Genomic DNA, 142,500 nt, shown 5'->3' with positions numbered 1-142,500 from the left:
ATTGGTTTATCTACTGATGAACACTTCCATGCGGTACCAACAAGGAAAAATAGCCCAGTGAGGAAAGGAAATAAGGGTATAAATAAACTACAAGAGAAGTAATGAACAATTAAAATGAAGCATTTAAGAACACTAACAGCTTAAAAGTAGATTTTTCATATATAAACTACAGAAAGATAATTGTCTCAGCCTGTTCAATATAAAAACATTCCCTGCAAGTTTGAACTTTTGTAGTTCTTGAAAATAAAAAAGTTGAGATTACTTAGCGTAAACTCTACGGTGTTATGGCGATTGATTTCATTAAGCATTTCCCGTCACCTTCATTATTATCTTCAGTATTTGGGAAGAATTCTGGTAAATTACGAAGATTTAAGAGAAAAGAAAATAATATATAGTAATTAGATTTATACATTAGCCATCCTTTTTGACTGATCATGTAGTTAAATTAAATTATATAAGTAACTGAAAGCATAAACTACTAATTTTTTATTTCCCAGAATTGTTAAGTTAAATGCTGAGCGGATGTTGTGTCAAGGCATGACACAGAGAGAGAGAGAGAGAGAGAGAGAGAGAGAGAGAGAGAGAGAGAGAGAGAGAGAGAGAGAGATTGTTTTTGTTCATCAATTTTGAGTTAAAAAGAAATAAAGATACATGATGTACAGTATATTGTTTGATAAAACTCACTGGAATAAAACAATGAAATAGGCCATGCTGACATAAGACCGCAAATCACCGAAATTTATCTACCTTGAGAATAATTATAGCTAAATTAACAGCCATTGCCTGGTCCTCCCTGGTCTGAACTTGACGGAGAGGGTGCATAGTCAGTCTCTCGGGTATTGTCCTGTCCTCTGCCTCTGTCATTTATGAGCGACCTTTAAACCTCCAAAAGTCCTTTTAGTATATTTCTCCCAAGAGACATTTTGGACGCACGTATAAGAGGAATAAAAGGAAAAGGTAGTCCTATAAGGACTTCAAGAGAATTAAGTACATTTCTTTATACTATGATAACGATAGAGAGTGCCTATCACGTTCCTTCATATCATTTCATGTCAAATTTCATAGATCTATGTTAAGTAAAAATAAAGAAAGTAAAAAGTACCAAAATTTGGCCTTTTCAAGAAAGTAGACTGAGGTGGTATGGTCATGTCATGAGAAGAGCTGAACAGCATATTAAGAGGAGGGTGATGGAAATGGAGGTACAGGGAACGAGAAGGAGAGGGAGACCAAAGCGAAGGTGGATTGGCTGTATCAAGGATGACCTTCGATCAAAGGGATTAACCGGTGATGAAGTGTGGGACAGAGTTAGATGGAGAAAGCTGGCCAGAAACCTCGATACCACATAAAAGTGGGGAAAGATGCAGACAAAGAAGAAGAAGAAAAATAAGAAGTTTTACCAATTGTACTTGATACCCCGTGATGTACCAAATGTGGTACACAAGTACCAAAAACGTAACCATATAGGCCTAATACTGGGTGCCCAATCCTCTTGAACTAAGCAGGCAAGTCCGTAGCGTGTGTGTGCATTTATCACAGGACAGGATCGCCGCTCCAGTCCAGTAGGACAAGCCGTGTGGCCAGTCCTCTGCGTGTATGGACAAACTGTACGGCCAGTCCTCTGAGTATATGGACAAACTGTACGGCCAGTCCTTTGAGTGTATGGACAAACCATACGGCCAGTCCTCTGCGTGTATGGACAAACTGTACGGCCAGTCCTGTGCGTGGATGGACAAACCGTGCAGCCAGTCCTCTGAGTGTATGGACAAACCGTACGGCCAGTGCTCTGAGTGTATGGACAAACCGTACGGCCAGTCCTCTGAGTGTATGGACAAACCGTACGGCCAGTCCTCTGAGTGTATGGACAAACCGTACGGCCAGTCTTCTGCGTGTATGGACAGACCGTACGGACAGTCCTCTGCGTGTATGGACAAACTGTACGGCCAGTCCTCTGATTGTATGGACAAACCACACGGCCAGTCCTCTGAGTGTATGGGCAAACTGTACGGCCAGTCCTCTGCGTGTATGGACAAACTGTACGGCCAGTCCTCTGAGTGTATGGACAAACCGTACCGCCAGTCCTCTGCGTGTATGGACAAACTGTGCGGCCAGTCCTGTGCGTGTATAGCCGGCTTTGGAGACCGTAAGGTGTACCCCCTCTTTATCATTCGATTTTACCACAATTCCCTCTCCATTACTTCCATCTTGTCTATCAGTCTGTTCTCTCTTCTACTTCTGCCCCCCCCCCCCCCCCCCAGTTAAATCTCGGTGCTGAATGACCTTCCCGGCCCCAATGCCAGGTCTTATGACTTAAATTATTTTAATCCAATTCCAATAGCAATTAAAGGGTACTATAATTCTCCTACACGTGCTGGAAAATGTTATCTGGCAGTTAAAAGTAAGTTGATGGATCTTATAGTAAATGAAACACAGAAAGCTGCCTCATATTTGTTCCCGATAGAACAGTTTCAAAGACATACATATTTCCGAAAATGACAAATTCCTTCACATACCGACAATGGGATTCATATCGGAATCCTTGATTAGTCTCTGCCCCCGAAAAGGTAATCCTGCTTTCGCTGAAGCCTGATTCCGTTCCGTAATCCTTCAGCTGAGGGATTACTTGGGGATTTGAAGCAATTTTGCATTAGGGGGATTTCATGCGGGCATCCAGTGTATGATGATGCAGACTATTTCGTTACACAATAGAGTCACCCATGATTCAGAAGTTGCGGTATGACTACGACATGACGTTGCTTTAATGTAGAAGTTTGAAATTTTAATTCAGTTAGTGTGTCTTATCTTTAACAAGCCTCAATTCAGTAATATATTGCAAAAGTTTTAAGGCTTAGTTCTGCATGGTATTTTTAGAAGTTTCGAATTTTAGTTGTACACAGTATTCTGGGTGTTTTAAGACTTATTTCTGCATTGTAGTTCTACATGGTTTTTTAGAAATTTTGAATTTTAATAGTACACGGTATTCTGGATGTTTTAAGACATCTGCATTGTATTCATAATGTTTAAGGCTTAATTCTATCCTGTATTCTAACAGTTTTATTCCAGCTGCGACTAATCTGTGTAATGATCTTTCTAATAAAATCGATTAATTGGTGGAACTTCAAAAGTTCATTCTCGGTGCAAACTATTTTATTTTAGTCAGTTTGATACCAAGTCTTATTTAATAGTTTATCTTGCAATTATTTATTCAACGACATTATTTATATTGAGATGTTAGAATTTGCCATTTGATTACAAAAAAACAAAAGTTATGTTTACACCATTTGATTCAATTTCCCTGAGTGATATCAAGCAATCAGAAAACTGACCTGAAACAGCTTCTTATAAAGTTTTTCCCTTAACAAGTTGTGGATCCAGAGAACCAATAACTACATCGGTCACCAAAGCACTCATATTAACAGGTGAATCTATGATGAATCACATATAAGGCTCATTAGCAACATGTCTAACCTTTTTCTTATCCTTTTCTCTCGTCTTATCTTTTGGTACTACTGAATTATCTTCTCCTGTTGGTACCCTATCATCCTATCAAACCTGGTCATCTTTCACTCAGTGACTTCTCGTATCCCTTCATCCATAAAGATGCCAAATAAGAATTTATTGTCTCTAAATTGCTTTTAATCTAAATAAGTCACCCTGTTGCTTTGTATAACAAGTCTCCTCTTTAACTTACAAGTTAAGAAGAAATATTACGATTGGCATTTATGAATACAACTTACAATCAATGAGTTGCTTTCCTTAAAAGATTGTAGCAGACCACTTACAGCCAATGAAGATGTCAGGATGCCTGAAAACTTTAAATCAATCAATCAATTACAGCCGATGAGTTCTTGCCCTGTAATAAGGATGTAAACTGCTACCTACGTACGTCCTGCGTGTCATAGAAAATGACTAAAAGGACAGCTGCCGCCTTGCAGTTGAAATACTAAGTCAAAAGCTAGGCCTTTGCTTAGTGACTGCGAGCAAGACGGAATAACATGTTATTCCCTCTTGACTGCGAGGGCATGCGATCTTAAAAACCCTCTGCCAAATCATAAAGCATGTCCTATGCTGTTAGAGATAGCATCAGGCAACCGACCCATTAATCTAAGGATAACAGTGGGAAAGAAGAAGAGAACTCAAAAATATGTTCCTCTGACTATCAAATTTCATATTTTGGTCTACATTTGTCTCCTTACTCTACTTATTAGCAAGTTTATCTGGTTTGTCAGGACTTTCTTTGCCTATCAGACAGTTGATATAGATGTCTCATGCCAACACGGACCCTTGTCTCATGCTTGCACAGGCCCTTTTCTAAAGATGTTGAAGTGAATAAGAGCCCTGTGTGGACTTATGTGCCCTCTCTAACCAACCGAAGGTACTGTACCTTTTCAATAGCCTCTTTCAATAGAGTTTCACTATCCAGTACACACTTATTCAACGATTTAGAGCGAAATCCAGCAGCTTCATTTAATGGCATATTTCCTTGGAAACCAAAAATGTACAATATATATAAAATTGAAAACTCATTACGATTAATGAGTCGCATCAAACCAGCGGGAACTCATTTTTATTATTGGTACAGTCAGAGTGAACTCCTTTATATATACATACATACATATATATATATATATATATATATATATATATATATATATATATATATATATATATATATATATATATATATATATATATATTTATATAGCAGGCTACAGCAGTTGAATAGACGACTTTTTATCATTTGCTTTGAGTAACAACAGCAAATTCATTATGCGTCGATCGGATTATAATCGACCTCATTCGATCTTTGGCTCCTAATAACTTCGACGTTTTTTTCCTCTGTTTAATCACACAGTCATAAATAGATTATTTTTGGCGTAGATACGAGAGTTCTCGGAACATTTGAAAATGCTTATTAGTTTTTTTTTTCTTTCTTTCTTTCTATTCAATGGTTTTGTATTCGAAAATTTAATAGGTTTTTTCATGCTGTTTCGGAAAGTTCTCTTTTAATTCAAAGTAATTGGAATTATTTTTTTTTTTTTTTTGGTGGGGGGGTTCGAGAATTTTCTTTTTGGGAAAATTTAAATGGTTTCAAGTAATTATCTTTATTTTTTCATTTTTTCTCTTTCATCACAGTTTATTTTTTCAACAGAGTTTTCTTTTTTGTTATTTATCAATGGTTTCTCCTGAATTTTCATATCAATATTTTTTTCCTTTAAAGTAATAATGATTTTCATACATCTGTCAGTGAAAACGCTCTCTCTCTCTCTCTCTCTCTCTCTCTCTCTCTCTCTCTCTCTCTCTCTCTCTCTCTCTCTCTCTCTCTCTTATATATATATATATATATATATATATATATATATATATATATATATATATATATATATATATATATGTTTTTGTGTGTATGTATGTATGTATGTATGTGTGTATTTATGTATATACATATATGTTGCGTGCATATATATATATATATATATATATATATATATATATATATATATATATATATATATATATATATATATATATATATATATATATTCGTCTATGCCTGTATGTTTGCATATGTATTTGAATTGTGATGTATAAATAGAAAATAATGTGAATTCTTTATGCTATTTTCTTTCATCATAATACTTCAGATATTTATATAACAAATATTTAACAATATTCATTACACGATATTATTATAGAAACTACAGTTACTACACAGTGGAATTTAAATACTCAATATTCCACAGATTGTAATTCCAATCAAGATTCCACCCTAAGGAATAAAATGGAACCTTTTGATTAATCTTTTTTGCACAATTGTAGAAAGAGTCTCACTGGGTGCAATGGCAATAAGAGCACTCGCTTTTTTTTTTTTTTTTGCTTTCTACTGAATGGACTTTCAGGCCCCAACGCAGTGGCCATGTCTGTACAGGTATGGGAAGGTTTATTTTTATTAATCAGTAGAAACCATGAAGAAAATGTGTCTCGTCTATTGATCAAGTTAGTTAATATTGTACTAATTCTACTAAATTAATTGTGAAGGTGATGATATTATTATTATTATTATTATTATTATTATTATTATTATTATTATTATTATTATTATTATTATTATTATTATTATTATTAGCCAGTGTGCAGCCCTAAGACCAAGATAGGAAAATCAGCTGGGCACGGGATAACAAATGATGAAATAAAGAACAGATTATTAAATATATAAGCAATAAAATTATTTAAGTTACAACAGAAGAAAATAGTTAAATAACATAACTGTGAAATGTTTTGATAGAATATATTCTGCGAAGGGTGCGTATTCACCCCTTTTGTCGTTGTGAGTAACTACACAAAAACTACATTACCGATTTTGATCAAACTTGGTAGACATGTTGGGTATGACCCAAGGATGAATCTGTGAAATTTTGGATGAAGTACATCTAAGTACAAGTATGCAATAGTACTTTGAAAATAATCGTGATGTTATTTTTTTTTTTTTTTTTTTTTTTTTGTGTGTGAACATTACACAAAAACTATTGAACCAATTTTAATGAAACTTGGTGGATATGTGGCGTATGACCGAAGGACAAATCTGATAGATTTTGGAGAAAATACATCGGTACGAAGTGGAGTTAATAGCAAAGTAGGACTGCTTGGCGTGACGGAGGCATGCTCTCTACTGAATGCCCCTCTAGTTCTATAATCTATTCTTTTTGGGCTCAAGCCATGGCGTCCTGATGGAAGGTTCCTTTTTGGTAGCTTCCTTGGGTATAAGACTACTAAGATATTCCCAGAGAATTTAACCACAGGTTATCACAGAATTCTAACTTCTGGAGCGAGTATCTCAAAGGTTTCCCTTTAAGACATCGTAATACAACAGGGGACGCATGTCTGAACGCGCCACATAGCTATCTTCACCCCGAACAGAGTTAATGCTTCGGTGTGTAAGGACTGAGAATAGCTGGGAGCCGTTCCACAGCCAATCTCACTCGTGGCTACTACTGATACTCGAGACGTAAACAAACGGACGCCATTGCTCTGATGACGTCACGCCCGTCTTCATCCTTTGTTTAGTAGCTGCCCTACTTAGACGGATTTTCCCTGTGTTAACTTTATCGTTTTGCATCTTCGTTATGTCGTTACCTTCAGCCTCGCCTTCTTCTGGAAAGTTGAGTACAAGGTTCCAGTATTGTTTAATTAAGCTCTGGCCGTAAAGTAAATATTACTTTCCGAGATAATTGCTGTTTTGTGGCAGAGCTGTGCCTCTACTGGACCCGCCATTTTATGGCATCGTTGTTGTTATGCATGCCTTATTTAGTTAGCCACAACAACGTTTTTCCGGCCTTATTTACTAATCGATTACATTAGTTTATTTAGTCTTAATAGCTAGGAACTTTTATATCGTGTTTAGACGCTTTTATCGGTCATCGATTGACCTCATACCAGTCGGCTACTATAGCCCCCAGGCCAGGAGCCTACATACAAGTGTTCATGCATGATTTATTAGTGATCCTAGGCTGAGTTATGAAGATAGTGGCATTATTTTACAATACTTTTGACAGTGATGCAAATGTTTTCGCCTTCAGGGACCATATAGGGGATAGGCTAGTCAGTGACTCTTTCTAGCCTAACCTACTGGTAGGACCCCTAATATGCTTCCTTCATCCCCTGCCTTGGCATTCCCTCTAATTAGCCTTGATTCCTTTTCTGAGTAAAGGGATCAATTGTCTAATAGAGTATATATCGCCTCTCTGTCCTCCCTAAGGGAATGAACCTCCCTTAGGGTTGCGTCCGAGAGTGAGGTTAGGCTAGCCCTACCTCTATGGCTAGGATCGTCTATGACTTTCCTGCGATAGCGATATGTCTTCTTCCTTTCCTAGTTCAGGACTTTTAGCCCTGCTCTAGGTTGGGTTAGGAAGGTTTCTCTGTTCCATGCTGAAACTGTACTCTTGCACCGTTTTAGCCGATCTGCCTGATCTTAGGTTAGGGAGTGTCCTCCCTTTCCCTAGTGGCCGCTCTGGTACAGAAACCCTTCCTTGGAAGACTTCTCTCTTCTCCCTCCCCATCTATCTCTTGTTTAGCCTAGCCTATGCTTAGGTTAGTCTATACCCATCTGTCCCCTGTCCTACAACTCCTCCCTAGGGTGGAATAGTAGGGCTACCCGAGCTTCCATGTGCAGTCCGCTCTGGTACATATACCTTCATAGTGTCCTATAAGGTTAGTTGCTAGAATAGCTCTGCATATGGGAGTCTCCCCCCCCCCCCTTTGGGTGTTCCCTAGCCCTCCCTTGGGCTACCTTGCTCCCGGTCCTCAGTGACCCCTGCTCCTGGATGTTAGAGCCTGCCTCTATCATGGGTACACCCTCTCAGGGAAGGGGGGGATGTCTGGAGTCCATGACGGTACTTCCTGCATCCCTTCCCTCCCCCCCCTGTCTCTCTCCCTATCCGGGTGCCGGTCTCTTGCCGCCTCTACTGTCGGCAATACCTGCCTCCTACTTTGGTGACTCTCCCTACCTTGCCGCCAGCCCCCCGTGTACCGAGGGACTGCCGGCTGCCGCCGGCTACTACCGGCGGCTCTCCTCCTCCTAGCTTGTCGTCCGCTCGCCGGTCGGCCACCGGAGTGCCGGCATCTACTGCCGGCAACCCGGTACAGCTTTAACCATCCTTATCCCAGTCACCAATCCGGCATCCTCCGACTGCCGGAGCCGCCGCTCCCTTCCGGCGTGCCGCCGTTGTGCCGGCGGCCGCCATCCTGGTAATTGACTGACTTTGAACATTGTCTGTCCTAATGCCAGAATCTCTGCTGGAGCGAGCTCCGGCATGCCGGCGGCTTGCCAGATGCCCCCGGAGGCGTCAAGAATACTTGCACCCCCTTCCTGTAGCTATCATATGACAATGATAGCCCTATATCGCAAACAGATAGACTGTTTCTACTATTAAGATCAGGACCTTGGTACTGCTCTGTTAGTGATCATGCTGTCTCTTTGCATTCTTCTAATTCCAGCATGCTACGTGCATCTTAGCACGGCTGGTTGCCAGAAGCAGTTACCTTTAAAAAAGGCCTTCTAGCCCCTAACTTGGGACCGAATGATCTCGGTCCCAATCTTGCCCTTGGATTTTTCCACAGAATTCCAAAATACTATGGAGCTCTAAGGAATTATATCCGGTGCCTTCGGTCACTCGGATTATCCAGGGACCAAGCTTACGGTAACCAGCCGGGCGAGATGCATGGAGCATGTTCTCCTTTACTATTTCAATCTCTATGCATCACACCTTTCATTAAGTTAAAATTAATAATTAATATTAACTTAGTTTAAGAGCCATTCTTATGACTCCCCCATACTCATTTTCTCTTTCTTCCACAGGAGGAGCAGATGAAGTGTGATATCGCCTTCTGCGCTGTGAAACGCCCGCAGTTTTACGGGCATACGGCTTGCAGGACTCACGCCCCTTGTGCAGACAAGAAAGGGGATTTGAAGTTTTGGAATCCACTGAACTGTACGGTCTGTCAGGCTCACCTAGTTGAAGCCTTCCATAACCCTCCCTCAGCGGAGATTAGAGACATTTCTCGTGAAAAGCTGCGCAAGTGGGTGCGTGGCTTCCAGAAAAATGCTACCGGACCGTACCTGGCCACCGAAGAACTGAGGTCACTGTTGTTCCCTAAGGCCTCCCCTGATTCAGTGGTACCCAAAGACGTGATCCCCACTGTCCAAATTACGGTGGAACCTGATGTAGTCATGGCTCAGTCCATGCACGAGTGCCGTTTGGATTCCGAAGATGACGAACAGATTTCGGATGTCTCGGAAGACACGGAGAAAACGCTTATGGCTCAAGGAGCCGAAGATGACGAAGACAAGGTGGAATACGCCGAGTCGGAGCAAGAGGTCGCTCCCCCGTCCATCCCCCCTCCTACTCCTACACCGACGGAAATGTCTATTCCGTCTACCTCCTCGACTCCGGATCCTTCTTCTTCCACTCAAGAATTGATCCGACTGATTAGAGCCGTCATGGACGACAGGCTGAAGGAGAACCAGGAGTCCATCAGGTCTATGATAGGATCCAGAGAACCGAAGAGGATTTCGGTCAAGGATCTCCCCGCTTGCTCTCATGCCAACCCGTGGAGGTATGCAGAGCATATGGTTATTGCGACCGGCAGGATCTTTGTCAGTGATAAGATCGGCACGGTCCCTTTGGAAGACGTGGAGTTCTTCCCAAACTTTGAGGCCTACCCGGACTGTTACGTCCGGCTTCGTTCCGAACCTGCCTCGAAGGAAGAGACCGAACCTAAGGAAGAGATAGTGTTCGATCTCGCAAAGGCCCAGGCTATGCTAGCCGCCGCATTCAAGAGTAGAGGCTTTACCTGCTCTAAGCTTCCGGCCTTGAGCAAGAAGCACCCTACTTACGTTGCACCTGAAACTGCGGTTCTTCCATTCTTGGAAAAGGCCTTAGCTGCATGCCTTAAAGCGGCGGATGAAGGGAAACCCTGCCCTGCATTGGAGGAGTGCAGACCCTTCTCCATAGTGACCCCCCCTGACGCTCGACACTGGAAAGATGTTCAACATACTTTCGTCGTGGGAAGGCTCGATCCTGACGTCGCCGGACGTCAGTTTAATGAAGACCTCCCTAAGCTCAACGATCACCTCCTTCGTCGGGAACAAGATACGAAGGAGAGGCTTGCGGCATCCCTATCTCATCAAGTCCAACTTGAAGTTATGGCCTGTGACACTAGAGTACCAGACCACTACATGGTACTCTCCAAATCCCACTTATTGACTGTAATGAAGGACTTGTACCACTTCATAAAGGCTCGAAGAGCCTGTCGTGAATTCGTGTTTGCCGGTGCCACCGTGAAACACGAACCCCGGAGGCTGATTTCCTCCAACATCTGGGGAAAACACCTCTTTCCTTCTGACCTTGTGAAGGAAATCACTGACAGAGCCGCCACGGAGAATAGGAACCTTCTCCACAAGTGGGGCATGTCCAGGAAAAGGAAACCCTCTCAGGACGACGGACCTCAGCCTAAGAGGAAATCCCAAAAGCCAAAACCCCAGCAACGTCAGCAAAGACGTCAGTTTCCGGGACCCGCTACCTCCCAAGTGGTTGCCCAACCACAACAGACCTTTCAATTGGTCCCCCAACCGGTGTTGTCACAGTCACCGGTCTTCACCCCTGCCTTTGAGCAACAATCAACTACCTTTCGTGCCAAAGGTAGAGGCTCATTCAGGGGTGCAAGCAAAGACGCATCTCGCCGTCCCTCCAGAGGTAGAGGAGGAAAGGGAGCTAGCGGCCGAGGCAGCAAGCCCTCGGGACACCAGAAGCAATGAAGTGCTTCCGGTGGGAGGAAGACTCCGCCAATTCCAGGATCGTTGGACCTTCGATCCCTGGGCGCACAGCATCGTCAAGAAAGGTCTAGGCTGGAGTTGGACTCAACCACCCCCAATCTTCCAGCAATTCTTCCAACAATCAACCCCCCTTCTGGAAGAATATGTTCTAGACCTCTTGAACAAGAAGGTGATAAGGAAGGTAAAGTCCACCAGGTTCCAAGGGAGACTGTTTTGTGTCCCCAAGAAGGACTCAGACAAACTCAGAGTCATTCTGGACTTATCCCCCCTCAACAAGTTCATAGCGAACGACAAATTCAAGATGCTGACACTTCAACAAATAAGGACCCTTCTGCCTCAAGGTTCCTACACGGTCTCTATAGACCTGGCGGATGCCTACTGGCACGTTCCAATGAACCATCACGCTTCCTCCTACCTAGGATTTCGACTCCAAAGGAAAAGCTACGCCTTCCGGGCCATGCCCTTCGGCCTCAACGTGGCCCCTCGGATCTTCACAAAACTGGCGGATGCCATAGTACAACAACTCCGCCTAAGAAACGTCCAGGTGATGGCCTACCTCGACGACTGGCTAGTCTGGGCTCCATCGCCCGAAGAGTGTGCAAATTCTTGCAACGAAGTTACCCAGTACCTAGAACACCTGGGATTCAAGATCAACGAGAAAAAATCTCGCCTCTCTCCAGCTCAGAAGTTTCAGTGGTTGGGAATTCACTGGAACCTTCAGTCACACCGCCTTTCCATCCCCCAGAAGAAAAGGAAGGAAATAGCAGGGTCTGTCAAGCGACTACTGAAATCCAAACGCATTTCAAGACGACAGCAGGAACGAGTTCTAGGCTCTCTACAGTTCGCCTCAGTGACAAACCCAGTGCTTCGTGCACAGCTAAAGGATGCCGCGGGAGTCTGGAGACGCTCGGCATCCATCGCTCGAAGAGACCTCAAGAGACGGCTTCCAAACAGACTGCGACGCCTCCTAAAGCCGTGGTCGGAAGAAAAGGCCCTGAAAAGGTCCATTCCTCTCCAACACCCTCCTCCATCACTCAACATCCACACGGATGCCTCACTGGAAGGTTGGGGAGGTCACTCCCACCAGAAACAGGTTCAAGGTACCTGGTCTCCCCTATTCAAGACGTTCCACATAAACATCTTGGAGGCCATGGCGGTCCTTCTAACACTGAAGAAGTTATCCCCGCCGCCCTCGATCCACATCCGTCTAACCCTAGACAACTCGGTGGTAGTTCGTTGTCTCAATCGCCAAGGCTCAAGATCGCCCCAGATAAATCAGGTGCTTCTCCCAATCTTCCATCTGGCAGAGAAGAAGAAGTGGCACCTGTCTGCAGTTCACCTACAAGGATTCCGCAACGTGACAGCGGATGCTCTATCTCGGACAAACCCGATAGAGTCGGAATGGTCTCTAGACGCAAGATCGTTCTCCTTCATCTCTCACCAAGTCCCAGAACTTCAGATAGATCTCTTTGCAACGAGCGACAACAATCAACTTCCTCTGTACGTAGCCCCGTACGAGGACCCCAAAGCAGAAGCAGTGGATGCTATGTCACTGGACTGGAACAGATGGTCCAAGATCTACCTGTTCCCTCCCACCAACCTTCTGTTGAAAGTCCTCTCCAAACTGAGAACCTTCAAAGGGACAGCGGCCCTAGTGGCTCCCAAGTGGCCCCGGAGCAACTGGTAACCCCTGGTCCTGGAGCTGCAGCCCAAGCTGACCCCTCTCCCGGGCCCAGTTCTCTCTCAACAAGTACAGAAGTCGACTGTCTTCGCTTCATCATCGAAAATCAAGGACCTTCATCTCATGATTTTCTCTCCCTTGCCGCAAAGAAGAGGTTTGGGATCTCGAAGAAAAGTCTGGACTTCCTAGAGGAATACAAGACCGAATCCACGAGACGGCAATATGAATCATCCTGGAGGAAATGGGTCTCCTTTGTCAAGACAAAAAATCCTAAAGAAATCACGATTGATTTCTGCATGTCCTTCTTTATTCACCTTCATGGACAGGGATTAGCAGCTAATACGATATCAACCTGCAAATCAGCCTTGACTAGACCAATTCTATATGCTTTCCAAATTGATCTGTCCAACGACATCTTCAACAAACTACCAAAAGCATGTGCTCGCCTACGTCCAGCACCCCCACCGAAACCGATCTCCTGGTCACTAGACAAGGTACTCCATTTCGCCTCCAACTTGGACAATGATTCATGCCCTCTCAAGGATCTGACTCAGAAAGTTATATTTTTATTTGCTCTCGCTTCGGGAGCTCGAGTCAGCGAAATAGTGGCATTATCAAGAGAAGAAGGACACATCCTGTTTACCGATTCAGGAGAAGTTACCCTCTCCCCTGATCCGACGTTTCTCGCTAAAAATGAATTACCCACCAAAAGATGGGGCCCTTGGAGAATATGCCCCCTGAAGGAGGATGTCTCTCTATGTCCATTAGAGAGCCTCAAGGTCTATCTTCGCAGAACTTCAAACTTTGGTGGAGGCCAACTCTTCAAAGGAGAAACATCGGGCAGCGACCTGTCACTGAAACAATTAAGAGCGAAAATCACCTACTTCATTCGCAGAGCGGATCCGAACAGTACACCCGCTGGTCATGATCCTAGAAAAGTGGCATCATCTCTGAATTTCTTTCAGAGCATGGACTTTGAAAGCCTTAAAAACTTCACGGGCTGGAAGTCCTCGCGAGTTTTCTTTAAACATTATGCGAAACAAGTGCACGAAGTCAAACATTTTGTGGTAGCCGCAGGTAGTGTTATGAAACCTGCACCTAACTCTGCGTAGAACAGTGAGTTACTTGGGACTCTAACTCTTCGGGTGCCTATGTTGACCCTCGAGCGATTCATAGTGATGTTGAAAAACACTTAGTGCTTTTATAACTGTTCTTATCCCAGGTGAAATGTCATAGTGTCACACAAGTGCCGCATGCCTTGAGCATGATGTGTTTTTAATTAAAGACTTGCGTTCCTCGAGAACGAGTACCTACTAATAATCCTGAAATTCCTTTTCAGATTCAAGAGCAAGCCTTTATTTCTATGTACATTATAATTACTGTAAATGAACTTTACTTATTGCTGTAAATTAATCAATTTCTGCATTTGTGAAATAAAATTTCTATTTTATTACTTGTGCGTCTCAATCAGCTCCTACTTACTATGAAATACATACCTGTCATAGTTTTATTTATTCCTCCTTTCTTATGGTTATGAAGAATTTAAGATGTCTAATCCTAAATTATATTCACTCTGACTAAGTAAGGTTCCTACACGAATACTTACTTTTGATACCCAAGAGATGAACTCTATACACAGTGTCCAACCACCACTGATCTAATTTCAGAATGTTCCTATACAAATACCAAACATTCAGCTTCATCTCTAAGTTCTTCAAGTTCTTCTATCAGGATGAATAGCCCTTCAATACCACTTTGACGTCGGCATAGCCCATGGGAACTTCACTGCCAAGGGGGGCAGGATACTTCTTCCCTATGGTTCTTTATTTAAGATTACTTTGCTGTTTTGTCAATGCCTTGGCACTTAATACTAGGGGAAAATCTACCACGATACATTGATTCTCTGGTACTCTTCCATCAGGACGCCATGGCTTGAGCCCAAAAAACGGATTTTGAGCGAAGCGAAAAATCTATTTTTGGGTGAGATAGCCATGGCGTCCTGATGGACCCTCCCTACTACTTCGTCCAGTTTGTTCCCACCCTGTGCTACTGTATCATGGTGATGGGCAGCAACTGGCTTCAGGATGAAGACGGGCGTGACGTCATCAGAGCAATGGCGTCCGTTTGTTTACGTCTCGAGTATCAGTAGTAGCCACGAGTGAGATTGGCTGTGGAACGGCTCCCAGCTATTCTCAGTCCTTACACACCGAAGCATTAACTCTGTTCGGGGTGAAGATAGCTATGTGGCGCGTTCAGACATGCGTCCCCTGTTGTATTACGATGTCTTAAAGGGAAACCTTTGAGATACTCGCTCCAGAAGTTAGAATTCTGTGATAACCTGTGGTTAAATTCTCTGGGAATATCTTAGTAGTCTTATACCCAAGGAAGCTACCAAAAAGGAACCTTCCATCAGGACGCCATGGCTATCTCACCCAAAAATAGATTTTTCGCTTCGCTCAAAATCCGTTCTTTCGTGCTTAGTTCTATTCTTTCCGTTCCACTTCTCCTGTACTTTAATATATATACCACTTCTCTTCTGTTTTAATATATAAACCACTTCTCTACTTTAATATATAGACCACTTCTGTACTTTAACCCTTTCACTGCCAGTGGCGGATTCAGCAAAACTTCTGACGCAGCAAAATCTTTCAAAACCACACATACTCTATATAGCTTGTTGCCTTTTATTGGGAAGCTTACATCAAGACCTTTCCAATGAATACCAACCTTCTCCATTATAAGTCTCAATACTACACAGTATTCTAGAAGTTTTATTCCCGCTGTTACCAAGTTGTGAAATGATCTTCCTAATCGGGTAGTTGAATCAGTAGAACTTCCAAAGTTCAAAGTTGGAGCATATGTCTTTATGTTGACTAGGCTGACATGAGTCTTTTTATAGTTTATATATGACATATCTGTTTTTGACGTTGTTAATAGTTTATATATGACATATCTATTTAGACGTTGTTACTGTTTTTAGAATGATTTATTGTTAATTTGTTCTCATCATTTATTTATTTCCTTATTTCCTTTCCTCACTGGGATATTTTCCCCTATTGGATCCCTTAGGCTTATAGCATCTTGCTTTTCCAACTAGGGTTGTAGCTTGGCTAGTAATAATAATAATAATAATAATAATATGTTTCAGGTGATTTTAAAAGATATTTCACTTTTTCAAATTTTTGCTACGTCACCAATAGTAGTGTAAGGGTTAACAAATAGAGCACTTCTCTTCTGTTTTTGCTTCCCAGTCTCCTCACGTCCTCTGAATTCGTCCCGAGGTCACTTTTATACACGATTTGAAACAGAGTTGCAAAATTAATAGCTGCTAATACATTTGAGTTAACTCACGTCTTGGGTTACTGGTTGCCCCCCCCCCCCCCCCCTTTTTTTTTCTTTTTTTTTCTCGTTTGGATTTATTACTTGCATTTATAACTTGCGTGTTATTTGATAGTTATATTAAGGATTTTGCTTTATATTCGTTTACTGTATTTGTTTTTTAAGACATATATATATATATATATATATATATATATATATATATATATATATATATATATATAGTGAAATAAATGTAATTAAAAATCGCTTCATTTATCTCTCTCTCTCTCTCTCTCTCTCTCTCTCTCTCTCTCTCTCTCTCTCTCTCTCTCTCTGTATATATATATATATATATATATAAATATATATATATATATATATATATATATATATATATATATATATAATATATATATATATATATATATATATATATATATATATATATTATATATATATATAATATATATATATATATATATATATATATATATATATATATATACACACACAAAGAAATTCTAATTAAGAAAATCCCTTCATATTTAATATCAGTTCCCTTTTTACTAATTAACTTATTCAGGTCAATGATTTCATCCTAAAAAAAATTGTGGATCTCCTGCGGGTATCATACATGTTCGCTTCCGTCTGTGAATCAAAGTACTCTCTACTTCTTTTCTCTTATTCTTTCTTTCAGTTCTATTTTCTTTCTTCCCTTCCCCTCTTCATCATTCATTTCTTGCTATACTTTTATTCCCTCTTTTATTCTCCTCTCTTTTTCACTCTTTGTTCTTCGCTTTTTTATTCTTCCCAGTGGGAAAGGCTTCGCTCGAAGCTGTTCATGTAGTAAAAGATGTTATCCTGTATAGTACCGTTTCCTGCTCTCTCTCTCTCTCTCTCTCTCTCTCTCTCTCTCTCTCTCTCTCTCTCTCTCTCTCTCTGTCTTTATAGTGTTTAAGAGTTATTTCATTGGTTCGTCTGTTATGTCGTTGGATAACTTATTATTGGTAAGTCTCAAGAGATAACTAAATGAACTCTCTCTCTCTCTCTCTCTCTCTCTCTCTCTCTCTCTCTCTCTCTCTCTCTGGTTTGCAATATGTATTTCACTGTTATGACGATAGGTAACTTATAAATAATCATATATTATTGGCTAGTCTCGAGAGAAAACTAAATGAACACTCTCTCTCTCTCTCTCTCTCTCTCTCTCTCTCTCTCTCTCTCTCTCTCTCTCTCTCTCTCTCTCTCTCTCTCTCTCTCTCTCTAGATAAATTATAATTAATTAATCATTTATTATTGGTTAGTCTCTAAAGAGAACTCTCTCTCTCTCTCTCTCTCTCTCTCTCTCTCTCTCTCTCTCTCTCTCTCTCTCTCTCTCTCTCTCTTTGGGTTTTCTCTTATTATTTATCAAAAATACTATTAATTTTCAAAGCGTATTCTCTTAAATTTCCCGAATTTCCTGTATGCCTTCAATGCAATTTGGGCTGTTTTTGTCGGACACCAAATTCATGACCCTTTCTTAGTCACCTCTGTTTGTATGGTAACAAAATGATAACAAAATAAAAGCTAAAGTTTTTAGCAATAAACCTGAAAATTAAGGCTTTTATTCTTACTACAGCTAAGGTCTTTAATGGTAACAATAAGCAAGGCCTTTAAAGATGGCCGAAAGCTAGGGCCTTTTATTACCACGGGGTGTTTGTGGTGGCCTATTGGAAACGTCCCTGCCTGGCGTTCTGCTGGACGCGAGGTCGAGTCTTCCTTAAACTCTATAGTTTCTTGTTGTGTCTCCAATCTCTTCATCCTTGTGAGCTAAGGATGGGGGTTTTAGGGATGTCTATAAGTCTACCTGCCGAGTCATGAGCAGCCATTGCCTTACCCTCCCTGGTCCTATACTCATTTTATTTTTTTTTTTATGAGGCGCATTTGCACCGACTCGCCGCAGTGCCCTTTTAGCTCAAAAAAATTTCCTGCTATCTGATTGGTTAGAATTACCTTGTTCAACCAATCAGCGAGCAGGAAACTTTTCCGAGCAAAAAGGGCACCCCTGCGAGCCGGTGCAAATCTGCCTCGCTAAAAAGAATTGACTATAGCTTTGGTGAGGGTAGGAGCAGCGCTGATCATATGTATATATGGTAGGTCTATAGGGCATTGATTGTACCTTGCTGCTGCCATTCATGAGCAGCCTTTAAACCAATGACCCGGTAAAATAACGAATAAAAAACTCTGTTTCTAGACTTTTAACACCAAGTCATTTTTCTGATCTTCTCATCCCACTCAGTTTATCACAACTAATTTAACAATACATAAAAATGCAATCCTCAAGACACCTATGTGAAGTTCCAATCACCCTGTTTTCTCCAAAGCCAAATAAGAACAGCCAATCCAGAGATCTGGAAACCCATTCATTATGGAATTCCAGGGCATTGTTCCTTGCCTCTGCCATTCATGAGTGGCCTTTAAAAGCCTTTAAAATTAGTGTTGGCAAACAGCCAAAGGCCTTTTATGATGCTGACAAAGGCCTTTTTATATGACCGGAAACGGAGGCCTCTTTGACACCCCCCCCCCCCCCCCCTCCCTCGAAAAGAAGAGATGGGTCTGTCCCCATCTTTTCCTCTACGATGCCTCATTTCGTAACTACTCTTGATCTAAACTAGTATCCGAGTCCGACAACTGGTTCTTTTCTTTCTCATCAAGAAAATGTCTTCTCTGTTTTTTATTGAGGGGTTGGAAGACATCGGCCGAGGCGAAAAGAAAAATAAAATAACAATACTTATGGTTAAGCAGCTCTTTTAAGAGAAGGACACACCGAAATCAAACCATTGTTCGCTAGTCATGGGTAATGCCATAGCCTCTGTACTGGGGTTTTCCGCTGTTTTGGGTTAGAGTTCTCTTGCTTGAGGGTACACTCAGGCACACTATTCAATCCTATTTCTTTTCCTCTTGTTTTGCTAAAGTTTTTATAGTTTATATAGAAAATATTTATTCTAATGTTGTTGCTGTTCTGAAAATATTTATTTTTTCCTTGTTTCCTTTCCCCACTGGGATATTTTCCCTGTTGGGGCCCCTGGGCTTACAGCATCCTGCTTTTCAAACTAATCGTAGTAAATTAGGTATCGGTCTCTGTAGATCTCTTCGAGTGTTTGATGCGTATCTTCTCCAGATTCCTGACGCATCTTTCAGCTGTGCTCTTAGCACTGGGTCTGTTAATGCTGCAAACTGGAGAGAGCCCAGTACTCTTTCCTGTTGGCATCTTGAGATCCTGTTGGATTTCAGTAGTCTCTTGACAGAACCCGCGATCTCTCTCCTCTTCTTTGGTGGAATAGAGAGGCGGTGTGACTACAAGTTCCAATGGATTCCCAGCCATTGAAACTCCTGAGCTGGAGAGAGGCGAGACTTCTTGTGGTTGATCTTGAATCCTAGATGTTCCAGGAACTGGATCACTTTCTTGGATGCTTGCAGACAAGCAGTCTTGTATGCTGCCCACACCAGCCAGTCATCCAGGTATGCAGCTACCTGAACACCTTCTAGGCGTAGTTGTTGTACGAATGCGTCCGCAGGTTTTGTGAAGATCCTTGGGGCTATGTTTAGTCCAAAGGGCATGGCTCTGAAGATATACTTTGTCTTCTGTACCTTGAATCCTAGGTAGGAGGAGAGGGGGCAACTGACTGGAAGGTGCCAGTAAGCATCTGCCAGGTCAATTGAGACTGTGTACGCCCCTTTCGGTAACAGGGTCCTTATGTGTTGAAGGGTTAGCATCCTGAACTTGTTGTTCTCGATGAACTCGTCGAGTGGCGATAAGTCTAGAATGACTCTGAGTTTGTCCGAGTCCTTCTTGGGAACACAAAACAGCCTTCCCTGGAATTTGATGGACTTTGCTTTCCTTATAACCTTCTTGTTCAAGACTTCTAAAGTATATTCTTCCAATAAGGGGGTGGAGTGTTGGAAGAACTGAGGAAATGGAGGTGGAGTTTTGTTCCATTTCCATCCTAGTCCATTCTTTATTAGGCTTTGGGCCCAGGGATCGAAGGTCCAACGATCCTGAAAGTGGAGGAGTCTCCCTCCTACCTGGAGCATCTCATTGCTTGGATGGTCCTGAGTGTTTGCCACCCTGACCACGTCCTCCCCTGCCTCGTGAGGGGTTTCTTGAGGAGCCCTGACTAAATCCTCTTCCTTTCGGGCGAAAGGTAGTGGTGTGCCTCTCAAAACCTTGGTTGAAGGCTGGTGACTGGGCTACCAGCTGTTGAGGCACCACTTGGAAGGTGGTTTGTGGTTGAGCAACCACTTGGGGCATCGTGGTCATGGTGACCGTGGGATGTTGTACGGTCGAAAAGGTAGTCGTGGCTTCTTTGTCTTCCTCTTAGGTTGGGGACCAGCATCAGAGATAGATTTTCTCTTCGAAGAAATGCCCTACTTTTGGAGAAGATTCCTATTCTTCCTGGTGGCTTTCTTGACGACTTCTTGGACTACTTCCTTTGGGAAGAGGTCCTTGCCCCAGATACAAGACGTAATCAGCTTCCTGGGTTCGTGTTTGACCGTTGCGTTGGCAAACACAAACTCCCTGCAGGCCCTCCTGGCCTTCACGAAAGCGTACAAGTCCTTGACTAAAATGGCCATATGCATCTTGGCCAGGACTGTGTACATGTCTGGGGTACTAGGAGCGCCTGCACACATCTCCATGCAGTTCTGGAGGGAAAGAGAAGCGGCTAGCCTCTCCTATGTCTCCTGTTCTCTTCTCAGGAGAAAGTCAGACAACTTCGGGAGGTTCTCGCTGAACTGCTGTCCTGCGATGTCTGCATCGAGTTTCGAGATTGAGAAAGTTAGGTGGACCTCCTTCCATTCCTTCTCATCTGTGGGCAAGGCCAGAGACAATGGCCTACACTCCTCTAGCGTAGGACATGGTTTGCCTGCATCAATAGCCTTCATCACACTTTGGAGAGCTTTCGACGAGAAGGGGAAAGCTCTTGAAGAAGGAGCAAGAAAAGTAGGGTGTTTCTTGCTCAGTGCAGAAACTCTAGAGTTGGTATACTCTGCCTATTTTAGGCTACTCATTAAGAGAGCCTGTGCCTTGTTGTGGTTGAAAACCATGACCTCCTTTGGTTCCGTCTCTTCTTTAGACACTGGCTCACTCTTCAGCCGGATAAAACACTCCGTGTAAGCCGCAAAGTTTGGCCAAAATTCGATGTCGTCCAGGTGGACGGCTCCCTTCTTCTCCTAAATGTAGAGTTTCCCATTCGTAATTGGCATGAACTCTGCATACCTCCATGGATTCGTTTTGGAGCAAGGTGGCAGGTCCTGTACTCTAGGTCGCTTGAAAGACCCACGGGAAGTGACTATCCGAGTTGCTTTGCGGAACTCCTTCGTCATTTCCTTCTTCATATCTACGTTTTCCTTACGTAGAGTATCCATTAGCATCGTAATTTGGGCCATAACCGCTTGACCCACGAGTCTAATGGAGGGGTAGGAGCCGAAGACGTGGACGGTGCTGGATGGAATGTCAACACAGACAGAAGGGGGTCCTCCGCTTCCGTCGACTTAAGGTCCTCATCTCCTCCGGGTGGTAGGGCCAACTCTTCTTCAGGATCCTCTTGAAGGAGATCCTTTTCTGTGTCCGAGGACACTTCAGACATCCTCTCCTGATGGATGTCCAAGCCTTTCATCGCCTCGTTGATGTCGGCCTCAACTGCAATCTGGATGCAAGGAGGCCCGGGTTGTGCCTGGGGTACGACGGCATCAGCTGTTGCCTTCGGGAACAGCATGCTTCTCATCATGTTGTTGGGAAGGTACCGTCCCGGAGAGTTCTTCTGGAACCCTCATACCCATCTCCGAAACTTTTCCCTTGCAGCGTCCCTCGACTCCATCGACTTGGGATCTCCGAAACCCCCGGTCATCAAGGCTGAGCAGATGTTACAGTCCTTGGGGTCCCAATACCTCAAGGTTTCGGTTGTGATTGAGCAGGGGGTATGAGACCTGCACATAGTGTGACCACAAAAGTCCCTACTCTTGTGGTTACAGTACATAACTTCGCATTTCACCTTGGTCTCCTCCTGTAAAGAAAGGAAAATGTAATGAGTATATGGTAATTTATCACACTTGATAAATCATTTATGCATGCATAAAATGGTATTGCTGCACCTCCTGTCTAGCCAATTGCTGCGACCTCCCTCAACATTAATATTTAGAATTTCCTTATTTAAGGAAAAACTAGAGTGGACGAGCTCTAATCTCCAGAGCTAAAATTAGTGTATACTAGCACTAACCCTTCTAAAAGTAATATTAATATTGTAGGGTAAAATATATAAGTTCTGATGACCTATGGCTCATCAGGGTATTGAAGAAATACTTCACTTCAATATTGTAATTGGTCTCAACAATGGACTGTGAGAGGACACACAGACTATGTTGGGAAATATAAACTACTGTATAATATATACTATGGTTTTCTGCCTGCAGTGTGTACTGTACTGCAGAAATACTGGCTACTGTATAAACTTATACTGTAGTTCCGCCGGCATGCTGCCGGCTAGGCTAGTACCTGACGGCACTAGCCAATAGAGAGAGAGAAAGCATGGAGAGAAGGGCTACCTTATAATTATAGTTAGTACAATAAGTAAGGGTGTAGGGGCTACTGTCCCTACTGCCTTCTTCCAGAATGAGGGTTCAAATGGAAGGGGGGAATATATTATTCTAGCTTCCATCCAACCACAGGGTCTGTTGCTGGCTACTCTGCCGGTTCCAGGGATTGTGGATGGCAGTCCAAGAGAGGACTGCAGAACACTCAAAGACATCAGGGTTTCCCACCGGTAGCCGTCATGGCTGGCACAACCTTTCCTGGAGCCTTGCGTCCGTAGGGGGAAGGTCGAAGCAGCAATCTAGCCGCCTATGTAGGAACCCGGCCAGCAACACAACCCACCCGGCGAGCGGGGAGATTGTAGGATACCGGCCAAAGATATTGCAATGGCTAGGCCATCCCTAAAGGACAGAGAGGGGAAGGGAAAGGGTCTTGTGTGTCATGTCGGAAGAAGTTGGCATAATTGCCTCCCGCTTTCGGTCACGATCTCAGAAAAATCGTTTCAATATTGGCGCTGTCTTGGCCGGCAGAAGAATATCAATTCCTCAGCCCAAGAATTTGCCGAAACAAGATATGTCTTCTAGACCGCAAGGGAGAAGGTGGTGGCAGTGTACTACCACTTTCGGATATGGGCTAGGGAAGCTAGGCTTCCTATGACTGCAACTGTAAACCTGCAGGGGAGTGACTACTCCCCCGGCAGTAGAGTTGCCGACATCAAGACTGAATACTCTGAGTTACTGTCGTAAATCAAGGCCGGGATGCTCACCAACAAAGAGGGAAGACAGAAAAGACTAGCCTAGTCAAACCGGAGTACGCTACTCTATGGCAAGACCAAGATAGGGTTGTCGCCTAATGGCAACACTCAGAGGGAAGGTAGGGTTTACCCTTAAATCTCTAAAAGAGACGAGTACCAAATTATATAGGTAATTCTAGGAGATATACTATCTCCTGTTGAATTGATAAAATGATACAAGAGGGTAAACGGGGATAATGTACGAAAGTATACTAAAACACGTAGGCTAGCCTAGTGCGAGTCAAGATCTTGGCTACGCTATATCGCCGAGACTCTAACATATACGATCGACACATTGTAAGGAAGAGAAAATATACGTGCATGATCTTATCTTCACTAGTATAATTTGCCTAAATAGCTATAATTCATTAAAGCTAAATACCAGGAACATCATTCTACTGACTAAATTAGGCATATATGGCGAACGACAGCGTCCAAAATGGCGCCCCCGGTGAACGGCTAAGCTCTGATTAACACAACTAAATTATGCTAATTTAACTGTGAGAAGGGAGCTAAAAATCATACACAGGAAAGATTAAATGCTCAACTTTCCAGAGGCTGAAGATGCTGGAGAATGCATGATAAATCCAGATATTAGTAACAAAAACACCCAGAGCAAGTGGGAGATACACCGTGCGTAATTCGCTACTAACAAAGGAATGGGTAGCCATTTTAGGCCCTGTAGTAGTACGGAAAGGGGATACACCGGGTAACCTTGATAACGGCTCCCCTTCAAAATCGCCACTCTTCCCCCTTAGAGCGAAAATTCTATTCGGGGTGAAGATTGCCATGTGTCGTATCAAGAAATACGTCCCCTGATATTATGTGATATCCTTAAGAGAATTTTTAAGGAACCTTCCATCAGGACAACATGGCTTGAGCCCAAGAAATTAAGTAAATGCTTCGGTATGTTCAAGCTTATATCCCCTAGTTCCAGGTTCCTAACTGCTCACTCCTCAAAATAAGCTGGTGGGTAGTCTATCACATGAGATAGGTACAAAGCTTCTAAGCTCATACTTATTACTACAATCAAGCTATTTTACCTGTACCATAAACAACATTACTAATGAAATTCTCAATTTTTAATTTTATCCCCTTCTACCTTGAAATCAGTTAGGATAATACCTTGCTATCATCAGTTTTTGCAACCTATTGTGGTAAGTTTGGTATTCTTAAATTCTTCTTTCATGTAGATTGTCCTTCTTATGTTTGCAACCAGATCCCTGCTACAATATTGCAACATACCCACGTTTATGTCTTGTTTCATTAGCTGTCCTAATTTTTGGATATGAAAATAAATGTTCTGTAGTATCTTCATCTTTGCATAGGTCACGCACATCATCTTTGTATTTTCCTTTGAAATTTTCTTTTAGGTTGAGCATATTTAGTTTTGCCTTCATTACAAGGATTGCCTTATCTATATCCGTATCTCTGATATAAGGCTGTAGGTAATTTCTTTTTATGAATCTCAATAGTAGTCTCTTTTCATCAGAATTTACGATGTTATGGAAGAGCATCAATTCTTTTATTCTATTCTGCACGACACTGACCATATTCCTGTTTCTGCAAAGATGCCCCCACATGGAGTTCTTGCTAGTTATCCATACATATTTCTTATTATCCTATATTGAAGGTTTTCCAGATCTTTTAAGTCTTTATCTCTTATTTCACTTCAGGTCTCCATATTAGTCAATATTGTTGGTACTGCTAATGTCTCATATATTTTATTTCTCGCTTCTAATACCATTTTTTCTACTTTTCTCATATCTTCATATTATCGTATTTCTTGGGCCATATACGCGGCCATCCGGCTTCTGTTTCCTTCCTCGGTGTACCACTGTCCAAGATACTTTTATTCCTTAATTATACTTACTGGCCCATTCTTCACTTTTGTTTTAATCTCTTCTTCTTCCTTATTTTTTCTTTTTGGGGGGTTGGGGGGATGGTATTGATTGTGAACTTCTTTAAGATCTCCTAGCTAAGACAATTACATATAGCACATTTTACTCCATTTTTCCTGCCTGCGAGAAACATAATATCATCTACAAATACCAATGATTCAATTTCAATCTTCTATATCAACGTTATATTTTTCTACTAATGCTTTGAACTTTGTCAGTAACGATACTGCATACTTTGGGTCCAATATAGTTCCTTGTCTTGTTATTCCTTCAATCTCTGTTTTCTGTTGTCCCTGCCACTCTAACCTTTTTATTTATTTCCTTAACTATCGGTGCTTCCTTTCATCTTATCATTTTCCCCATTTCTTTGATGCAATCTTTCCGGTCTAGCTTGTCAAAGTGTTTATATGCATCACAAAACCATACGTACGTTGATCCTCTCAAATAGGCATTATAGTCGATTACTGCATTCAGAGTTAGCAGATGATCGGCCGTCGACCTTCCTTCAATGCCTCTACACTGGAACTTACTCATCTCTTTCTTGAATAAATCTGTTCTTTGATTTTTCCATCATTATTTTCCCAAAAATCTTGCTAATTATGCTTGTAATAAATATTCCTATTTTATTTTCTGATTCTATCTTATTTCCTTTTTTGTGGAATGAGAGTATCCACATCTTATCCGACTCTTTTGAAATACGTATTTTTTTTCGTGTATTTTGTTAGGACCAACATCAGGCTTTCTGTTATTTCTTTTCCCATCATTTTTATCATAACATTGTTAAATCCTTGCCTGTCCATTGTGTACTTGTCTTCCAGGCTTTTTACGATGGCTTCTGTTTATTGATATCTTATATTTTTCTTCGTTGCTGGATCTCACCCTGTCACTTCCTGACAGCCATTCATAGAATAAGTTGATAATTTCTTCTGACAAGATCTCTTTGCTCAGGGGAGTTTTTAGCTTGAATAAATCAATATAGAATTCCTCATATTCTTTCTTTCATTTCTTCAACTTCCTCTATTATTTCTGCATCCTTTCCTATGATAGCTGCGCAGTTATTAGTGGTTTTCGATCTACTGTCTTCTTGAATTCCCAGAAAGCTGTGATGTTCACTCCTGATACTTTGATATCCTCTACTTCATTGATCGTTCTTAGACCTTCCTCTCTTTGGTTCTCTTCTCGTATATATGAGTCTAAGAGGCTTTCCTGAAGTAGTTCTTCTCTTTATCTCATTGTTTTCCTTTCCAAGATGGATCATTTTTTTTTTCTTATGATTATTTTAAGTTTCATTAATTTCCTTAATTCTTTGGACTTCTTGGTTTTCCTGATTGTTTAATACTACATTTTCTTATTATTTCTTGCACTTTTTCTTGCCATTTTGAATACTTTTTTTCGTATATCACCCTTTTCTTTGACAATCTTCACTATTTTTTTATCTTTATTTACTTTCATTTGATTCCATACTACTTTGTAGCTGTCTTTTCTTTCGTTCTTGTTTAAGGTCAACCATTTCATTTCAAGTAGGATCGCACAGAGATCAGAATTCCCAATCTCTTTTGATATCCTATATGCATCACACCTTATCTTCATCTATTGCCATGCTACTAATACCTTCATCTCCTTCCCTAATTAGAACATAATCGATCACTCTCTTATCTTTTTCAGCTCTAGTCTATGTTCCTCTGCATCTCCAGTTACTATTGGCAATTATCATATTGGACTCATTTGCCAGATCAATTAACACTTTGCTAGATTTTGAAATCTCTTCATTATTGCCTTTTTTATATTTCCTACTTTACAGTTGGAGTCTCCCATTACGACTACATTTTTTTCTTTGCTATTTAATATTATTAATTCCCCTCTTATTGATCTGTGTATATTTTATAAATAGTTTATTTTTGTTTTATTTTCTTGTGGAGCATGAATTACCTATATTCGAACTTTAGTTTTCCCATTATCAATTTTCAACCACCGAGACTCATAACTATAGTTTTATATACCTTTTTATTTCCACGGTTACATGTTCCAATTCTTTCTTTACTGCAATCATCACTCTTCCGCCATTTGATTTTCTGTTATTAAGTTCAATAACCAGCTATGTTCAAATTTTCTCCCTCCTTCGTGTGAGTTTCAATGATGCAAATGACAATTGGTTTTACCTTTTCTATTATCTTCCCTAGCGAGTCCACTTCTCATTTTATACCCCTCATATTAATGTAATATATCTTAAAAATAATCAAGACCAAGTGTCTGGCAAGAAAGCATATAAAGAAAGAACTCAAGGAATAAATAAAAAGTAAAGTGGCAAATGAAATTAAAAGAAAAATAGAAGAATAAGGCAGAGATGACTAAACTAATGTTTATAAATGGTAATGGGAGAAGAGATTACATAGGAGAACTTGACTAAGAAAGCAGTAATAATTATAAAAACAAGATTGAATATGATACAATTAAAAGTTAATAATAGAAACATGAATGATAATGAAAGGTTTTCTTCTTTTTTTTTTTTTTAAAGCCAGATGATACAGCTGAGCATATTTTTAGCTGTAATGAATTAAGAAAATTTATAAGCAATGACATAGAATTAAGGAATTTTGAGACATCAACTAAAGATATTGCCTAATATATTAGACAGGCCCTGGAAGTTAGAAGTAATAATATGCAAGCTATGCCGTCTGTGTAGGAGGTAACAAATGACGATGAATGTCCACCAGATTTCAACGTTTTGCGCCGTCTACGCTTCTAGTAGTGTGCCCACAATCATCGTTCTGTGGAGGGAGCAACGAGAAACCTGGAATGCATGGTACAAGAAGTTAGGGAAGTATGGAGATAGTAACAGAGTAGGAGATTTGTCATTGCTAGTGAGAATAAAGATCTGTGAAACAAAAGTAGTACCTCCAATGTTTGCGAATATTGGGACATGGGGTGTAATAATAGAAAAAAAAATGAAGAACTGGAGGAATAGAGTATAAAAAGGTGATGCTTTTTCATAACACCGTAATATCGAATGACAAACGACTAGTTAAGGAGGTAGTGGAAGATCAAATAAGAGAACCATAAGGAGAATGTTGGGGAAAGGTATCATAGAAATATGCAATAAATATGATATTAAAATTGGAAAAGAAACAAAATATAAAAAGCAAAAAATAAATACAAAGTAAAGTGGCAAATGAAATTAAAAGAAAAATAGAAGAAAAAAAAAGCAGAGATGACCAAACTGAGGCTTCGGCCACACCGAGCTCGACTAGCGGTGCAGTTAGAGGGAAGAGGTTCCCGCGGCAAATTGAAACCTAAGGTATCTTATGTATGTGGCCATATAGGAGGCGCGAGAAGCGTCCAACTGCTGCAGCTGCCGCCAAGCTATGTTTCATGTTTTAAAAAACCGCGGCGGTTCCGAGCGTCTTCACCCAAGATTACACCATTTTTCATCAGTTCCTCAAGGGGTACGCATTCAGTTGTTCGTTTCCAGTCATAACTAATCAACAATTTATTGGGAGGTGTTTCGGAGAGCAAAAATAAATCAAATAAATGGAAATTATGGCAATCAACTGCAAATGGATGGTAATAAAATAGTGGGTAAGCCTACGACTTTTTGTGCTTTGCAACCTATTTAATCACCATTTACTTCTATATAAATATATATATATATATATATATATATATATATATATATATATATATATATATATATATATATATATATATATATACATGCATACATACAAAAAATCTAAAAGACGAAGTAGAAAAATTTCAAATGTAAAAGGAATCTTATGTACCTTTAAACAATATATCTTATGAAAATGTTAGTTAATTCTGGAATGAAAGGGACAATAATTTTTCGTGAACTTTATCATATTTGAAGCAATTATAATACCTAGTACGAGAGAGATTGAGGTTGTCTATAGTTTGACGTTTGTTTTTTGAGCCTGAATCCAGGAAGGATGTTGCCATCAAAAAATCAAAAAACTTGTGAAATACGCAGATATTCATTAAATCTGTCGTCGTACAAACGAGACTGGCAACATTAATTCTAAAATTAACTTATTTTCCCTTCTCTGTTTATTAAAATCGTAAATCCAGGCTCTTGTATAATCTATTGTTCAGTTTAAAACTAAGATTTTCAATCGGAAGTAATTTCCAGCTAAACATCATCGTCATGTTTGCAAGGAAGGCTAACTTTGATTGGTGGGAGTGAGGAGGCAAGAGAGGTGTGGCGGTTCCAGTATGGCTACGAAAAATTTTGTCGCTGGCCTGTCGCCCAAGTCATGCCTCTACTGCGACACTCATCACGCTCGGTGTGGCCGAGCCCTAGGGTTTGTGAATAGTAATGGCAGAAGAGATGACATAGAAGAACTTAACACTAATGAGGCAGTAATAGTTATGAAAATAAGGTTGAATATGCTAGAATTAAAAGAAAATTATAGAAAAAGGAATAACAAGGATAGACCTTGTGTGTTGTGTAGGGAGGCAGAGAATACTACTGAGCATATGTTTAGCTGTAATGAGTTAAGAAAATTTAGAAATAATAACATAAAGATAGGGAATCTAGAAATACCCACTAAAGAGATTACCCGGTATATTAGAAAGGACCTTAAAGTTAGAAGTAAAAATATGCAAGCTGTGCTGTCTATTTGGGAGGTAACTAATGGCGATGAATTTTCTGCAGATTGCAGCGCTTTGCACCACCTACGCTTCTTCTAGTAGTATGCCCACAATCATGGTGTTGTGTAGAGAGCAACGAGGAAACTGGAACTTGGTTTAAGTATGAGCCATAGCCTTTGCCACGGCGCCTCTAATAATCTAGGTTTTTTTTTTTTAGTTAATCTTTCTGTTATATATTTTTTCTCCACATCAGGTTTAATACTCCTATCTTATATAAACTTCTTTCGCTGAATAGAAATGATCCTATCGTTTTCTTTAGATCTTTCTCGTAGGGTTGTTAAGATAATTAATTAATTTCTTTCTTTTATATATTCCTGAAAAAAAACATTAACAATGGGTCAAATCTTCTTCCTCATTTTTATAACATTACAGTTTAAACTTCCCCCATTATGTCTATTCATAATGTTTGGTTTAACGTATTAGTTCTTGCTCTAAAATATCATTGATACAAATACTGAAGCCTATATCTTCATATATTCCTTCTTCTTTAATTTCTTTCATCCACTTTCTGTTTATTTCTGAGCTCACATTACTATCTACTGTAGTTCTCCTTTCCATTTTTCAGTGTCCCACTTCCTGGTTTCGGAGTTTATTTCTGTCTTGGTTATTCTTCTTATCTGCCTTAGATGCTGGTTGTTTCCACCATCTTCCTCCTTTTTCTAGAATGTCATAGATTATTGTTTTCATTTTTTTTTTTTTTCATTTAAGGCACAGTTTATGTACTGCAGCCTCCCATCCGCTACCCTTGTTTTCATAGAAGATGCCCCTATCTCTCCCCTTGAAGTAGTATTAGCTGTACTCTTAATGGCTCCTAACATTTTCTTATATACCAATATTTTCTATCGTTTGGATTCTCTCTATTTCAGATTCTGACAAATTTATAATGTTTGTTCCATGCAGAATAGAACAATAGATAGCAAGACAACACTTTTCAAAAAAAAAATCGTATTAGTACTTTATTACAACTTTTCTCTATGACTAAATACGTTAAGTTGCCTTATTTTTCTAAGCAATAGCATTTTTCTGAGTTTTAAATATTTTCCTAATACTGTCTAGTTTAATTCCCAAATACGTTAAACTTTCTACTATTTTGATTCCCTCTTTGAGATCTGGCTTTTTTTGTTATGTATCATAATAATACTCTTTTATTTTTTTTTTGTTTTACCCCACATTTTTACCAGTTTTTCCTAAAAGTTAGAAGTTGCTCTTCGAATTATTTAAATCCTCTGCAATTACCAATGCATCAGCTGCAAAGAATTATGATCATAGCTTTATTAAATAATTTCTAAACCCGTCTCCTTCCTATTCTGTTTTCTTCTTGACTGTAGTGTCTCCTTGGTAAATATTTTCAATTACACTTATAATTTTGGTGTGGATTTTGTATTATTTCAAAACTTCAATCAATACCTCCCTTTTTATAGAGTCGAAGGCTTTACTAAAATCTATAGCAGTTACTATAAGGGGTTTGTTACTTCTATAACTCTCTTATATACAGTACTGTAGTTTGAAGATATTGCCTTTTATTCTTCTTCCCCCTGTAAATCCTTCAAGGCACTCATTGTCTTCCTCATTCATTCTCAGGAGATTTTCTATTTCCTTTTTCACCATCATCATGAATGTTTTATATAATATATTCAATAGAGCTTCAGTCTTAGAGCTTTTGCCATTGGTCTTCTTTTCAACCATTTTTGTTCATGACCTTTTCCACGTATTTGGTTTTTCTTTTTCATTTAATTCTTTTTGTTAACATTTCTGTAGGGTTCTAAGACATGTTTTGTTTTTATTCCTAGTGCCTTGTGAGACGGGTTTAAGGCCAATCAGTCCTGTTGCTTTCTTCTTGCCTTTAGTTTTCCCAGACAATCCTTTACTTTTTTTTTAGTGTGATTTTGGGGTTTTCCACTGGTTTTCTTTTCCCTTTTGTGCCCATTACAAGATCATAGTGTTCTCTAAGTATGTCTGGGATACTGTATCCATCTATTACTTTGTTATCTTCGTGTTGCGTTATTTCATTTCCCTATTCTATCCGGTTTCTTCATTCAAAACTAAGTCTGTTTTATTTCCATGCTCACAATATATGGCTTTCCAGTATTTGATTATTTTTCCTATCGTTTCTTCATCATTTAGCTTAGTTCCTTGCCCTCCATAAAGTTGTAGGCCTATTACCTTACCATGGCTTTCTGTCTGTTCCTTATTCTGTTTATGCTTTCCTAAAGTTTTTCTTATTCTTGTCTAATTTTATTTCTTGTTATCTTTTTTTTTCAAATATAGTACTTTTCTTCTTTTTCAATTCCCGCACTTCTCCCTTGTTTTGATCATATCTATCCTCTAGTGTTTTTAAACATCTATATTAATTTAATTTCTTTTCTTTCTGTTTACTTCCTTCTTTTCCTTTATTCCTTTTCTTATTTCATCATTCATCCAAGGTTGCTCACATATCTTTTCTTGATAAGCACTATCTTTTTTTCTATACTTTTAGCAATTTCTCTTCTGCGATTTCTTTTATTGTCCGGTCCATTCCTTCTATTCTGTCCGTTTGTCTGTTATTATTATTATTATTATTATTATTATTATTATTATTATTATTATTATTATTATTATTATTATTATTATTATTATTATTATTATCATTATCATTATTATTATTAGCGAAGCTACAACCCTAGTTGGAAAAGCAAGATGCTATAAGCCCAAGGGCTCTAACAGGGAAAAATAGTCCAGTGAGGAAAGGAAATATGAAAATATATAAATAATGAGAACAAATTAACAATAAATCATTCTAAAAACAGTAACAACGTCAAAACAGACATGTCATATACAAACTATAAAGAGACTTATGTCAGCCTGTTCAACATAAAAACATTTGCTGCAACTTTGAACTTTTGAAGTTCTGCTGATTCAACTACCTGATTAGGAAGATCATTCCACAACTTGGTCACAGCTGGAATAAAACTTCTAGAATACTGTGTAGTATTGAGCCTCATGATGGAAAAGGTCTGGTTATTAGAATTAAGTGCCTGTCTAGTATTACGAACAGGATGGAATTGCCTAGGAAAATATGAATGTAGAGGATGGTCAGAATTATGAAAAACCTTATGCAACATGCATAATGAATTAATTGAACGACGGTGCCAAAGATTAATATCTAGATCAGGAATAAGAAATTTAATAGACTGTAAGTTTCTGTCCAATAAATTAAGAAGAGAATCAGCAGCTGAAGACCAGACAGGAGAACAATACTCAAATCAAGGTAGAATAAAAGCATTAAAACACTGACAATTTCATCTACTCTTGTAGTGTATTCCCTTAAACTATTTTCATCTATCCAGAAGTATTTTACTTCTTTCCATCTTCCCTTATTATATCTTTTATTCTGCTCAATCTTAGATTCGATTTCTATTGTGATCAGATTATGATCTGAGATATCAAAATTTTATTTTTCATCGTCTATATTTATTTCTCTAAAGTTTTTCTACATTTGCATATTTACTAGAACGTAGTCTATTACATTTTGTGTTGCAATCTTTCCCAAGTGTGGACCCCTTTACATATAACTTCTCCATTCAGTAACACTAACCCATGATCATTCATTCAATCTAAAATCATTTTCCCATTCGTATCTAAATACTGATATCCTAAAAATCCTACATGACCATTAAAGTCCCCTAATACCATTAATGACTCCCTTTCTTTTAGACTTCTCATATTTTTTTTTTTTTTTACATTACATTTCCTGTCTTATTGTTTTGTCCCCATTTTTGTCTTCTTTGGTATTTCCTTCTGAAAAAAAAAAAATAGACTAATAATAATTTCAAGGTATAATTGTATGCACTATACACATTATGTCTATTTTTAGTTTCTATTTGCTTTCCAATCATATGCTATCACTATTTCTGCTGTAAAAAGTATCATTAAGCTCCCTCCCTTCTTATCATTCATATTCTTCATGTTTACTTAAGTTTAATTTATCTGTCTTTCGGTGTGGGGTTTAATCCATCTACATTTTTGTGTTTCTGTCCAGCAAAATAGTTTATTTCTTTTATTCAATTCCTTTTCAACTTCCATCGGGTTTTGTTCTGTTAAGCATTGTATATTCAACAGATAAATTTTAAAGTTTTTTTTTTATTTTTATTTTTTAGTTATATTTTCCTTTTTCCTTATAGCCCATGTTCACCTTACTCGCTCTGGCAAAAAAATTTTCTTTCTGTGTAATTTCTCTTTCTTAATGTATCATCCATCTTTACCATTTTGGTTCTTTATTTGCAGTCCTCCCCTTAGACCTCCCATTTCTCTCTCTCTTTATTCTCCCTTGTTTCCTGCCAATTTCCTAAATCTAGAGTCTTTACTATTATTGCCCACTTTCCCTTTCACTTTTCATTTTGACCAGTATTGGCCTCGGTTTGCGTTTTTGGTTTCACGGACGTTTTGGCTATCAGAAGGCTTATTTCATAATTCTAGCTTACTGTTCTGCAGTACTTTATATTCATCTCTGCCTAGTTTAACACAACCATTGTGGTACCACTACTTACAAATGACACAGGCAACACCATACTGTTTCTTTGTTACCGTTTTATTGCATTCAGAGCAATCAACTGATTCCATTTCAACTTTCTCTTCTGGACAAGTCTCTTCGTCATCGTTTCTTATGGTCTTTCCCTTCGGTCTCGTTCCTGTTTTGTCTTTGTTGTCAATTTTCGTTTTAGTTTCATAACACATTTAGAGCTTATTTTTTTTACTTTACCCACAACTTTTCACTAGACGCGCTCACGTGTACTACAACAACTCTCGTATTGACAAAATCAACACATTGACCTCGTCCCTTGGGTAAGAGGAGAGTGAGGAGCCATATCCTGATAAGAGGGGGTACGAGTGGGTGCATACACATATAAATATTTAGCAGTCACTATGACGAGTCGTGTACACTAGTTATCGAAAAATGTGAGGCACCTAATTATAGAAATAAAAAAACAAAAATCTTGATTGGAAATTTGAGATTGGGGATGTAAGAGTAATTGTACATTTATATAAATTTAAGATGACAAATACAACTTTATGTAGCACATGCAATGTACACACATATACCAAGGCACTTCCCCCAATTTTGAGGGGTAGCCGACATCAAACAAATGAAAAAAGGGGGACCTTTCCTCTCTATATTCCTCCCAGCCTGAAAAACTCGGCTGTTACTGTTAGGGTGCCACAGCCCACCCTCCCCCGTTATCCACCACAGATGAAACTTTATAATGCTGAAACCCCTACTGCTGCTACCTCTGCGGTTATCCAAGGCGAATGGAGGAAGCAGCAGGGCCTACCGGAACTGTGTCGCAATCGCTCGCCATTCATTCCTATTTCCAGCACGCTCTCTTGCCTCTCTCACGTCTATCCTCGTATCACTCAGAGCTTTCTTCACTCCATCCATCCACCTAAACCTTGGCCTTCCTCCTGTACTTCTCCCATTAACTCTTGCATTCATCACCATCTTTAGCAGATAGCCATTTTCCGTTCTCTCAACATGGCCAAACCACCTCAACACATTCATATCCACTCTAGCTGCCAACTCCTTTCTTACACCCGTTCTTACTCTCACTACTTCGTTCCTAACCCCATCTACTCGAGATACACTAGCCATACTCCTCAGACACTTCATCTCAAACACATTCAATTTCTGTCTCGCTGTCACTTTCATTCCCCAAAATTCCGATCCATACATCACAGTTGGTACAATCACTTTCTCATACAGAACTCTCTTTACACCCATGCCCAACCCTTTATTCTTTACCACTCCCTTCACTGCCCCCAACACTTTGCATCCTTCATTCACTCTCTGATGTACATCTGCTTCCACTCCACCATTTGCTGCAACAACAGACCCCAAGTACTTAAACTGATCCACCTCCTCAAGTAACTCTCCATTCAACATGACATCCAACCTTGCACCACTTTCCCTTCTCGTACATCTCATAACCTTACTCTTAACCACATTAACTCTCAACTTCCTTCTCTCACACACCCTTCCAAATGCTGTCACTAATCGGCCAAGCTTCTCCTCCACGTCTGCAACCAGTACAGCATCATCCACAAACAACAACTGATTAACCTCCCATTCATGGTCATTCTCGTCTACCAGTTTCAATCCTCGCCCAAGCACTCGAGCGTTCACCTCTCTCATCACTCCATCAACATACAAGTTAAACAACCATGGCGACATCACACATCCCTGTCTCAGCACCACTCTCACCGGAAACTAATTGCTCACCTCACTTCCTATCCTGACATATGCTTTACTACCTTTGTAGAAAATTTCCACTGCTTACAACAACCTTCCACCAATTCTATATAACATCATCACATTCCACATCGCTTCCATATCAACTCTATCATACACTTTCTCCAGATCCATAAACACAACATACACCTCCTTACCTTTTGCTAAATATTTATCGCATATCTTCTTAACTGTAAAAATCTGATTCACACATCCCCTACCTCTTCTAAAACTACCCTGTACTTCTAAGATTGCATTCTCTGTTTTATGCTTAATCCTATTAATGAGTATTCTACCATACACTTTTCCAACCCCTCAACAAACTAGTACCCTTGAATTACAACACTCATATGCACATCTCCCTTACCCTTATATAGTGGTACAATACATGCACAAATCCAATCTAGTGGTACCATTGATAACACAGAACACCTATTAAACAATCTCACCAACCATTCAAGTACAGTCACATCCCCTTCCTTCAACATCTCAGTTCTCACACCATCCCTACCAGGTGCTTTTCCTACTCTCGTTGCATCTAATCCTCTCTCTCTCTCTCTCTCTCTCTCTCTCTCTCTCTCTCTCTCTCTCTCTCTCTCTCTCTCTCTCTCTCTCTCTCTCTCTCTCTCTCTCTCTTCACTGGTACCTCTGCCTCCCTATTATCCTCAACATTCAGTAAACTTTCAAAATAATCCGCCCACATTTTCCTTGCCTCCTCCCCTTTTAACAATCTTTCATTTTCATCTTTGGCTGTCTCTTCAATTCTCGAGCAAGCCTTCCTTACTCTCTTCACTTCTTTCCAAAACTTCTTATTCTCTTCATATGAACGACCCAATCCCTGACCCCAACTCTGTTCAGCCGCCCTCATTGCCTCAGTTACCTTGCGCTTTACTTCCAAATTTCTCTCTCTATATCTTCCATACTTCTCTGCACTATTACTATGCAGCCATTCTTCAAATGCCCCCTTTTTTTTCTTCCACTTTTACCTTCACCCCTTCATTCCATCATTCACTGCCCTCCCTAATGCTGCCTCCAACAAACTTCTTGCCATACACATCAATTGCAATCCCGACAATATTTTCTTTCACTAACTTCCACTCCTCCTCTAAATTACCAGTTTCTCTTAATTTCACTCTGCCATGTGCCATTTTCAACATTTCTTGATATCCTACAATGTAGTGGAGGATATTTTACACGTAATCATAAATTGTGAAAATAGGCTACAAAAAAAAAAAAACGAGTTAAAAGTAAAGTCAACAGGACTCAAATTGAAATACACTTTGATTATTCTACTAGGAAAATGGGAAGATAAGGATATAAAGAAGAGGATGAAAAAGTTTTTAATAACCTTTCTAATGTGAAAATAACTATATGACAAGAGTTATCTCTAAACCCACTTAAATGTACTTTTGTAAAGAAACCACATTTAATGCAATGATTTTTGCAACTTGATATAGAAACCACAGGAGATTGTTTTGAAAATGAATTAATGTAAAATCTTAAAATAAAGTGAATTATTTTATCAAAATAAACAATATCAGTGATATGGGGACAATGTTTGTATGTTTGAATAAGCCCCATGTCACCCATGTGGTAGAATGGAATTAGAGAGAATTTCCTTCGGTGAAGGGTTATACATTTACTGACTGACAAACATTTCAATATAATAACTGCATCGATTAGTTCAAATGTTTCATTTTGTATTATATTTACAGAGAAGTAGATTGTCTCCAAAGATCGAGGTAGATCTTCAATTCCTATTAAGAATAGAAGAAGAAACAAGAAGAAGAGTTTTCCTCTCTCTAGTATGTCGTGTTCACCGCTGTCGCACCTATTGCTAATGTGAACAATCTTTCACCAAGTTGCGATATTTTAAAGAAATTGAGTTAAACATCTGCGGTCAACATGGTAAGCTTCACTGATATATTTGTGTATTTTTTATTCAAGAAGGAATTTTGATCCACATAAGCTATCTGGGTGCTGGACTATAGGGTCCAGGTAGCTCAATCCACAACAAAAGATTGGAGATGATTAGTTTCCTCCAAATCTGACAGCCCATCTTGCATAATTTTAATCTCATCTCCCATTATCTGTATTATTATATCGGGCAACCCCTTTCTTTGCCGAGTCTAATTTCCATATTTTTCTACTATCATATTTTTGTTAACAAGAGCTCGCTCTCCATTTACTCCAAAATTGGGTAAAGTTACCATCAACCTCGTATGCACTGGCGGTAAAGTTTTACTGTATTACATACCACAACTAGACGGGGCAAGCCCCCGGACCTCCTTCCCAGGTCACAAACTTGTACTGGCAAGCGGTAATGTTGATCTGCGCACACTAAAAACATTTAAATTAAAGAAATTAATGACACTTTTATTACTCGGTGTGACGGTCTGAACGATCCCCCGGTCTCAGAATTCTCCTTGATAATCTGCGCATGCGCGAACATTACCGTTTGCCAGTGCATACGAGGTTGATGTCTTATTTTCCTGTAATGTTAGCGTGCGCAGCTCAACATTACCGCTTGCCAGTACATACGAGCTTGATGTTTTATTTTCATGCGAGCGAAGCGAGCTAATGGCGGAAAAGAACCATTATACAATGTCAAGGAGAATTCTGAGACCGGCGGATCGTTCAGACCGTCACACCGGACGACGAAACTTCTGGGTCACCAGGGTATTGAGACTGTGACATCGTAACTTCTATGAACGACACTTGGAACACTGTAAATGTTGGGGTATTACATTGTGATTTAAGGAAATTACCAACATTTGATGACATATAAAAAAAATCGCCATGAAATTTAGCAAATGCTTTTAAGTATGGAATACTGCAGCCGTTACAAGTTGCTATAACTTCCATCGCTAAATACGAAAAAAAAACTCACTTGAAATGATGAAGACCTGACTAGGACAAAGGTTTCCACGGAAAAGGATTTCTTGGGAGGGGTATGAAGAGACCACATAAACAGATAAGGGAAGGGGGTAGGGAAATATTAACCCCCACCCCCTGTGCAAACTTTCCACATGTATGAGTTCGTGATTGGTTAACAGAAAAACAGCGGAGTCTAGAGAGTAAACATGAATGAACTAGAATGGGAAACTTGTCCAGAGCAAGTATTTATGTGAAATCTGGGAGTGACAAGAAAATAACAAAATGTACAATAGAAATATAGCAAGATAAAATGGAGTCTATGATAAATAATATTTAATGGGAATATAAAATTAGGTGATTTTATAAGGTATTGGATAATAAAATGAGTAATACTGGGGTTAAACGTAATATGTATACGAGGGTTTTACATAATAGGAATGGTATAGTTGTACTGGATCAAGTCATACTTGAATAAAGCGGGTGAAGTCGAATACTGTAGTTATATTTCGCCGGTAGAGAAGAAGAAATCCTATTGGCGGAGGAGGAGTCTATGCGTAGGGGGGAGGAGTTTATGCGCAGAAGGACAAAACCTGCCATTTACAAATGAACGAATGAGAGCGACTACAACCGACCAGCAGAATGACATAAAATAAATGAAAAACACAGCTAATGTTAGCATGTTACGCTAACATTGCTAATGTTAGATTGCACAGCTCAATATTACCGTATTTTTTCATCAGTTTATTTTACATCCAAGAAGGTAATGTACTGAGAAGAAAAGGCTTGTTTTACCATTATGTGCCGATTCCTCAGTATGTTTTCCCCACCCTAAACCCCGAGTTCCCACTGGGGGTCCCTCATTATCGTTGGATATAGATATATATATATATATTTCTGAAACTATTAATTTGCGACGGGAATGAGTGTCATTTTTGACGGGAGCAGAATTTTTTTTTTATAGAAAAAAGTAGTTTTTTCCCTAGGTTACATTGCCCTGTAATACAGTACAATAATACCATATGTCCTTTATTGTGATCCGATATACCATAATATGAAGTTAATTTATCATTTTACCTAATGTTATCATTTACCTTTACCACGGCAATATTATCTAAGTTCAGCCCGGTCTGCACACAAGTCACAAGTACCTCCCGCTTAGTTTCAAAATTTCCCGATAGATAGAGCCGGTGTTTCCTCAGGCTGTGAAGCCTTCGTTTTTACAATTTAATGCTGTCCTATCAATATACATTCTTACTTCTCAGTTGAGTTTGTAGTTGGTTGGGGCACATCCTGTAATAGCCATTTAATACTGCTGTCATTTTAATGCATCAGTTGCTGAAGCTACGGACAAGTTACTCGTTTGTAAAATCTGCCCCAAACATGGCCTCCTGCCTGACTAAAGTAACACAGGTTGGGCAGCGCTCCTTTTGCCTATCAGCTGGGGTCGTAAGCTTGGAAATTTTGTGATGTTCGGACTTATGTTTTTGCTATTCACACAATCTACATTCTTCCATCCTTGTTAATATTGTAGTTCATTAGGACACGTCCTGGAATTATGCCATACCACTAATTTGTTATATATACAACCAAAAGTTAGGATAGGCAATATCTAGTTAAGATGTTGAGGAGGATTAAGCCAGTGTCAATCACCCCACACGAACTAACCTTTCATTTCCATGCACTTGTAGGCCTGCTTTTGATTTCAAAATTTTTGATCCCCCCGCTGCGATCCAAGATTGACCTGACCGAGCCTCCGAGGTCAGCCTTTCTAACACTAACCGCCGTGATGGACAGACATATTCTATAGTTTTTATTTTGAGCAATTTTTAAAGAATTTATTACAGTGGTCCCTCGCTAGTTCGCGGTTCAACTTTTGCGGGTTCAGAGCTTCGCGGGGCTAAAAAATATTAAAAAATTAAAAATATCAAAAAATATTAAAAAATTAATAATAATGAAAAATATTAAATTAAAATTAGAAATTACATTATTTTACAAATTTTGAAAACAAAATATTCAATTAGAATTAGTAATTGCATCATTTTACAAAATTTTAAAACTAAAAGAAATGCACGTCTGTATACGCTAAGCATCACGGGCATAAACGCAAGCTGATTGGCCAGCACTCGCTGAGAACTCGACTCCCCATTGGCCCATTCACTAGCCCAAGCTTCTCCCGATGCCCATCTCTCCACGCTTTTCTCGTATACGCTTCTCGCCATAGATCGCGGTTAGTTAGTCTTTGTCTCGCGGTGATTTTTTAAGTGTAAAAGTTTTGTGAAGCCCTTCGTGATGCCTCCCAAACGCTCTTTATCCCTTGGTGCATCTAGTGAACCGAAGAAAAAGCGAAAGATGTTAACAATTAACGAAAAAGTGAGTTTATTGGACAAGTTGAAAGCGGGAAATAGCTACGCAAGCGTAGCCCGACAATATGGCCTTAATGAATCCACGGTACGGTACATAAAGAAGGAAGAGAAGAACATCCGCAAAACTGCTGCAATATCTTTCACGAAAGATGCCAAAAGGGTTGTAAACACCCAGAATAAGACCATGGTGCGAATGGAAAATGCACTGGCTATTTGGATCCATGATTGTAGGGAGAAGAAAATCACCCTGGATACAAACATGATCCGAAGTAAGGCTAAAATTTTGTTTGATGCTATGGTGCCTGAGGGTGGTGACGACGACAACGTTCAAGATGAGGAAGAAAACGACGGCGACGAAGATGATCCTCTGCCTGGTACCTCAAGCCAGACTATCCCACGACGACCACGTACGACTTTCGTTGCCAGCAAGGGCTGGTTTGATAAGTTTAAGAGGCGATTCGGACTTCAGAGTGTGTCGTTGTATGGAGAGGCAGCCTCTGCAGACGAAGCAGCAGCGAGGCATTATGTTGAGGATGTGTTTCCGGAAATAATAGAAGAAAATGGCTATGTCCCGGAGCAAGTCTTTAATATGGATGAAACAGGCCTCTTCTGGAAGAGGATGCCGTCCCGAACATTTCTTTTCAAGGACGAACTTAAAAAGACAGGTTTCAAAGCTCACAAGGATCGAGTGACTCTGCTCATGTGTGGCAATGCTGCAGGATTCATGCTGAAGCCCGGCCTTATCTACAAGTCACAGAATCCTCGAGCATTGAAAAACAAGAACAAAGCCTTACTGCCAGTGTACTGGATGGCCAATAAAAAGGCATGGATCACCAAGGCCCTCACACTTGATTGGTTCCTTAACTCTTTCATACCACAGGTAAAGCTTTACCTGGCTGAAAAGGGCCTGCCCTTTAAAGTGGTTCTCTTCATGGACTGTGCAGGAGGTCATGCAACTAATTTGCATTATGAAGGGGTACAGGTGGAGTTCCTTCCCCCCAACACCACTTCCCTTATACAGCCCATGGATCAGGGGGTTATTAGGGCCTTCAAAGCCCTCTACACTAAGTCAACAATGGAGGGTCTCATCTCCTCCATTGAAGAGACCGACGAGACCTTCAGCATCAAAGCTTATTGGAAGGACTACAACATAGCTACGTGTTTGGCTAATATTCAGAATGCCCTAAAGGACATGAAAGAACAGACACTCATCTCCAGCTGGAAGAAATTGTGGCCAAACAAAATCACTCATGACTATGAGGGTTTCACGCCTAACGAAATCCATCACTCTGCCGTTGATAAGGCTGTCAGGCTGGCTCGGTTGGTGCAGACTGAAGGCTTCTCGGATATGACAGCTGATGAAATTAACAATCTCATCGACTGCCACTCAAACCCACTGACAGAGGAGGACCTACAGGAAATGACCAAATCAGCGAGTGAGGGGGAAGACGAGTCTGCTAGTGACGAAGGTGACGAAGCTGAAGAAGGTGGCCTTACATTGCATAATTTACAGGACCTCTTCAATGTTGCCAAAGACCTCCAAAAAAGGGCCAAAGAAATGGATGACAACATGGTAAGAGCCGTCGAATTCAGCAATCGTATTGATGACGTCATGGCTGTGTATAGGCGCATCTTCGTCGACAAAAAAAAACAACGTTCACAACTCCCAATAACGATGTTTCTTACGCGCAAAAAACCAGAAGAAGATCCTCCTGCAGCCGCTACACCGCCTCCTGCATCCCTTACACCACCTCCTATAACCACTACGCCACCTCCTATAGCCACTATGCCTCCTCCTGCATCCATTACGACACCTCCTGCAGCCACTACGCCGCCTCCTGCAGCTTCTCCTGCATCGTCTGCGGCGTCATCCGAGGAGCAGTAAAGCTCTTCATGCCCCTGTGCAGTCATTCATCATTATCACCTCATCGTACTGCACAGGTCTTTTCATCAACTACGCTTAGAAGAACTTATTGTAAGAGGTAAGTTAAATGTTTTATTGTTTGATTGTTTAACATGAATCTCTCTCTCTCTCTCTCTCTCTCTCTCTCTCTCTCTCTCTCTCTCTCTCTCTCTCTCTCTCTCTCCACCCATTTTCTATATGGTATGGTACAATTTTATTTACTGTATGTATTAACTGTAATCTTAAACCCCCAGAAATAGAAATTATAAATGTTAATTTGTTGCGCAAAACGACGGACTAATTATGTTAGCTAGTTTTTGAAAGCTGATAACGATAATTGGTTGTTCGCAAGTAAATTGTTCGGTAGAACAGTGTTCTAGACCCTCAATTGTTATTGTAAACAGACAACATATTTTACAGTTTTTTTTTTTTTTTGTTATAACATGAATCTCTCTCTCTCTCTCTCTCTCTCTCTCTCTCTCTCTCTCTCTCTCTCTCTCTCTCTCTCTCTCTCTCTCTCTCTCTCTACACCCATTTTCTATATGGTATGGTACAATTTTATTTATGTATTAACTGTAATTTGTTCCGTAACCGAAATACAAACCACGCTATTTACAAAGGGTTTACTTTTAGCGCAGCTGAAATGACGAGCCAATAGTTTTTAACGAGGGTTAATTACCCCCGCGCTAGTTATCGGGGGGTGGGGAAGGGTAGCTTGCTACCCCTCCCCCCTCCACACACCGGTGACTTGCTCCACTTCACTTTTGGCTCGGCGGTGATCAGACGTGTCTGTTCATCGCCTTCGTGACAGCCTTTAATTTTCTTCTTTTTCTTTACAGCTTGTGTGATTGGTTGGAAGTTGACCTTCAGTTATTTTCTTTTATTTAATATGCAGTCATGCCCTGGAGTTGCCGGCCGTCCTTGTGGGACTTTCATGTCGGACGTGATTACGGATCCTCACACCCTCTGCCCTCAATGTCGGGGCCGACGGTGCGACCAGGATAACATGTGCCGTGAGTGCAGGGAGTGGTCTGCCTCCCAGTGGGAGAGGTTTGGCCGTCGGCGTAAGAAGAAGTCCAAGAGAGACCGTTCTCCTCCGGGGTTAGCCTTGAAGGAGGAAGGTTCTCGGGACTCTTCTTCCGCCGCCCAAACCTCCTCCGAAGCTCCCCCTCGTCCGCCTCCTAAGGAGAGTCGTCCGAGTGGGAGCGCAGGCCCTTGTTCTGTTTCCCTACCTTCGGTGGGGGGAGAGGGCGTCGCCTCCCATAGCGAGGCGGTTCCCCCTCCTCCTCCGGGGGAGGTTATTGATAATAATTCTTTATCCAGTGATGATCTGTTGCAGATTTGGTCGTCCCTGGGGCTTAAGGGCTTGCCCTCCAGGGTCGCTCTTATTGACCTTGTCTCGTTGGGGGCCGCTGTTAAACAGTCGCCGGTGGTAGCGGAGGTAGACCCTCTGTCTATTGTCGACGTCGTGGTGACAGAGGCCTCCGACGTGGCTGGGCCTTCCGACGCAGGTGCTGTTGCTGGTGATGGTGCTCTAGGCTCTCCTCCTCCTTCCGTGCATCCTTCGAAGGGGGAAGTGAGTCCTTCGGTCTCGACTGCTGCCCAGCTTCCTTCTGAGGGAAGTGTTTTGAAGGAGACTCCCCTTCGGAGGACCGATGGTCCCGACGATCTCCCCCGAGGCCGCCTCCGCCGTAAGGCTCACCGCCCTCTACGCCACAAGGGCCTCCCTTCCCCTTACAGGGGGACTAAGAGGCGCCTTTTTGGGTCTTCGTCCTCCGGGGGGGACTCTCCTCGTCAGCCTCAACCGACTACTCCGCCCTCCTTGAACCTCTCTGCGGACCGCTCTCCATCTCCTGCCGGATCTTCGCCTTCTGGAGAACTCGTCACCCGACGGGCAACGGTCCCTTCGGGGCTAAGGGATTCTTCCCTTACGCGAGCAGGGCCAGCGCACAAGCGCTCTCCTGCTCGCCAGCGATCTCCTGCTCGCCAAGACTCTCCTGCTCGCCGACGCTCACCTGCTCGTCGGCTCTCTCCTGAGGTTCGCCCCCCTCGCCAGCGCTCTCCTGCTCGTCAGCTCTCTTCCGAGCGTCAGCGCTCATTTGAGGACCATCGCCCTGCGGTCTCTGACCACCCTTTAGTTCCTGCTGAACTCCCTGCTCACCATCGTGTGTCAGAAACACATGTTCGCCAACGCGCCAGCGATCTTCCCGTTCCTGCTCGTGAACCTATCCTCTCACAGGACACGCGTCGACCTTCTGCTCGCCAGCGATCACCTGCTCGCCAGCGATCACCAGCTCGCCAGCGATCACCAGTTCGCCAGCGATCACCTTCACATGCTGCCCGCCATCGCACGAACCTGCATGATCGCCCGCTTACGCATGCTGCTCCTCATCGCAATACCCTGAACGATCGCCCTCCTGCGGATGCTGATCACCATCGCACAACCCTGCACGATCGCCCGCTTACGCATGCTGCTCGCCATCGCACAACCCTGCACGATCGCCCGCTTTCGCATGCTGCTCCTCATCGCAATACCCTGAACGATCGCCCTCCTGCGGATGCTGATCACCATCGCACCCTTTCACGCGATCATTCACCTGCGCATGCTGCTCGCCATCGCACAACCCTGCACGATCGCCCGCTTACGCATGCTGCTCCTCATCGCACAACCCTGAACGATCGCCTTCCTGCGGATGCTGATCACCATCGCACCCTTTCACGCGATCATTCACCGGCGCATGCTGCTCGCCATCGCACAACCCTGAACGATCGCCCGCTTACGCATGCTGCTCCTCATCGCGCAACCCTGAACGACCGCCCTCTTGCGCGCAATCATTCACCTTCACATGCTGCTCGCCATCGCTTACCATCACGTGATCATTATCGCCAGCGATCTTCTTCACCTACGCGGCAGCACGATCCCTCGCCGTCGCGCCATCGCTTGCGTTCGTCGCCTCGGACACGTGTTCATTTACCTGCCCACCCTCACGCCCACTCGCCTGCGCGCCCGCGCGATCGCTCGCCTGCGCGCCCGCGCGACCGCTCGCCTGCGCGCCCGCGCGACCGCTCGCCTGTGCGCCCGCGCGATCACTCGCGCAACCATTCGCCTTTGCGCGACCGTTCACCCTCGCGCGACCATAGTTCGCGGCGAATTCCACAGCCGGTGGTAGCAGCAGGGACGCGTGCTCCTAGACGGCACTCGGGATCACCTCCATCCAAGCACAGGTTGGTATTGCAGGACGAGGACAGGTCATTACAGCATTCTTCCCCACCTTCTTTTCAGGCAGGTACCGTCGTGTCCACTCCAAAGGATCGCCCGATCCCTTTCACCTTAGCGAGGATTTCGGACTCTGTGTCCTTTGAGCAGCAGACTTGGTTTGGTCCGCTGGCACGGGCGTTAGTGAGGGTTATGAAACCAGCACTCGCCGGCCAGGGTAACAAACCAGCGGCTGTCTCTCCTACGCTGAAGAGAAAGAGAGGAGTGGACTTCGTGGTGACTTCCCCCAGGGCGAAGTTGGTTCCCAAGAGGTCGGTCTCGAGGGTCCCCTCTCCTGCACGAGTACTCTCTCCTTCTCCCGTGGACGAGGCCTTTCCGTCCTCAGGTGAGTCCAGTGGACCGGTAGTCTTCCCCCCGGCACCAGGGGGGGAGACTTCGCTTCAGGCAGGAGAATTGTCTCGTGAGGAAGGGGCCCCTCGAACCTCGTTGTTGGGATCCTGTATCCCTCCTAGGAGGGAGCCCAAGGATTCCAAGACCATCCCTAAATCCTCTGCAAGGATTCGACAGGAACCCATGACTACCCAGGGGAATGTCCACGTATCACCCCAGGAAGAGATTCCTGGGGCAGGAGACTTAGCTGCCAGCCCGCAGGGAGGAGAACAGCAAGAGTCCGAACATGCCTTCTGGCAGGTCCTAAGCCTGATAAGGCAACTTAACAGTCTTACGGATCCAGTCATCCCCCCCCGTGAAGGCAAAGACACAATTCTGGATGAAGTGTTCGACGTTCGGAAGGCCCCTAAGACCAGTGCAGCTCTGCCCTGGTCTCGGGGGCTGAAGAGTGCCAGAGCTAGGGCCAATGCTCAGCTCGCACTTCTTGCCTCCTCCAGTCGTTCCACTGCCGGGAACAAACTCATCCCTCCTCCTCGCCTTCAGCAGAGGAGGTATTTCGAGATCCTGGGTGAGCACAACCTCGCTCTTCCGCTCCATCACTCTGTGGAGGAGCTGGCGAAGGGAGTTCCCTTGGAGAAACTCTCTGCCCGGCAGGTGTCGTTCTCGGCGGCAGAGATCCTTAACCACGAGAAGGTCGCTAAGTGTGCCATGCAGGCCACTTCGTGGCTGGACTTCTGGTTAGGATCTCTGGGCATCCTATTGCGATCTGAGGACTTGTCCAAGGAGACCAATAGGAAGGCCCTAGAGACCTTCTTGCTCTCGGGCACCCGCTCCATCGAGTTCTTGGCGCACCAGGTTACCACCCTGTGGGCCAACTCGGTGTTGAAGCGTCGCGATGCTGTGTCCGAGAGATTCCATCCGAAGGTCCCCGCCGTAGATGTGTGTAGGCTCCGACATGCCTCCCTCCTGGGGGAGAGCCTGTTTGAGCCTCAAGACTTGGAGCGAACAGCTGAGAGGTGGAGGAAATCCAGCACGGACTCCCTCCTCCACAGGGCCCTTACAACTCGGCCCTATAAGCCTCCAGCCCCGCCACAACAGCAGCAACAGCCTCGTAAGGCTCCAAAACAGGCACCGGCAGCTAAGAAAGTGGTGTCTAAGCCCCAGCCCTTTCCAGCCAAGGTCAAGAGGGGTGGTAAGTCCTCCAGGGGAGGCAAGACTTCTAGGGGTGGCGGCCGCGGCCGCAAGCCCTAGGGGTGGCAGTCCCCCTGCGTGTCCACCTGTGGGGGGATGCCTTCAGCGTTGCGTCCGCAGGTGGCAACATCTCGGGGCCGATGCTTGGACGATCTCGGTGATCGGCCAAGGTTATCGCGTCCCGTTCACGTCATCTCAACCTCCCCTGACAGCGAATCCAGTGTCGTTGAGCTCCTATGCCATGGGATCGGCAAAGGGGCTGGCCCTTCAGGCCGAAGTCAAGACCATGTTCGAGAAGGGTGCTCTCCAGGAGGTCGTGGACGGCTCTCCAGGCTTCTTCAGTCGACTCTTTCTTGTAAAGAAGGCTACTGGAGACCCGTCATCGATCTCTCGGCTCTGAACAGGTTTGTCAAACAAACCCAGTTCAGCATGGAGACAGCAGACACAGTCAGACTTGCGGTGAGACCACAAGACTTCATGTGTACACTGGATCTAAAGGATGCGTACTTCCAGATCCCAATCCATCCGTCTTCCAGGAAGTACCTGAGATTCTGCCTAGACAACAAGATCTACCAGTTCAAGGTGCTGTGTTTCGGTCTCTCCACAGCTCCTCAGGTGTTCACCAGAGTGTTCACCCTGATTTCGACTTGGGCGCACAGGAACGGCATTCGTCTCCTTCGTTACCTAGACGATTGGCTGATCCTAGCAGACTCGGAGTCGACCCTTCTTCGACACCGAGACAGGCTTCTAGATCTTTGCCAGGATCTGGGGATCGTGGTAAACCTCGAGAAGTCCTCTCTGCAGCCGTCCCAGCGACTGGTTTATCTAGGCATGCTAATAGACACCAATCTCCACAAAGCCTTTCCATCAGACGACCGGATAGCAAGGCTGAGGAGGGTGGCGGAACCTTTCCTCAGGCGAAAAGAACTCCCCGCCCAATCGTGGTTGCGTCTCTTGGGCCACCTATCCTCCCTGGCCCGTCTGGTTCCAAACAGCCGCCTCAGGATGAGATCCCTTCAATGGCGGCTCAAGTCCCGGTGGAATCAAGGATCCGATTCCCCGGACACTCTGATCCCAATGGGGTCTCTGGAACAGACGGACTTGCGGTGGTGGCTGGCCGACGAGATCCTGCGAAAGGGAGTGAGTCTTCTCGTCCTTCCCCCGGAATTGACTCTGTTTTCGGACGCGTCAAAAGAAGGGTGGGGGGCGCACGTTCTGAACCAGAGGGCCTCAGGCCTTTGGTCAGAATCAGAAAAGTGCCTACACATCAACCTGCTAGAATTGAAGGCCGTCTTTCTGGCCCTTCAACAGTTCCAACGGTTCCTGGCGGGTCACTCCGTGGTGGTGATGAGCGACAACACCACGGTAGTGGCTTATATCAACAAGCAGGGAGGCACTTTTTCGCAACAGCTATCCCATCTTGCAGTAGAGACTCTGAGGTGGACCGAAACCCACTCGATAACACTATCAGCTCGCTTCATTCCTGGCAAGAGGAATGTGCTCGCCGACAGTCTGAGCAGGGCTTCGCAGATAGTGAGTACCGAGTGGTCTTTGGATCCTCAGATAGCCAACAAAGTCCTGACTTTGTGGGGTTCCCCGACGGTGGACTTGTTCGCGACAGCCTTGAACTTCAAGCTGCCCCTGTACTGCTCACCAGTCCCGGACCCCAAGGCACTCTGGCAAGATGCTTTCCAGCAACGGTGGGACAACATCGACGTGTACGCCTTCCCACCATTCTGTCTGATGAGAAGGGTGCTCAACAGGACCAGACTATCGGTCAACTGTTCCATGACTCTAGTAGCTCCGCTATGGCATCACGCGGAATGGTTTCCGGACCTTCTGCAACTCCTGACGGAACTCCCAAGGGAGCTTCCTCCACGACACGAGCTTCTCAGACAACCCCACTCCGGTGTCCCTCACAGGGCCGTAGCCTCGCTTCGGCTTCACGCCTGGAGACTATCCAGCGTCTCCTCGCGGAGAGAGGCTTTTCGCAACAGGTTGCGGAGAGAATGTCTCGGCACCTGCGAAGGTCCTCTGAGGGAGTCTACCAAGCGAAGTGGAGAGTCTTTTGTGGTTGGTGTCGTGGAAGGGGTATCTCTCCACTCGATGCCACTATTCCAGCAATAGCGGACTTCCTTGTGTATCTGCGAGAAGAAATGCGCCTTTCTGTCTCGGCAGTGAAAGGCTATCGCTCAGCCTTAAGCTTGGCCTTCAGATTGAAGGGCGTGGATATTTCTTCATCGCTAGAACTCTCTTTACTCATACGTAGCTATGAGCTTACCTGCCCCCAGTCGGAAGTGAGACCCCCTCCTTGGAACGTGGTTCGAGTTCTCAGGTCTCTCAAGAGACCTCCCTTCGAGCCATTACGCCAGGCCTCCGATCGCCACCTGTCTTGGAAGACGGCTTTCCTACTCGCCTTGGCCTCGGCCAAGCGAGTCAGTGAACTTCATGGTCTCTCGTACGACATCGCCCATTCAAGGGGATGGGGGGAGGTAACGTTCAGGTTCGTCCCTGAGTTTGTGGCCAAGACTCAGAATCCTGGAGTGCCGGATCCTCGGTTCGACTCTTTCAGGATCGCGAGTCTCCGTTCTGTAACAAACGACCCAGACCAGCTGCTACTATGCCCAGTGAGGTGTCTGAGGTACTACTTGAAGAGAACGGCTGCAGTCCGTCCTCATGTGCGAGCTTTGTTTGTGAGCACAGGCAGGACAAAGAGGAGGGTCACAAGGAACACCATCTCTGCTTGGATTCGAAGGGTTATCCACCATGCCCTGAATCCTGACCCTCCTCCGTCACGTCGCCCTCGGGCCCACGATGTCAGGGGTATTGCTACATCCCTGGCCTTCAAGAGAAACTTCTCTGTGACGCAGGTACTTCAAGCGGGGGTCTGGAAGCGTCAAACGACCTTCACAGCCCACTACCTGCAAGACGTGACCCACAGGAGCCTCGATACGTTCTCTATCGGCCCTGTGGTGGCTGCACAACAGCTGGTCTAACCTCAGGCTCCTTTTTGGACAAGTAGCAGTAGGTTGAGGGCGTTGTTACCCGGTCTTAGTCTGTGTGAATGAAAGAGTATGTCTGACCCTTACTTCTTTCTTCATTCTCCCCTCTCTTGGGGAAGCAGCATCCTGGTCCTCGCATAGCTGACCTCGACCTCTGCAGGTAACCCATGCTTCTTTGTGCTCCTAGTATTAAGCTTAATACTGTTGCGTCTCCCATACCCTGACGAGGTGGTATGGGGAACGTCCTATCCTAGAATTCCTATCTGAAGGTCTCAAGGTCAACTTCATAGGACGAGTCACACTCTCCTCCTCACACTACTTATGTAGGCCACTCGTTCCTAGCGATGCTAGGAACCTGTGAGATACAGGGGCTCCCTCTCTCTAGTGCTGCTCACTAAGGGATCGAGCCCCCGGGCAAGCCGAAGTCAGTAAGGCTGGGGACTTTCCACCCTTCCTAAGGGGTAAGTCACCCTTTGTAAATAGCGTGGTTTGTATTTCGGTTACGGAACAAATGACAAATTCGAAGATAATTTGTATTTTTCCTAACCATACAAACCTTAGCTATTTACACATATGTGCCCGCCATCCCTGACCCCCAAGTCAAGTCCTACCTCTAAGTGAAGTGAAGCAAGTCACCGGTGTGTGGAGGGGGGAGGGGTAGCAAGCTACCCTTCCCCACCCCCCGATAACTAGCGCGGGGGTAATTAACCCTCGTTAAAAACTATTGGCTCGTCATTTCAGCTGCGCTAAAAGTAAACCCTTTGTAAATAGCTAAGGTTTGTATGGTTAGGAAAAATACAAATTATCTTCGAATTTGTCATCTTAAACCCCCAGAAATAGAAATTATAAATGTTAATTTGTTGCGCAAAACGACGGACTAATTATGTTAGCTAGTTTTTGAAAGCTGATAACGATAATTGGTTGTTCGCAAGTAAATTGTTCGGTAGAACAGTGTTCTAGACCCTCAATTGTTATTGTAAACAGACAACATATTTTACAGTTTTTTTTTTTTTTTGTTATAACATGAATTTCACTCTCTCTCTCTCTCTCTCTCTCTCTACCCGTATTCTATATGGTGTACTGTATACAGGGGGGGTATATATACGTTTTTTTAAGCATTTTTGAAGAGGCGCCGCTACTTCGCGGATTTTCAGTTTTCGCGGGGGGGTCTCGGTCCCCATTAACCGCGATAACCGAGGGACCACTGTACTCATATCAATCAGCTTGATGCTATGAGGACGATCGTGTATAATTGGAGGTGTAATTGTCGTAAAATATTCACATAAAGGTAATCCTGAGTAACATTTTTATTACAGTTTAGTTAAGATATAATGTAGAGTGCTGCCCATCACTTTTATTGTGTAGAGGAGAGATTTATTTGTGATTGATTTTATCATAATGTAATTATTTATTTTTTATTGTTTTAGTTTGTGACCTGGGAAGGGGGTCCGGGGCTTGCTCCCAGCTAGGGCTTGTGACCTGGGAACTATTAGGTTAGGTTAGGTGGGTTTGTTAGGTTCTATTGCCTTTTACAAATTTCGCTTGGGGATGTGACCTGTGAAGGGGGTCTGAGGGCTTGTTCCTGGCTAGGGATTGTGACCTGGGAACTAATAGGTTAGCAGTTTGTCTCCTTAGGAAGACTGAATTTTCGTTCTCTTCAGTTCCACCTCAATCAACATTGGAACAAGGGAATGGAACTGGAGACGAAGTGTATTCCCATATCAGAGTCCATGAAGCCATGTCTTTGGTGGTGGAACGACCCCTTCAAGCTCCAGGAGGGTCTTTCTCTAGAACAGAGGAACCCAGACCTAGTGTTGTTTTCCGACGCCTCGGACTCGGGGTAGGGTGCAACACTGGGAAAGTTGGAGATCTCAGATTCCTGGACAAAAACACAGGAGACGTTCCATATAAATCAGAAGGAGCTGTTGGCAGTCTTTCTAGCTCAAATGGTTCGAGGATTCAGTTCTGAACAGAGTGGTGCAGGTCAAATCCGACAACACTACGGCATTGGCCTACATAAACAAACAAGGCGGAACGCACTCGAGGTCTCTTTACGAGACGTCAAGAGAGCTCCTTTACTGGACAAAAGAAAAGAACTTGAGTCTAGTCACAAGATTCATTCAAGGTGAAAGAAATGTGATGGCAGACAGTCTGAGCAGAAAGGGTCAAGTCTTGTCAACAGAATGGACTCTTCATCAGGAAGTCTGCAAGAGCCTGTGGCAAACATGGGGTCATCCTTGCAAAGACCTGTTTGCCACAGCGAAAACGAAGAGGCTGGAGACTTACTGTTCTTCAGTGCCAGATCCTGAATCAATTCACAAAGATGCATTCCTCATGGACTGGTCTCGCCTAGATGTGTGTGCTTTTCTGCCATTCAAAATAGTACACAAGCTGATTCAGAAGTTCGTGTCGCACGAGGGCGCCAGTATGACTAGTGGTCCCCTTTTGGCCCACAAGAGAGTGGTTCACAGAAGTACTGGAATGGATGGGGGACACACTGAGAAGTCTCCCTATGATAGTAAATCTACTCAAACAACCCCACTTGGAAAGGTATCACCAAAACTTCCAAGCTCTACGTCTAACTGCCTTCAGACTATCGAAAAACTCATGAGAGCTAGAGGTTTTTCGAAGGAAGCAGCTAGTGCGATTGCGAGAGCAAGGAGATCTTCCACAATCAAGGTTTAGCAATCCAAGTGGGAGGTTTTTAGAGAATGGTGCAGAGACAACTCTCTTTCCTCTTCCAGTACCTCTGTGACTCAGATAGCTGACTTCCTTCTGTACCTTAAAAGGCAGCGTAAGTTTTCGATCTCAACCATTAAGGGGTACAGAAGCATGTTAGCTGCTGTCTTCAGACATAGAAATGTGGACTTGTCTGATAATAAAGATCTCCAGGACCTTCTCAGATCCTTCGAAACCACTAAGGAAGAACATCAGGACTCACCGGCTTGGAATCTAGATGTAGTCCTGGAGTTCCTGATGAGTAGTAGGTTCGAACTTTTGCATAGAGCTTCATTAAAGGACCTCACCATGAAGACATGAAGACACTTTTTAGTCAGTTTGGCGACAGCAAAAAGGGTCAGTGAAGTACATGCCTTCAGCAAAGCTGTAGGCTTTAAACATAACAAGGCTATCTGCTCCTTACAGCTGGGGTTTCTAGCAAAGAACGAACGCCCTTCACAACCCTGTCCCAAAGCTTTTGAAATTCCAAACCTTTCGGATTTGGTTGGAGAGGAATTAGAGAGGGGCCTGTGTCCGGTAAGAGCTCTGAAGTTTTACCTGGAGAGAACGAAGGATTTACGTGGTAAGTCAGAAAATGCGCTATCCTTTTTCATCAGGCACTTAATAAGGGAAGCTCATTCACAATGAAGTGCGGCGGATCTCAAGCTTCTGAAGGTCAAAGCACATGAGGTTAGGGCAGTAGCAACCTCTGTAGCCTTCAAACAGAATAGGTCCTTGCAGAGTATCATGGACACGACATTCTGGAGGAGCAAATCAGTGTTTGCCTCACACTATTTGAAACAAGTACAGACTCTTTATGAGGACTGCTACGCTCTGGGACCATTCCCATAACCTAATACCCTTTTTCTTCTCTTGGAACTGTTGAATTTTTATGGTTGGTTGTGGAAACTGGACGCAGTCTTCCACAATCATTAGTCAGGTGGTCAGTTTGTTCCTTTGGAGTGCCCAGAACAAGGGTATTGGAGGAGGTCCTGTCACATAGAGGTTATACACCGGTTTGACAGCTCTTAGAGGTCTTCAGCCCCCTGGGTGGATCGCTGGATCTTTTAAGGAAAGCGGACATAATGAGGCAGGAGATCATTGAAGTCAGCTTCCTTAACAGGTACAAACCCTTAAGTTTGTTTATTAACTCTTGGATAAATTCCAACGATGTTGGCTGTCTCTAACCCTACACCAAAGGTGTCAATCAGCTACATATATAGCTACCAATTAAGTCAGATGTTTAAAAAGGATATTTTCATAATAAAATAAATTTTTTAACATACTTACCTGGTAGTTATATATGATAAGGGCATGGAAGATCTGAGGAATAGTTGGAATGGTTCCAAGTACCTGGGTAGAGGGCGCACAGGTGGTACACCTGGCTACCCAATCGGCGATTGCCGCGAGTTTTGAAATTGTGCCGTGACGTCAGGGACGTAAAGCTATATAACTACCAGGTAAGTATGTTCAAAAATTTATTTTATTATGAAAATATATTTACCAAATCAAGTTCATTTTGGATTCTTTTTAAGGTAGAATTGTTCCGTAACCGAAATACAAACCACGCTATTTACATTGGGTTTACCTTTTAGCGTAGCTGAAATGACGAGCCATTAGAATTTAACGAGGGTGTAATACCCCCGCGCTAGTTAGCGGGGGGGTAGGGAAGTGGTAGCTAGCTACCCCTCCCCCCCCCCCCCTCACACACAGGTGAATGCTCCACTTTCACTTTTGGCTCGGACATGGACAGACGTCTCTGTCTTTGTCCTCGCTTGGCAGCCATTGTTGTTTTGTCTTTACTTAATCACTTACTTTTCTTTTACTCAATATATATGTAAACATTTTCTCATGTTTATGTATATATTTGAGTATAGAAATCAGTAAGATTCCTTTTCAGAGTTTGTGCTTGTGTGTGTAGTGTACGATATCTCCGTGGAGCCCTCGGCAGTTTAGGCCACCATGGTGTAATTTTATGGGTCGCGATTGAGTTTGACTTCGGTCTTTCTCTCTCTCTCTCTCTCTTGAGGTCGTTCACCCTTTTTCAATATTAAACTTACCCGATAATCATGTAGCTGTCAACTCCGTTGCCCGACAGAATTCTATGGAGGGATACGCCAGCTATCACAATACTAGAAGGGGGTGTACTTACCAGCGCCACCTGTGGCCAGGTACTCAAGTACTTCTTGTTGACACCTCCTCAATTATTCCTCTGTCGTGCTTCCGGCAAGACGTTCTGGGATACGCTTATGTTCTTGGAGTATTTTCACGACTTTGGTGAAGTATTTCTCTTTGATTTCGGCTGTCGCTTTACTGGAAACTTCTATATTAGCTTAGTTAGCTTTTGGAATTAATTTGATTAATTATGGTGTCGAAGAGAGTATGAACTCTCTTTCACCTTTCAATGGCCGACCCTTCCCTTAGACGGCAGTGTTGGTGTCTAAGAGAGTATAGACTCTCTTTCTTAATTTTGTAACAAAAGTTATAGATTTATTTTATATCTCTCCGCCTCTTATAGGCCTCTTCGATTAACTTCCTTTTATTATAAACTTATTAAAATTAATTTTTATATTTGTTTATATTCGACCTTCCTAATAGTAGGCGGTCTTTTCTTGGTACCGAAGTTAATTAACATTGAGCCCGTCATTTCGGTTTTACCTGTTAACATATTATGCTATTTTAATGTCTTTGAAAGAATTTCTTTGATAGTCTAGTACTGTTTTCAAAGTTGAACTAACGTTTTGTTTTGTCTCTGCAGTTGTTGACGTTCAGAACGTTCAACTTGCGCTCTATCGTTACGATAGAGAAAGAGTTTTCACGGTTTCACGTTGCAGTAAGAGTAACCGTGTCTAGCGTTTTGTTCATTCTTTCTTAACTAAATGGTTTTGATCCTAATAAAGGAATTTTTCATTTTGGGAAATATTTGTTTTTTCCTTTAACAATAATATGTTTTAACGATATATATGATTGGGCTCTTCTCTCAGGTTCTAAGTCAAGAGAGAGAGAGAGAGAGAGAGAGAGAGAGATAGATAGAGACGGAGGGAGAAAGAGGAGAATAAACGTTTCATTCAAGCCTGCCAGGCGTACGAATAACGTTGTTATCGTTTTTACTCTTCTCCCTAGTCTCTTTAGGGGAAGAAGGTAAACGTTTCTAGAGTGATCTAGTGTTTAGTCTCTTTCCAGCCACTGAATTATTTATCTTTCATTAGATTTTTCTGTTACATTGTAATTCTGTTTTCGCAATTACTAACTTTTGAGAAAGGATAGAATTGCGTGTTTCAGGTACAAACCACTTAAAGTTTCGAGTTCAGTGAAATAAGTGCAAACAGAAAATCAAAGTGATAAGTGATTAGCGCAAAGTTCAGTGTTGTGCGTGAGGGTGCTTCTGTGCGCGCCAGTCGTCCTCCCAGTCCGGGACCTCTTGCAAGCTCCCAAGCCCAGGGGAGAAGCAATGTCGAAGGGCAGAAGGGTTCAGCAGGCCTTGATCGGCGCACAGAAGTATCCTCGGTGGTTGTGGGCGTGTCTTACCGAGACCGTCACTCCCACCCGCAGACGATTGAGCCCTTATTTTGCTCGTCTGCAGAAGAAATTTAGGGGAGAAAACGCTGGTCTCAGGTCTCAAGACCTCTTAAACGTAAAGTCCAGACCTATGCCAGACCTACGAAGTTAGAGTTCAACAACCCGGATGCAGTCATTGGGTTAGCTCTGACTCTCCTCAGTCATCAGTTGAATGCACTCCGCCTAAGAGGAGTAAGGTTCTGCCACAACAGAGCTCGACTGTTAAGGCTTTACCTCAGCCTACTGTAGTTTCTGCCGACCCCAAGTGGACTCTACTACAGTCCATGCAAGCACTGCTTTCGGACTTGATGCGTGAGTGTCGGGCTGAGAGTGTTGCGCCTCCGCCTGCGCTCGCTCCGCCTGATCGCAGTTCCACCTGCCAGGCGTACGATGTTGAGCCACGTTCTGAGTTTGCTGTTCCCAGTGGTGTTCAGCCTCCGCCTTCCTTAAGGCAACTTTTACAATGGGATCAGGAGGATTATACCTCTCTTCCTCCTCCTCCTCCACTTGCTGCTCCACCAGTGATGCAACACTCGGTTGAGGTACAACAACCTCTCCCGTCCATGAGTCAGTCTCCTCAGCTCTCGCTGCAGCGAGCTCAACCCTCCTCAAGGCAAGCACCTCAACACCTTAGCCTTGCGCCTCAGGAGCCTCAACTTGTGAGATTTTTACTGCGTTCTGCGCAGCCACTACCTTTTCGCTCTCAGCTCACACCGCAGGAACCTCAACTCGTTCCTCAGGAACTTGCTACTGCGCATCCGCCAACCACTCAGCAAGCGCAACCCTTGAGTTCAGCCACTCATGCCAGGAGTCAGCCTCCTCCACCCATGAGCCTACCTTCTGCTGATCAGCCTTTGCAGACTGAGCCTCAGGTGTTCCCTCAACAGAGTCTTGAAGAGGAAACCACAACTATGGTTGTTCCAGCTCGTTCTGACTCTGCTGTTCAGCATACCTTACCTCCATTTTCAAACCTATGATAATGGAGGTTATTTGTATTACTTATAAAAATATATTTGTATTCCTGGCAATATATTTTTAACAATATCGCAAAATATGGCAAAAATATGAATCATGAGTTATGAATGTAAGGTATATATTATGTTGATATTAAAACCCCATGCAAGCATGCATAAAGCACTCTAGCACTGGTCATGGAATTTCTGAGAAATGTTAAACGCCATGCACACGCTCTGCTTACCTTACATGCTCTGCTCACAGCATGCTCTGCATACTACATGCTCTGCATACAGCATGCTCTGCATTCAGCATGCTCTGCATACAACATGCTCTACATACAGCATGCTCTGCATACAGCATGCTCTGCATACAACATGCTCTGCACACAGCATGCTCTGCATTCAGCATGCTCTGCATACAGCATGCTCTGCATACAGCATGCTCTGCATACAGCATGCTCTGCATACAACATGCTCTGCACACAGCATGCTCTGCATTCAGCATGCTCTGCATACAACATGCTCTGCATACAGCATGCTCTGCATTCAGCATGCTCTGCATACAACATGCTCTACATACAGCATGCTCTGCATACAGCATACTCTGCATACAACATGCTCTGCATACCTTACCGCATGCTTCTCAGTCACACATCTTTGGTTGTTGCCAACTCACTAGACTGTCAAGCAGTTTCATAACGTTGCCTTCTAGTCTGCTGCTTTTGCACCAGTGAACCCTCACTGAGAGAACTTAGCTTTTCTAGGATATGGTCCCTGTAGATGAGAAAGTTCTTTTCTCCCTCCTTCTGATATTCCCTTGAGGACTCTGTCATTTGGAGGGAGCCTTTAGCTGCATAGCCTCCTATGGACTTTTATTTAAGCATAACATGCTTCCAGGGAAGGTAATGGTTCCACTTCAGTCGCTAATCTCGTCTGTTACCACACCTGCTCCCATAGACCTTGAGCTGTGTTACAAGACATGCAGTCCAAGCTTAGTCCTTGTTAGAGGATTTTTTGTTTACGGAGTCAATGTGTCACGGGGAAGACGTTCAACAACCAACAGAAGTGACTTGTTGTGACACAGTGCGGCAACCTCAGCAACCCGATAAGGAGTTTGTCTGTACGACCCAGACAGTCTAGACAGATTCGGGTTGTCACTGTACTTCCTCGCTTGCCCATGATTGACAGTTCACAGACTGTGCAGCAGTACCATGATCTTGTGTCCGGCTCCGTCAGACGACTGGCTTTTAAGAGCTCCCACAAGTCGTCGCTGTCTGGAGATTTTCAAATGGACTATGGATCTGACCAAGGAACTGGGCCTCCTGGTCAATTTTGAGGAGTCTCAGCTCGTCCCATCCCAGACCATTGTCTCCTTGGGTATGGATCTTCAGAGTCGAGCTTTTCGGACTTTTCCGTCGGCCCCAAGGATCTTCCAAGCCCTAGAATGCATCCAGAGCATGCTGAGAAGGAACCGATGCTCAGTCAGGTAGTGGATGAGTCTAACAGGGACACTTTCATCGCTGGCCCTGTTCATCGTGTTAGGGAGACTCCACCTCCCCCCCCCTTCAGTATCATCTAGCTGCTCACTGGATAAAGGACATGACGCTAGAGACGGTCTCAGTCCTGTTTCCGAAGAGAGGAGGTCTTCTCTCGCGTGGTGTAAGAACAGCTTTCTTCTCAAGGAAGTCTACCTTTGGCTGTTCAGAAACACAACCGCCGTCTCCTCTCGGACGCATCAGACACGGGCTGGGGTGCGACTTTGGACGGACAAGAATGCTCGGGAACTTGGAATCAGGAGCAAAGGACACTTCACATCAATTGCAAGGAGTTGTTGGCGGTTATTCTGGCCTTGATAAACTTCAAGTCCCTCCAGCTTAACAAAGTGGTGGAGGTGGACTCTGACAACACCACAGCCCTGGCTTATATCTTCAAGCAGGGAGGGACTCTTTTGTGGAAGTTGTTCTAGATCGCAAGGGACCTACTCATCTGGTCTAAAGATCGAAAGCTTACTGGTAACGAGGTTCATTCAGGGCGGTATGAATGTCATGGCAGATCACCTCAGACGGAAGGGTCAGGTCATCCCCACAGAGTGGACCCTTCTCAAGAATGTTTGCAGCAGACTTTGGGCCCTGTGGGGTCAGCCAACCATAGATCTGTTCACTACCTCGATAACCTAGAGACTCCTGTTGTATTGTTCTCCGATTCCAGACCCAGCAGCAGTTCACGTGGATGCTTTTCTGCTGGATTGGTTCCATCTCGACCTGTATGCATTCCCGCCGTTCAAGATTGTCAACAGGGTACTTCAGAAGTTCTCCTCTCACAAAGGGACACGGCTGACGTTGGTTGGCTCCGCTCTGGCCCGCGAGAGAATGGTTCTTAGAGGTTCTGCAATGGCTGGTCGACATTCCCAGGACTCTTCCTCTAGGAGTGAACCTTCTAAGTCTACCTCACGTAAAGAAGGTACACCAATCCTCCACGCTCTTCGTCTGACTGCCTTCAGACTTTCGAAAGACTCTCAAGAGCTAGGGGCTTTTCGAAGGAAGCAGCCAGAGCGATTGCCAAAGCAAGGAGAACATCCACTCTCAGTATCTATCAGTCTATAGGGGAAGTCTTCCGTAGCTGGTACAAGACCAATGCAGTTTCCTCAACCAGTACCACTGTAACCCAGATTGCTGACTTCCTGTTATATCTAAGGAAAGTAAGATCCCTTTCAGCTCCTACGATCAAGGGTTACAGAAGTATGTTGGCAGCGGTTTTCCGCCACAGAGGCTTGGATCTTTCCACCAACAAAGATCTACAGGACCTCCCTAGGTCTTTTGAGACCTCAAAGGAACGTCGGTTGTCCACTCCAGGCTGGAATCTAGACGTGGTCCTAAGGTTCCTTATGTCATCAAGATTTGAACCTCTCCAATCAGCCTCTTTTTAGGACCTCACATTAAAAACTCTTTTCCTCGTGTGCTTGACAACAGCTAAAAGAGTAAGTGAGATCCACGCCTTCAGCAGGATCATTGTTTTCACATCTGAAACGGCTACATGTTCCTTGCAGCTCGGTTTTTGCTAAACGAGCTTCCTTCACGTCCTTGGCCTAAGTCGTTCGAGATCCCAAGCCTGTCCAACTTGGTGGGGAATGGTCTGAAGAGAGTACTTTGCCCTGTTAGAGCTCTTAGGTAGTATCTAAAAAGGTCTTAACCTTTACAAGGACAATCAGAAGCCTTATAGTGTGCTATCAAGAAACCTTCTTTTCCAAGTTCTAAGAACTCAGTTTCTTACTATTCAGGCTTCTGATTAGAGAAACACATTCTCATCTGAAGGAAGAAGACCTTGCTTTGCTGAAGGTAAGGACACATGAAGTGGGAGCTGTGGCTACTTCAGTGGCCTTCAAACAGAGCCATTCTCTGCAGAGTGTTATGGATGCAACCTATTGGAGAAGCAAGTCAGTGTTCGCATCATTCTATCTCAAAGATGTCCAGTCTCTTTACGAGTACTGCTACACCCTGGGACCATTCGTAGCAACGAATGCAGTAGTAGGCGAGGGCTCAGCCACTACATTCCCATAATCCCATAACCTTTTAACCTTTCTCTTGAATACTTTTTATGGGTTGTACGGTCGGCTAAGAAGCCTTCCACATCCTTGTTGATTTGGCGGGTGGTCAATTCTTTCTTGAGAAGCGCCGAGGTTAAAGGTTGTGATGAGGTCCTTTAGTATGGGTTGCAGCCCTGTATACTTTAGCACCTTTGAGTTGATTCAGCCTCCCAAGAGGAACGCTGCGCTCAGTAAGGAAGACGATCTTATTAAAGGCAGAGTAACGGTTCAAGTCGACTTCCTTACCAGGTACTTATTATTTCATTGTTATTGTGGATAACTGATTATATGAAATACGGGATACTTAGCTATCCTTTAATCTTGTACACTGGTTTTCACCCACCCCCCTGGGTGTGAATCAGCTACATGATTATCGGGTAAGTTTAATATTGAAAAATGTTATTTTTATTAGTAAAATAAATTTTTGAATATACTTACCCGATAATCATGATTTAATCGACCCTCCCTTCCTCCCCATAGAGAACCAGTGGACCGAGGAATAATTGAGGAGGTGTCAACAAGAAGTACTTGAGTACCTGGCCACAGGTGGCGCTGGTAAGTACACCCCCTTCTAGTATTGTGATAGCTGGCGTATCCCTCCATAGAATTCTGTCGGGCAACGGAGTTGACAGCTACATGATTATCGGGTGGGTATATTCAAAAATTTATTTTACTAATAAAAATAACATTTTACTACGTTACTACGCCTTTTGTAGCTTCCTTCCCGTGTGGAGGGGGTTTCTACGCCGTACGTTTTGTCTCAATTAGTGTATGAATCTAATTGTATTTGTTGATTTTTCAGCTTTGGAGAACGATTCCTTTCGGGGTTTTCGTTCTTTCTTTAGTGTTCATTCTTTTTTAAATTACATAATTACATAGTTACATAATTGTTGTAATTCTGTATTGGTTACAGCTCTCCTTCCATGAGTGTAAGTGGTTGTGAGGGCACGTGCCTGTTGTGTAATTCTTGTGTTCCTTTCCCTCGGGATTCCTCTTCGGAGCCTTCCCGGGGGAATGAATGTGTTCTAATGATTTTTGTTTTATTTTTTTACAGTTACCGATCTACTTCGTTTCTGTAATATGGCAACGGTGTGAGCTGTCTTGTTGAGGCCTGGGGATTCGGCTGTTGCTGCCTCCCCTATGGATTTTCGTCAGGGGCGTGTCTCCTTCTGGAAGTACTCCCGTGACGATTAACAGCTCTCCAGTTCATTTTAGAACTCTCAGGAGGCTCGCCTCCTTGGGTGGGTAACTTTCCTTCCGAGGGAAGTTTTTCCTGTCCAGGCTTGAGTTTTTCCCCTTTTGGGGGGTTCTTCTCTTGCCTTTTTTTCGTGCGACTATGCTCTTGGTGCTGAGCGGTCGCACCTGCAGTTTCGCTCAAGGGGCTGGGCAACTGCAGGAGCCCCTCTTCGGAGGATTGCTCCTTTTAGGTCACTGGCTGACCAGTCTCTTCTACGAAGTGTTTCTCTTTCGTTCGCGAGAGAGTACACTCATAGAGACTCCTCTTCGGAGGATTCTTCTGCTGTTGTTGCTGTTGGCCTCCTTCGCCGTAAGGCTCACCGTCCGCCTCGTCGTAAGGGCCTCCCATCTCCCTATAAGGGTGCTAAGAGGCGCCTTTTTGAATCTCCGTATGCAGCCTACAACTCCTTCTTCTTGATCTTCCGCCCCTGGTGCAGATGGACAGCAGTCTGACCTCGTCTTCCGACGGGCAACGGTCTTCCCGACGGACAACGGTCTTCCAACGGACATCAGTCTCCCGGCGGACAGACAACGGTCTTCCGTCGGACATCAGTCTCTCGACGGACAACGATCCCTTCGGGGCAAAGGGTTGCCGCCCACGGGGGTTCTTCCCTTGCGTGTCAGGGTTCCCCTGCGCGCCCTTCTGCTGTGTTCTCTCCTGCTCAGTGTTAGCGCACAGGCGCTCTCCTGCTCAGTGTTAGCGCACAGGCGCTCTCCTGCACATCAGCGCTTTCCTGATCGCTAGCGCTCTCCTGTTCGCCAGCGCTCTAATGTTCGTCAGCACTCTAATGTTCGTCAGTGCTCTCCTGTTCGTCAGCGCTCTCATGATGATCATCTCTGCTGTTCCTGTTGGTTCCCGTTACGAGCCCTGTGTGCCCACGTTCGCCCTCGCGATCTTGAACTTCGGTTCAGGTCTTGGACAAGGACTCCTCTTCTACGCACAGGCTTCCACGCGTTGCCTTCTGCTCGCCAGCGACCATAGACGCGTCAACGTTCACCTGCTCGTCAGCGATCTCCTACGCGTCAACGATCGCCATCGATCTGCCACACTTGTCAGTTCCCCTGGACACCATCTGTAGCGATCTAGCGCTCGCCTGCTGTGGACCACGATCTCCGGTAGCTGAGTCTTGCCGTAGATCACCCTCCTGCTCGCCAGCGCTCACCTTTGCTTCTGTCCTTCTGTGCGCCAGCTTTCTTCAATCGCCAGCGCACATCTGCTCGCCCTTTTTTGCCAAGCACCAATGGGCGCCAACGGTTTTCTGACCGTCTAGGATCGCCTGATTAACAGCTTGCTTCAGCGCTCGCCTTCCTGATGCACCTGCGCGCTAACCATCACTAGTCTCTCTCGCGTTGGCAATCGCCTACGCGCCCGCGCGATTCTTCACCTGCGCGCTAGCGTCTTGTTAACGCACCACCGCTTGCCAACGCGCCATCGCTTGCCAATGCGCCTTCACTCTCCTACGGGCTATCGCTCGCCAGAACGCGCCATCGCCCGCCTACGCGTCATCGGTCTCCGTCGCCCGGACCGGCGGTGTTCCGTCGCCCGGACCGGCGGTGTTCCGTCGCCCGGACCGGCGGTGTTCCGTCGCCCGGACCGGCGGTGTTCCGTCGCGCGGACCGGCGGTGTTCCGTCGCGCGGACCGGCGGTGTTCCGTCGCGCGGACCGGCGGTGTTCCGTCGCGCGGACCGGCGGTGTTCCATCGCGTGAACGTCGGCTTAATTCTTGCAGTATCCATTGCTCGCCTATGGGTTATCGCTCGCCGACCACCAGCTCTCGCCCTTCCTACCACGCTCGCTCTCCTTCGCTCACCTTCGTTTGCGATCCTGCGTGCCCGCGCATGGGCGCTTCCACGTTCGCCCACGCGCAAACCATTGATTTACCATCGCGCGAGCGCCAGGGCGATTGCGACCGCGATTCCCGTTGGGGTTTCGCAGCATGGCCAGCCTGGCGAGTCTTCTGGAGCGTATTTCCAGAATATGGCCTCACCCCGTAAACGCAGAGCATGGCACATGCAAGAGCTTGAAGAATCTTCAGGGAGGTCTGAGCAACATTCTTCTTTCCAGAACCTGGGTTAGCCCTTCCCCGTCATTCCCTGGAAGGGTTTTGCCAGTGGGCTTTCCGTTCGAGATTTCTCCTTCGGCCAAGGGGTGACTGGTTTACCCCTTCCTCTTCTCCATCTCGTGAAAGGGGCTTACCAGGTCCTTTCCCTCCTCGGTTGCGACCCGAGGTTTTGTTCAAGGAAGTTACAGGAAGGTCATGGGTACTTTCCTCCTCTCGGGCTCAGGCACCTTGGCGTTTCGTCGTCAACTTTCGTACTTGCGGGCAAGCTCGATGTTGGACCATCTGGACGCAATGACCGAGGGCTTCCTTTCGGGTGTCTCATCCGTGGATGTCGACAACCTCAGACACCCTTCCATCCTTGAGAAGAGTTTGTTTGTGCCCAAGGACAGAGACATAGACAGCGGTTGTGCGGAGGAAGTCGACTTCCGTTTTCACTCCTCCAAGGCGCTTTCTTCCAGACCCTGCAGGGCTCCAGCGCCTCTTTCTTTCAGCCACGTAGGCCTAAGTTATCGGACCGGCTAAGACAACTGAGACAAGGTGTCCAATAGAAGTTCCCTCCTGTCAGGAACAGGTGGCACGGGAGGCTCTCCCGGGCGGGCATAGTTCTAGAGGGAGTGGCAGAGTTCACGAACTCTAGGATTGGCACCCCCCCCCCTTGCAGGTTTCACGCTGGGAGGATGCCTAAGGTTACTCATCCGGATGACAGCTTTCCGATGCCCATTCCTGCATGATCTCTGTGATCAGCCAAGGATATCGCGCCTGCTGTCTCCGTCAGCGAATTCAGTGTCTCTGAACCTCTATGCCATAGGGTCGGCAAGAGTTTGCCCGTTTGGGCAGAATGATTCATGCCTTAGGAGAAGGTCCTCCATAGGATCGTCGACGGCTTCACCCCCCCCCCCCCCCCCCCCCCCCCCGGCTTCTTCAGTCGATCCTTTCTTGTAAGGAAGTATCTGAGATGGGAGTTCCGTAGTCGACCTCTCAGCTCTGATCAAGTTTGTCGAACAAACTTCGTCCAGAATCGATCAGACTGGTAACGAGGCGACAGGACTCCTTAGGCCCTGGATCGGAAGGATGGGTACTTTCAGTTTCCATTCCATCCATCTTCCAGGAAGTTCGTGGAATTCAGCCTAGACTACAGGTATTCCTGCTTAAGATGCAGTGTGGCGATCCCGCCGTGGCATCGCAGGTTTTTCCCCCAGAGAACTCTCCCTGCTTTCCTCATGGCCGCTCACGTGCAGCCTTCCGCCACCTTCGCCTTTTGGAGGACTGGTCAACTCCGGTAGGCTCGGGTTCGACCTTCTTCAGCGCCGGGACAAACTTCCGGATGCTTACCATGAGTGGGGGTTCATGGTATTTTGCTAGGAGCCTTCTCTTCTTCTGCCTCAACATCTGGAGTATCTAGCCATGATATTGAGTCAACGGCCTTACCACGTTGGAAACCCCGCTTCTCGTCCGTCCAGCGAGGTTAAGCAACGTCGGGTCTGGTTGGTACTTGGATGGGTGTCCGCCTGGGGACGCCAGATTCTGTTGCTGCCTCCTCCGAGCCTTCCCTTCAGTTGACTGGCAAGGCTGGGGAGAGTCGCAGCACCTGTTCTCAGTCAAGCAGAGCTTGCAGCCCTACCTTGGAACGTTTCCTAATTCTCTTTTCCTCATTGACCCGTCTAAAGTTCCGAACGGTCGCCTCAGGATAAGTTCCCTGTGGGGCGGCCCAAGTTCCGGTGGTTTCAAAGCAATGATTAACCGGACTTTCTGGCCCCTATGGGACCAGCGGAACGATTAGACCTGCAATGGGTGTCGACCTATAGAACCTCTTGATGGTAGTGGATATTCTCGTCCTTTCCCCCACATTTTTTATGCTGTTCTCGGACTCGTCAAAGAAAAGGGGGGGGGGGGGGCATGTTCCGGTCCAGGCCTATGGTCAGGACCTGAAGGATACCTCTCCATCATTCAGGTAGGCTTAGGGGCCGTAGTCTGGCCCCTCTACAGATCCTACAGCTCCTGCCGAGTCGCTCCGTGCGCATCGACTTCATGGTACTGGCGTGTTCTAACCAGCAGGGGACGCATTTTCTGCCTTCGCATCTTGCAGTAGAGATACTGAGATGATTTGAGATCCTCTCAATACCACCATCGGCTCTCTCATTCCGGGCAGAGGAATGTTCTCTCCGACTATCCGAGCAGAGCTTCGTAGAAAGAGTGTACCTGGAGGTCTTTGGCCTTGAGTAACCAGCAAGTCCTGGCCTGGGGGACCTGATCGCGACAGCTTGGAACCTCAAGCTTCCGCTGTTCTTCCCCCCAGTCTCAGACCCCGAGACTCTGGCAAGATGCATTCCAGTGATGGTGGGACAACATCGACGCCTGCGTCTTCCCTCCTTTGTTGTCTGTTGAGAATGGGTCTCAACAAGACCAGGTTGTCTGTCAACCTTTCAATGGCCCTGAGAGCTCCACTGGGTCTATACGCAGAACGGTTTCCAGACCCTCTGCTTCCCCTGACGGAACTCCCGGGAGAGCTTCTCCCACGGCACAGACTTCTCGAACAACCACACTGCAACATCTTTCACGAGCCGGGGCGTCGCCTCGGCTTCATGCCTGAAGACACTACGCCTCCTCCTCAAGAAGAGACAACCCGCTACAGTCGCGGGACGGAGGTCGCGTCATCTGCGATAGTCATCTGCAGGGGTCTTCTAGGCGAAGTGGAGAGTCTTCAGTGGTTGGTGTCGTGGGAGATATACCTCTTCCCTTGAGGCCTCTTCTCCAGCAATAACGAACTTATTGCCTTTGGGAGGGGGAAACTCCTTTCCGCTCTCAGCAATGAAGCCTGTCGCTCAGCCTTCAGGCTTAAAGGAATAACTTTTTCCTTCCCGCTGGACCTTTCCTCGCTCATGCGAAGCTGCGAACGTCCCTGCCCTAGTCAGAGTGAGACCTCCAACATGGAGTATGGCTCGGACTTTTTAGTCCCTTCAGAGACCTTCGCAAGACCCTTTACGTCAGGCCTCTGATCCTATTCCGTCTTGGGTCTCCTGCTCACTCTGGCCGCGGCCAGTGTGTAAGCAATCTTCTTGGTCTTGTACGACTCCGCCCTTTCTAAGGAATGGGGGAAGGCAACATTCAGGTTCGCTCCTGAGTTTGTTGGCTAGACTCAGAATCTTGGGGTCCCGGCCTTCGGTCCAATCCCTTCAAGATTTCGAGTCACCATTCTATATCTGATGTCCCAAAACCTTCTCCTTCTTGCCAGTAAAGGAATCGAGAGGCTAGCTTTGGGAACAGCTGCAGTTTGTCCTCACGTGCAGCCGGGTTGGGAGCACAAGAAGGACACGGGGGAGAGTCACCAGTATACCTGTTCAGCTCGAACTCAAGGACATTCATCTCGACCTGAATCCAGACCCTCCCCCGTCACGTCGCCCTACAACATGATGTCGGATACATCGCAACGTCCCTCGCCTTCGAGTAATACTACTCTGTGACGCAGGTGCTACAAGCGGGAGTCTGGAAGCGTCTAATGACCTTCGCAGCCCGCTTCCTGCTGGGCGTGACCCACAGGAGTTTTGATACGTTTCTATCGCTCTGTGGTGGCTACACAACAGCTGGTCTAACCTCAGGCTCCTTTTTGGACAGGTAGCAGAAGGTTGAGGGCATTGTTATCAGGTTTTAGTCTGCATGAACGAAGGTAGTATGTCTGGCAATTACTTCTTTCTTCATTTTCCCCTCTACTGGGAAGCAGCATCCTGGTCTCTGCATAGCTGACCTCGAACCTCTGCAGGTAAACCATGCTTCCTTGTGTTCCGAATATTGAGTCAATACTGTCGCGTCCCCCATACCCTGACGAGGTGGTATTGGGAACGTCCTAACCCAGAGTTCTTCTGGAACTCCAGGTCAACTGCCTAGGACAGGTCACACTTCTTCCTTCACACACAAGCTTATGTAGGCCACACGGTTCCTTGCGAACTTGTGAGGTGCAGGGACTCCTTTTCTCGAGTGCGACTCACTCGGATTCTGAGTCCCCGGGTAAAGCCAAAGCCAGTATGGCTGGGAACTTTCCATCCTTCCTAAGGGGTAAGTCACCCAATGTAAATAGCGTGGTTTGTATTTCGGTTACGGAACAAATGACAAATTCGAAGATAATTTGTATTTTTCCTAACCATACAAACCTTAGCTATTTACATATATTTGCCCGCCAGCCCTGTCCCCCAAGACAAGTCCTACCTCTAAGTGAAAGTGGAGCATTCACCTGTGTGTGAGGGGGGGAGGGGTAGCTAGCTACCACTCCCCTACCCCCCCCCCTCCCGCTAACTAGCGCGGGGGTATTACACCCTTGTTAAATTCTAGTGGCTCGCCATTTCAGCTACGCTAAAGGGTAAACCCAATGTAAATAGCTAAGGTTTGCATGGTTAGGAAAAATACAAATTATCTTCGAATTTGTCATATTTATGATTATTCTTCATCATATAAGTGGTGAGCCTCCATTTATAGCAGTTTTTTTCCATGGAAAAGCCTCACACCGAGTATAAATAATTCTCTGGTACACTTCCATCAGGACGACACGGCTCGAGCCCAAAAAATGTATTTTGATGTAGGAAAAATCTATTTTTGGGTGAGATAGCCATGTCGTCCTGATGTCCCACCCTTTACGTCCTACTTTTCCCTGCCCCCTTTGCTCGTTGGAGGCTTCTATTTCACAGTAGCTCAGCTGTGATGTGGAATGAGAGGCAGGAACGTATAGGGGCACTCGAAGGTGACAGGAGGTGTAGTGGCTCCTTACTTATCCTTCCCCTTAGTGGATTAGACTGGGTAAGGTCTGTTTGGGGTGCAGATATCTATGGTTATCTTATGATACGTCCCTGATTATACACGATATCTTCGGATAGTCGTTTCTGGGGTTTGGAACCCTGTGATACCTGACGGTAATTCTCTTTTAATATCAATTGCAGAAATATTATACTGTAGAAGTTGCCAGAAGGAACTTCCATCAGGACGACATTGCTATCTCACCCAAAATTAGAATTTTCCTACGTCAGAATCCCTTTGAAATGATTCCCATTAAATTCAAATCCTAGACCTATTGAGTCTAGAATTCAGATTAGGTTATATATTTCAAACTTTGTTGACTTTTTTCTTCCCTTCACTGGCATCCCACTTCCATCTAAGTGTAAGAGTCAGCAATATGAACATAAAGGAAGGTTCATAGAAATAGACAATTTTAATAATAACCTTTTTATTTCTATACTCACTGATGTTCATATACATACCCACCCATACCCACTTGTGATGTCAAGGAATAGGGACTATTTTTAACTTGAAAACTGAAAAATGGGCAATTCTTAGTTTGAAACTTCCCATTTTCCCTTAGATTGTCTCATTACATTACTGGGCCATATATATTATCTTTAGAAAGGAAAGGTAATGGGAACAAATTTTGCAAAATTTTCGTGGTAAATGTCAATAGAACAAGCTTCTTAAAAGAAGCAATATGAATATAAGGTGAGAATAGAAATGAAAAAAATTATTATTAATATTGTGTTTTCTAGAGTAAGTTTTATTTGTAATTTTTCTCTACTTTTTTTTCAGAAACCTATTATGTTACAAGGCCATGAGCGTTCTATAACGCAAATTAAATTCAATAGAGAAGGGGATCTTCTCTTTTCTGCTTCCAAGGATACCAAACCCAATGTTTGGTATTCAATCAATGGAGAACGCCTTGGCACCTTTGATGGGCACACAGGTACTGTCTGGTCCTTGGATGTTAAATGGGATTCAACACATTTTGTTACTGGATCTGCTGATCAAACTATGAGGTAAGTTTGGATTTTTTATTAGTTTGGAACTATTTTTATTGAAATTATAAAAATATAAAAAAACGGTGGTCCGAAAGTTCCACCAAATCAATTTCACCTAGAAAATTCCTTCCTCAAGAATTTATCCCTTGGAAAATACATCCCCCTAATTATACTACTGTTTATTGATTTAAAAATACTTTGTTCCGGCACTAAATAAAAACTTTCGCTATTTATAGGGATTATACTTTCGGTGAAGCTGGAAGACTAGCCTTAAGACTTTAAAGCGAGGTAAAACTACCCGCCTGCTAGTTAGCGCAGTCAAACACTAGTGTTTTCTTGTCACTTTTGCTTTTGGCTCGGCTGAGAGCGAGCGTTACAGCTCTTTGTCTCTCCAACTGTTTAGACTTGTCATTTTTTTTTTTTTTTTTCCCCTGACAGGTGTGCTCGTTTCTCACTGCCATCCATCATGTGGAACAGTCCAGGCCCTGAAGGATGCACCTGTGAATCTTTCATGTCCTCTGCCGAGACTGAGGACGACGTTATGATCTGGATAACACATGCGATTAATGCAGGTAGTGGCCTTCCTCCCAGTGGGAGAGATTTGGGCGCCAGCGCAAGAAGAATGCCAAGAAAGATTCTTTGCCTTTGAGGTCTTCCTCAAAGTTGAAGAAACCTGCTTGACCTGTCTTCTGGAGAATGGTCAAATAGGAATGTAGAGCAATTAACACCAGGTCAACAGTGTTGCTTACCCTAGAGAAGCAGCTCTGCCCCATCCCTTGGGTGGATCCTTATCTATTTCTGGTTTGTTCTGTAACTGGAATACAAATCTTTACTATTTAATGGGGTATTGCTTTTGGCGAAGCTGAAAGGATGAGCCTTTAAAATTTAGTTAGGGTTAACTACCCATTTCGCTGGGGTAAGGTGGCTAGCTAGCTACTCCTCTCACTCATACCTGTAGGCTAACTGCTTCACTTTGCTTTTGGCTCGAATGGAAAACGGTTGCTGCCGCATTTCCTCCTCGCAATTTTGGACTGCCATTAATCTTTTTGGCTTTCTCTTTCCAGTGTTTGTGTGTGTTGGAGCCATCCCTGCAGCCATGCATACCTGCCCTGGTCTTGAGGGCCACACCTGTGGTATCTTTATGTCTGCTGAGGACACTGATCCTCACAGCCTTTGCCCAGTTTGCAAGGTCCAATGGTGTAGTGAGTCTAATAAGTGTAATGAATGCTTGGAGTGGTCTGCCTCCCAGTGGTAATTGTTTGGGCACCGGCGTAAGAAGCCTAAGCGGGACTCTTCTCCTTCGAAGGTTACTTTGAAGTAGAAGAAACCTGAGGCTTCTTTTGCTTCCCGATCTTCCTCCGGGGTCCTGTTCATTCGGTCTCCTTCGCGGGACCGTCAAGCAGTAGCGCAGGCCGCTTAACTCCTGACAACCTCAGTCCTTAAGAGACGATGTCGCTTCCCCTAGCCAAGCGACCCTGCCTCTCTCCCGGGGGCCTCTTAACGAGAGAAAGCATTGTGACGGGCAAGAGGGTTCTAGAACTTGGGTAAATTGCTCCCCCAGTTTGAATCTAAATTTCTGTCATCTTTTTCTTCCTCCGAATATTACTTCGACCTTCTCCTAATTTAGTAAACTTCCGTCGTGTTAATATCCCAACCCTATGGGTAAAATTTACCTTATTATATGTGCATATATGTACATATATATATTTATCTTTATTTTTCTCATGGCGCAAAAGTTTCTACATCCGTTTTTGCTGCCTGCTTCGATGAATGGGAGGTGTTTGCATTCAAAGCTATATGTGAGAGTATTGGATGATCTCAGCCATCCAGAAGATGGTTTAGACCTATTCTCAAGTATTGGGTCTTCAGAATCCAGAGGGATCTATTACTTGGGGTAGAACTCTCAGCTTTTGGCTGGAAGCACATCATTACAGATATGGGGAGGATGATTCCATAGTTTCTTGGGTGCAGTCCGAACTGGCGGGTTCAGCTTACACCTGTGCCTCTATATTTGTTTTGATGCTATCTTTCGGGAAGGATATGTAGTGGACCATTTGCGAAGTATAATCTCTTTGTGCCGATAGTGGAAGTTTCCTTTCTGACGTGTGATGCCATTATGTTCTCAAGCAGGTAAATCAAACTACAGTAATCCCTCACCTATCGTGGTTAATGGGGACCAGAACCGACCGCGATAGGTGAAAAACCATTAAGTAGGTTCCCTCCCTATTTTTGGAATACGTACATTTTTTTGTGTACATGTATATATGATAACATTAAGTATATTAACCCTATAAATGCATATGTTATCATTAGTACATTAAAGAATCCTGTAAATAAATATTGATAATATAAATTATATAGGGTGAGTTCTGGACGAACCATACATATGGGTGTACTATACAAAAGCTCTCAAGACAACATATATTATTTTAAGCTAGTTAGCATCTAAAGAGTGAAAGAGAAAACGGAGTTACACAGCTCTGTCCCTCCATTAGAGAACGGGAACCAACAGCGCATGAATGAAGAGTGTTTTTTGGTTTTTCTCATTACTGTTGTAATATTTTGTCTCTAAGTTATGGTTTGTGGTGCTTATGAATATGCTAGGAGTGTGAAGGTTAGGTATTGTACACCTAAATATGACTATATGTGATGATATGACGAGGTTTTTAAATATTAAACTTAGCCGGTGAATATATAATAGCTGACGTCTCCGACGACTCGACAGATTCCAAAAAACTCGCGAGCGATCGCCGTGAAGGTTGCGGGTGTGACCACCAGCGCCGACTATCGGCCAGATACCGCATATACTTGTCAATTTCTCCTGTTCTTCTCTGTCGGTCTTGTCGACAAGTTGGTTCCGCTCGCTTTATGACCTCGAGTTTTCTACCGAATTGGTGAAGTACTTGGTTTTGGTTTTATTGCTTTAGCCGTGTTGGATTATTCAATACTATCTTCAAAAGAAATGCTTTTGAAAGGAGAGGAAAAGTGTTTTGCCCTTGCTTTTTTTTTTTAATCTCTGGTTTTTCCATAGAGAAAAGATGGCCGACCCTTCCCTTAGTGTACGGAAGTGTGTTTAAGGCTTTTAGTAATTATTTTATCACTTTATAAATTATTGTTGATATTTATAGATTTACCTCTATATATTTTATATTTTATATCTCACCCGCCTTTATTAGGCCTCTTCGATTAGCTTTCCATTTATACTAAACATCAAGATAAATTTTATGTTTTGTTTATATGCGGCATTTACCTATTCCTTGTAGGCGGTCCTAACTTGGAAAACGAAGTTAAACAACGTTGAGCCCATTCAACTTTTATTTTTGTTAAGTTTAAATCAGTTGCTCTGTAAGAGTGATGAGATGAATATTTTAAGAAATATATTCTTTGAATAGTCTTCGTGCTGTTTTTTCAAAGATGAACTAACGTTTGGTTTATTTATGCTACGCAGTTTGCGCTCTATCGTTACGATAGAGAAAGAGAGAATCACGGTTTCACTTTGCAGAAAGAGTAAATCGATTTTGAGGTTTTGTTCATTCTTCTTTCAAACTGAAGTGTTTTAGATACTAATTTAAAGGAACTTGTTAATTTTCAATTTCTTAGTCCTTTCAGTTTTTTCCTTTAGTCAAATAACCTGTTATTGACGAAGGGTGAGTGGGCCATTCTCTTGTGTGTGACAAGAGAGAGAGAGAGAGAGAAAGAGAGAACGATCCGATCTTTATTCTCGTCCCAAGTCTCTGTACAAGGAGTTTGGGAGCGAGTAACGTTGTTCTGGATTCAGTTTTTTACTCTCGTCCCAAGTCTCTGTACGGGGATAGAGGATAAACGTTTTAGTTTTTATTCTCGTCCCAAGGCACTGTACGGTGAGAGATTGAAAACGTAGTCCGTAGTGAACTAGTGTTTAGTCTCCTCCCCAGTCACTGATCTTTTTAACTTTATATATTTCCGTTTTATTCGATATATATGTATATGTTTATTGATTTTTGCATGTGTGTTTCGTTTTGTACTAATGTGCTTACATTATACGACTCATTTCGCAATTCTAACCTTTTGATGTAAGGGAGAATTGCGTGCTTCAGGTAGAAATCAGTTTTATTCATGTTTAATGTGAAATTATTGAAAAATACGATATCAGTGAAGTAAGTGCAAAAAACATGTTCTGTGTTGCGGAGGGTTCGTTTGTTCGTGCTTGTCACTTGCCTAGTCCGAGACCTCTTTCAGGCTCCCCTGCACCAGGGAGAAGGAATGTCGTAGGACCTAAGGGAGTGAGGAGTGTAAACCAACGAACAGACGTTCCCTCAAAGGTATCAGACGTTGCTCGGCAAGCACGTCCTTGCCATAAGACAGGAGAGACGAAGTTTCTCCTCGTCTTCCGATGATTCGTCTCTTTAAAAGCCTGGGCGTTAAGTTTCGAGACGGTTGAAACATTTATTAGTTCCTTCAGAACAAGTTCAACGTCCTAGCTGTAGTCATAATAAGAGTCCCGTTCATAGCGATGACGTTCATGTACAGACGTTTTCTGCCACAGACTCGACGTGACGTTGAGCGGTAGACACAACGTGACATCGAGTGTCAGTCACCGTAGTCTCGATATAGCATCGATCAGCAGTCACTGCTGTTTACTACGTGACGTTTGAACGTCAGCCACTGCAGTCACAGGTTGATCCGAAGTTAGATATGCTGTTAAAGCTTTCTTCTTCAATAGAAGCTTTCGATCCTGTTCCTGTGCGAAAGGATCCTTTGCTTTTTGTACGTCACGGTTCTGGGATACGTGATTCGGGTCTTCAACCTTCTAGACGAGCTTTGTTACGCCACGCTGACGTTATCTCTAGTGACAGCTTTGCTGTTAAGCGAGATGCGGAGCATAAATCTCGATGTAACTTTGATCGCTTTGAACGTCAGCCACCGCAGTCACAGCGTGACGTTGAGATGCAGACACCGCAGACACGACGTGACATTGAGCGGTAGACACCGTAGACATGACGTGACGTCGAGGGTCAGTCATCGTAGTCACGATATAGCATCGAACAGCAGTCACCGCTGTTACTACGGGACGTTTGAACGTCAGTTACTTCTGTCACGACGTGTAGTAGAATAACATTCTCTGCAGTCACAACGTGACATCGACCCTCCAACTTTAACTTCTGTTCATATACAAGTTGATGTAGGCTTTTCCTTCACGTCATTCTGAATATAAATCTCCTTCTCGCAAGACTTTAGATTTATCAGATGATGTGCCTTCTGAAGAAGTAGATGACCCCCTTTCAACTAATGTACCTTTGGGGAGTCATTCAGAAGAGGAGTAACCTAGTGTGGTCCAACAATCCCTTGTATTTTAATTATGAATTTCTTTAGTGAAATTTTGTCCTAGACTTTCTTCGACGCCTACTTTTACGAAGTCAGTTCTCTCTTGTTCTTCCAAGAGGGCCATGCTCTTACTGGGAGACTGGTTGGAATCCAGGAGAAGTTTAGGAAAGTCTGCTTTTGCTTTTCCTACTTCTTAATTAGCTTCTCGCTCGGGCATCTGGTGTGACACAGGAGAAGCTCGAGGAGAAGTTCTCGGCTTAGGAGTACCTGCCTCTGCCCAGGGAGACTTCTTAAGCCTTGTGGACTCTCCTCGTTGTCTAGCCATGAGACGCTCCACGATTTTATGGTCGGCTTCAGAGCTAGACCATCTCCTGTTAGGGTTTTTTTTTTTTTTTTCCGAGCGTTTGAAGTTTTTATTTGTTGGATTGGTCCCTGGGAGCCTTAAGTAAGAAGGTCTCTCCAGCTGTCAATGTATTGCTGTACAATTATGTCATGCATGAACAAGGCTATCAGGGATGGCTCCAATGATCTGGCAGCCACGTTCACTGCAGGAGTACTTGAGATGTAAGTGCGCTCAATGTGTTCATTGTCAAGACAAACTTCACGATGAAGACTACCAAATCTGTCTTGGCAGCAGTAAGGGAAGGCGACTGGATGGTCTCTCTCGACCTTCAGGATGCATTCTTCCACATCCCGATTCATCCAAACTTTCAACAACATCTGAGGTTTGTGGACGGGAAAGTAATGTACCGATTTTGAGCACTGTACTTCGGCCTCATTCCTGCTCCTCTTGTTTTTACAAGGCCCTTGCAAAATGTAGCAAGCTTTCTACATTTTTTGAGGATTCAGAGCCTCCCTTTATTTTGACGACTGGCTAATCAGGGTGTCGTCATTAAATCGCTGTCTGGAGAGCCTCTAATGGACATTAGACCTAACCAAGGGGCTAGGTCTCATAGTGAACGTAGAGAAGTCGTAACTTACAGTACCCCATCCCAGACTATTCTTTATTTGGGAATGGAGATACAGTGTCTGATTTTTCGGGCCTTTTCGTCTCCCACAAGAATGGAACAAGCTCTGTTAAAAGTCCTTCACTTGCAAGAGAAAAACAGTTGCTCTGTAAGAGTTTGAACTAGCCTCGTAGGAACACTTTCATCGCTGGAGTAGTTTATCTCTCTGGGGAGACTCAACCTTTGCCCTCTCCAATTTCACCTAAACCATTGGAACAAGGAGAAGGGCTTAGAGAGTATCTTCCCAATCTCCAACTCAGTCTAGACATGTCTGACTTGGTGGGACAGCAACATCAGACTTCGAGAAGGTCTTTCTCTTGCGATCAGGAACCCAAACCATGTGTTGTATTCAGATGCATCGGATTTGGGTTAGGGAGCTCCACTGGACAGTCTGGAATGCTCGGGTCTTTGGTCCACGGATCAGAAGGAACTCCATTTAAGGCAAGTAACATCCCTCCTTTGGCGAGATTTGTGCAAGGAAAAATGAATGTCTTGGCGGACTGCCTCAGCAGAAGAGGACAAGTCATCTCCATGGAGTGGACGTTGCACAAGACTGTGTGCGAGAAGCTATGGATGACATGGGGTCAACCCACCATAGATCTTTTTGCGACTTCACTGACAAAGAGGCTCTCGACTTACTGCTTTCCAGTTCCGGATCCAGAGGCAGCCCACATAGACGCTTTCCTGCTGGACTGGTCTCACATGGACGTTTATGCCTTTCCACCTTTCAAGATCCTAAACAAGGTGCTGCAGAAGTTCACCTCTCACGAAGGGACCAGGTTGATGTTGGTTGCTCCACGCTGGCCCGCGAGAGAGTGGTTCACAGAGGTAGACGTTCCAAGAAGTCTGCCGTTGCGGATGGATCTTTTGCGACAGCCTCACGTAAAGAGATTTCATCAAAGCCTCCCCACGCTTTGTCTAACTGCCTTCAGACTATCGAAAGACACTCTTGAGCTCGAGGGTTTTCGAAGGAGGCAGCTAGAGCGATCGCGAGGGCTAGAAGATCCTCTACCATCAGGATCTATCAGTCGAAATGGGAGGTATTTAGAGACTGGTGCAAGTCCTCCTCTATTTCCTCTTCCAAGTGCCTCTGTAGCGCAGATTGCGGATTTTCTGCTTTATCTGAGAAACGGTCGCTCCCTCTCTGCATCCACCATTAAAGGCTACAGAAGCATGTTAGCTTCTGTTTTCAGGCATAGGGGTTTGGATCTTTCTAATAACAAAGATCTCCAAGACCTGCTTAAGTCTTTCGAGACTTCCAAGGAGCGTCATATTTTGACTCCTGCTTGGAACTTGGACGTGGTCCTACGGTTCCTTATGTCAAACAGGTTTGAACCATTAAATTCAGCCTCCCTGAAGGATCTTACCCTCAAGACACGTTTTTTTTGGTGTGCTTGGCTTCGGCTAAAAGGGTTAGTGAGATACATGCTTTTAGCAAGAACATCGGCTTCTCCACTAAAGCAGTATGCGCTCTTCAACTTGGTTTTTTGGCCAAGAATGGACTTCCGTCTCGTCCTTGGCCTAAATCATTTGATATCCCCAGTCTTTCTGAGATTGTGGGGAATGAAGTTGAAAGAGTGCTGTGCCCCGTTAGAGCTCTTAAATTTTATTTATCCAGAGCTAAACCACTACGAGGTTGTTCAGAGGCTTTATAGTGCTCCGTTAAAAAGCCCTCTTTGCCCATGTCTAAGAATGCGTGGTCTTATTTTATTAGACTTTTAATTCGGGAGGCACACACTCATTTAAGTGAGAAGGATCGTAATTTACTTAAAGTCAAGGCTCAGGAAGTCAGAGCGATAGCAACTTCAGTAGCGTTTAAGCAAAATAGATCCATTAAAAGTATTATGGACGCGACCTTTTGGAGAGGCAAGTCGGTATTCGCTTCATATTTCTTGAAAGATGTCCAGACTCTTTATGAGGACTGCTACACACGGGACCATTCGTAGCAGCGAGTGCAGTAATGGGTGAAGGCTCTACCACTACATTCCCTTAATCCCAATATCCTTTTAATCTACAGTGAACCCTCGCTACTTCGCGGTTCGACAATCGCGGATTCACCACTTCGCGGGGTTTTCCCATAACCCATATATATATACATATCGCGGATTTTCCGGAAAATTCGAAAATACCGCGAAATCTGAAGATAACCAAATACGATATTTTGTTACCTGTAATTCCATTAATACTGTAATTAGTAATATCTGCTCTTACTGATTGTTCATTGCATTACATATGATATATAATTCAGCACAGAAAGAAATAAAACACGAAAAGAGAATGTGATCATACGATAATTCAGTACGTAGTAAAATTAAATCGAACATGAAACGCAAATCAGATGCAGTCATACCATATTAGAATGGTGTGTACTGTAATGGATGTGCTTCTTTTCCATGAATCTTTTGTATGTATACGTACGTAGTACAGTACTGCATCCAATAATATTCTTTGTTGCAAAAATCACATTTCGAATACTGTAAGTACTGTAAGCGTACGAGAGAGAGAGAGAGAAAGAGAGAGAGAGAGAGAGAGGGAGAGAGAGGCGTAAAATAGCGTACGTACGTAAATTTTTTTATTATTGTTATTATTATTATTATTGTTGTTGTTGTTAATAAAATTATTATTGTTATTATTATTAATCATTATTATTATTATTATTACTGTACAGTATTATTATTATTATTTATTATTATTACGGTGTTGTACTTAATCTACGTACGTTCAGTATGCGCGGGGGCATCTTCTATGAGTAACCAACGCGCCATAGTACTGTAAGACGGGTTGTGATTGGTTCAAGCGCTGATAGATGACGAATCAAAACTCAAGTTTTGTTATCTAGCCTGTGATTGGTGTTTTGCCCGCATCTTCTACCCGCAGCATCAAAGTTCTCGCGGGGCTGCATCGTTCACTTTCTCTTTCCGCGTATTGCTGAGTAGACGTTCTTAACTTTGTGAAGTTTAATCTGTGCTGTGTGCGACTGTTTTAAGTTGAACTTTTTGTTGAACTTTCTGTTACAATGGCTCCCAAGCGTTCTGCTTCTAGTAAGGCTGGTAGTGAGCCTAAACGCCACCGAAGAATGATGACGATAGCTGAGAAGGTTACGCTTCTCGACATGTTAAAAGATGGTAGAAGTTACGCGGCCGCCGGCCGCCATTTTGGCATCAACGAATCCACCGTTCGCTACATCAGGAAGGACGAGGCGAACATTAGAAAGACTGCTGCAATCACCTATAGCAGATCAGCGAAGCAAGTCGTTACAACGCGTAATAAAACGATCGTACGCATGGAAGGTGCTTTAGCTGTGTGGATTGCCGACTGTCGGAAGAAAAACATAGCGTTGGATACGAACACCATCCGAACAAAGGCTTTGAGCTTGTATGAGAATTTTGCGGCAAAGGAACCTCATGACGACGATGGCGACCATGCTGAAGAAGATGATGATGTAGATGATCCTCAACCAGGGACCTCCACTGATTCCCAGCGTCAGAAACAACGTTTTTCCGCCAGCAAAGGATGGTTCGCGAAGTTTCAGAAACGCTTCGCCCTGAAAAGCGTTTCCCTGCATGGGGAGTCTGCTTCCGCTGACACTGCCGCTGCTGAAACTTACGTGAACCAGACTTTCAAGAACATTATCGCTGAAGGTGGATACAAGCCGGAACAAGTGTTTAATATGGATGAAACCGGCTTGTTTTGGAAGAGAATGCCGTCGCGAACTTTCCTGTTCAAAGAGGAAGCCAAAGCCTCTGGCTTTAAGGCATTCAAGGATCGCGTTACCCTCGTGATGTGTGGCAATGCTGCTGGATTTTTGTTAAAGCCGGGGCTTATTTATAAGTCGAAAAATCCTCGCGCTTTGAAAAACAAAAATAAGAATCTCCTTCCCGTGTACTGGATGCATAATCAAAAAGCATGGATTACGAAGATGCTGACCTCCAACTGGTTCCACCAGTGTTTCATCCCGCAAGTCCATGAATATCTCTTAGAGAAGGGCTTGCCATTCAAGATCCTTCTCCTTATGGATAACGCTGGTGGACACGCAACTGACCTGTCGCGTGAGGGCGTTCAGGTTGAGTTCCTGCCACCCAACACCACGTCATTAATTCAACCAATGGACCAGGGGGTTATCAGGGCGTTCAAGGCCCTCTACACGAAGAATACCTTGGCGGACCTCGTTGCGTGTGTGGATGCTGCCCAAGATGACGAGGATGAAGACTTCAACTTGAAGGCGTACTGGCGGCAGTACACCATAGCCACGTGCCTGCAGAATATTCAAAAGGCACTTCAAGAGATGAAACCTGCAACCGTAAATGCGAGCTGGAAGAAGCTGTGGCCCGATATTGTTTACGACGACAAGGGATTTACTCCGTCGGAAATCCAACACTCTGCAATACGGAAATCTGTGCAGTTGGCTGCCATAATTGGGGGTGACGGGTTTGGCGACATGACGACTGAAGACGTCGACGAGTTGTTGGACTGCCATTCCCAGCCCCTAACTGACGCAGACCTCGAAGACCTGACGAAATCGGCAAGTGAGGAAGAGAGTGAGGGTACCCAGGAAGAGACCCAAGAAAATGTAGAAGAAACGGGCTTAACATTAGAACGGCTCGCCAAGTTCTGCAACCATATGAAGGAGGCGAAAGAAATGTTGCAAGAGTGGGACGAGGATATGGTTCGCTCGATGCAATTCTGCAACAAGGTCGATGACATCACGACTCCCTACAGGATGCTCTTGGATCGAAAAAGAAGCAGCGGCAACAACTTCCGATCACAATGTTTTTTCAGCCTCGCAAAAAAGAGCCAGTTCCTCCTGCTAGTACGCCTTCGGAAGAAATTGAAGAAGTTGAAGAGGTGTCCCAGGAAAAGACACCTCCGTCTGAAGAGACGTAAAATACTATCATTGACTGCACAGTAGAACACATCATCAGCTTCATCATCATCATTTCTACTGTGCAGCAAATTCATCGCCATCGTCATTCAAGTTTTTCTTGAACTTCTTTCGTGGTGAGTACAGTAACAATCTTTATTTTTTACTTTAACCTGTTTTATAGTTTAGTAATGTACGTACTGTATGCATTAAGTTAAAGGGAAGGTTTTAAAAGTCTACATGTTGTAACCTATCATATTTTTTTTGTTTAAAATTTACATTTACGTACGTAAAACAATCTCTCTCTCTCTCTCTCTCTCTCTCTCTCTCTCTCTCTCTCTCTCTCTCTCTCTCTCTCTCTCTCTCTCTCTCTCTCTCTCAAATTGTTTTCCTGCTTTGCTACGTACAAGTACTGTATAATTTATATTTGTAAGGTAACATATTTTGTAAATGCTTTGTACTGTAAATACTGTATGTACTGTATCATTATTTATCACTATCATCATGCGTGTTAAATGCCTTGTTTGTTCTGAGCGTGGTTGTTTACTGAGCGTACACGCCGTCGTTTCAGGCGGCGTCATAAAGAAAAAGATTTCATTTGGAAGTCCTAAGAAAAATACGTAAACTAAAACATTGGTAATAAAAAAATCAACATACAGTACTGTATAATCAATATAATCGATGCAAAAACTAACCATACGTACATATATGTGTACACTAAATGAGTTTGTTTCTTCATTATGATCAGAGATGAACGTAAACAAAACATTGGTTGCCATTTTTTATCGTGCTTTTTAGGTGTTTAGGAAACACATGATATAAAATCGCCTTTAATATTTGTGCCTGTTTTAGTTTAGGGTGCTGTAGTACATGCATTAAGTGTTCTGTACATTAAAGGGTGGTTTGTTAACAGTACTACGTACAAGGGAAGGTTTTAAAAGTCCGAATATACATGTTAAATAAATAGGTAAATATGCTGTCACTACTTCGCGGATTTTCACCTATCGCGCCCGCGTCTGGAACCTATCTACCGCGATAAACGAGGGTTCACTGTACTCTTGAAATTTTTAATCTTATTTTTGGGTTGTACGGGAGACTAAGAAGTCTTTCGCAATCTTTTTGATTTGGCGGGTGGTCAAAATGTTGTTTCTTGAGAGCGCCCAGATTAAGGGTATTGATGAGGTCCTGTTATAGGGGTGTTCGCCCTGGATATAACAGCTCCTGGGAGTCTTTCAGCATCCTGAGAGGATGGCTGGGCTTCGTGAGGAAAGCAGACTAATGAGGCAAAGTAATTATCAGAGTCAGCTTCCTTACCAGGTACCTATACTTAAGTTGGTTTTTTATGAAATAATTGTCAAAAAACTCTTGAGCATATATGCCTTTATTGTATTAATACTGGTCTCTACCCACCACCATGGGTGTGAATCAGCTATTATATATTCACCGGCTAAGTTTAATATTTAAAAATGATATTTTGATTATAAAATAAATTTTTGAATATACTTACCCGGTGAATATATAAATTAAAGGCCCTCCCTTCCTCCCCGATAGAGACCCAGCGGACTGAGAAGAACTGGAGAAATTTACAAGTATATGCGGTATCTGGCCGATAGTCGGCGCTGGTGGTCACACCCGCAACCTTCACGGCGATCGCTCGCGAGTTTTTTGGAATCTGTCGAGCCGTCGGAGACGTCAGCTATTATATATTCACCGGGTAAGTATATTCAAAAATTTATTTTATAATCAAAATATCATTTTAGTGATTTAGTACACCAGCTGTGTCGGTAAAGTTTGTTTGCATTTCAATGACTGCCTGTGGATGTTTCGTACATCTTGGTTTTTAAATGTGTGGAATCTCCACATGTAAACAAAAATGTTTATGCTGTTTGTGTGTTTGACTCCTCTCTCATATAATATCAAGTAGGCAGGCTTCAAGCATGATTTTGTATGGTAGGCTGGTCTACATTATATTTGTTCCGTAACCGAAATACAAACCACGCTATTTACATTGGGTTTACCTTTCGGCATAGCTGAAATGACGAGCCAATAGTTTTTAACGAGGGTTAACTACCCCCGCGCTAGTTAGCGGGGGTAGGGGAAGGGGTAGCTTGCTACCCCTCTCCCCCCACACACCGGTGATTTGCTTCACTTCACTTTTGGCTCCGGCGATGAACAGACGTGTCTGTCCATCGTCCTCGTTGACAGCCTTAATCTTTTTTTGCTTTTTCTTCCAGTTTGTGTGTGTGCGTTTTGAAGTTGGCCTCACCCTTTATTGTTCACCATGCGCAAGTGTCCTGGTATTGCCGGTCGCCCTTGCGGTACATTTATGTCTGCGGTGGACACAGATCCGCACTCCCTTTGCCCGCAGTGTCGAGGCCGACGGTGTGACAAAGAGAACACGTGTAGTGAGTGCAGGGAGTGGTCTGCCTCCCAGTGGGAGAGGTTTGGCCGCCGGCGTAAGAAGAAGTCCAAGAGAGACCGTTCTCCTTCCGGGGTTGCCTTGAAGGAGGAAGGCTCTCGTGACTCTCCTTTCGCCGCCCAAACCTCCTCTGAAGCTCCCTCTCGTTCGGCTCCTAAGGAGAGACCGCCAAGTGGGAGCGCAGGCCCTAGTTCTGTTTCCCGACCTTGGATTGGGGGAGAGGGCGTTGCCTCCCATAGCGGGGCGGTTCCTCCTCCTCCTCCTTCGGGGGGGAGGTTGTTGTTGATGAATCCTTGTCTAATGATGATCTTTTTCAGATTTGGGCTTCCCTGTGGCTTAAGGGCCTGCCCTCCAGGGTAGCCCTGATTGACCATGTCCAGTTAGGGGCCGCTGTTAAGCAGTCGCCGGTGATAGCAGAGGTAGATCCTCTGTCTATCGTCGACGTCGTGGTGGCAGAGGCTTCCGACGGGTCGGGTCAATCCTCTGCAGGTACTGTTGTGGATGATGGTGCTGAAGGCTCTCATCCCCCTTCCGTGCATCCTTCGAAGGGGGAAGGGAGTCCCGCAGACTCTTCTGCTGCCAAGCCTCCCTCCAAGGGGAGTGCTTTGACTGAGACTCCCCTTCGGAGGACTGATGGTCCTGACGATCTTCCTCATGGCCGCCTTCGCCGTAAGGCTCACCGTCCGCTGCGCCGCAAGGGCTTCCCGTCTCCCTATAAGGGTGCTAAGAGGAGCCTTTTTTAATCTTCGTCTCCTTCCTCCGAGGGGGACTCTCCTCGCCGTAAGCAGCCTGCCGCTCCAGCTTCCTTAGACCTCTCTGGGGATCGGTCTCCTACGCCTTCTAGATCTTCAGCTTCTGGTGCAGATGTCCAGCAGCCTGACCTCGTCACCCGACGGGCAACGGTCCCTTCGGGGCAAAGGGATTCTTCCCTTGCACGTCAGGGTTCCCCTGCGTGTCGTCCTGCAGTGTTAGAGAGCGCTCCTCAGCGCTCTCCTGTTCGTCAGCGCGCTTCTGCTGACCATCGCCCCAGCACTCTCCTGAGGACTCCGAACATCCTGCGGTTACTGTTGTGCGCCCTGCGCGCCATCAGTCTCCTGAGCGCTCTAGTTTGGCCAAGGACTCTTCTCCTCGCCCTCGCGATCCTGTTCGTCAGCCTGTCCCTGCGCAACATCGCTCGCGGTCTCCAGCGCGTACTTCCAAAATGCCTGTACGCCCACGCGCCTCCTGTTCCTGAGCCCGTTCGTGAGTGTTCGCCTCTGCTTCCCGCGCCGGCAGTTCCCTCACAGGATTCCACGCATCGCCCTCTTTCGCCAGCGATCACAGACGCATCAACATTCGCCTGCTCGTCAGCGATCTCCTGCGCGTCAACGGTCCCCAGCGCGTCAGCGATCACCTGAACATCGGCGATCTCCAGGCCGCCCGCGTGACCTATCGCCTGCGCGCAAGCATTCTCCAACGGGCCATTGCCCAGAGGATCTGGAGGGACATGGGTCGCCTTTTGTTAGCTCGCCCTCGCGCGGTCATTCGCCTACGCGGTCTACGCGCTATCGCTCGTCAGCGCTTGCCTACGTGCCAGCGTTCACCAGCGCGCCGCCGATCACCTGCTCGCAATCGCTCCCACGCGCTACATGTCTCCTGAACAATATCGTCGGCGGTCATCGGAGCGATCTCGTTCGCCCACGCGTCAACACGCTCCCTCGCCTGCGCGCGATCGCCGTTCGCGTCTGATTTCGCAGTCCGCGACAGCAGCAGGGACGCGTGTCGCCAGACCTCTCTCAGGATCGCCTCCGCCGAAGCGCAGGACTCTTGTGCAGGGTAGGGAAGACACTTCAGAGAGGACAGTACAACTTTCTTCCCCCCTTCCTTTTCAGGCAGGTCCAGTGGTGTCCACTCCGAAGGATCGTCCGATCCCCTTCCCTCCAGCGGGGATTTCGGACTCTGTGTCCGTGGAGCGGCAGACTTGGTTTGGTCCTCTGATGCGGGCGTTAGTGAAAGCTATGAAGCCGGCACTCGCCGATCAAGGACACAAGCCAACGGCTGCCTCGCCCCCGCTGAAGAGAAGGAGAGGAGTGGACTTCGTGGTGACTTCCCCCAGGGAGAAGTTGGTTCCTAAGAGGTCTATCAGGAAGGCTCCATCCCCTTCGCAGGCGCTTTCTCCTTCTCCCGAGGACGAGGCTTTTCCGTCCTCGGGTGAATCCAGTGAGATGATAGTCTCCCCCTCGGCACCAAGGGGGGAGTAGTCTCCTCATGGAGGAGAATCGTCTCGCGCGGAGGGCGCTTTCCGAACCTCTTTGTTGGGGTCGTGTATCCCTCCCAGGAGGGAACCCAAGGACTCCAAGACAATCCCGAAGTCGTCTTCTAGGATTCGCCAGGATCCAGCTGCGCCCCGGGGGAACGTCCACGCATCTCCCCAGGAAGAGATTCCGGGGACGGGAGACTTAGCTGCCAGTCCGCAAGGAGGAGACCAGCAGGAGTCTGAGCATGCCTTCTGGCAGGTCCTGAGCCTGATGAGGCAACTCAACGGGTTCATGGACCCTGTGATCCCCCCCCCCGAGAAGGCAAGGACACGGTCCTGGACCAGGTGTTCGATGTTCAGAAGCCCTCTAAGACCAGTGCGGCTCTGCCCTGGTCTCGGGGGTTGAAGAGTGCCAGAGCCAGGCCCAATGCCCAACTCGCAACTCTTGCTTCCTCCAGTCGTTCCTCTGCCGGGAACAAACTCATCTCACCTCCTCGTCTCCAGCAGATGAGGTATTTTGAGATATTGGGGGAGTCCAGTCTCGCTCTTCCTCTCCATCATTCCGTAGAAGAGCTTGCTAAGGGAGTTCCTCTCGAGAAGCTCTCCGCCCGGCAGGTGACGTTCTCGCCGTTGGAGATCCTGAGCCATGAGAAGGTCGCGAAGTGCGCCATGCAGGCCACTTCGTGGCTGGATATATGGCTAGGGACTCTGGGCATCCTATTGCGCTCCGAGGACTTGTCTAAGGAGACCAATAGGAAGGCCCTGGAGACCTTCTTACTCTCGGGCACCCGCTCCATCGAGTTCCTGGCACATCAGGTTACCACCCTGTGGGCCAACTCGGTATTGAAGCGGTGTGATGCGGTGACTGAGAAGTTCCACCCGAAGGTCCCTGCCGTGGATGTCTGTAGGCTCAGACATGCTTCCCTCCTTGGGGAGAATCTGTTGGAGCCCCAGGATATGGAACGAACGGCTGAGAGATGGAGGAAGTCTAGCCAGGACTCCCTCCTCCATAGGGCCCTTACAGCTCGGCCCTATAAGCCTCCAGCTCCGCAGCAACAGCAGCAGCAGCCTTGCAAGACACCAAAGCAGGCACCGGCAGCTAAGAAAGTGGTGTCTAAGCCCCAGCCCTTTCCAGCCAAGGTCAAGAGTGGCGGTGAGTCCTCCAGGGGAGGCAAGACTCCTAGAGGGAGCGGCCGCGGCCGCAAAAACTACGAGTGGCAGTCCCCCTGCGTGTCCACCTGTGGGGGGATGCCTTCGACGTTGCGTGCACAGGTGGCAGCAACACGGGGCCGATGCTTGGACGATTTCTGTGATCGGCCAAGGCTATCGCGTCCTGTTCATAACATCTCAACCTCGCCTGACAGCGAATCCAGTGTCGTTGAGCTCCTATGCCATGGGATCGGTAAAGGGGCTAGCCCTTCGGGCAGAAGTCGAGACTATGCTCAAGAAGGATGCTCTCCAGGAGGTCGTCGACAGCTCCCCAGGCTTCTTCAGTCGACTCTTTCTTGTAAAGAAGGCGTCTGGAGGCTGGAGACCTGTCATCGACCTCTCGGCTCTGAACGGGTTTGTCAAGCAAACTCGGTTCAGCATGGTGGCAGCGGACACGGTCAGACTTGCGGTGAGACCTCTAGACTTCATGTGCACTCTGGATCTAAAGGACGCGTACTTCCAGATCCCAATCCATCCGTCTTCCAGGAAGTACTTGAGATTCAGCCTAGACGACAAGACCTACCAGTTCAAGGTGCTGTGTTTCGATCTCTCCATAGCACCTCAGGTGTTCACCAGAGTGTTCACCCTGATTTCATCTTGGGCGCACAGGAACGGCTTCCGCCTCCTTCGTTATCTGGACGACTGGCTGATCCTAGCAGACTCGGAGTCGACCCTTCTTCGGCACCTAGACAGGCTTCTGGGTCTTTGCCAGGATCTGGGGATCGTGGTAAACCTCGAGAAGTCCTCTCTGCAGCCGTCCCAACGACTGGTTTATCTAGGTATGTTGTTAGACATCAATCTCCACAAAGCCTTTCCATCAGACGACAGGATAGCAAGGCTGAGGAGGGTGGCGGAACCCTTCCTCAGGCGAGAAGAGCTTCCCGCCCAATCGTGGTTGCGTCTCTTAGGTCACCTGTCCTCCCTGGCTCGTCTGGTTCTAAACGGCCACCTCAGGATGAGATCCCTGCAGTGGCGGCTCAAGTTCTGGTGGAATCAAGGATCCGATTCCCCGTACGTACAGGTCCCGATAGGATCTTTGGAACGGACGGACCTGCGGTGGTGGCTGGTCGACGAGAACCTGCAAAAGGGAGGGAATCTTCTCGTCCTCCCCCCGGAATTGACACTGTTTTCGGACGCGTCAAAAGAAGGGTGGGGGGCGCACGTTCTGAACCGGAGGACCTCAGGCCTTTGGTCAGAATCAGAAAAGTACCTGCACATCAACCTGCTAGAGTTGAAGGCCGTCTTTCTGGCTCTTCAACAGTTCCAACGGACCCTGGCGGGTCACTCCGTGGTGGTGATGAGCGACAACACCACGGTAGTGGCTTATATCAACAAGCAGGGAGGTACCTTTTCAGAGCAGCTATCCCATCTTGCAGTAGGGATCCTGAGATGGACCGAGGTCCACTCGATTTCACTATCAGCTCGTTTCATTCCAGGCAAGAGGAATGTGCTCGCCGACAGACGGAGCAGGGCATCCCAGATAGTGAGTACCAAGTGGTCTTTGGATCATCGAGTAGCCAACTAAGTCCTGACTTTGTGGGGTTCCCTGACGGTGGATCTGTTCATGACAGCTTTGAATTTCAAGCTTCCGCTTTACTGCTCCCCAGTCCCGGACCCCAAGGCTCTCTGGCAAGATGCCTTCCAACAACGGTGGGACAACATCGACGTATACGCCTTTCCCCCGTTCTGTCTGATGTGGAGGGTACTCAACAAGACCAGAATATCGGTCAACCTTTCAATGACCTTGATAGCTCCGCTATGGCATCACGCAGAGTGGTTTCCAGACCTTCTGCAGCTCCTGACGGAACTCCCGAGAGAACTTCCTCCACGACACGAGCTACTCAAACAACCACACGCCAACATCTTTCACAAAGCCGTAGCTTCGCTGCGGCGTCACGCCTGGAGACTATCCAGCATCTCCTCACAGAGAGAAGCTTTTCGCAACAAGTTGCTGGAAGGATGTCTCGACACCTGTGAAAGTCATTCGCAGGGGTCTACCAGGCGAAGTGGAGAGTTTTCTGTGGTTGGTGTCGTGGAAGGGGTATCTGTCCACTCGATGCCACTATTCCAGCAATAGCGGAGTGTCATGTATTTGCGGGAAGAAATGTGCCTTTCGGTCTCGGCAGTGAAAGGCTATCGCTCAGCCTTAAGTCTAATGGACCATGGAAAAATTGTCTTGAAGTCGAAAGGCACGACTGGGAAATCCACGATACATTAATGCTCTGGTAAACTTCCATCAGGATGACATGGCCTGAGCCCAAAAAACGGATTTTGAGCGAAGCGAAAAATCTTTTTGGGTGAGATAGCCATGTCGTCCTGATGGACACGCCCTTTCTTTCTATGAATGGCTTTGGCAGCCTCCCTCCCGATATTACTGTATCTAAAAGTACCGGCTTAACGCTACAAAGAAATAAAGATGGCCGACGATTGTGGCACCATTTGAGTACTCAAACAGTAACGGAGGAGAATTTTGTAATGGCTCCTCTTTTATTTTGCCACTTTCCCCCTCGAAGCGTAAACACTCTACGGGGTGCAGATTGCTATGTGGCGTGTCAAGAATACGTCCCCTGATATTATGCGATATCCTAAAAGGAAACTTTAAGGATATTCACGCCATGAGTTAGAATTCTGGAGACCTTTAGTTAAATTCTCTGGGAATATCACTGTAGTCAAATATACCCTAGGAAGCTACTGAAAGGAACCTTTCATCAGGACAACATGGCTATGTCACCCAAAATCTGTTATATATATAAATATATATATATATATATATATATATATATATATATATATATATATATATGTATATATACTGTATATATATGTATGTATATATATGTGTATATATATATATATATATATATATATATATATATATATATATATATATGTATATGTATATATATATATATATATATATATATATATATATATATATATATATATATATATATATATATATATATATATATACTGTATATATATGTATGTATATATATGTGTATATATATACATATATATATATATACAGTGGTACCTCTACATACGAATTTAATTCGTTCCACAACCAACTTCGGATGTAGAAAATGATCGGGTGTAGAAACGAATTTTCCCATAAGAGTACATGGTAATTTATTTAATTCGTTCCTCAGCCTAAAAACCCATAATAAATCCTTAATAAATGGCTACACATGATTACACATAACAATAACATAACTGCATAATATGAAAGAAGCATGTAAAAAAGATAATTATAAAGAAATAATAAATAAAAAATGTGTTTTATTGCCACTTTACCTCAGAGACAGGCCAACGCAGGTGTAGGATTTGCGCAAGGAGGAGACGGACGATCAGCGAGAAGGTAGACATGGTGTTAACATGTTCTTTAAATATACTCTCTCTCTCTCTCTCTCTCTCTCTCTCTCTCTCTCTCTCTCTCTCTCTCTCTCTCTCTCTCTCTCTCTCTCTCTCACTCTCTCTCACTCTTGTTCTTCTTCACTGTTAGTGTTAGAGACGTCTATTAATTTTTTCTGAGTAAGAGAGAGAGAGAGAGAGAGAGAAGATTAAACAAAAATGTGTTGTGTACATATGATTTTTAACATCGTTAACGAGTTGAAAGACAGTTAAATGTAACTAAAAAAACAATATCAGCGAATCTGAATTCCTTTATTAACTAAAACAAATATTGATACAAACACACTCGTGTGCGTATGCGCAAACACACGCACGAGGAGACACGATCGGCGAGGAGGTAGAGATGGTGACTGCGATAACATACCGTAACTAACACTACGGAAATTTTAATCTAACTTAGCTTATTTATTTTTTTTTATTTTTATATTTCATATTTTTACATTTTTTTTCGTTTGATTTTTTATTTTCATCACTTTCAGTGACGAGTTACGGTATGTTATCGCAGTCACCATCTCTACCATCTCTCTTACTGCGTAGCAATTTTTGCACCTGTGTGTGTGTTTGTGCATACCCACACGAGTGTGTTTGTATCAATATTTGTTTTAGTTAATAAAGGAATTCAGATTAGCTGTTATTACTTTCTTAGTTACATTTAATTGTTTTTCAACTCGTTGACGCTGTTAAAAATCATATGTACTCTAAACACATTTTTGTTTAATCTCTCTCTCTCTCTCTCTCTCTCTCTCTCTCTCTCTCTCTCTCTCTCTCTCTCTCTCTCTCTCTCTCTGAAAAAAAATAATAGACGTATCTAACACTATAACAGCGAAGAAGAACGAGAGAGAGAGAGAGAGAGAGAGAGAGAGATTTTATTTAAAGAACATGTTAATGCTATGTTTAGAGAGAAACAGAAAAAGAGAGAAGTCTTATTTAAAAGAGCTTGTTAATGCTATCATGGTTTTCTTTGCTTCACTTTTTTCTTTCTTTCTGTTCATCACGCTGGCCCTTCTCACAAATGATCGTTGCCAACAATCTCTTTGTCCTTTATCCCTATCAACAAAAGGCATTCTATCTCTTCCAGGGTATTGCTAAGATGTCTTGTAATAATGGTGATCCCCTTCGATGGTTATTTGCTTTAATGGCTGCCTTCAGCTTGATGATCCTCGAGATCAAAGGCCTATTCCGGCCATATTGTTTAGCCATACAGTATCACTCACGTGCACACTGCTCTCATGTTTTTCTATAATTTCTTGCTTCAATTCTAATGAAAGAATTGCCTTTTTCCTGTACTGAAACTTAGCTTCTTAGGCACCATGATTATAGGTAAAATCAAAAAGGAAATGTGAGAAAAGGAAGGAAATAAGCACTGTTAATAACAGACCAAACAGAGGACAACCACTCGATACACACAAGAATAGAGAACTGAGCACTCAACGCTCAATGGCGTAATGTTTACTTCGTGTGTCGAAATAAAATTCGGGTGTAGAGTCAAAAATTTGCTCGAATTTTACTTCGGATGTTGGAAAATTCGGATGTAGATACGTTCGTGTGTAGAGGTTCCACTGTATATATATATATATATATATATATATATATATATATATATATATATATATATATATATATATACATATACATATACATATAAATATGTAACTTATTACAGTTGCCGTTTATGTGACAGTGTATCTGAAGGGAGTTCTTATTGTGTTGATGCTACTACTTCCTTACCTTTATTCAGTACTTGAGTTAAAATTTATAACTCGGAGCTAGCTAGGTAATAGGGTGTACTCTTCCACAGCTCTTGCAAAGCATAAGAGTAACACCACGAGTCAGGGACCGATCAGTTGGTTTTGGACTTCCACCCGCGTAAGCTTGAATCTCCATAGTAAAGAGTTGAAAGGTTGGTACAGTGAACCCTCGCTACTTCGCGGTTCGACCATCGCGGATTCACCACTTCGCGGATTTTTTCCATAACCCATATATATACAGTAATATATATATATATGTATATATATATATATATATATATATATATATATATATATATATATGTATGCATGTATTTATGTATATATGTAGGTATGTATATGTGTATACATATAAATATATATATATATATATATATACACACACACACACACACATATATATATATATATATATATATATATATATATATATATATATATATATATATATATATATATATCTAAAGTAGGAAGATGTGATGTAGTTCTAAGGGAAAAGTATGGGAAATATGTCTGGGTAATAAGCAAAGCTCTACCTCCAGTTTGTTTCTTCATTATGATCAGAGATAAATGTAAAGAAAACATTGGTTGCCATTTTTTCTCGTGCTTTTTAGCATGTTTAGGAAATGCATGATATAAAATCACCTTTAATATTTGTGCCTGTTTTAGTTTAGGGTACTGTAGTACATGCATTAAGTGTTCTGTACATTAAAGGGTAGTTTGTTAACAGTACTACGTACAAGGGAAGGTTTTAAAAGTCTGAATATACATGTTGAATAAATAGGTAAATATGGTGTCACTACTTCGCGGATTTTCACCTATCGCGGCCGCGACTGGAACCTATCTACCGCGATAAACGAGGGTTCACTGTATTTGGTGCCGGAACAAATGACAAATTTTGAAATAATTTTTATTTTCCCTAACCATACAAACCTGAAGCTCTTTATACATACTGGCCCACCATCACCTATACCCAGGAAGTCCTGCATGCAATTTCAAAGTCGCTTGTGTTGGCCATTGTGTATATGAGCAGGGTAGTGGGTCTACCTCCCACTAACCAGCTGAGAGGAGTAACCGTGCTAAAAGCTTTATGGCTAGTTTCAGCTGTTGCTGAAATGTATCTCCATAGTAAAGAGCTTCAGGTTTGTATGGTTAGGAAAATACAAATTATTGCCAAATTTGTCATTTTGATATGTATTATTTTGAGACTTACCTGCAAGGCACTTACTTCTCCCCCCTCCCTTCTTCTCACTTTAGTAATTTCAAGAGATTGTTAGGAGCTATAGTCTTTAACACCTTCAGTAATATAATACACTTAGCTTGGTTGCGCTAGAAGGAACTGATCTTCCTCCTGATAGAGGGAAACCTAGTACCAACTAGCCACTCTGAAAGGAGGGGTATAGGGAAGAGAGAGCTTAATGTTTTTAATTTTTGAGGTAGGAGAGTTTGTATTTCAAGATTATTAGCATAGTGATTTGAAGGTAACTATAGAAATAATAAATTTTGATCATGGAAGTACATTTTTCCAACTGGAAAGGAAGAAAATTAAGAATTACTGACAGGAAAGTGGCTATGTTAAAGGTGTAATGGTGAATGAAAAACGTACTGTGCAGTACAGAGATGTTGAGATGCTCAGGATTGCAAGACTGTATAGGCATGGAGTAGAGATTTTTTAAGCTTAAAATGTATATAAATAGCAAATGGGAAAAAAGGATGCAGGAGTACTTTGTTAGAACAAACAGAACACTACTGTTGAATTCTGTATGCACGAGTCTGTAGCAGATATTGACAGGCAGTGGTAAAATCTGTTAGATCACAGGTAAGTAATCTTGACTTACTTGGGGATTGACAAGGAAAATAGATAGAATTTCATATTTGGGTGACTACGTAACTTCAAAGAGTCATGACTCCAGTGAATTGGAATTGCCTAGCAAATAGGGAAGCTGTAGAGAGATGGTTCTAAAACCTTGAAAATAGACGAGGTCTCAGAGACCGAGATGGTGAGAATGTTATTAGGAAGGTAAAGGAACTGTTAGAAATTTAGTAGATATGAAAATGCTGATGGGTGACAATTGCTTGAGTGTGTTTTGGAGAGGTAGGTGTCATTGGGAAGTATGGCGTACCAGGTGAAATGAGAGTGGTAGGAGACTGGTAGATATGTGTTGAGCAAGAGCTGGTAATAAGTTGTAGTTTTTTTTAAAAGAAAGTGATAACAAGTATACATGGGTAAGAGTGGCAAATGAAAGTGTGGTAATAAGGGCATTAATGGATTATGTGTTGATAACTAGAAGGGTGTTTGGAAGATTGAAAGATGGGCACGTGTTTAGGGATATGGTTAACGGTATGTCTGATAATTTTTGGTTAAAGTAAAGTTAACCATAGCAAAAGAGTGGGGGAATATAAAATGGAGGTAGTGAGGGTTAAAAAGTTAATAAAACCCGAGGTCAAAAGTGAATATCAAAGAAAGGTTGGAAGTGGCATATGACAGAGTGAAAGTGAGAGAAACTGGTAATTCAGAGGAGTGGAAGTTGGTAAAAGAAAATTTTCTTAGGATTGCAAGTGATGTGTGTGGCAAGAGGATCGTTGGAGGTAGTTCATGGTGGAATGAAGGAGTGAAGATAAAAGTGGAAGAGAATAAGAGGGCATTTGAAGAATGGCTGCTGAGTAATAATGTAGAGAAGTATGAAAGATATAGAGAGAAAAATGGGGAGTAAAACATAAGGTAGCTGAGGCAAAGAGGGTGGCTGACTGGAGGTGGGGTTAGGGATTGGGTTGTTCATATGAAGAGATTAAATAGTAGTTTTGGAAAGAAGTGAAGAGAGTAAGGAAAGGGGGTTCAAGAATTGAAGGGACAGTGAAAGATGAAAATGGAAGGTGGTTGGAAAGGGAGGAGGCAAGGAAAAGGTGGGTGGAATATTTTGAAAGATTACTGAATGTTGAGGATAATAGGGAGGCAGATATAATTGCTGTTGCAGGGGTTGAGGTGCCAGTGATGGGAGATGAGAATGAGAGAGATTACCAGAGAGGAAGTGAAGAGAGCACTCAATGAAATGAGTGTAGGAAAAGCACCTGGTTTGGATGGTGTGAGGACTGAGATGTTAAGGGTTTGACTGTACTTGAATGGTTAGTGAGATTGTTTACTATGTTTTATGTTGTCAATGGTACCAGTGGACTGGGTGTTTGCATGTATTGTAATATAAAGGTAAAGGAGATGTGAATGAGTGTGGTTGGAAAAGTGTATGGTAGAGTACTCATTAATAGGATTAAGGATAAAACAGAATGCAATCTTAGAAGTACAGGGTGGTTTTAGAAGAGGTAGGGGATGTATGAATCAGATTTTAACAGTCAGCCAGATATGCAAGAAATATTTACTAAAAGGCAAGGAGGTGTACGTTGCATTTATTCATTTGGAGAAAGCATATGATAGAGTTGATAGGGAAACTGTGGAATGTGATGAGGTTTTATAGAATTGGTGGAAGGTTGGTGCAAGCAGTGAATAATTTTTACATAGGCAGTAAAATGTGTTAAGATAGTAAATAAAGTGAGCGAGTGGTTTCTAGCGAGACGGACTGAGACAGGGATGTGCGATTTTGCCAAGGTTGTTCAATTTGTTTGTTGATGGAGTGGTGAGAGAGGTGAATCCTCAATTGCTTGGTCGAGGGTTGAAACTGATAGGCGAGAGTGATCATGAGTGGGAGGTAAATCAGTTGTTGTTTGCAGATGATATTGTGCTGCAGCAGTTGCAGACTGGGAGGAGATGTTTGGTTGATTAGTGAGAGTTTGGATGGTTATGTGAGAGAAGGAAGTTGAGAGTTAATGTTGGCAAGAGTAAGGTTATGAGATGCATGAGAAGGGAGGATGGTTGAATGGAGAGTTACTTAAGGAAGTAGATCAGTTTAGGTACTTAGAGTCTGTTGTTGCAGCAAATGGTAGAGTGGAAGCAGATGTACATCAGAGCGTGAATGAAGTATGTAAAATGTTGGGAGCAATGAAGAGAGTGGTAAAGAATAGAAGGTAAGGAATGAATGTAAAGAGAGGTCTGTATGAGAAAATGATTATACCAACTGTGATGTATGGATCTGAGTTGTGGGAAACGAAAGTGACGGAGAGACAGAAATTGAATGTGTTTGAGATGAAGTGTCTGAGGAGTATGCCTTGTGTATCTTGTTTAGAGAAGGTTATTGTTATTATTACTGTATTATTATTATTATTATTATTATTATCATTATTAATATTATTATTACTACTACTACTTGCTAAGCTACAATCCTAGATAGAAAAGGAGGATGCTATAATCCCAGGGGCTCCAACAGTGAAAATAGCCCAGTGAGGAAAGGAAACAAGAAAAATTGAAATATTTTAAGAACATTAACAATGTTAAAATATTTAATATATAAAATATAATAACAAGAGGAAGAGAAATAAGATAGAATAATGTGCCCGAGTGTACCCTCAAGCAAGAGAGCTCTAACCTAAGACAATAGAAGAACATGTTACTGAGGCGATGTGACTACCCAAGACTAGAGGACAATGGTTTGATTTTGGAATTAATTTCTGCAAGAGCTGCTTATCATATCTAAATAGTCTCTTCTACCATTACCAAGAGGAAAGTGGCCACTTAATAATTACAATGCAGTAATTAACCCCTTGGGTGAAGAAGAATGGTTTGGTAATCTGTGTTGTCAGCTGTATGAAGAGAGGAGAATGTGTAAAGAATAGGCCAGACTATTCAGTGTATGTGTAGGCAAAGGGAAAATGAACTGTAGTCGGAGAGAAAGATCCAATGTAGTACTGTGTGGCCAGTCAAAGGACCCCATATCCAGCGGTAGTATCGTAACGGGCGACTGGTGCCCTGGCCAACCTACTACCTTAGTGAGGGTGAGAACGGGTGTGAGAAGTGATTTAGCAGCTAGAGTGGATATAAATGTGTTTAGGGGGTTTGGCCATGTAGAGATAATGGAAAGTGACTGCTGAAGAAGGTAATGAATGCAAGAATTGATAGGAGAATTACAAGAGGAAGGCCAAGGTTTTGGTGGATGGATGGTGTGAAGAAAACTCTGGGTGTTAGGAGGGTAGATGTGAGAGACCAGGGAGCATGCTCGGAATGAATGGTGAGTGATTGTGACTCGGTTCTGGTTGGCCCTGCTGCTTCCTCTGATCGCCTTGGTGACCACTGAGATAGCAGCAGCAGGGGATTTAGCATATAAAACTTCATTTTTGGTGGATACTGGGGTAGGGTGGGCTGTGGTACCCAAGTAGTACTAACCAAACTCGGCTGAGGCTGGGAGGAGCGAAGAGAGAAGTCCCCATTTGATCCTTTTTTTTTTTTTTTTTTATGTTGGCTACACCCAAAATTGAGGGAAGTGCCCTGGTAAATAGATAGATGAAATGAGCTGTAAGATAATGTGATAGGACATATATGAAGACCTAGATTTAAGGGAAATTAAGTTTGAATGTGCACAAGATAGAAGTTTGTTTTATTTTGAAATTAGAATCGTTTAAACACTGGTATGAATATTTATATATTATTGTTGCTGATATAATAGATGTTTTTTCCATCTTCCTAGGGTATGGGATGTTGAAACTGGAACATCACTGGCTTGTCTTGAGCAAAAGACATCTGTCAGAGGAGTGAACTTTTCTTATTCTGGTACAATGATTGCTTATACTACAGATAACTTGATGGGACACAACTCTGAATTAGTGATCACCGATTGCCGAGAGCCTAATGATATGGATGGTTAGTATAATGTTAAACCTTTGAATAAAAATGTTCGTAATATTTTATTTCTAAGTAGAAAGCTTTTTAGAAATTAAATATAACTATCGAATTATACTTCTTTGTTCATTATAACTTTACAGGCTTTTGAAAAAATTGAATTTGTGACGTTAAGAAGACCATAGTTTTGATTTCACGAAGTGTACGGTATTGGAAACCATAGTTCACTGTAATCCTTTGAAATCATTATTGTTCCTACACAAATACAACACCATTGTACTTTAATAGGCATATGCTTTCAGCTTGGTTGTACCTTTAATATTAAAGTGTAGCAATAACCCCTATTATAGAATCTGCAAATGAAAATGATTCTAGTTGTAGCAGTAACTCTTATCATAGAATCTGCAAATCAAAATGATTCAAGGTGTAGCAATAACTCCTATTATAGAATCTGCAAATGAAAATGATTCAAGGTGTAGCAATAACTCCTATCATAGAATCTGCAAATGAAAACGATTCTAGGTGTAGCAATAACTCCTATTATAGAATGTGCAAATGAAAATGATTCAAGGTGTAGCAATAACTCCTTTTATAGAATCTGCATAGGAAAATGATTCAAATTGTAACAATAACCCCTATTATAGAATCTGCAAACGAAAATTATTCAAATTGTAACAATAACCCCTATTATAGAATCTGGAAAGGAAAATTATTGAAAGTGTAGCAATAATTCCTATTATAGAATCTGCAAAAGAAGGGGTTCAAAATGTAGCAATAACCCTATTATAGAATCTGCAAAGGAAAATAATTCAAAGTGTAGCACTAACCAACATTATAGAATCTGCAAAGGGTAGCAATAATTCCTATTAGAGAATGTCCATAGGAAAATTATTCAAACTGTAACAATAACCCCTATTATAGAATCTGCAAATGAAAATGATTCAAGGTGTAGCAATAACTCCTATTATAGAATCTAGAAAATGATTGAAGTTGTAGCAATAACTCCTATTATAGAATCTGCAAAGGAAAATTATTCTAAGTGTAGCAATAACTCCGATTACAGAATCTTCAAAAGAAAGGGGTTCAAAATGTAGCAGCAATAACCCTATTTTAGAATCTGCAAAGGAAAATACCGTAATTCCCGTGTCATAAGACGCTACAAGTGGTAAGACCCACCCTATATTTAGCTTAGTAATTTTTAGGAAAAAAAGAAATGGAAGATTTAACAACCTATTGTACCAGAAATTCCTAGTCGGCGAATTCTAGTGTGTAGTTTCATTTTGGCATAGTAAATTTTTATATTTATGGATGTATTATGAAATGTGTTAGGTTAATATCAATTGGCTGTAGATCTGTTATCCTAATTCTATTAATACATATTCATATTAAAAGCCACTAAACCAGTCGTAGTTGCTACTATCTATTGTAACAATGTTGTCAAGTGTTTGTTTACATCAAAGCAGTGTTGCCAATTGCACATAACCAAATTTCGATAGAGAAGTAAAATTCCAGTGATATTCCCTAAATTCCTCACGTACAAATTTCATACAAAATTAGTTACTGATCAAATAAAGAATTCTGTAAACATTTCACAAGGTGGAATATTTTATCTGAATGTGTGATTCTAGGTTTACTTTGTTTATAGTTAACTTGGTAACTGCACTCAACTTGCAGTGAGAATTTTTTTTTTTTTCAAGTTTCTGTTCACCAACCACTGTTGGTATAATTTTGAACCTATACAACAAAGTCGTTACTAGAATATTGCTTTATTACTAAATATCAACAAAATATGAGAAAATAGATTAATATTGCATAAACAATAAGAAATACTGGCATTGTCTTCTTTGATTCCATTAGTTGGCATGTTTGCATGTAGATGGCTTGGCCAGTCATCAGCTATCAACCAAATCAAAAACAAATATCTTATTGTCTTCACTAATCAAAGAAAGTGCATTAGAATTAAATTCATTTATTACATATGAATGATAAGCTAATTCAGGATTATATTTTATGCCTGGTGCATGTTTGTATGTCATTACCGAGGTGTTTCATGGTTTTCAAGGTCTCATATACAACTTTATCTTAATATTAAGACGTAGGGTAATTTTGGGGAGCATTTTTCTGGAAAAAAAAGTGCGTCTTATGACACAGGAATTCAAAGTGTTGGAATAACCCCTATTATAGGATCTGCAAAGTAAAATGATTCAATGTGTAGCAATAACCACTACCATAGAATCTGCAAAGAAAAATGATTCAATGTGTAGAAGTTACTCCTATTATAGAATCAGGAAAGAAAAATGATTCAGTGTGTAGCGATAACCACTATTATAGAATCTAGAAAGGAAAATGATTCAAAGTGTAGCACTATCAACTATTATAGAATCTGGAAAGGAAAATGATTCAAAGTGTAGCACTAACCACTATCATAGAATCTGGAAAGGAAAATGATTCAATGTGTAGAAATTACTCCTATCATAGAATCTGGAAAGAAAAATGTTTCAGTGTGTAGCAATAACCACTATTATAGAATCTAGAAAGGAAAATGATTCAAAGTGTAGCACTAACCACTATTATAGAATCTGGAAAGGGAGATGATTCAAAGTGTAGCACTAACCACTATCATAAAATCTGGAAAGGAAAATGATTCAGAGAGTAGCACTAACCACTATTATAGAATCTGGAAAGGAAAATGATTCAAAAGTGTAGCACTAACCACTATCATAGAATCTGCAAAGGAAAATGATTCAAAAGTGTAGCACTAACCACTATCATAGAATCTGCAAAGGAAAATGATTCAGAGTGTAGCACTAACCACTATCATAGAATCTGCAAAGGAAAATGATCCAAAAGTGTAGCACTAACCACTATCATAGAATCGGCAAAGGAAAATGATCCAAAAGTGTAGCACTAACCACTATCATAGAATCGGCAAAGGAAAATGATCCAAAAGTGTAGCACTAACCACTATCATAGAATCGGCAAAGGAAAATGATCCAAAAGTTTAGCACTAACCACTATCATAGAATCGGCAAAGGAAAATGATCCAGAGTGTAGCACTAACCACTATCATAGAATCTGCAAAGGAAAATGATCCAGAGTGTAGCACTAACCACTATCATAGAATCTGGAAAGAAAAATGATTCAAAAGTGTAGCACTAACCACTATCATAGAATCTGCAAAGGAAAATGATTCAAAAGTGTAGCACTAACCACTATCATAGAATCTGCAAAGGAAAATGATCCAAAAGTGTAGCACTAACCACTATCGTAGAATCTGCGAAGGAAAATGATCCAAAAGTGTAGCACTAACCACTATCATAGAATCTGCGAAGGAAAATGATCCAAAAGTGTAGCACTAACCACTATCGTAGAATCTGGAAAGGAAAATGATCCAAAAGTGTAGCACTAACCACTATCATAGAATCTGGAAAGGAAAATGATCCAAAAGTGTAGCACTAACCACTATCATAGAATCTGCAAAGGAAAATGATCCAAAAGTGTAGCACTAACCACTATCATAGAATCTACAAAGGAAAATGATCCAAAAGTGTAGCACTAACCACTATCATAGAATCTGCAAAGGAAAATGATCCAGAGTGTAGCACTAACCACTATCATAGAATCTGGCAAAGGAAAATGATCCTGAGTGTAGCACTAACCACTATCATGGAATCTGCAAAGGAAAATGATCCAGGTGTAGCACTAACCACTACTATAGAATCTGGAAAGGAATGATCAAAGTGTAGCACTAACCACTATTATGGAATCTGGAAAGGAAAATGATTCAAAGTGTAACAATAACCACTATTATAGAATCTGGAAAGGAAAATGATTCAAAGTGTAGCACTAACCACTATTATAGAATCTGGAAAGGAAATGATTCAAAGTGTAACAATAACCACTATTATAGAATCTGGAAAGGAAAATGATTCAAAAGTGTAGCACTAACCACTATTATAGAATCTGGAAAGGAAAATGATTCAAAGTGTAGCACTAACCACTATTATGGAATCTGGAAAGGAAAATGATTCAAAGTGTAACAATAACCACTATTATGGAATCTGGAAAGGAAAATGATTCAAAGTGTAGCACTAACCACTATTATGGAATCTGGAAAGGAAAATGATTCAAAGTGTAGCACTAACCACTATTATGGAATCTGGAAAGGAAAATGATTCAAAGTGTAGCACTAACCACTATTATGGAATCTGGAAAGGAAAATGATTCAAAGTGTAAGCACTAACCACTATTATGGAATCTGGAAAGGAAAATGATTCAAAGTATAGCACTAACCACTATTATGGAATCTGGAAAGGAAAATGATTCAAAGTGTAGCACTAACCACTATTATGGAATCTGGAAAGGAAAATGATTCAAAGTATAGCACTAACCACTATTATGGAATCTGGAAAGGAAAATGATTCAAAGTGTAGCACTAACCACTACTATGGAATCTGCAAAGGAAAATGATTCAAAATGTAAGCACTAACCACTATTATGGAATCTGGAAAGGAAAATGATTCAAAGTATAGCACTAACCACTATTATGGAATCTGGAAAGGAAAATGATTCAAAGTGTAGCACTAACCACTACTATAGAATCTGGAAAGGAAAATTATTCAAAGTGTAGCACTAACCACTATTATAGAATCTGGAAAGGAAAATGATTCAAAGTGTAACAATAACCACTATTATGGAATCTGGAAAGGAAAATTATTCAAAGTGTAACAATAACCACTATTATGGAATCTGGAAAGGAAAATGATTCAAAGTGTAACAATAACCACTATTATAGAATCTGGAAAGGAAAATGATTCAAAAGTGTAGCACTAACCACTATTATAGAATCTGGAAAGGAAAATGATTCAAAGTGTACCACTAACCACTATTATGGAATCTGGAAAGGAAAATGATTCAAAGTGTAACAATAACCACTATTATGGAATCTGGAAAGGAAAATGATTCAAAGTGTAACAATAACCACTATTATGGAATCTGGAAAGGAAAATGATTCAAAAGTGTAGCACTAACCATATTATAGAATCTGGAAAGGAAAATGATTCAAAGTGTACCACTAACCACTATTATAGAATCTGGAAAGGAAAATGATTCAAAGTGTACCACTAACCACTATTATAGAATCTGGAAAGGAAAATGATTCAAAAGTGTAGCACTAACCACTATTATAGAATCTGGAAAGGAAAATGATTCAAAGTGTACACTAACCACTATTATAGAATCTGGAAAGGAAAATGATTCAAAAGTGTAGCACTAACCACTATTATAGAATCTGGAAAGGAAAATGATTCAAAAGTGTAGCACTAACCACTATTATAGAATCTGGAAAGGAAAATGATTCAAAAGTGTAGCACTAACCACTATTATAGAATCTGGAAAGGAAAATGATTCAAAAGTGTAGCACTAACCACTATTATAGAATCTGGAAAGGAAAATGATTCAAAGTGTACACTAACCACTATTATAGAATCTGGAAAGGAAAATGATTCAAAAGTGTAGCACTAACCACTATTATAGAATCTGGAAAGGAAAATGATTCAAAAGTGTAGCACTAACCACTATTATAGAATCTGGAAAGGAAAATGATTCAAAAGTGTAGCACTAACCACTATCATAGAATCTGGAAAGGAAAATGATTCAAAAGTGTAGCACTAACCACTATCATAGAATCTGGAAAGGAAAATGATTCAAAAGTGTAGCACTAACCACTATCATAGAATCTGGAAAGGAAAATGATTCAAAAGTGTAGCACTAACCACTATCATAGAATCTGGAAAGGAAAATGATTCAAAAGTGTAGCACTAACCACTATCATAGAATCTGGAAAGGAAAATGATTCAAAGTGTACACTAACCACTACTCATAGAATCTGGAAAGGAAAATGATTCAAAAGTGTACACTAACCACTATCATAGAATCTGGAAAGGAAAATGATTCAAAAGTGTACCACTAACCACTACTCATAGAATCTGGAAAGGAAAATGATTCAAAAGTGTACACTAACCACTATCATAGAATCTGGAAAGGAAAATGATTCAAAAGTGTACCACTAACCACTATCATAGAATCTGGAAAGGAAAATGATTCAAAAGTGTACACTAACCACTCATAGAATTGGAAAGGAAAATGATTCAAAAGTGTACACTAACCACTATCATAGAATCTGGAAAGGAAAATGATTCAAAAGTGTAGCACTAACCACTACTATAGAATCTGGAAAGGAAAATGATTCAAAAGTGTAGCACTAACCACTATATAGAATTCTGGAAAGGAAAATGATTCAAAAGTGTAGCACTAACCACTATCATAGAATCTGGAAAGGAAAATGATTCAAAAGTGTAGCACTAACCACTATTATAGAATCTGGAAAGGAAAATGATTCAAAAGTGTACCACTAACCACTATCATAGAATCTGGAAAGGAAAATGATTCAAAGTGTACACTAACCACTATCATAGAATCTGGAAAGGAAAATGATTCAAAAGTGTAGCACTAACCACTATTATAGAATCTGGAAAGGAAAATGATTCAAAAGTGTACCACTAACCACTATAATAGAATCTGAAAGGAAAATGATTCAAAAGTGAACCACTAACCACTATCATAGAATCTGGAAAGGAAAATGATTCAAAAGTGTAACCACTAACCACTATCATAGAATCTGGAAAGGAAAATGATTCAAAAGTGTAGCACTAACCACTATCATAGAATCTGGAAAGGAAAATGATTCAAAAGTGAAGCACTAACCACTATCATAGAATCTGGAAAGGAAAATGATTGAAAGTGTAGCACTAACCACTATCATAGAATCTGGAAAGGAAAATGATTGAAAGTGTAGCACTAACCACTATCATAGAATCTGGAAAGGAAAATGATTCAAAGTGTAGCACTAACCACTATCATAGAATCTGGAAAGGAAATGATTCAAAGTGTAGCACTAACCACTATCATAGAATCTGGAAAGGAAAATGATTCAAAGTGTAGCACTAACCACTATCATAGAATCTGGAAAGGAAAATGATTCAAAGTGTAGCATTAACCACTATCATAGAATCTGGAAAGGAAAATGATTCAAAGTGTAGCACTAACCACTATCATAGAATCTGGAAAGGAAAATGATTCAAAGTGTAGCACTAACCACTATCATAGAATCTGGAAAGGAAAATGATTCAAAGTGTAGCACTAACCACTATCATAGAATCTGGAAAGGAAAATGATTCAAAGTGTAGCACTAACCACTATCATAGAATCTGGAAAGGAAAATGATTCAAAGTGTAGCACTAACCACTATCATAGAATCTGGAAAGGAAAATGATTCAAAGTGTAGCACTAACCACTATCATAGAATCTGGAAAGGAAAATGATTCAAAAGTGTAGCACTAACCACTATCATAGAATCTGGAAAGGAAAATGATTCAAAGTGTAGCACTAACCACTATCATAGAATCTGGAAAGGAAAATGATTCAAAGTGTAGCACTAACCACTATCATAGAATCTGGAAAGGAAAATGATTCAAAGTGTAGCACTAACCACTATCATAGAATCTGGAAAGGAAAATGATTCAAAGTGTAGCACTAACCACTATCATAGAATCTGGAAAGGAAAATGATTCAAAGTGTAGCACTAACCACTATCATAGAATCTGGAAAGGAAAATGATTCAAAGTGTAGCACTAACCACTATCATAGAATCTGGAAAGGAAAATGATTCAAAGTGTAGCACTAACCACTATCATAGAATCTGGAAAGGAAAATGATTCAAAGTGTAGCACTAACCACTATCATAGAATCTGGAAAGGAAAATGATTCAAAGTGTAGCACTAACCACTATCATAGAATCTGGAAAGGAAAATGATTCAAAGTGTAGCACTAACCACTATCATAGAATCTGGAAAGGAAAATGATTCAAAGTGTAGCACTAACCACTATCATAGAATCTGGAAAGGAAAATGATTCAAAGTGTAGCACTAACCACTATCATAGAATCTGGAAAGGAAAATGATTCAAAGTGTAGCATTAACCACTATCATAGAATCTGGAAAGGAAAATGATTCAAAGTGTAGCAGTAACCACTATCATAGAATCTGGAAAGGAAAATGATTCAAAGTGTAATACTAACCACTATCATAGAATCTGGAAAGGAAAATGATTCAAAGTGTAGCACTAACCACTATCATAGAATCTGGAAAGGAAAATGATTCAAAGTGTAGCACTAACCACTATCATAGAATCTGGAAAGGAAAATGATTCAAAGTGTAGCACTAACCACTATCATAGAATCTGGAAAGGAAAATGATTCAAAGTGTAGCACTAACCACTATCATAGAATCTGGAAAGGAAAATGATTCAAAGTGTAGCACTAACCACTATCATAGAATCTGGAAAGGAAAATGATTCAAAGTGTAGCACTAACCACTATCATAGAATCTGGAAAGGAAAATGATTCAAAGTGTAGCATTAACCACTATTATAGAATCTGGAAAAGAAAATGTTTCAAAGTGTAGCACTAACCACTATCATAGAATCTGGAAAGGAAAATGATTCAAAAGTGTACCACTAACCACTATTATAGAATCTGGAAAGGAAAATGATTCAAAAGTGTACCACTAACCACTATCATAGAATCTGGAAAGGAAAATGATTCAAAAGTGAACCACTAACCACTATTATAGAATCTGGAAAGGAAAATGATTCAAAAGTGAACCACTAACCACTATTATAGAATCTGGAAAGGAAAATGATTCAAAAGTGTAGCACTAACCACTATCATAGAATCCGGAAAGGAAAATGATTCAAAAGTGTAGCACTAACCACTATCATAGAATCCGGAAAGGAAAATGATTCAAAGTGTAGCACTAACCACTATCATAGAATCTGGAAAGGAAAATGTTTCAAAGTGTACACTAACCACTATCATAGAATCTGGAAAGGAAAATGTTTCAAAAGTGTAGCACTAACCACTATTATAGAATCTGGAAAGGAAAATGATTCCAAAGTGTACCACTAACCACTATTATAGAATCTGGAAAGGAAAATGATTCAAAAGTGTAGCACTAACCACTATCATAGAATCCGGAAAGGAAAATGATTCAAAAGTGTAGCACTAACCACTATCATAGAATCCGGAAAGGAAAATGATTCAAAGTGTAGCACTAACCACTATCATAGAATCTGGAAAGGAAAATGATTCAAAGTGTAGCACTAACCACTATCATAGAATCTGGAAAGGAAAATGTTTCAAAGTGTAACACTAACCACTATCATAGAATCTGGAAAGGAAAATGTTTCAAAAGTGTAGCACTAACCACTATTATAGAATCTGGAAAGGAAAATGATTCCAAAGTGTACCACTAACCACTATTATAGAATCTGGAAAGGAAAATGATTCAAAAGTGTACCACTAACCACTATTATAGAATCTGGAAAGGAAAATGATTCCAAAGTGTACCACTAACCACTATTATAGAATCTGGAAAGGAAAATGATTCAAAAGTGTACCACTAACCACTATTATAGAATCTGGAAAGGAAAATGATTCAAAGTGTACCACTAACCACTATTAAAGAATCTGGAAAAGAAAATGTTTCAAAGTGTACCACTAACCACTATTAAAGAATCTGGAAAAGAAAATGATTCAAAGTGTAGCACTAACCACTATTATAGAATCTGGAAAGGAAAATGATTCAAAAGTGTACCACTAACCACTATTATAGAATCTGGAAAGGAAAATGTTTCAAAGTGTAGCACTAACCACTATTATAGAATCTGGAAAGGAAAATGATTCAAAAGTGTACCACTAACCACTATTATAGAATCTGGAAAGGAAAATTATTCCAAAGTGTACCACTCACCACTATTATAGAATCTGGAAAGGAAAATGATTCAAAAGTGTACCACTAACCACTATTATAGAATCTGGAAAGGAAAATGATTCAAAGTGTACCACTAACCACTATTAAAGAATCTGGAAAAGAAAATGATTCAAAGTGTAGCACTAACCACTATTATAGAATCTGGAAAGGAAAATGATTCAAAAGTGTACCACTAACCACTATTATAGAATCTGGAAAGGAAAATGTTTCAAAATGTAGCACTAACCACTATTATAGAATCTGGAAAGGAAAATAATTCAAAGTGTAGCACTAACCACTATTATAGAATCTGGAAAGGAAAATGATTCAAAAGTGTAGCACTAACCACTATTATAGAATCTGGAAAGAAAAATGATTCAAAGTGTACCACTAACCATTATTAAAGAATCTGGAAAAGAAAATGTTTCAAATTGTAGCATTAACCACTATTATAGAATCTGGAAAGGAAAATGATTCAAAAGTGTAGCACTAACCACTATCATAGAATTTGGAAAGGAAAATGTTTCAAAGTGTAGCACTAACCACTATCATAGAATCTGGTAAGGAAAATGATTCAAAGTGTAGCACTAACCACTATCATAGAATCTGGAAAGGAAAATGATTCAAAGTGTAGCACTAAACACTATCATAGAATCTGGAAAGGAAAATGTTTCAAAGTGTAACACTAACCACTATCATAGAATCTGGAAAGGAAAATGATTCAAAAGTGTAGCACTAACCACTATCATAGAATCTGGAAAGGAAAATGATTCAAAGTGTAGCACTAACCACTATCATAGAATCTGGAAAGGAAAATGTTTCAAAGTGTAACACTAACCACTATCATAGAATCTGGAAAGGAAAATTATTCAAAAGTGTAGCACTGACCACTATCATAGAATCTGGAAAGGAAAATGATTCAAAGTGTAGCACTAACCACTATCATAGAATCTGGAAAGGAAAATGATTCAAAGTGTAGCAGTAACCCGTATTATAGAATCTGGAAAGGAAAATGATTGAAAGTGTAGCACTAACCACTATCATAGAATTTGGAAAGGAAAATTATTCAAAAGTGTAGCACTGACCACTATCATAGAATCTGGAAAGGAAAATGATTCAAAGTGTAGCACTAACCACTATCATAGAATCTGGAAAGGAAAATGATTCAAAGTGTAGCACTAACCACTATCATAGAATCTGGAAAGGAAAATGATTCAAAAGTGTAGCACTAACCACTATCATAGAATCTGGAAAGGAAAATGATTCAAAAGTGTAGCACTAACCACTATCATAGAATCTGGAACGGAAAATGATTCAAAAGTGTAGCACTAACCACTATCATAGAATCTGGAAAGGAAAATGATTCAAAGTGTAGCACTAATCACTATCATAGAATCTGGAAAGGAAAATGATTCAAAGTGTAGCACTAACCACTATCATAGAATCTGGAAAGGAAAATGATTGAAAGTGTAGCACTAACCACTATCATAGAATCTGGAAAGGAAAATTATTCAAAAGTGTAGCACTGACCACTATCATAGAATCTGGAAAGGAAAATGATTCAAAGTGTAGCACTAACCACTATCATAGAATCTGGAAAGGAAAATGATTCAAAGTGTAGCACTAACCACTATCATAGAATCTGGAAAGAAAAATGATTCAAAGTGTAGCAGTAACCCGTATTATAGAATCTGGAAAGGAAAATGATTCAAAGTGTAGCACTAACCACTATCATAGAATCTGGAAAGGAAAATGATTCAAAGTGTAGCACTAAACACTATCATAGAATCTGGAAAGGAAAATGTTTCAAAGTGTAACACTAACCACTATCATAGAATCTGGAAAGGAAAATGATTCAAAAGTGTAGCACTAACCACTATCATAGAATCTGGAAAGGAAAATGATTCAAAGTGTAGCACTAACCACTATCATAGAATCTGGAAAGGAAAATGTTTCAAAGTGTAACACTAACCACTATCATAGAATCTTGAAAGGAAAATTATTCAAAAGTGTAGCACTGACCACTATCATAGAATCTGGAAAGGAAAATGATTCAAAGTGTAGCACTAACCACTATCATAGAATCTGGAAAGGAAAATGTTTCAAAGTGTAACACTAACCACTATCATAGAATCTGGAAAGGAAAATGATTCAAAGTGTAGCACTAATCACTATCATAGAATCTGGAAAGGAAAATGATTCAAAGTGTAGCACTAACCACTATCATAGAATCTGGAAAGGAAAATGATTCAAAGTGTAGCACTAACCACTATCATAGAATCTGGAAAGGAAAATGATTCAAAGTGTAGCACTAACCACTATCATAGAATCTGGAAAGGAAAATGATTCAAAAGTGTAGCACTAACCACTATCATAGAATCTGAAAAGGAAAATGATTCAAAGTGTAGCAGTAACCCGTATTATAGAATCTGGAAAGGAAAATGATTGAAAGTGTAGCACTAACCACTATCATAGAATTTGGAAAGGAAAATGTTTCAAAGTGTAGCACTAACCACTATAATAGAATCTGGAAAGGAAATGATTCAAAGTGTAGCACTAACCACTATCATATAATCTGGAAAGGAAAATGATTCAAAGTGTAGCACTAACCACTATCATAGAATCTGGAAAGGAAAATGTTTCAAAGTGTAACACTAACCACTATCATAGAATCTGGAAAGGAAAATGATTTAAAAGTGTAGCACTAACCACTATCATAGAATCTGGAAAGGAAAATGATTCAAAAGTGTAGCACTAACCACTATCATAGAATCTGGAAAGGAAAATGATTCAAAAGTGTAGCACTAACCACTATCATAGAATCTGGAAAGGAAAATGATTCAAAAGTGTAGCACTAACCACTATCATAGAATCTGGAAAGGAAAATGATTCAAAGTGTAGCACTAATCACTATCATAGAATCTGGAAAGGAAAATGATTCAAAGTCTAGCACTAACCACTATCATAGAATCTGGAAAGGAAAATGATTCAAAGTGTAGCACTAACCACTATCATAGAATCTGGAATGGAAAATGTTCCTAAGTGTAACAATAACCACTATTATAGAATTTGGAAAGGAAAATGATTCAAAGTGTAGCACTAACCACTATCATAGAATCTGGAAAGGAAAATGTTTCAAAGTGTAGCACTAACCACTATCATAGAATCTGGAAAGGAAAATGATTCAAAGTGTAGCACTAACCACTATCATAGAATCTGGAAAGGAAAATGATTCAAAGTGTAGCACTAACCACTATCATAGAATCTGGAAAGGAAAATGATTCAAAGTGTAGCACTAACCACTATCATATAATCTGGAAAGGAAAATGATTCAAAGTGTAGCACTAACCACTATCATAGAATCTGGAAAGGAAAATGATTCAAAGTGTAGCACTAACCGCTATCATAGAATCTGGAAAGGAAAATGATTCAAAGTGTAGCACTAACCGCTATCATAGAATCTGGAAAGGAAAATGATTCAAAGTGTAGCACTAACCGCTATCATAGAATCTGGAAAGGAAAATGATTCAAAGTGTAGCACTAACCGCTATTATAGAATCTGGAAAGGAAAATGATTCAATGTGTAGCACTAACCACTATCATAGAATCTGGAAAGGAAAATGTTCCTAAGTGTAACAATAACCACTATTATAGAATTTGGAAAGGAAAATGATTCAAAGTGTAGCACTAACCACTATCATAGAATCTGGAAAGGAAAATGTTTCAAAGTGTAGCACTAACCACTATCATAGAATCTGGAAAGTAAAATGTTTCAAAGTGTAACAATAACCAGTATCATAGAATCTGGAAAGGAAAATGATTCAAAGTGTAGTAGTAACCACTATTATAGAATCTGGAAAGGAAAACGATTTAAAAGTGTAGCACTAACCACTATTATAGAATCTGGAAAGGAAAATGTTTCAAAGTGTAACAATAACCAGTATCATAGAATCTGGAAAGGAAAATAATTCAAAGTGTAGCAGTAACCCGTATTATAGAATCTGGAAAGGAAAATGATTCAAAGTGTAGCACTAACCGCTATTATAGAATCTGGAAAGGAAAATGATTCAAAGTGTAGCACTAACCACTATCATAGAATCTGGAAAGGAAAATGTTTCAAAGTGTAGCACTAACCACTATCATAGAATCTGGAAAGTAAAATGTTTCAAAGTGTAACAATAACCAGTATCATAGAATCTGGAAAGGAAAATGATTCAAAGTGTAGTAGTAACCACTATTATAGAATCTGGAAAGGAAAACGATTTAAAAGTGTAGCACTAACCACTATCATAGAATCTGGAAAGGAAAATGATTCAAAGTGTAAAAATAACCACTATTATAGAATCTGGAAAGGAAAATGATTCAAAGTGTAGCACTAAACACTATTATAGAATCTGGAAAGGAAAATGTTTCAAAGTGTAACACTAACCACTATCATAGAATCTGGAAAGGAAAATGTTTCAAAGTATAACAATAACCACTATTATAGAATCTGGAAAAGAAAATGTTTCAAAGTGTAGCATTAACCACTATTATAGAATCTGGAAAGGAAAATTATTCAAAGTGTAGCACTAACCAATATAATAGAATCTGGAAAGGAAAATGATTCAAAGTGTAGCATTAACCACTATAATAGAATCTGGAAAGGAAAATGTTTCAAAGTGTAGCATTAACCACTATTATAGAATCTGGAAAGGAAAATGATTCAAAGTGTAGCACTAACCACTATAATAGAATCTGGAAAGGAAAATGTTTCAAAGTGTAGCATTAACCACTATTATAGAATCTGGAAAGGAAAATGATTCAAAGTGTAGCACTAACCACTATAATAGAATCTGGAAATGAAAATGATTCAAAGTGTAGCGCTAACCACTATCATAGAATCTGGAAATGAAAATGATTCCAAAGTGTAGCGCTAACCACTATCATAGAATCTGGAAAGGAAAATGATTCAAAGTGTAGCGCTAACCACTATCATAGAATCTGGAAAGGAAAATGATTTCAAAGTTTAGCGCTAACCACTATTATAGAATCTGGAAAGGAAAATGTTTCAAAGTGTAGCGCTAACCACTATTATAGAATCTGGAAAGGAAAAGGTTTCAAAGATAGCATTAACAAGCTCTTTTAAAAAAGTCCTCTCTCTATTTCTGTTTCTCTCTAAACGTAGCATTAACATGCTCTTTAAATAAATTCTCTCTCTCTCTCTCTCTCTCTCTCTCTCTCTCTCTCTCTCTCTCTCTCTCTCTCTCTCTCTCTCTCTCTCTCTCTCTCTCTCTCTCTCTGTCCCTCTTTTGTTCTTTGCTGTTAGTGTTTGAGACATCTATTAATTTTTTTCTTAGAGAGAGAGAGAGATTAAACAAAAATGTGTTTAGGGTACATATGATTTTTAACAGCGTCAACGAGTTGAAAGACAATTAAATGTCGTCGTCGTCGGCGCCCACTCGTGTCCGAGTATTGGGTTCTGTCGTTAGCCATCAGCCTCCTATCAGAAGAAGGGTGGAGGAAACGACAGAATGCCAGTAGCTGGGTATATTGTTTTGGGTGTTCGTGGCTTTGCAACGGCCACACACACACTTGGCCCACATCGTTTTCACCGCGGCTCAAGACATATGAGACAGGCGGCTTCTCCGATGTTGGTTGCATCGGGCTGCCGGGTTCTTGTTATGTCAAGGCCCGCCTTGTTGCCTGCCCGATAGGCATTGCCCTCTTCCCCCGGCGCTGGGAAGCTCCGCCGTTGGGGTCTTGTTTGGTTTGGTTTGGTTTTATTTTGGAGTTTTCCTTCTCCTAGCCTTTGCCTATCTGAAATAAAGGAGAAGGCCTATAGGGGTCCAGTCTTGGTCTGGTCTCTCAGAACTGGCCTTAGCAGTATGGTTGAGCCTGCCAGGGTGGATAAACTACCCCACCGCCATTGCCCAGCCCATCATTAAGACACTCAAGCCCCTCTACTGCAGCAAAGTGCTGAACCATTAAATGTAACTAAGAAAGTAACATCAGCGAATCTGAATTCCTTTATTTTCTACTTTGGAATAAGGCAGCCAATGACTTTCTTCCAGATTAATCTCATACCTTTAATTATAAGTATTTTAAAGCACTATTTTTGTTTTCCTAAGGTAATATAATATGAGCTATTTGCCATTATTTTTTCAATTGTATTTTTCCATAGGATCTCCTATCATGAAAATTATTTTTTCAATTGTATTTTTCCATAGGATCTCCTATCATGAAAACTCTGGTGACACCCAACAATTCAAAAGCGCTGTCTGTTTTATGGGGTCCTCTAGATGAGTATGTGGTGACAGGTCATGAGGATGGCTCTGTAATCAAATGGGACATGCGAACGGGTAAGAAGGTATGTATGCAACCAAATTATGACTTTTTGTTTATTGTATTTAAATCAGTTTACTATTGAGGAAAATAAGTAGAAGTTTGACAAGATTTTGAGGAATACTGGAGGCAATAGTAACACATCTCAGGTAATGGATGTTTATGTACAAGGTATAAACTTTGCTGTTTAACATTGAAATATTGGAAAGAATGGTTGAAAAGTAATGTAAAATTTCTACTACATATCTGATATTTACATCTCTATTTTTAGCTAATAGTTGGGGAAGAACACACAAAGCAAATTAAAGATATGCAACTTAGCCATGATGGTATGATGCTTATCACTGCTAGTAAGGATACTACCGCACGCCTATGGGACCTCGATACCCTAAAACCCCTGAAGCTCTACCAAACAGATCGCCCTGTTAATTCTGCTGCCATCACCCCTCTTGTTGACAAGTATCCTCATGTCGTTATGGGAGGTGGTCAGGAAGCTATGGATGTAACAACGACCTCCTCAAGGATAGGAAAGTTCGATGCTCGCTTCTTCCACTTAGTTTTTGAAGAAGAGTTTGCTCGTGTCAAAGGTCATTTTGGCCCTATCAATTCTATATCGTTCCATCCTAATGGAAGAGGTTATGCAAGTGGTGGTGAAGATGGTTATGTAAGAGTTCATGTATTTGATGATAGCTATTATCAATTTAGATTTGACTTTTGATTTATTCTGGTAATAAGGTTTAATCTTGAGTAATTACTAAAGAAGGTGAAAAATCAATAATTCTAGTTTTTTGGGAAGATTTTTATATGGATATAGATTTTCCACTAACCTATATCTATTTCTTAAATGAGGAAAGTGTCTGTTGTCCTACTCTTTTGGAATAAAAGTAATTTCATGAAACCTTTTGTTTTTGTTAAATAAACAGTATAGGGTTTACAGTAATCCTTTGGCTTTTGTGGTAGTGTTGTTCCAGGCCCCCTCGCTATAGGTGAAAAACTGCTAAATAGATACAGAAATCTACAGTATATTTTTTTCCATTTTATTTTCAAATTTTTTTATTTTTTTCTTATATTTAAACTTTTATAAACCCCCCCCCCCCCCCCAAGGACTTATCAATTCATCATGCACTCTTAAAATACGTTTTTAAAGCCCAAACTTATGGTACTTTTACTTTAGACACAAACTTAGGTTTACGGTACATAAATGAAAAAATTAAAATCTGAAGGCTTGTCAACTTGTCAACCTATGTACTTCTTGGCCAGGTTATGCCGTTGACCAAACTATATGTCCATTTACTATGGCCAAAAAGTACAACTGTATTTAAAATAAACAAATAAACAGGATTTTAATAATACTGATGTTTCACTTAACTGTGTTCAATAATAATGATTGAAATATTCACATAATATCTTGAGAAATAAAAACTACACAGGTAATATATATATATATATATATATATATATATATATATATATATACACTGTATAGATTTAAGATATATAGAATGGCAGGTACAGTCATTTGTTGGGGGTTTGCGGCTTATCCCCCCAAGAGCCGCATCTCCTTGGGGACAGGTCAGGGCGAGAAGTCCCTCAGCTACTGTTTCATTCAAATGTAGATCACAGATCACTTCATTCATCCCTGCAGTGATTTAGTTTTATATTCTTTGAATACAATCATAGTTTTGATTTTTTATATCTAAATTATTTGAATATTGCCAAACAACTGCGCTATGTTTGTTATTTAAATAGTAGAAAAAAGGAGGTATCCTTTTTCCGATTCCCTCATGATGAGGAAACGACGGAAATGGGTTCATCGTTGTAAGAAAAAGGACAACTTCAACCTTACTACTTATTGCATATGCAGCAAGCATATTGAAGAAAATGCATATAAGAGAGACTTACATCAAGAACTTCTAGGATCGCGAGCCCATGCAATGAAATACAGACGTCTGAAGAGCACTACAGCCCAAACACTTCACGTGCCTGATTTACAAGGTGGTTAATATTTTTTTTAATTTTTCAGGATTACTTGGAAAACCCATTTACTGTTTTCTTTTATTTATTCATGCTATTTACACTTATGACAGATGTTTTCTGTGTTTATATATGAGGGGTTGGTGTGGAGATATATATATATATACCGTATTTTCCGTGTGATAAGACGCACCTTTTTTCACGAAAATTGACCCCCAAAATCATCCTGCGTCTCAACACTTGAGAAAAAGTTGTATAAGGGAGTTTAACACCCTTCAAATATCTAACTATTGACATACAAGTAATCAAACTGACGAGAGATAAAATATAAACCTACAATTATCATTCTTATGTAATAAATTCATTAATTTTTATATTGCACTTCCTTTAATGAAGTGCAGTAGCAATTATTTTTTTCCCCTTTTTTTTTTTTTGTAATCAGGTGATGACTCGCTAACCCCCTTCTACAAGCAAACATGCCAATTTATGATCTCGTAGCAGACGACGCTATGACATAGTTGTTTATGCAGTATACAGTATATCTATTTTCTCATATTTTGTTGATATTTTGTAATAAAGCAATATATGGATAATGACTTTTTTGCCTAAGTTACGAAATAATACAAACAGGCGTTTGCTGAATACGACCTTGGAAAAAACTTCTGTTTGTTGATTGTAGTATTACCAGTTTGCATAAAAGTAACTAGACCTTGAATCACAAACAGTAACACAATTATTCCACCTAAAAGAATGTCTAGATTTCTTTAATCAATAATTACATTTTGTGTGAAAATTTCCAGGCTATATGAGGAACTTTGGAAATAGTACTAGAATTTTACCTCTTTTAACAAAATTTTCTGCACCTTTGATAACGCTGCTTTCATGTAAACAACACTTGAAACACCAAACACTCTGACTTAACGTGTAGTTGTGGTGGAAACTACGACTGCTTTAGTGGTTTCTTTTATGAATAAGTAATAAAATTGAGATAATTGGCATATAGGTAATTAATATTAACATAAACATTTCATAATTCACCCAAAATAAGAAGAGTTATTGTGCAAGACAATAATCACGGTAGAGTCGCTGACTAGGGATTGGTGCTAAGAAATTTTTTAAATCCTCATTTTTTTTTCTAAAACTGCCTTGCTAATCTAAGGGTGCGTCTTACCACTTGTAGCGTCTTATGACACGGGAAATACGGTGTATATATATATATATATATATATATATATATATATATATATATATATATATATATATATATATATATATATATATAGATAGATAGATAAATATACATATAATATATATACATATTTACATATATATACACACATATATATATATATATATATATATATATATATATATATATATACAGTAGGGTCCCGAATTATGCGAGAATTTGGTCGATGAATGACCTCGTGTTAATGGAAAATCGCATATTTTGAAACACACCTAACAGAAATAATTCTATTGGGGCCATGGCAACCAGCAACTTGCCTGTTCAAACGTGTTTACTACCCATTTCCAATACTTTCTATGTACTATACTGCATCTTTTTTATAATGTCAAATTGTTCTTGTAAATAAATCAAACATTTAATATGCTTTAAAGTTATAAGAACTTGAAAAAAGGTTAAAATCAAAACCAGGATGGGTGTAAACACCATACATTTTCCGTTATAACGCGACCCAAAATACGGACAAATTTTAATGTTTGTCATGTCTATTGTTTAAGACAACTGGTGAATAGCAAAAATATCACTCTATAGACTACCTTTTGTTGTATTATTGAAAATCCAGAATTATCAAAATAAAGGCGATTTTATATCATCCGTTTCCTAAACACGCCAAAAAGCACAATAAAAACGACAACCAATGTTTTGTTTACGTTTATCTCTGATCATAACGAAGAAACAGACGCATTTACACATCTGTGTATTGGTTAGTTTTTGCATCGACAGCAATCTTACCAAGTATTGATTATATGTTGATTTTGCTATTGCCAATGTTCTACTTAATTTTTCTAAGAACTTCCAAATAAATGAAATGAATGCCATTCATATAATGTTATGTTTTTCTTTATGACGCCGCCTAAAACGGAAACCTTCCATTCGTTTACTGTACGCTCCATCTTCGATCATAATAAACAAACGTAGGCATTAAACACGCATGATCAAAGAGATAAATATTGATATTAAAAGCTTTTAGTAAATATGTTATTACAATTATTATTTACCATATTAATATAAATTCTTACATACGTGGCAAAGCAGGAAAACTATTTTTTCTTTTTGCGTTTAATCAACAATAACAAACTGCCGCTATTGACAGAATGATAATTTACGATAATTCTAAACTGTTACTAAAGATGATTGTCCATTCCATATCCAAAATACTTTTCCTAACTTTAGTTATAAGTCAACTTGTACCCACTTCAATTATGAAACCATCTTAAAAAGGTAAGAGAAGAAGTAAGTACTATGCCGATTTTTAAAGTTATCGACAATTAAGTTGCCGCTATAACGTTCGATGTGACAGAGATGGTGCGAGATTAGAGAAAGTAAGGAAAATTTAATCATGATTGATTTTCAATATAACAAACTTTGTGAAGCAACAAAGATTTTATTTGTTAGAGAGAGAGAGAGAGAGAGAGAGAGAGAGAGAGAGCGTGCGTGTGTGTGTGTTAGTTTTAAATGTACTAAACAAAAAGATATGATAGGTTATAACACATTGGTGCTTATGTAATATCAACTGTATAGATGTTTTGAATAAGTTGAGAAATGGTATAAACAATACTTTGTTACTGTATTCGTATGCGCCTATTCTTGAGACCGGCAGCTAGACATCAGCTGATCTGATCTTAGCCAAAAGTAAAACAAAAAGAAGTCAACAATACTCGATTTTTAAAACATCCGAAATTCAAAAACTAAAGTACACACTTTCTTAATGTGCAATTAACTATTTAACGAGTAGCAATTTTCTAGAATAAAATGATGTTTCCCAAAAAATAGTGGTTTGCTGAAGAAATCGGATGCCGTATTTTAAGCTACAACTGAAATGGATGTATACACGGTATAACTTTTTCATTTTGTATTTGATTGACACTAAGAAAAGTGATTTTGGTTTCTTCATCTAATTGTAAGTATTGTATAACACGAGAGAGAGAGAGAGAGAGAGCCTTACCTTACCTTATTGCCTTATTTTCCTTATTTTTTGTTTGGGTTCCCCCAGGTCTCTCAGTGTGAGGCACCTCGTATATCCAGAGAGAGAGAGAGAGAGAATCAGCTGTTGTAATTGAATGCCGTGTTTTTGTTTCGTGGGGAATTGATCGCCATAACTAACAATAGTCATGTTAATTTCATTCTTAAACACAGGTTGCCATATGTGAACTAAGGTTTTATTTCTTACAGAGAGAGAGAGAGAGAGATTTTTATAATTATACCGTGTACTCTACAAAACCAATCTTTGCAAATCAAATGTATACTGTTTAAAATATGACAAAATATTGCCGACTCGTTACCGAAGTTTAGGCTATTCACTGCCGATAAACGAACCCAGTCAACTCGTGAAAACCTTGAACGCCTGAAGGGAAAAATAAAGCTTTTATAAATACTGCACTAAACAAAAATAGTGCTTTAATATACCATAATTAACACTACCATTAAAATTATCGAAAGGTTGGAGAAAGATAAAGATTGCCGAGAACATAACCACAATTCTGTTTACATTTTGTCAGCTGGACTCACACAGTTAACAGTTGATTTCATTGTTGATGTGGAATTTTATCCTTAAATAGGCTTTTTATTATGAAATTATGTTAATAAGATGTAATGTTAATATTGTTTTATAACATTTATTATAAATCACCATATTTAGGGCTACCAATAGACTTAAAAAACGGATTTTGAGCGAAGCGAAAAATCTATTTTTGGGTGAGATAGCCATGGCGTCCTGGTAGCTTCCTTGGGTATAAGACTACTAAGATATTCCCAGAGAATTTAACCACAGGTTATCACAGAATTCTAACTTCTGGAGCGAGTATCTCAAAGGTTTCCCTTTAAGACATCGTAATACAACAGGGGACGCGCATGTCTGAACGCGCCACATAGCTATCTTCACCCCGAACAGAGTTAATGCTTCGGTGTGTAAGGACTGAGAATAGCTGGGAGCCGTTCCACAGCTAATCTCACTCGTGGCTACTACTGATACTCGAGACGTAAACAAACGGACGCCATTGCTCTAATGACGTCACGCCCGTCTTCATCCTGAAGCCAGTTGCTGCCCATCACCATGATACAGTAGCACAGGGTGGGAACAAAACTGGACGAAGTAGTAGGGAGGGTTCATCAGGACGCCATGGCTATCTCACCCAAAAATAGATTTTTCGCTTCGCTCAAAATCCGTTTTTTGGGCTCAAGCCATGGCGTCCTGATGGAAGAGTACCAGAGAATCAATGTATCGTGGTAGATTTTCCCCCAGTATTAAGTGCCTAGGCATTGACAAAACAGCAAAGTAATCTTAGATAAAGAACCATAGGGACGAAGTATCCTGCCACCCTTGGCAGTGAAGTTCCCATGGGCTATGCCGACGTCAAATTGGTATTGAAGGGCTATTCATCCTGAGAGAAGAACTTGAAGAACTTAGAGATGAAGCGGAATGTTTGGTATTTGTATAGGAACATTCTGAAATTAGACCAGTGGTGGTTGGGCACTGTGTATAGAGTTCATCTCTTGGTTATCAGAAGTAAGTATTCGTGTAGGAACCTTACTTAGTCAGGGTGAATATAATTTAGGATTAAACATCTTAAATTCTTCATAACCATAAGAAAGGAGGAATAAATAAAACTATGATAGGTATGTATTTCATAGTAAGTAGGAGCTGATAGAGACGCACAAGTAATAAAATAGAAATTTTATTTCACAATGCAGAAATTAAATAATTTACAGCAAAAAGTAAAGTTCATTTACAGTAATGATAATGTACATAGAAATAAAGGCTTGCTCTTGAATCTGAAAAGGAATTTCAGGATATTAGTAGGTACTCGTTCTCGAGGAACGCAAGTCTTTAAATAAAACACATCATGCTCAAGGCATGCGGCACTTGTGTGACACTATGACATTTCACCTGGGATAAGAACAGTTATAAAAGCACTAAGTGTTTTTTGACATCACTATGAATCGCTCGAGGGTCAACATAGGCACCCGAAGAGTTAGAGTCCCAAGTAACTCACTGTTCTACGCAGAGTTAGGTGCAGGTTTCATAACACTACCTGCGGCTACCACAAAATGTTTGACTTCGTGCACTTGTTTCGCATAGTGTTTAAAGAAAACTCGCGAGGACTTCCAGCCCGTGAAGTTTTTAAGGCTTTCAAAGTCCATGCTCTGAAAGAAATTCAGAGAAGATGCCACTTTTCTAGGATCATGACCAGCGGGTGTACTGTTCGGATCCGCTCTGCGAATGAAGTAGGTGATTTTCGCTCTTAATTGTTTCAGTGACAGGTCGCTGCCCGATGTTTCTCCTTTGAAGAGTTGGCCTCCACCAAAGTTCGAAGTTCTGCGAAGATAGACCTTGAGGCTCTCTACTGGACATAGAGAGACATCCTCCTTCAGGGGGCATATTCTCCAAGGGCCCCATCTTTTGGTGGGTAATTCATTTTTAGCGAGAAACGTCGGATCAGGGGAGAGGGTCACTTCTCCTGAATCGGTAAAGAGGATGTGTCCTTCTTCTCTTGATAATGCCACTATTTCGCTGACTCGAGCTCCCGAAGCGAGAGCAAATAAAAATATAACTTTCTGAGTCAGATCCTTGAGGGGGCATGAATCGTTGTCCAAGTTGGAGGCGAAATGGAGTACCTTGTCTAGTGACCAGGAGATCGGTTTCGGTGGGGGTGCTGGACGTAGGCGAGCACATGCTTTTGGTAGTTTGTTGAAGATGTCGTTGGACAGATCAATTTGGAAAGCATATAGAATTGTTCTAGCCAAGGCCGATTTGCAGGTTGAAATCGTATTGGCTGCTAATCCTTGTCCATGAAGGTGAATAAAGAAGGACATACAGAAATCAATCGTGATTTCTTTAGGATTTTTTGTCTTGACAAAGGAGACCCATTTCCTCCAGGATGATTCATATTGCCGTCTCGTGGATTCGGTCTTGTATTCCTCTAGGAAGTCTAGACTTTTCTTCGAGATCCCAAACCTCTTCTTTGCGGCAAGGGAGAGAAAATCATGAGATGAAGGTCCTTGATTTTCGATGATGAAGCGAAGACAGTCGACTTCTGTACTTGTTGAGAGAGAACTGGGCCCGGGAGAGGGATCAGCTTGGGCTGCAGCTCCAGGACCAGGGGGTACCAGTTGCTCCGGGGCCACTTGGGAGCCACTAGGGCCGCTGTCCCTTTGAAGGTTCTCAGTTTGGAGAGGACTTTCAACAGAAGGTTGGTGGGAGGGAACAGGTAGATCTTGGACCATCTGTTCCAGTCCAGTGACATGGCGTCCACTGCTTCTGCTTTGGGGTCCTCGTACGGGGCTACGTACAGAGGAAGTTGATTGTTGTCGCTCGTTGCAAAGAGATCTATCTGAAGTTCTGGGACTTGGTGAGAGACGAAGGAGAACGATCTTGCGTCTAGAGACCATTCCGACTCTATCGGGTTTGTCCGAGATAGAGCATCCGCTGTCACATTGCGGAATCCTTGTAGGTGAACTGCAGACAGGTGCCACTTCTTCTTCTCTGCCAGACGGAAGATTGGGAGAAGCACCTGATTTATCTGGGGCGATCTTGAGCCTTGGCGATTGAGACAACGAACTACCACCGAGTTGTCTAGGGTTAGACGGATGTGGATCGAGGGCGGCGGGGATAACTTCTTCAGTGTTAGAAGGACCGCCATGGCCTCCAAGATGTTTATGTGGAACGTCTTGAATAGTGGAGACCAGGTACCTTGAACCTGTTTCTGGTGGGAGTGACCTCCCCAACCTTCCAGTGAGGCATCCGTGTGGATGTTGAGTGATGGAGGAGGGTGTTGGAGAGGAATGGACCTTTTCAGGGCCTTTTCTTCCGACCACGGCTTTAGGAGGCGTCGCAGTCTGTTTGGAAGCCGTCTCTTGAGGTCTCTTCGAGCGATGGATGCCGAGCGTCTCCAGACTCCCGCGGCATCCTTTAGCTGTGCACGAAGCACTGGGTTTGTCACTGAGGCAAATTGTAGAGAGCCTAGAACTCGTTCCTGCTGTCGTCTTGAAATGCGTTTGGATTTCAGTAGTCACTTGACAGACCCTGCTATTTCCTTCCTTTTCTTCTGGGGGATGGAAAGGCGGTGTGACTGAAGATTCCAGTGGATTCCCAACCACTGAAACTTCTGAGCTGGAGAGAGGCGAGATTTTTTCTCGTTGATCTTGAATCCCAGGTGTTCTAGGTACTGGGTAACTCCGTTGCAAGACTTTGCACACTCTTCGGGCGATGGAGCCCAGACTAGCCAGTCGTCGAGGTAGGCCATCACCTGGACGTTTCTTAGGCGGAGTTGTTGTACTATGGCATCCGCCAGTTTTGTGAAGATCCGAGGGGCCACGTTGAGGCCGAAGGGCATGGCCCGGAAGGCGTAGCTTTTCCTTTGGAGTCGAAATCCTAGGTAGGAGGAAGCGTGATGGTTCATTGGAACGTGCCAGTAGGCATCCGCCAGGTCTATAGAGACCGTATAGGAACCTTGAGGCAGAAGGGTCCTTATTTGTTGAAGCGTCAGCATCTTGAATTTGTTGTTCGCTATGAACTTGTTGAGGGGGGATAAGTCCAGAATGACTCTGAGTTTGTCTGAGTCCTTCTTGGGAACACAAAACAGTCTCCCTTGGAACCTGGTGGACTTTACCTTCCTTATCACCTTCTTGTTCAAGAGGTCTAGAACATATTCTTCCAGAAGGGGGGTTGATTGTTGGAAGAATTGCTGGAAGATTGGGGGTGGTTGAGTCCAACTCCAGCCTAGACCCTTCTTGACGATGCTGTGTGGCCAGGGATCGAAGGTCCAACGATCCTGGAATTGGCGGAGTCTTCCTCCCACCGGAAGCACTTCATTGCTTCTGGTGTCCCGAGGACTTGCTGCCTCGGCCGCTAGCTCCCTTTCCTCCTCTACCTCTGGAGGGACGGCGAGATGCGTCTTTGCTTGCACCCCTGAATGAGCCTCTACCTTTGGCATGAAAGGTAGTTGATTGTTGCTCAAAGGCAGGGGTGAAGACCGGTGACTGTGACAACACCGGTTGGGGGACCAATTGAAAGGTCTGTTGTGGTTGGACAACCACTTGGGAGGTAGCGGGTCCCGGAAACTGACGTCTTTGCTGACGTTGCTGGGGTTTTGACTTTTGGGGTTTCCTCTTAGGCTGAGGTCCGTCGTCCTGAGAGGGTTTCCTTTTCCTGGACATGCCCCACTTGTGGAGAAGGTTCCTATTCTCCGTGGCGGCTCTGTCAGTGATTTCCTTCACAAGGTCAGAAGGAAAAAGGTGCTTTCCCCAGATGTTGGAGGAAATCAGCCTCCGGGGTTCGTGTTTCACGGTGGCACCGGCGAACACGAATTCACGACAGGCTCTTCGAGCCTTTATGAAGTGGTACAAGTCCTTCATTACAGTCAGTAAGTGGGATTTGGAGAGTACCATGTAGTGGTCTGGTACTCTAGTGTCACAGGCCATAACTTCAAGTTGGACTTGATGAGAAAGAGATGCCGCAAGCCTCTCCTTCGTGTCTTGTTCCCGACGAAGGAGGTGATCGTTGAGCTTAGGGAGGTCTTCATTAAACTGACGTCCGGCGACGTCAGGATCGAGCCTTCCCACGACGAAAGTATGTTGAACATCTTTCCAGTGTCGAGCGTCAGGGGGGGTCACGATGGAGAAGGGTCTGCACTCCTCCAGTGCAGGGCAGGGTTTCCCTTCTTCCGCCGCTTTAAGGCATGCAGCTAAGGCCTTTTCCAAGAATGGAAGAACCGCAGTTTCAGGTGCAACGTAAGTAGGGTGCTTCTTGCTCAATGCCGGAAGCTTAGAGCAGGTAAAGCCTCTACTCTTGAATGCGGAGGCTAGCATAGCCTGGGCCTTTGCGAGATCGAACACTATCTCTTCCTTAGGTTCGGTCTCTTCCTTCGAGGCAGGTTCGGAACGAAGCCGGACGTAACAGTCCGGGTAGGCCTCAAAGCTTGGGAAGAACTCCACATCTTCCAAAGGGACCGTGCCGATCTTATCACTGACAAAGATCCTGCCGGTCGCAATAACCATATGCTCTGCATACCTCCACGGGTTGGCATGAGAGCAAGCGGGGAGATCCTTGACCGAAATCTTCTTCGGCTCTCTGGATCCTATCATCGACCTGATGGACTCCTGGTTCTCCTTCAGCCTGTCGTCCATGACGGCTCTAATCAGTCGGATCAATTCTTGAGTGGAAGAAGAAGGATCCGGAGTCGAGGAGGTAGACGGAATAGACATTTCCGTCGGTGTAGGAGTAGGAGGGGGGATGGACGAGGGAGCGACCTCTTGCTCCGACTCGGTGTATTCCACCTTGTCTTCGTCATCTTCGGCTCCTTGAGCCATAAGCGTTTTCTCCGTGTCTTCCGAGACATCCGAAATCTGTTCGTCATCTTCGGAATCCAAACGACACTCGTACATGGACTGAGCCATGACTACATCAGGTTCCACCGTAATTTGGACAGTGGGGATCACGTCTTTGGGTACCACTGAGTCAGGGGAGGCCTTAGGGAACAATAGTGACCTCAGTTCTTCGGTGGCCAGGTACGGTCCGGTAGCATTTTTCTGGAAGCCACGCACCCACTTGCGCAGCTTTTCACGAGAAATGTCTCTAATCTCCGCTGAGGGAGGATTATGGAAGGCCTCAACTAGGTGAGCCTGACAGACCGTACAATCCAGTGGATTCCAAAACTTCAAATCCCCTTTCTTGTCTGCACAAGGGGCGTGAGTCCTGCAAGCCGTATGCCCGTAAAACTGCGGGCGTTTCACAGCGCAGAAGGCGAAATCACACTTCATCTGCTCCTCCTGTGGAAGAAAGAGAAAATGAGTATGGGGGAGTCATAAGAATGGCTCTTAAACTAAGTTAATATTAATTATTAATTTTAACTTAATGAAGGTGTGATGCATAGAGAATGAAAATAGTAAAGGAGAACATGCTCCATGCATCTCGCCCGGCTGGTTACCATAAGCTTGGTCCCTGGATAATCCGAGTGACCGAGGGCACCGGATATAATTCCTTAGAACTCCAAGTATTTTGGAATTCCATGGAAAGAAACCAAGGACAAGATTGGGACCGAATTCATTCGGTTCCCAGTTAAGGGCCAGAAGGCCTCATTTAAAAGGTAACTGCTTCTGGCAACCAGCCGTGCTAAGATGCACATAGCATGCTGGAATTAGAAGAATGCAAAGAGACAGCATGATCACTAATAGAGCAGTACTAGGAACTGATCTTAATAGCAGAAACAGCTTATCTGTTTGCGATATAGGGCTATCATTGTCTTATGATAGCTACAGGCAGGGGGTGCAAGTATTCTTGACGCCTCCGGGGCATCCGGCAAGCCGCCGGCATGCCGGAGCTCGCTCCAGCATAGATTCTGGCATTAGGACAGACAATGTTCAAAGTCAGTCAAATACCAGGATGGCGGCCGCCGGCACAACGGCGGCACGCCGGCAGGGAGCGGCGGCTCCGGCAGTCGGAGGATGCCAGATTGGTGACTGGGATAAGGATGGTTAAGGCTGTACCGGGTTGCCGGCAGTATATGCCGGCACTCCGGCGGCCGACCGGCAAGCGGACGACAAGCTAGGAGGAGGAGAGCCGCCGGTAGTAGCCGGCGGCAGCCGGCAGTCCCTCGGTACACGGGGGGGCTGGCGGCAAGGTTAGGGAGAGTCACCAAGTAGGAGGCAGGTATTGCCGACAGTAGAGGCGGCAAGAGACCGGCACCCGGATAGGGAGAGAGACAGGGGGGAGGGGGGAAGGGATGTAGGAAGTACCATCAGGATTCCAGACATCCCTCCCCCTCCCTGAGAGGGTGTACCCATGATAGAGGTAGGCTCTAACATCCATGAGCAGGGGTCACTAGGGACCGGGAGCAAGGTAGCCCAAGGGAGGGCTAGGGAACACCCAAGGGGGGGGGGGGAGACTCCCATATGCAGAACTATACTAGTAACTAACCTTATAGGACACTATGAAGGTATATGTACCAGAGCGGACTGCACAAGGAAGTTCGGGTAGCCCTACTATTCCACCCTAAGGAGGAGTTGTAGGACAGGGGACAGATGGGTATAAACTAACCTAAGCATAGGCTAGGCTATACAAGAGATAGGTGGGGAGGGAGAAGAGAGAAGTCTTCCTAGGAAGGGTTTCTGTACCAGAGCGGCTACTAAGGAAAGGGAGGACACTCCCTAACCTAAGATCAGGCAGATCAGCTAAAACGGTGCAAGAGTACAGTTTCAGCATGGAACAGAGAACCTTCCTAACCTAACCTAGAGCAGGGCTAAGAGTCCTAAACTAGGAAAGGAAGAAGACATATCGCTATCGCAGGAAAGTCATAGACTATCCTAGCCATAGAGGTAGGCTAGCCTAACCTCACTCTCGGACGCAACCCTAAAGGGGGTTCATTCCTTTAGGGAGGACAGAGAGGCGATATATACTCTATTAGACAATTAATCCCTTTACTCAGAAAAAGAATCAAGGCTAAATAGAGGGAATGCCAAGGCAGGGGATGAAGGAAGCATATAGGGGTCCTAACATTAGGTTAGGCTAGAAAGAGTCACTGACTAGCCTATCCCCTATATGGTCCCTGAAGGCGAAAACATTTGCATCACTGTCAAAAGTATTGTAAAATAATGCCACTATCTTCATAACTTAGTCTAGGATCACTAATAAATCATGCATGAACACTTGTATGTAGGCTCCTGGCCTGGGGGCTATAGTAGCCGACTGGTATGAGGTCAATCGATGACCGATAAAAAGCGTCTAAACACGATATAAAAGTTCCTAGCTATGAAGACTAAATAAACTAATGTAATCGATTAGTATATAAGGCCGGAAACGTTGTTGTGGCTAACTAAATAAGACATGCATAACAACAACGACGCCATAAAATGGCGGGTCCGGTAGAGGCACAGCTCTGCCACAAAACAGCAATTATCTCGAAAAGTAATATTTACTTTACGGCCAGAGCTTAATTAACAATACTGGAACCTTGTACTCAACTTTCCAGAAGAAGGCGAGGCTGAAGGTAACGACATAGCGAAGATGCAAAACGATAAAGTTAACACAGGGAAAATCCGTCTAAGTAGGGCAGCTACTAAACAAAGGATGAAGACGGGCGTGACGTCATTAGAGCAATGGCGTCCGTTTGTTTACGTCTCGAGTATCAGTAGTAGCCACGAGTGAGATTAGCTGTGGAACGGCTCCCAGCTATTCTCAGTCCTTACACACCGAAGCATTAACTCTGTTCGGGGTGAAGATAGCTATGTGGCGCGTTCAGACATGCGCGTCCCCTGTTGTATTACGATGTCTTAAAGGGAAACCTTTGAGATACTCGCTCCAGAAGTTAGAATTCTGTGATAACCTGTGGTTAAATTCTCTGGGAATATCTTAGTAGTCTTATACCCAAGGAAGCTACCAAAAAGGAACCTTCCATCAGGACGCCATGGCTTGAGCCCAAAAAGACAATATATTAGATACGTTTTGTAGTCCTTGACTAGCAGACTTTGAACAGCTTAGCAGATACAGAAAATATATTTTTGGAAAATAGCGATCGCATAAAAGGGGAATCGTATAATTCGGGACCCTACTATATATATATATATATATATATATATATATATATATATATATATATATATATATATATATATATATATATATATATATATATATATATATATGTATATGTATATGTATATGTATATGTATATATATATAAATGTATATATGTATATATGTATATATGTATATATATATATATATATATATATATATATATATATATATATATATATATATATATACATACAGTGATGCCTCAGGATACAAAAGTAATCCGTTCAGGATATGGTTTCGTATCCTGAGTCGCTTTTTACACGTAAATAGCCTAATCCGTTCCAAGCCTTACAAAAAGTCACCTTTTCTTTCATAAACACGCTAAACTGTAGTAATAAACATGCAATGCAGCCATTTCTATCATTCAATAATTAACCCAACTGTTAAAAACAGCCTAATCCATTCCAGAAACCACCATAAGATTATTCAATAATGTAGTTATAGCCTAGTTATCCCCTCCAAGCCCTAAGAAAACGGTCCATTCTCTTTACTACTGTATAAAAGTTACGGTACTGTATGTAAAGCATTTGGATCAGTGAAGGTGTATTGTTACCTTTACAACTAAATTAAGGGTTGATACCCTGAAAAAAAAGGTACTGTACTCTCGGCGACGAGTTGGGATCTTGTAAGCTTTTCGTATCCTGAAATTTTTTTTGTATACTGGGGCATAAAAATCTTTGTATCGCCTTTCGTATCCTGAATTTTTCGTAAGCAGAAACTTTTGTATCCAGAGGTATCACTGTATATAGATATATATGTATACATATATATATATATATATATATATATATATATATATATATATATATACCGTACACATATAACGGATTTTGAGCGAAGCGAAAAATCTATTTTTGGGTGAGATAGCCATGACGTCCTGATGGAAGGTTCCTTCAGTAGCTTCCTGAGGGTATATATGACTACGGTAGATATTTACTACCACACCAACGCTTTGATTGTAGTAAGCTCCGCAACCCACAGGTGGCACAGAACTACAAGGAGGCCTGCGAACAACACCTCGCAGACCCCGTGGGTCAGGCCACTGTTGAGCACCACTGGACCACCCTCAGAAACGCCATGGCCCGTGCAGCGGAGGAAACACTAGGCTACACCACCAAGAAATGGCAGGATTGGTTTGATGAGAATGATGCTACCATCTCTCTTCTCATTGAAACCAAACGACAAGCACGCCTGACTTTGGAAAACCAACCAACAGCAGCTAACAAATGTGCTCACAAGGTGGCTGAAGCTGGTTGCCAAAGAGGGATCCGTGAAGCCCAGAACACCTGGTGGCAAAGAAAAGCTGCAGAAATACAGAGTTTCGCTGACCAACGTGACCTGCGCAGCTTCTATGCAGCAACAAAGGAAATATTCAGTCCCACACTGTCATCAGTGGGCAGCCTGAAGGACGCGGATGGGGTCACGACCATCACCGACAGCGAGGGCATCCTGGCCAGGTGGAGGTCCCACTTTGAGAACCTCAATGACCAAGCAGACACCCCAGACGATCTCCTGCGAATGACCCCGCAGCATCCCGTCCGTCACTGGATGGCACTACCACCCTCCATCCATGACTTCAACAAGGCCCTGCAGCGCATGAAGCCCGGCAAAGCCCCAGGGCCAGACAACATCCCGTTGGAGCTCCTCACTCACGGTGGCCCCGGTTTGAGGAACCGTTTGATGCTCCTTATACTGAAAATATGGGAGACCAAGACCCTCCCCAGTGACTTCCGCGATGCAAACATCGTTACCATCTTCAAGAAGGGAGACAGGGAGAACTGTAACAACTACCGGGGAATATCACTACTAAGCATCGTGAGTAAGATTTTCGCTCGGATTCTCCTTGACCTCCTCCTTATTCTCGCAGAAGACGTCCTGCCAGAGTCCCAGTGCGGCTTTCGACCTTCCCGCGGGACCATAGACATGATCTTCTGTGCGCGACAACTACAAGAGAAGAGCCTCGAACAACAACAGCCCATAATGTTCATCTTCTGGGATTTGAAAAAGGCCTTCGACAAAGTACCTCGACCTGCCATGTGGGCTGTCCTCAAAAGATATGGCTACCCACCCGATTTTGTCAACCTGGTGCGTGCCCTCCATGACGGAATGGTTGGGAGAGTCTGCCACCAGAACTTTCTTTTAGACCCATTCCCCATCAACGGCGGCCTGAAGCAGGGCTGTGTTCTGGCCCCAACGTGTTTCTCGCTATACACCGCAGCAATGCTCAACGAGATTCCCCCAGACACACCCTCAGTCGACCTACGTTTCTGCATGGATGGAGGCGCTTTCAACCTTGCCAGACTCCGCGCCAGAACCAAGACCACCTTGTGTGCAGTGCGAGAACTGCAGTATGCTGACGACAATGCCACCCCAGGTCAGACAGCAGAGGACCTGCAGTCGTTAGCTGATGCATACAACTCTGCCTACGAACGTTTTGGGATGCAAGTCAACACAGATAAAACCAAGACCCTCGTCCAACATCCACCAGGACTGATGCTCCCAAACTTCAATACCACAGTGAATGACCAACCGTTAGAACAGGTGGACCAGTTCTCCTACCTAGGGAGCATCCTAACATCAGCTCCCACAAGCAAAAAGGACGTGGAGAACAGGATCAGGGCAGCCCACTCTGCCTTTGGCCGACTCAACTGCCGCGTATTTAACAACCACGCACTGACAATGACCACCAAAATAATGGTGTTCAGGGCAGTAGTCCTCTCCACGCTCCTATATGCATGTGAAACATGGACGCTATATAGAAATGATATTAAAAACCTAGAATGCTTCCAACAAATGAAACTGAGGCAGATCTTGAAAATCCCCTGGGAGAGCCACACCACCAACATTGAAGTCTTAGAACGTGCCTCGCTGACTAGCGTGGAGGCCACCATCATCCACCACCGCCTCCGCTGGATAGGACACGTGCATAGGATGGATCCATCTAGGCTCCCAAAGAAAATATTCTACGGAGAACTGACCCAGGGCACCAGACCACGAGGAGCCCCGAAAATGCGCTATAAAGATCAACTAAAGCGCACCCTGGCTCTAACTGACATCGATCCTTCCTCATTTGAAGAAACAGCCAGGGACAGGAAAACCTGGAGGAGTACAGTACACCATGGCACCGTGGACTTCGAGGAGAGGAGGAGACAAAATGAGGAGGCTAGGAGGAGAAGGAGAGAGCGATTAGAACAGCCCCGCCCACCACCTACCCTCCCTTGTGAACACTGTCCGCGACTCTTCCACCACAGACTAGGACTTAACAGCCACATCAGACACAAGCACCCACCCCATAGATAGGAGGCTGATGGCTAACGACAGAACCCAATACTCGGACACGAGTGGGCACCGACGACGATATATATATATATATATATATATATATATATATATATATATATATATATATATATATATAACGGATTTTGAGCGAAGCGAAAAATCTATTTTTGGGTGAGATAGCCATGACGTCCTGATGGAAGGTTCCTTCGGTAGCTTCCTGAGGGTATATATGATTACAGTAGATATTCCCAGAGAATTAAACTAAAGGTTTCACAGAATTCTAACTTCTGGCGCGAGTACCCATAAGGTTTCCCTTTAGGATATCGTATAATAACAAGGGACGTATGCTTGACACGCCACATAGCTATCTGCACCCCACATAGCGTGTACGCTTCGAGGGGGAAGTGTGACAAGTATCAGGAGGAGCTGTTACAAAACTCCTCTCCTGCGTTACTGTTACGGTACCTAGCAATGTAAACAAACGGCCGCTGTAGCTGGCCGCCATCTTGGTTTACGTCACAGCCGTGCGCTTCATTCCTGATTCTATCTAGCGTATCTGTCAGCCTCCATGATACAATAAGAAAGGGAGGGGCCTGACGGGCCAGAATAGAGAACGAGGGCGGGTCCATCAGGACGTCATGGCTATCTCACCCAAAAATAGAGTTTTCACTTAGCTCAAAATCCGTTTTTTGGGGTCAAGCCATGACGTCCTGATGGAAGTGTACCAGAGAATTAGTGTATCGTGGATTTTCCCCGTTTCGGTAGTGCCTTCTACTTCATACAATATTCCTTTGGTCTGATGACCTTAGAGACCATGACATCTCCGTTACATGTCACTACCAATGGCATAAACTATGATATGGCTTCCTGCCCCCCTGGCAGGGAAGTCCTGTTCGGACGATAGGAACATCTCGAAGTATCCTGATGAAGACAAACTCACCTGTAGATGAGGATCTTGTTGGTCTCGTAGACAGATCAGGAAAGTAATTATTTGTGTAGGAACAAATATTTAACTTTTCTTAGGTGAGCTTATATCAGACAGGAGCAATATTATAACATGAATTATAATAGAGGATAAAATAGGGACAAATAAAACTCAGTAACAGTAGTGTATTTCATATAGAGGGGCGAAATAAGACGCATATGGTAGCGAAAATTCTATTTTATTCAAGAAAATATTCGCGATAATATGGAATAGGATAAATAATTTACAATATAATTATCAATTAATAAACATAGACTAAGGACTACATAAGACAAGGGTGTGGAATCTGAAAAGGAAAACTTGCCATTACACACATGGGTTCCAAAGGAACTAAAAGTCTTTTAAGTCACTATACACTTCATGTCCAAATAAACATGTGGCACACGTGTTCAAGTCTATGTTACTTCACCTTGTAGAAGAACTGTCTTTCATGCCACTAAGTGGCACTTAAAATCACTATGTATCACACTAGGGTCAACAGAGGCACCCATTGAGTTAGAGTCCCGAAATAACTCGCTGTCCTACGCAGCACTAAGCAGCAGGTTTCAATACACTACCTGCGGCTACCACGAATCTTTTGACTTCATGCACCTGCTTCGCATATTGTTTAAAGAACTCTCTTGAGGATTTCCAGCCTGTGAAAGATCGAAGGCTTTTGAAATCCATTCCTTGGAAGAAATTTAGGGAAGAGGCGACTTTTCTAGGATCATGACCTGCGGGTGTACTGTCAGGATCCGCTCTGAGAATAAAGTAGGTGATTTTTGCCCTTAGTTGTTTAAGTGACAAATCACTACCCGATGTTTCTCCTTTAAGGAGTTGTCCTCCGCCAAAGTCTGAAGTTCTTCGAAGATAGACCTTTAGACTCTCTACTGGGCATAGAGAGACATCTTCCTTCAGAGGGCAGATTCTCCATGGGCCCCACCTCTTAATAGGGAATTCATTCTTAGCGAGAAACGTTGGGTCAGGGAAGAAGGTAAGTTCCCCTGTTTCGGCGAACTGTATCTGGCCCTCTTCTCTAGATAAAGCCACTATTTCACTGACTCGTGCTCCCGAGGCGAGAGCAAAAAGGAAAATCACTTTTTGAGTCAAGTCTTTCAGAGGGCAAGATTCATTGTCCAGGCTAGAGGCAAAATGGAGCACCTTATCCAGAGACCAGGAGATGGGTCTTGGTGGGGGTGCAGGACGGAGTCTAGCACATGCCTTCGGAACTTTGTTAAAGATTTCGTTGGACAGGTCTATCTGGAAGGCATACAGTAGTGGTCTTGTCAAGGCCGATTTACAAGTGGAAATCGTATTGGCTGCTAAGCCTTGTCCATGAAGGTGAATGAAGAAGGACATACAGAAATCTATGGTTATTTCCGTAGGATTCTTTGCCTTGACGAAGGATATCCACTTCTTCCAGGATGACTCATATTGCCTTCTGGTAGACTTTGTTTTGTATTCCTCTTAGAAGTCTAAACATTTTTTCAAGATTCCAAACCTTTTCTTAACGGCTAGGGAGAGAAAATCATGAGATGAAGGTCTCTGGTTTTCCTTGATGAACCGAAGACAGTCGACTTCTGAACCTGCTGGGAGAGAACTGGGTCCGGCAGAGGGATCAGCTTGGGCTGTAGCTCCAGGACTAGAGGGAGCTTGCTCACAGAGTCTCTTCAAGACATTGCTGGTCAAGCCTTTTACGTTCATCTTGTTTGCCCTTTTAGTTAGCTCTCTCGACATGTGTTTTGTCTTTAATACAGTCAGTAGGTTGGCCAGGGCACCAGCCGCCCGTTGAGATACTACCACTAGAGAGGTATTGGATCCTTTGACTGGCCAGACAGTAATGCATTGGATCCCTCTCTCTGGTCATGGCTTATTTTTTCTTTGCCTACACTTACACAGAATAGTTTGGCCTATTCTTTACATATTCTCGTCTTTCCTCATACATCTGACAACAATGAGATACTTAACACTTCTTCACCCAAGGGGTTAATTACTGTACTGCAATTTGTTCAGTGTACTTTCCTCTTGGTAAGGGTAGAAGAGACTCTTTAGCTGTGGTAAGCAGCTCTTCTAGGAGAAGGACACTCCAAAATTAAACCACTGTTCTCTAGTCTTGGGTAGTGCCATAGCCTCTGTACCATGGTCTTCCACTGTCTTGGGTTGGAGTTCTCTTGCTTGAGGGTACACTCAGGCACACTATTCTATCTTATTTTTTTTTTCTTCCTCTTGTTTTTTTGAAATGGTGTGTTGGGCAGGCTTAATAGAAGGGCCATGGATGCCTGGTGGTTTATCAAGAGGTTGTCTTTTCCTTTTTCTGATTATTTTTCTTCTCAAAACCATCCTTACTGTCCTCCCTTCAGTTGAAGTGGCTATCCTGGAGGGTATTTAGCCTTACATGGTGTATCGGCTCCTCCATGTTGACCAGTTTTTCCGACTTTTTACTATAGTCTATGGGTATCATCAATCACTTTGTTTATAATTCTTGTTAATCTAGTTTTTAAGTATGCTGTCTCTTTTTTATTTCTATTAATTCTTATGCTGTCTGGAGACATTGAACGAAATCCGGGACCAGTACGTCCTAGATTTCGTCAATGTCGTCTTCTGTATTGCAATATTCGTGGTCTTCATGCAAATATCCAAGACCTTACAGTTGCGTCCAGACAGTATGATATTCTTTTGTGCTCAGAAACTTTGGTTTCTAATATGAGGCACTCATCTGAGCTCCTTATAACTGGTTTTAAGAAGCCAATAATGTTGAAACGTGATGCCATCCCTAGGGCCAGGGGAATGGCGGTGTATATTAGGACCGAGTACCCTGCTTCTCATAAGTCCTGCTATCAATGTGGATGTCATGAGATTCAGGTAATAAAAGTTTGTGGCAGGCATAACAACTTTTATTTGTGTTCGATCTACCGGAATCCAGACATAGATGATTCTATCTTCAATTGTCTTCTTACCATTATGGCTAAGATACAAGAAGATGATAGAAAGGCTTCTTTTGTCTTTGTTGGTGATTTTAATGCTCACCATAGGGAGTGGTTAAGTTCTATCTCTCCTACCGATCGCCATGGCTTAAGAGCTTTAGACTTTGCCTCTGAATCAGGCTGTGAGCAAATCATAAATGAAGCTACTCACAGGTCTGGTAATTGCTTGGACCTCGTATACACTGACTCCCCTGGCGTTATAACTAGTAAGGTTGGTTCTCCAGTCGGGACATCTGATCATGCCTTGATTTCATTATTAGTGAAGATTGAGCAGCCTGTCCCTGATATATCATATTCTTGTAAAATTTATATGAAATCCCAAGCAGACTGGAATGGGATTTTACATGATCTTTTGTGCTTGAATTGGTCACAATTATATAATAGTGTAGATCCTGTTGTCCCTTTGAATGAGAATCTAGTCAACATAATTGATAGGCGTATCCCTTCTCGTGTGCTAAGGTACCGAGTGAAGGACAAACCATGGTTCAATGATGATTGTAGACGTGCTTATTTGGAGAAACAGGAGGCCTATCATCTTTGGAAGGGTAACAGATCAGATTTGACCTGGAACAACTATACTCAGCTTCGAGCTTTTGCTCAGAGAGTTTATGCCTCAACTGAAAAGGAGTACAATTTAACCATAAAAGAAACACTTTCTGGTACAACTCAGGAACATAAATGGTGGTCTACCCTTAAATCTGCACTCTTTGGTGTAGATGCAACAGTTCCTCCTTTACTTAAACCAGATGGCTCAGTCACTCATTGTCTAAAGGAAAAGGCAACCCTTTTGGCTGATGTTTTAGACAGTAAACAGAGTAATGAAAAACTTGAACTTCCTCATTCCTGTTTTCCTGAGGCTAAACTAACTAGTTTAGCTTTTCGATCTCGTGAGATTAAAGCTCTGTTGATGGACCTTAATGCTTATGGAGGTGTAGACCCAAATGGTATTTTTCCTTTGTTTTTTATAAAGACAGCAGATTTCTTAGCTCCAAAGTTATCTGTTATTTTGCGCAAGTTAGCAAGAAGAGGAGCTTTTAGCACTAGTTGGAGAATTGGTAATGTTACTCCTCTATGTAAATGTGTTTGTGGTAGCTCAAGTCCCACTGATTACCGCCCAATTTCCATAACTCCCATATTATCTAAAGTTTTTGAACGTCTTCTGGCAAAACGTCTTAATAGGTTTGCTGAAAGTAATCATCTACTCCCTAGTTTGCAATTTGGTTTTCGTAAAGGCCTTGGAGCATGTGATGCCCTTCTTACAATCTCCAATGCTGTACAGAAATCCCTTGATTGTGGTCGGGAAGTTCGTATGATTGGCCTTGATTTTAGTGCTGCCTTTGACCGTGTTAATCATGAGGCCCTTGTTTTCAAACTGAAACAGTTGGGAGTGGGTGGGTCGTTTCTTAGCATTATTATTGATTTTTTAAGTAATAGATCTCAAAAGAGTTGTTGTTGTTGATGGGCACCATAGTGATTATAGGCATGTGATATCCGGTGTTCCACAGGGTAGTGTTCTTGGCCCATTACTTTTCATACTATATACACATGACATGTGGTTTGGCCTAGAAAACAAGCTTGTTGCATATGCAGATGATGTTACTCTCTTTGCATCAATTCCATCCCCTGAATGTAGATCTAGGGTTGGTGAATCCCTTAATAGAGATTTAGCTAGAATTAGTGCATGGTGCAAATTATGGGGTATGAAGTTGAATCCTAACAAAACTCAAAGTATGATTGGAAGTAGGTCAAGGACGTTGGCTCCTCAACATCCGGATCTCAGTATTGATAATGTTTCCTTAAATATGTATGACTCTTTCAAAATTTTAGGTGTGATTCTCGACAGTAAATTTACTTTTGAGAAACATATAAGGTCTGTGTCTTCTTCAATTGCACAAAAAATAGGCTTATTGAGAAAGTCTTTCAAGATTTTCGGTGATCAATCTATTCTGAAGAAGTGTTTTAATTCTTTCATTCTACCTTGTTTTGAGTATTGTTCTCCTGTCTGGTCTTCAGCTGCTGATTCTCATCTTAATTTGTTGGACAGAAACTTACGGTCTATTAAATTTCTTATTCCTGATCTAGATATTAATCTCTGGCACCGTCGTTCAATTAGTTCATTATGCATGTTGCACAAGATTTTTCATAACTCTGACCATCCTTTACATTCAGATCTCCCTGGACAATTCTATCCTGTTCGTAATACTAGGCAGGCAGTTAATTCTAATAGCCAGGCGTTCTCCATCACGAGGCTCAATACTACGCAGTACTCTAGAAGTTTTATTCCAGCTGTTACCAAGTTGTGGAATGATCTTCCTAATCGGGTAGTTGAATCAGTAGAACTTCAAAAGTTCAAAGTTGGAGCAAATGCTTTTTTGTTGACCAGGTGGACATGAGTCTTGTATAGTTTATTTATGACATATTTGTTTTTGATGTTGTTAATAGTTTATATATGACATGTCTGTTTTGACGTTGTTACTGTTTTTAGAATGATTTATTGTTAATTTGTTCTCTTCATTTATTTATTTCCTTATTTCCTTTCCTCACTGGGCTATTTTTCCCTGTTGGAGCCCCTGGGCTTATAGCATCTTGCTTTTCCAACTAGGGTTGTAGCTTGGCTAGTAATAATAATAATAATAATAATAATAATAATAGAGGGAACCAGTTGCTCCGGGGCCACTTGGGAGCCACTAGGGCTGCTGTTCCCTTGAAGGTTCTCAGTTTGGAGAGGACTTTCAGCAGAAGGTTGGGTGGAGGGAACAGGTAAATCTTGGACCATCTGTTCTAATCCAGGGACATGGCGTCCACCGCTTCCGCTTTGGGGTCCTCGTATGGAGTCACGTATAGAGGAAGTTGGTTGTCGTCGCTCGTCGTGAAGAGGCCGATCTGCAGTTCCGGGACTTGACGGGAGATGAAGGAGAATGATCTTGCGTCTAGAGACCATTCCGACTCTATGGGGCTTGTCCTCGATTAAGCGTCCGCTGTCACATTGCGGAATCCTTGTAGGTGAACTGCTAAGAGGTGCCATTTCTTCCTGTTCGCTAGGCGAAAGATGGGTAACAACACCTGGTTGAGTTGGGGCGATCGTGATCCCTGACGGTTGAGACATCTGACCACAACGGCGCTGTCCAGAGTAAGACGGATGTGGCTTGAAGGACGAGGAGACAGTTTCTTCAGAGTGAGAAGAGCCGTCATGGCCTCCAAGATGTTGATGTGAAACGTCTTGAATAGGAGAGACCATGTTCCTTGAACTTGTCGATGGTGGGAGTAGCCTCCCGATCCTTCTAGCGAGGCATCCGTGTGGATGATGACCGACAGAGGTAGTGGTTGAAGAGGAACTGATCTTTTCAGGTTCTTTACCTCCGACCACGGCTTGAGGAGTGAGCAAAGCCTGGTTGGCAGAGGTCTCTTGAGATCTCTTCGAGCGATGGATGCGTTTCGTCTCCAGACTCCCGATGCATCTTTTAGCTGTGCTCGTAGCACTGGGTCTGTCACTGAGGTGAACTGTAGGGAGCCGAGCACTCGTTCCTGTTGTCATCTTGAAATCCGTTTAGATTTTAGAAGTCTCTTGACAGATCCGGCTATTTCCTTCCTTTTCTTCCAGAGGGATGGAAAGACGGTGTGACTGAAGGTTCCAATGGATTCCCAACCATTGAAACTTCTGAGCTGGAGACAGTCGAGACTTTTTGGTGTTGATTTTGAAACCCAGATATTCCAGGAACTGGGTCACCTTTCTACAGGCACGCGAGCATTCTTCTGACGATGTCGCCCAGACCAGCCAATCGTCTAGGTAAGCCATCACCTGGACGGCTTGAAGGCGTAGCTGTTGGACGATCGTGTCTGCGAGCTTCGTGAAGATTCTTGGGACCACGTTGAGTCCGAAGGGCATAGCCCTGAAGGCGTATTGTCTTCTTTGAAGCTTGAATCCTAGGTAGGAGGAAGCCTGGTGATTCATTGGAATGTGCCAGTATACGTCCGCCAGGACTATTGAGACCGTGTAAGCCTTGTGAGGCAGTAGGGCTCTTATCTGTTGAAGAGTCAGCATCTTGAATTTGTTGTTTGCTATGAACTTGTTGAGAGTCTAGAATGACTCTGAGTTTGTCTGAGTTTCTTGGGAACACAAAACAGTCTTCCCTGGAACCCGGTGGACTTCACCCTCTTGATCACCTTCTTGTTCAAGAGTTCTCTGACATATTCTTCCAGGATGGGGGTTGAGGGTTGGAAGAATTGGTGGAAGACTGGAGGTGGTTTTATCCAGCTCCCCCCTAGTCCCTTCTTGACGATGTTGTGTGCCCAAAATCGAAAGTCCAACGATCCTGGAAGAGGCGGAGTCTTCCTCCCACCGGAAGCACTTCATTGCTTCTGGTTTCCCGAGCGTTTACCACCTCGGCCGCTTGCTCCCCTTCCTCCTCTCCCTCTGGATAGACGACGAGAGGAGTCCTTGCCGGAGCCTCTACCTCTGGGGCGAAAGGTAGTGGATTGCCTTTCGTAGGCAGGGGTGAAAACTGGTGACTGGGCCACCACCGGCTGAGGGACCAGCTGAAATTTCTGCTGTGGTTGAGCCACTATCTGGGGAGTAGCGGGTGCCGAAAACTGGCGTTTGGCCTGACGCTGCTGGGGTCGGGGCTTGTTGAATTTCTTATTAGGCTGTGGACCCTCATCCTGAGAAGATTTCCTCTTTCGGGACATGCCCCACTTATTGAGAAGGTTCCGAATCTCAGTGGCGGCTTTGTCCGCAATCTCTTTCACCAGGTCTACTGGAAAGAGGTATTTTCCCCAGTTGTTGGAGGAGATCAGTTTCCGTGGTTCGTGTTTAACGGTGGCGTCTGCAAACACGAACTCTCTACAGGCCCTTCGGGCCTTGATGAAGCTGTACAAGTCCTTCAACAAGGTCGCAAGGTGGGTCTTTGCAAGAACCATGTAGTGGTCCGGGACCCGAGTGTCCCCGGCCATTGTCTCAAGTTGTACTTGAAGAGACAGAGAGGCGGCCAGCCTCTCTTTCGTGTCCTGTTCCCAACGCAAGAGAT

General features: G+C 42.6%; 1 protein-coding gene and 1 pseudogene across 1 annotated transcript; both read left to right on the top strand.

Moving 5' to 3' along the window:
- Positions 1-38,269: 38,269 nt before the first annotated feature.
- On the top strand, positions 38,270-116,352 carry eIF3i (eukaryotic translation initiation factor 3 subunit i). The gene is made up of 5 exons (XM_068372370.1): positions 38,270-38,425; positions 71,136-71,362; positions 99,110-99,282; positions 115,340-115,479; positions 115,726-116,352. The coding sequence occupies exons 1-5, from the start codon at positions 38,423-38,425 to the stop codon at positions 116,170-116,172; spliced, it is 990 nt and encodes a 329-aa protein (XP_068228471.1). The 5' UTR covers positions 38,270-38,422; the 3' UTR covers positions 116,173-116,352.
- On the top strand, positions 66,988-67,106 carry LOC137640347 (5S ribosomal RNA; annotated as a pseudogene).
- Positions 116,353-142,500: the final 26,148 nt, after the last annotated feature.

Source organism: Palaemon carinicauda, chromosome 4, assembly GCF_036898095.1.
Source record: "Palaemon carinicauda isolate YSFRI2023 chromosome 4, ASM3689809v2, whole genome shotgun sequence".
NCBI lineage: Eukaryota > Metazoa > Arthropoda > Malacostraca > Decapoda > Palaemonidae > Palaemon > Palaemon carinicauda.
Note: the sequence above shows the minus strand (reverse complement) of the source record. Positions and strands in the feature narration are given on the sequence as shown.

Coding starts and splice junctions, on each gene's coding strand:
- eIF3i (XM_068372370.1), top strand. Junction 71,363..99,109: donor TCTGCTGATCAAACTATGAG/GTAAGTTTGGAT, acceptor CCATCTTCCTAG/GGTATGGGATGTTGAAACTG. Junction 99,283..115,339: donor AGAGCCTAATGATATGGATG/GTTAGTATAATG, acceptor ATTTTTCCATAG/GATCTCCTATCATGAAAACT.